Source organism: Leucoraja erinacea, chromosome 4, assembly GCF_028641065.1.
Source record: "Leucoraja erinacea ecotype New England chromosome 4, Leri_hhj_1, whole genome shotgun sequence".
Classification (NCBI taxonomy): domain Eukaryota; kingdom Metazoa; phylum Chordata; class Chondrichthyes; order Rajiformes; family Rajidae; genus Leucoraja; species Leucoraja erinaceus.
Window position 1 is genome coordinate 1276084 of NC_073380.1, and position 144179 is coordinate 1420262.

At 41.9% G+C, this 144179-nt stretch overlaps 1 protein-coding gene across 1 annotated transcript; it reads right to left on the reverse strand.

Moving 5' to 3' along the window:
- Positions 1-9854: 9854 nt before the first annotated feature.
- Positions 9855-117736, reverse strand: itprid1 (ITPR interacting domain containing 1). Its single transcript, XM_055633499.1, has 16 exons — positions 115994-117736; positions 81937-81985; positions 78543-78586; positions 76143-76196; positions 74021-74072; positions 70063-70143; positions 65704-65906; positions 65130-65575; positions 62105-62162; positions 56035-56105; positions 50451-51461; positions 32069-32196; positions 28374-28485; positions 25090-25434; positions 18462-18538; positions 9855-13443 (listed from the first exon to the last, which is right to left on the reverse strand). Exons 1-15 carry the CDS (start codon positions 116046-116048, stop codon positions 18476-18478), a joined length of 2772 nt encoding a protein of 923 aa, XP_055489474.1. The 5' UTR covers positions 116049-117736; the 3' UTR covers positions 9855-13443; positions 18462-18475.
- Positions 117737-144179: the final 26443 nt, after the last annotated feature.

Consider the following 144179-nt stretch of genomic DNA (forward strand, 5'->3'; position numbering starts at 1 on the left):
AATATGTGATCTGAAGATTAGGCAATCTGATCTCATGGTTCCTCACCATCTGGAACGCCTGATCAAGTATTGTAATACCACTAGATAAAAACACATTAATGTATCCGTTCTTTCCAGTTCTTGTTCTTCGGAATTGTTGTCAAGTAATTTACCAAGGGTCACATCTGGTGCTTCTATGGAGTATCTATTCTTTCTGTGAGCGTATATGGATATGCCGGTTTTGTGAGCTGAGGAAGAATTTCATATCTCTGACTGGTGCTTCATATCTCTGACTGTCCTCACCTAAAATGCCTGTGTACCCCTTTCACGGTTTACTAACTCAGGGCCAGGTGTCATATCACACTGTAATTTGACTGCAATCATTTCAGTACAAACTGCAGGGGACTGACCTAGAGAGTCACTAAAATTCATGATGTAATGAAATGACACATCAAAAATATAATAAACACATTCATATTACTGTACAGGATTAAACTTTTACTGACATTTCCCACTGGTAAGTAATTTTTGCCAAATACATGATACTACAACATTGATATATTTAAAAACAGGACCGTAACATTGTTTCAGAACCTTTGTGTATGATTACATCTAGAGGCTGGTATAAAGTTGCACTTCATTTTACTGACTGACTCAGATTTGAGAGGTTGCTGTTGACCAGTAGTAATGCAACATGGTCTCCTACCAACCATCACTGGGAATAGAGCAATTGCTCAACATTCTTTAACATCAAACTCCGGAGGTTGATTTGATGACCCAGTGGCTGACTTTGTGCCCCTTGGTGTCCAAAACCCTGTCATTAATTTACCCGATGCCTGCTATAAAGATCTGCCGCATTATTAATTCCTTAAACATATTGACAACATTATTAATTCCTTAAACATATTGACAACTTTGCATACAATGATTGGCTCTGAAAAAAATGCGAAATGATCTCCGCCTATTTATTTTGCTATTTACTTAAATCAATCATTCGACGATATTAACAACTTCACTGAACACATTACATGGATATCACCGTGAGAAATGGAAAAATGTGCAGTGAAAACATGATCGCAGATCACAAACTTTATCTAATTTTACAGAAGATTTCACTTCCTCTCCAGAAGTAAAATAATAATTGTGTTCGCTCATGAAGCTAAAATGAACATTTATGTGATATGAAATCATCAGCATAAAATTAAAATGACTAGGCAACAAGCAATGCACTGCACGTGCACTATATAATTCATACAACTCCTTTCCTCAAGTCGACTGAAACTGCATGATTCATTAGGCGGCAAATGACACTGGTCTAAATGGGCATGTTGATCAACATTGACAAGTTGGGCTGAAGGACCTATTTCGATGCAGTATGACGCTATTCATCTAGCGCACCGCTTTCTGTCTCACATCCCTTAAGGGCCTGTCCCACCAGCATGCGACTGCATGCTGCGAGCGTGACCTAACGTGGTCGCTTGAGCCGTACGGCCTCGCGGGGCCGGTCCCACTTTGATCGCTGGAGCCGTATGGAGTTGTGCGGGGCTGGGCCCGACACTGCACGGGGCTCCGAAAAACTGACACTGTCCAAAAATTCCGCGAGGCAACGGCCTGTCAGCCCACAGCTGCATTGAGGCCGTACACAGCGCCTTGACAGGCGTACGCAGCGTCTCGACGACATACGCAGCGTCTCGACGCCATACACAGCGCCTTGACGCCATACACAGCGTCTTGATGGCGTACGCCTAGCGCGTGGCGTTGTGCGATGATGTCACCACCCGGTGTGCCATTGCGTGATGACGTAACTGCTCAACGCCGTGCGACGTCCAAATTCAGTCAACCCGCCTCCTGTCTAGCTGATTGGTGAGTCTGATGTCGGGACCAGCCCCGCACAACTCCAGACGGCTCCGCTGTTGCAAGTGGGACTGGCCCCACGAGGCCGTACGCCTCAAGCCACCACGTTTAGTCGCGCTAGAAGCATGCAATCGCATGCTGGTGGGACAGGCCCTTTATTACCAGCCCCTTAGCACCCTCCATAACTATTTAACCAAGTCAGAGATATCAAAGATTCTGTCCTTTCCCAGAGGGTCCATCACCACTCCTTGGTGGAGCCTGGACTGCAGAAAGAAGAGGTCACTTCAGTGAGGCAGAGATTGGAAGTTTAAGTTAACAAGATCCCAACTGGATGGCTTGGAATCCAGTTTATTGATGGGTGAGAGATCAGAGGTTGATCAGCGAGAGATCAGATTAGTAGTTTGATAATCCCCAAGGCTGTTGATAATCCAGCCACTTCCTTACCAGAAACAAAGTTACGTTTCACCAGTTTAACCGTCGGTAACTCCTAACATGTGAGGGTCAGTAACCCAGTAACTCATATGAAGGAAATGCAGGATTAATCATTTAGATTGATCTGAGGTGATTAATGTACTCATAGGGCAAGAGTGAGGAACAGTTTACTTTAAGAAATATATAGCATAGAATGATCCGCACAAATTATCCATTTGGCCCTGCAAATCTATGCTGGTGTTTATGATCCACACAAGCTGCCACAAATCCAACTTCATCTCACTTGTTATTTAGTTTAGTTTAGTTTCGAGATACAGCGCAGAAACAGGCCCTCAGCCCACCGGGTCCACACCGACCAGCGATCCCTGCACATTAACACATTCACCAAGCCAATTAACGTACAAACCTTTATGTCTTTTCCCAGTTATATTTCTCTTTTGTGTAAAACGTATCTAATAGGAACGTTTTTTCTCACAGAGAGTGGTGAGTCTGTGGAATTCGCTACCTCAGAGGGCGGTGGAGGCAGGTTCTCTGGATGCTTTCAAGAGAGAGCTAGATAGGACTCTTAAAAATAGTGGAGTCAGGGGATATGGGGAGAAGGCAGGAACGGGGTACTGATTGGGGATGATTAGCCATGATCACATTGAATGGCTGGCTCGAAGGGCCGAATGGCCTACTCCTGCACCTATTGTCTATTGTCTATTTGCTGCCTTACAGTGTCAGAGACCTGGGTTTGATCTGACCACGTGTGCTCTGTATGGAGTTTGTATGTTCGCCTTTTGACCTGCATGGGTTTTGAATTGAATTGAATTGAATTGAATAACCTTTAATAATCCTTTACAGGAAATTACAGTGCCACAACAGCTTCAAGACAGACATAACACCACACATTTCCTCAGATAGCTTCAATACTTAATAAGTTAAAATACAATGAATGAATACTAAAAAAATCCAAAATTATTTTTGTGCATTATAAAACCTTATAGCAGCTGGTATACAAGACTTCCTATATCTCTCAGTTTTGCACATTGGTGCAATCAGTCTCTGACTGAAGATGCTGCACTTGATCACCTTCAGGGCGTGGAGTGGGTGAGTGGGGTTGGTCATTATTGAACCTAGTTTGTTCAGAGTTCTGGCCTCTGCCACCTGCTGGACCATTAGTTGCTCAGCCCCGACCACTGAGCCGGCCTTCCTGATCAGCTTGTCCAGTCTGTTTTTGTCCGCTATGCGGGTGCCTTCTCCCCAACAAGCCACAGCAAAAAACAGAGCACTGGCCACCACTGAATGGTAGACACTGCAGAGTAGGGGTTGGCAGATGTTGAATGACTTTAGCCTCCGGGTACTCTGGTTTCTGCCCACACTCCAAAGACATACAGGTTTGTAGTTTAATTGGCTTCATTAAAATTGTAAATTGTCCCTTGTGTGTGTAGGATATCGTTAGTGTGCAGGGATCTCTGGTCAGCCTCAGTGGGCCTAAGGCTGCATCTCTAAACTAAACTAAACTAAAGTAAATAAAGGGAAAAAGTGTAACCAGAGAGAGTGGGACCCCTCGAAAATCAAAGCGCTCATCTCTGCATGGAGCAACAGGAGATGGGCAAAGTCTTCAACGAATATTCAGCCTCTGTTTTTACCATGTAGAAAGACATGAGGACTGGAGAACTTGGGCCAGTTCATGATCACATTGAATGGCGGTGCTCGAAGGGCCGAATGGCCTACTCCTGCACCTATTGTCTATTGTCTATAATATTTATGAAACATGTCTCAAAAATGATCATCCGGGGCAACAACTATTCCCAGATATATATTATTAAAAACAGGGAAGGAAGAAAAGGTTTGTCACACATTGATTAAGCAAGACAAGTGCTAAAGAGAAATTATCTTCTTGAGGAAACATGGACAGAATCTATTTGGTTAATGAACTAAGAAGGGTATTATCATATTGCTGGGCCACTAAACAGTAAGAGGGAAATAGAGTATCAAATATCCAGGGGAATTATATGTACCTGTATTGCAAGAACCAGAAAGTGGTGATACTGTTGTACTTCGAACACCCAACAATGGATGATGATGTTGGTGTGATAGATATGGATGTGGAGGATTTTCTGCAATGTCCTTAATTAGAATGCTTTCAGTCCAACAATGAACGCGATATTGCTGGTCAAAGGAAATTAATATCAATGGGGAAATACTTGAAGAACAATGAATTTAAAGGGCCTGTCCCACTTAGGCGACTCATTAGGCGAGTGCCAGGGACTAGTTTTAATGGAATTCACCTACGATACCTGGCGACAACCTATGGCAACACCAACGTCAACCTACAACAGCAAGAATTGTCGCCACTGTCGCTGAAAAATTTTCAACATGTTGAAAAATTTGCGGTAGTCGCCCAAAAAATCACCTAAGTGGGACAGGCCCATAAGGTTACGATAATGGTGGTAGAGGGCAAGGGGCTATCTAAAGTATAACTTCTTACCTGGCAAGAGAATAAGAGGACATCTGAGGAACCAACAACTGGAAAATACACTACAACTGAAAAATTAGTGACATTTGAAAAGATGTTCCATGAAGAGTTTAGATGCTTTTCCAAAAGAGGGAAAATCAGGGTAACCAAAACCACAGTTCTTTAAATAATGTAGGACATGGATAAATTGATGAAAGAAAAGCAGCTATTGTTATTTGAACTCATGATCTGCATATATATATATATATATGTGCAGATCATGAGTGCTAATAACAATTGCTGCTTTTCTTTCATCAATATATACAAGATTTGTCATGTATTACTGAGAACATTAGTAAACATTGCACATTCGTTCGGAGCGTGTGTCCAATGTATCAGGAGAATCCTGTTTACCATGAGATAGATTGGATTTCACATATGGACCAGCACCCGCTGAGTTTCTCCAGCTTTTTTGTGTAACCTTCGATTCTCCAGCATCTGCAGTTCCCTCTTAAACACTGTGAAATATTACTAATTGGTATGAGTCTGGACGGGATTGTGGGTACTGGGGTTCTGGAGTCTGCGTTGGATGTGCAGCTGAAGCTGGGATCTGGAGAATGGACCAGATGTGTGGCTGGTGCCAGAGTCCAGACTTTGGGCTGGGTGCAAAACTGGAGCCAGTTGTTACAGGATGAAACTGACAAGCTGACACTTGCATTGACATTGTTGTATGGAGGGATTGGTTGCTGTATCCCATTGCACCCTTTGTGCCAGTGCCAGAGTCTTAGTGGTATCCCTGTTTCTTTTGTGTAGGAAGTTTGTGCTTTCAACATAGTCGACAATATGCAAGGCATGATTAGTACGTGTTTAGACGGCACTAACTAGATGGCTTTAGGTGGTTTCGTAAACAGTGAGGAAGGTTGGTGAAAAATTACAGCATATTGTGTATTGGCACAGCAGCAGATTGTTCGGTCATGAGCAAAGACCTGTACGAGACAAAGTTCCCACAGATACCATTGTTTGAGAGTAAGGTCAAGCTGAGAACCTACTCGGGCAAAGTTTTGGAAACTTGTTGACAAATGAACTGTAAAGTTCAGCATAATAGTCAGTCAGTAACACTGCCCATCATAGTGGCCAGGTACAGAAATAAACCAACCCTTCTTGGAATTAGACTGGAAGAACATTTTCAGCGTGGATTTGTCCAAATCACATCTTGAAAACATCATAAACAAACATTTTTGCTGACAGTGACACGGGAATAACAGGGTACTCTGTACACATTCGACTTAAGCAAGATGTGAGACCTGTGTATCGTCGACCAAGACCTGTACCATATGCAATAAAGCAACAAGTGGAGGTAGAACTCAACAGATTAGAGCGTAATGGAGTACTTGTGAAGACAAACCAGAGTAACTGGGCAACGCCAATTGTGGCCGTACCCAAGGCTGATAAAACTGTTCGACTATGCGGTGATTACAAAGTCACAATCAACCAAGCCGTTGATGCCGAACTATATCCGTTACCAACCTCGCAACATCTGTACGCAGAACTGAGCAGAGCAAGTGTCTTCACGAAACTGGATTTGTCTCATGCTTATGCCCAACTCAATGTCGATAAGGAAAGTCAGCAATACTTGACTATCAACACACATAAGGGCTTGTGTTCATACACAAAGCTGCCCTATGGCGTGAAATCCTCCCCGAAAAATTTTCAGTCTGTCATGGACCAAATATTACAAGGCATTCTGCACTGTGTGTTCTTCTGCAGGTGTATAGGGCTCTGGTGAGACCACATCTGGTGTATTGTGTACAGTTTTGGTCTCCTAATGGACATCCTTGTGATTGAAGCAGTGCAGCGTAGGTTCACGAGATTGATCCCTGGGATGGCGGGACTGTCATATGAGGAAAGATTGAAAAGACTAGGCTTGTATTCACTGGAGCTTAGAAGAATGAGGGGGGATCTTATAGAACCATATAAAATTATAAAAGGACTGGACAAGCTAGATTCATGAAAAATGGTCCCAATGTTGGGTGAGTCCAGAACCAGGGGCCACATTCTTAGAATAAATGGGAGGTCATTTAAATCTGAGGTGAGAAAAAACTTTTTCACCCAGAGAGCTGTGAATTTATGGAATTCCCTGCCACAGAGGGCAGTGGAGGCCAAGTCACTGGATGGATTTAAGAGAGAGTTAGATAGAGCTCTAGGGGTTAGTGGAGTCAAGGGATATGGGGATAAGGCAGGCACGGGTTATTGATTGGGGATGAACAGCCATGATCACAATGAATGGCGGTGCTGGCTCGAAGGGCCGAATGGCCTCCTCCTGCACCTATTTTTTATGTTTCTATGTTTCTATGTGTGTGCAACCAGGATGACCTATTGATATTCACAGAGGGCATGGTAGAATATCTGGAAATCCTCGAGCAAGTTCTCACACGACTGAACTGCCACAATGTCAAACTGCGACAAAGTAAATGTGCATTTGCTCAGTCAGAGGTGGTCTACCTTGGACTCAAAGTAGACGCCAATGGACTTCGCCCTGTGAAGGCGAAAGCGGAAATGATAGTGAATGCTCCAAAACCCAACAATGTGTCAGAGCTACGATCATTCCTTGGGATGGTGCAGTTCTATGCACGATTCCTTCCAGATTTAGCAACTGTGCTAAAGCCACTACGTCATCTGCTACAAAAAGACGTGAAATGGACGTGGGGAAAGGAACAGCAACGTGCATTTGACATCTGCAAGGAAAACTTAACAAGTGACAAGCTTCTTTTTCACTATGATATGACCCCGAGATGAAACTTGTGATGCTTCAAGTTATGGTGTAGGTGCAGTGATCTCCCACGTAATGAATGACAGACAGGAAAAGCCTATTGCTTTTGCATTCCACACGCTGTCATCGAGTGAACGCAACTATGCGCAGATAGAAAAGGAAGCACTCAGCATCGTGTTCAGAATCAAGAAATTCCATCAGTTTCTTCTCGGCAGACCATTCACCCTGGTGAGTGATCACAAGCCAATATTAGTGATACTGGGTCCCAAGTCAGCTGTACCTTCCATGACGGCATCAAGGATGCAGCGCTGGGCAATTTTGCTGTCCCAGTATAACATCAAGGTGGAATATAGAAGCTCCAAGTGCAACGCAATTGCTGATGTGTTGTCCCGGTTGCCCCATGAGAACTCTGACGTGGGAAGTGAGAACTCTATCTACACACTGCAAGTTGTAGATGAAGACTTTCCAGTGACTGCAACAGAAATTGCAGCAGAAACAAAGAAAGACAATGTGCTGAAGTGGATTTATGAACAGACATTAAACGGATGGACTGAAATCGACAGTGGATTGAACTCAGTTCTGAACTAAGAGCTGAAGCCTTTCCATAATCGAAGCCATGAATTATCATGTGTGCAGGGATGCAGTAAGTGGGGTTACAAAGTGGTTGTACCAAAGTCTTTGAGAAACAATGAAGAGAAGGCTAAGAATACGCTTAAGTCTAGTTCAACCCAATTTGGCTTTGAGAGTTGAACAAAAACAATTAAGTTAGAAACGCCATTTTGACTCCCACAAAAAGGAGAGGCACTTCAAGCCAGATGAGCAGGTTCGTGTTCTCAGTCCTCCCAACAAGTCCAGTCGAGCCAAATGGGATATTGGGAAAATAGTGGAAGTGTGTGGAACAAAAAGATACTTAGTTGAAGTTGGAGATAGGATCAAAAGTGTTCATGTTGATCAAATGATTCCAGCCAAAGATGAACCAAAAACTGAGCATGGAGTCCTAATCCCTGAGTCTTTATCTGAAAGTGAGTTGGAAGAGCCAACTGTGATTGAAACACAAAGTTCAGTCAGTACAAACAAAGAAACAGATTCATCTGGTCAAAGTCAGAGTATTAAAACAGAGCCAAACAAGCCTACAAGTGAGTCAACACCTAAACCTGTTACACCTGTTACTGTTAGACGATCAGGCAGGATCCGTAAACCAGTAGTCAGGTTAGGTTTTTAAATTAAGTAACTCACTGTCTAGGTAGAATGAAAATGTGTAATTATGTAAAATAAATATATTATGTTATCATTTAAGACATAAGGAATACTGGTTCAAATCAAGTATCACAACAAGAAAATTGTAACTGTGTATGTAATATTTATAAAAAGGAGTGCAGTGTAATGGATTCATGCATATTCATGTATATGCTAATGAGTTGGTGTTGTATATAAGTAGGGGATGTCGGGTAATAAATCTCTCTTGTGATCCAGGCAGCCTGCGTGTAAGTTGTTATTCATTCTGCTGTCCGGAATATAACAATAATAATTTAAAAATATATAATCCGTGCTGAAATCAATATATACGTCTACAGCTCTGCCTTCATCAACCTTTTTGGTCACATCATCAAAAACTCAGATTCGTGAGACACAACCTCCCATGTACAAAACACCGTTGACTATCCCTAATCACCCCTTGTCCATCTAAATGCATGCATATCCTATCCCTCACAGTACTCTTTTGTAACTTTCTGATTACACTGGCCTGCAGTTTCCAGCATTTTCCCTTTTTGAATAGAGGCACAACATTAGCCACCTTCCAGTCATCTGGCACTTTGTCTGTATTTAATGATGACTCATAAATCTCAGCCAGGGCACCTGCAATGTCCTCTGTGGGACTGTTACCACAGTGTCCTCTGATATATCTGATCAGGCCTGTGAGATTTGTTTACCTTGATACGTGTCAGTACCTTCAGATATAATTTAATCTGTAAAGGGCCTGTCCCACGATCATGCGACTCCATGTGACAAGCATTCGACTCCATGCGGCAAGCGCGACCTAACGTGGTCGCTTGAGCCGTACGACCTTGCGGGGCCGGTCCCACTTCGAGCCGTATGGAGTTGTGCGGAGCTGGTCCCGACATCACGCGAAAATCTGAGGGCTCCGAAAAACTGACTGTGTTGAAAAATTCCGCGCAGCAACGGCCCGCAGCCGCCCGCAGCCGCCTCGACGCCGTACGTCATGCGCGAACTTCCTGCGGACTTCACTCGAACTTCATGTCACTCACTCGACCTCCGCGCGGCCCCCGCTTCTGGTTTGGTCGCGCTTGCCGCATGCAGTCCCATACAGTCGCATGCTCGTGGGACAGGCCCTTTAGGTCATGCTTGCCGCATGGAGTCACATGCTCATGGGACAGGCCCTTAAGAGTGTGATGAAACACTTTCTAGCCAGGGTCCTGAGGAGCTTGGGATCATCACGTACAAGTCCACAAATCTTGAGGATAGTGCTTTAGTAGATAAAAGTGATAAAGATGGCACTTAAGCTGGGCAAGGATAGAACACAAGAGCAAATGCACCAGAGTTTCACCAGGATGTTACCGGGAAGGAGAATTTCAGACACGAGGAGAGGCATAAGTTGGAGCGGGACTGCTGTGAGGAAGTGTACAAAATAATGATGGACGTAGATAGGGCAGATAATAGGAAAGTTTTCTCCAGCAGAGGTATCTAAAATAGTGGACACAGGTTTAGAGTGAGAGGTTTAGAGAGTATCAATGCAAGAATTATTGCACCATAAGGTTGTTCGAGTTGGAGCCTGAGTGGGTGGTGGTAGTAGGTACTCTCACAAAAATTAAGAGGTGTCCAATAATGAAGATAGACATAAAATGCTGGAGTAAATCAGTGGGTCTGGTCGCATCTCTGGAGAAAAGGAAAAGGAATAGGTGACATTTCGGAAACGTGACCCTTCTTCAGACTGAGACTTTCAGTCTTCTCAATCAGAGTTCTCAGTCTTCTGCAGTTCCTTCCAACACGTATCTAAAAGTGCACTTGTATCACAAGAATATGAAAGATTAAAGGGCCTAAAGGGATTAATATTGAGGGCCTACTTTTGTGCTGTTGGACTTTCCATTCTCGGAGTTATACTGGGAACATAGGAGTTGTTATAATCATTTAAAAAAATATATACTCAATTACCTCTGTCGTGATTCAATTATCCTTGGTACTTTAAATATGCTTCACAAGGTCTTAAGATTTACATCTTTGTTAAGTATTACAGCACTTAGTTCTATCTCAATATCAGCCACTTTAGAAACAGTGTATAGAGCCAATAAATGGAACCAAGCTGTGGGAATTCCATGTGAGACTTACTGTAATAAATTATTGAAGTTTGCATCTGTTTTCTTATTTTATCAATTTACATGTTGTAATTAAGCATTGACGATTGGTATTTAGTAGAAGAGCTTGACTCAGTTAATAGGATAACTAAGATACGCATTCACTGAAAATCACCAAACATAAGAAAGTATGAGAGATGCAGTCCTTGCAAAAATTATACTTTTTCCTATATAATATATCCTTCAGATTCCTGTTCTATTGCTTTAATAACGCGTCACATAACTGAAACTGTTAGGATTTTTGTGCTTGAATCTGAAATGAAGGCAGGGATCAATAATTTAAAATTATTTTACAGGTAGTAAATAAAACATAATAGACGCTCAGGAATTCCCACTGTTGACATAGAAAATAAATTATTATTTCTTACAATCAAATGATACATAGATGGGTGGCTTTGTTGTTACGAGTAACTATGGCAGCATGATCAGGGAAAATAAAGAAAATTAAGTGGTGAAAGACCTTGAAGTTTGTTTAGAGATACTCTAGGAAAGTTTGGCTCATTTCCTGTAGATACTAGGTTGAATTTAAATTGCAATTAAAAAAGCTCATCCATGATTCTCTCTTTCTTTTTTTTCTTTTTTTTTCTTTTTATTTATTAGAAGCAAATGTACAACAATAGAACCAATGGCATATAAAATTTATACAGTTATTGAACAGGTTCAATTTTTAACTTTTTTGCTTTAAATTAGAAGAAAAGAAAGGAGAAAAAGCAAGAAAGAGAAAACGTGAGATGTGCAAAGATAGAACCCCTAGACTGCCAAAGTAGTGTAGCCAAAGAGTGAATAAAAGAAAGAAAGAGAGGAATAGAAAAAAAAGTACAAAAAAAGAGAGAAAAAAATTGGTGATATACCTGCCTCTCATCCTTCCCCACCCACCTCATCCAATCCGTAATTAGATTTAAATCCAAAATTGTGTTGCACCATACTATCCTTGTAATAAATCAATGAATGGAGTCCATGTCTTGGAAAAGTGATCTGTTTTTTCTGCCAAGCCAAGTCTAATATTTTCAAGATGTAGCGTCTCGGACATGTTTATAATCCACATCTTAAGAGTAGGGACTGATGTATGTTTCCAAAATTCAAGTATTAGTTTTTTCACCATTATCAGGCCGTAATTAAGGAAACGTCTTTGAAATAGTGATAGCTCAGAACAGGCTTCTGAAGTACCTAGAGTGATCAGTTCCGTGTCGGGGTCCAATTTTATTATTAGTGTTTTTGAAAACATTTCAAAAATTCCTCTCCAGAAATTATGTAACTTTATGTAAGAGGCAAAGGAATGGGTTATAGTTGCTTCCTGAAGAAGACATTTATCACAAATAGGAGATACATTTGGAAAGATCTTATTCAGTTTAGACTTTGAATAATAGAGTCTATGCAGTATTTTAAATTGATTTCACGAATGCCTAACGTTAAGCGAACAGTTGTGTATGTATAGAAGGTTTTCCTCCCATCTGTCTTTTAAAATTTTTAGGCCAAGCTCATCTTCCCAAGCTCTTCTAATTACTTCTGACGATGGGGTCTCGATATTTAAAAGGGTGTTATACAGATATGATATTAACTTGTTTGAATCCGAGTTTCTATTCATACATTCATCTAGTGTATCTGGCAACATAGATTGAGAGCCTTGGATATATGATTTCAGATAGTCTCGTATTTGAAGGTATCTAAAATATTGAGAACCTTTCAGATGATATTTCGACTAAAACATGTTCAAATTTCCCAACTTTGTCCCAGTTTCTCACAATCTCAGGAGATAGTTCTTGAAGACTTGCATCACAGCAAAACCAGCACTCTTTCATCATTTGGTGGATGTCAGCAAGACATGAGTGCATCCTACTATAGTTGGGGGGGAAAGGATGGCAGACTCCTCGGAAATCGGGATTGAGGAACCTGCACAGGCTTCTGAAGAGCAGTTAGTAACAAGCTGAGTGCAAAGAACACACATGCAGTGGAATTCTGTGGAGGCCAATTCACTCGATGTATTCAAGAGAGAGTTAGATTTAGCTCTTAGGGCTAACGGAATCAAGGGATATGGGGAAAAAGCAGGAACGGGGAACTGATTCTGTATTATCCTGAACGCAGGTGTATGGGACTAGGGGAGAATACGTGTTCGGCACGGACTAGAAGGATCGAGATGGCCTGTTTCCGTGCTGTAATTGTTATATGGTTATGATCATATTGAATGGCAGTGCTGACTCGATGGGCTGAATGGCCTACTCCTGCGCCTATTTTTTTATGTTTCTATGCATGGAGGTTTCTATGCAAGGAGGTTTCCTGAGAAATGATAGAACATTTGAGCATGCTCTATGAAGGTCCACACTTTTGAGAGCGCCTGCATTACACTCAAATCCTCTTTCAAGCTTAAAGCAAGAGCTGAATTAACCAGGAAAATCAAAGATGCTGATCTTGTTTTATTTTGACTTCTTATCAAGTGTCAGGAGGGCAACCTGCAAGAAGCCTGAACCAATGTTTCTGAGAGTGTGCATGTTCTGACTTAGTCCAGCAGTCCTTGCATTGCTCTCAAACTTTAAGAAGCAAACAAATTCCATCAATAATTTTTTTTAAATGCTGGAAACACTCAGCAGGCCAGGTAGCATCTGTGGAAAAGAGGAAAAGTTAAAATTTCAGTTTGAAGATCACCTACAAATATGCATCCAACTCACACATCAACCGAGCTTTGGAATACATTTCTGAACTTCTATGAAGGCTATATTAAGATTCTGCAATCCAAATTTAAGAGGTTAGTGTGAATACTTTTTATCACAAGCACTGTCAGAGTCAAGAAGATTGCTCCTTACCACCTTCTCAAGGCCATTAAAAATTGCGCCTTAAATGTTGACCTACTTGCAACAGATACATTTCTTGACTGGCTGAAAAATAATCTCAATCCACCCTATTACATCCTCTCTGTGCTGGTTATCATGCTCCATCAAAATTCATAAATGCAAGATCAAGCATTTTATTATTTAAAACTACATTCATAAAATGAGAACACAAAATAATATAACAGTAGAGCACAGGAACAGGCCCCTTTAGCGCACAATGTCCATCCCGAACATGATGCCAAGTTAAACTAAACTCCTCAACCTGTACCCCTCCATTTACTGCATATCCTAAAAGCCTCTGAAATGCCACTATCCGACTCTCCCACCACCCTTGGTGGAAGTGCATTCCAGGCACCCACCGCTCTCTAAAACAATTGCCCCATGGCCAAACCAAAGTCCTATTAAGCTGCAAAATGACATCCTAACTCTTGAACTGAGTTCCCCGACCAATGGAAGCATGGTTGTGGATACCAAACATCTTCATCTTCTAGAGCAGCCAACCATAGGGGACTTTATTAAATGCCTTACAACATCCACTGTCCAACCCTCATCAATCACCTTTGTCACCTCCTCAGAAAACTCAATTAAGTTTGTAAGACATGACCCGTCATGGCAAAGCCATGCTAACTGTCCCTAATTAGCCCATTCTTTTCCAAATATGAGTGAATTCTATCCTAAAGAATAGCTTCTCTACTACTAACCCAAGGCTCATCAGCTTATAATTTGTTCTACTTCCTTTCTTAAACAACTGAACAAAACTGGCTGAAGAAGGATCCCGACTCCCAAATGTCACCCATCCATGTTCTCCAGAGATGCTGCCTGACCTGTTGAGTTACTCCAGCTCATTGTGTCTATATCTGTACCTCTAGAACAAAATTGGCTACTCTCTGGTCCTTTGAGACCAGGTCTGTGACTCGAGAAGATTAGATTAGATCCTTTATTTGTCATTCAGACCTTATGGTCTGAACGAGATATACAATTTGTCATCAAGGCTCTTGCAATCTCCTCTTTTGCCTCTCTCACCAACCTGTGATAGGTTCCAGGAGGCCCCGTGGATCTATCTAACTTAATGTTCTTCAAGAGCCCCAACACCTTCTCCTTCTTGATCTTAAATTGCCCTTGCATATTAGTATTCCCCGCACGGACATCACTGTCCTCCCTGTCCTTCTCCTTGGTGAACACAGATTCAAAGTATTCATTTAGTACCTACATCCTCTGATTCCAAGTATAAATTCCCTTGTTTACTCTTGAGCAGCCCAGGTCACCATCTTGTTTCTAATGTATGTATAAAAAGCCTTGGGATTTCCTTTGATCCAATTCACCAAAGGGAATGCATGGCCCCTTTTGTCCTTTCTAATTGACCATTTGAGATTATTTCCGCTCAATCAGCAATTAGCGGCAACACCCTAATTTGTGAACCAATTATACTTGTGCATTATATTAGTGGTTGCGTGTAGATTCAATTGTTATTCCTACATAGCATTCCCTCGGTGGCTGTGGTCAAATTGTGCTTGAAGTCATGTTCTGGTCCCTATGCCCTCATTGACCCATGGTTTCTATGGTGTTTTAATAATTGCGAGCTTTGTGCAAATAAATGTGAGCTTTTTGCTAGTGCCTGTGCCAATTATGTTCAACTTTCCCCTGTGCGTGGGAAGTGTGTGTTAATTTTAGTTTTGTTTAGTTCAGATAAATAGAATGGAAACAGACAATTTTGGCCCACTAAGTCTATGCCGATGATTGATCACACTTTCATATCCACTTCCTACACACTAGGAGCAGTTTACAGAGGCCATTTAATCTACAAACCCGCACATCCTTGGGATGTGGGAGGAAACCAGAGCACGTGGCAGAGACCCACGTGGTCACAGGGAGAACGTGTAAACTCCACACAAAAAGCACTTGGTCAGGATCATGTCTGTGTCTCTGACAATGAGGCAGTGGCCCGACCAGCTGTGCCAGTGTGTCTGTACAAGTTGTGAAAGGTTTGCTGTAGTGATGTGTGGGGCATCATAATTGTCAGATGACTAATGTTGTTATATTTGAAGGGGTAACTTGTGATGCTTGTTTTTTTTTTTAATTTATTTTTTGGGACGAGAGCACGGCTGCTAAAGCCAACTTTTATCACCTGGTTTCCCTTGCTCTGAAGATAGTGGCTTACTAGGGCATTTCCAATTACATTTTAAGATCCAAACATATTGCTTGTGGGTCCAGAGTCACCAGTAGGTTCAAAGAATCATACAGCACGGAAACAGGCCCCTTGGCCCAACTCGTTCTTGTTGACTAAGATAACCCATTTAAGCTAGTCCCATTTGTCCATGTTTGGCCCATATCCCTCTAAACCGTGCCTAAATGTATACCTATCCAAACGTCTCCAAAATGCTGCTATAGTATCTGTCTCAACTACATCCTCTAGCAATTCATTCCATGTGCTGGCACCCTCTGCATGAAAAGGTTGCCCCTTAGGTTCCTATCAAATCTTTCTCCAGTCACCTCAAAACCATGCTGACTCCCCCGCCATGGAAAAACGACTGTGAACCCAATCTACCCATTCCCTTCATGATCCTATACGCCCTCATTCCTCAGCCTCTCACACTCCAAGGAACAAAGCCCAATCTCCAGCCCAATAGCACCTTCCCACAGCAGGGCAGCCAAAGCTGAACAGAATATTTCTAGTGCAGCCTTATCCATTTCTTGTACAACCAAAAAATAATATCCTAACTTCCACACTCACTTAGTCAACTTCCTGACAGCAGACCAGCATGCTAAAAGCTTTCTTCACCATCCTATCTACCTGTAACACCACTTTCATGGAAATATGTACTTGTACTCTGAGATCCCTCTGCTCTATAAAAATCCCTTGGGTTCTATCTTTCATTATGAGGGCCCTGCCCTAGTTTGACATCCCAAAAGGCTACATCTTACACGTATCTGAATAAAATTCCAATTTATCAGATGGCACAGTGGCACAGCTGGTAGAGCTGTTTCCTCGTAGTGCCAGAGACCCGAGTATGATCCTGACCTCCGGCGCTGTCTGTGTGGAGTTTGCATGTTTTCTCTGTGACCATGTCGGTTCCCTCAGGTTCTCCAGTTTGCTTCCACATCCCAAAGATGTGTGGGTTTGTGGGTTAACTGGCCACTATGAATTGCCACTGTTTACAGTGGATGTAAAAGTGGAATCACATAGAACTGGCGTGAATGGGTAATCGATGGCCCACGGGGACTTGATGGGCCAAGAGGGTCGTTTCAATGCTGTATTTCTAAAGTAAACAAAACTAAGCCATTATATAGAAACAAGGAACTGCAGATACTGGTTTACAAAAAGCCATTCCTTGCTCAGATGATCAAGATTCCATTGTAATTCTTGATAACCATCTTCATTGCCTATGATAACACCTATTTCAGTGGCATATTGATAGGTTTCCTTCCATGAAAGTCATGTGAGAACCAACTATTCAAGTAGTTTTGCCCTCATCCGCACAGCTAGTTTGCTTCTCTGAATTTTAATTTCCCAGCTGCCATGTTGCGATTTGAACTGGGGTCTCTGAATCGGTAGTACAAGTACTAGTACACCCTGTGGGGCTTGGTGATGCCGTTACTAATCTTGTTCATGAATGTATGATCAATTTCACGCACTCTATTCATGCCCCGAATAACTCAGGACATTGATGTGGAGCAAGCTCCTCCTTCTAATACTTCATTATTGACTTGACAGGCATCCCAGCCCCCTATGATGAGAAGACTTCTTTTTTCCTGCTCACATTGTTCAACAACGTGTCCAGAGCCACCCACCTCTGGACTAAACTGCCCAAGTTTCAAGAAGACTACCCACCAGTGGTTCGGAAGCATTTAATGATGACTCGTAAATCTCAGCCAGGGCTCCTGCAATTTCTTCTCTAGTTCCCCACTGTGTCCGTGGATATTTCTGATCAGGCCTGGAAGTTTTGACTATCTTCATAGGTATCAGGACCTTCAGTGCCTCTTCAACCATAACACTGACTGCTCTCAAGACACTTCCATTGACTGCCCCAAGTTCTCCAGTCCTCGTGTCTTTCTCCATGGTAAAAACAGAGGATAAATATTTGTTCAGGACCTTACACATTTCCTGTGGCACCATGTAGAGTTGATCGCTTTGATTTCTGAGGGGTCCCAGTCTCTTTGGTTACCCTTTTTGCCTTGATGTACTTTAATTTAGCTTAGTTTAGTTTAGAGATAGAGCGCGGCCCACCAAGCCCGCGCCGACCAACTACCACCCCATACACTAGCGCTGTACTACACACTAGGGACTTATTATGATCTTTATCGAAGCCAATTAACCTACAAACCTGTACAACTTTGGAGTGTGGGAGGAATCCGGAGCACCCGGAGAAAACCCACAGTCACGGTGAGAAGGTTCAAACTCCGAACGGCAGCACCTGTAGTCAGGATAAAACCTGGGTCTCTGGCGCTGTAAAGCACCAACTGTACCGCTGCGCCACCGTGCCGCACTTTTGATGCCCCATGACTTCCACAGCAGATTGTAAGCAACAAGCTACTGCCATTATTTCAATGTGACATCTGTTGATTAAATTTCACCACCATGATAATAGAGGGATTTTGAATTTTAAGTTCAGAATGGCAGAATGATGAATTATGAATCCAGAGCACATTTCTAGTGCTATTCAATTCCTTTCTAGCACATTTTAAGATATTGAATGAAAAAAATGGTCTAAATTAAAAAGTACCTTATTTTTAGATTTTCACTCCATTTACGTTAGAATTTAACAATACAGCAGGAATAAATTACAACTTACAATGCGAAGGATCTTTATTTAGTATGTTCGGTCTTCTCTGAGCCAGCTGATCTGAGGTGTTTAAATGATTGTTTAATCTGGAACAAATAAATATTAGTTCAAAATATTTTAAAATTCCCAAGAAAGTTTAAATGGAAAATTAATTTTAGCAGGCGCATTTGTGAAAAGCTTGATAAGCTGCATTGCTCATCTTGAATCTTGGCTTTAAACTGCATTATAGTTTATTGGGCGTCCTGCAAGCCAACTGTTCATTAATTGCTGTACACCGTGTTCATTGTCCCATTTTTGAATTGCTCCTGTTTCCTGTTACAATCCACAGATACAGTAAGGAGGTGGCCCTAGAAATCGTGGTTGTATTGGTGATCATTTTCCAATGTTCTAAAGACTCTGGATCAGTTCCTGTGGACTGGAGGGCAGCTAAAGTAACCCCACTTTTAAGAAAGGAGGGAGAGAGAAAACAGGGAATTATCGACCAGTTAGCCTTACATCGGTAGTGAGGAAGATGCTCGAGTCGATTATTAAAGATGTTCTAGCAGCGCATTTGGAAAGCAGTGACAAGGTCGGTCAAAGTCAGTATGGACTTTGACATCATGGGGATGTCAAGGGGACATCATGCTTGACTAATCATCTGGAATATTTTGAGGATGTAACAAGTAGAATGTATAAGGGCCTATGACCAGGTCCCACACAAGAGGTTAGTGTGCAAAATTAGAGCACATGCTATTGGGGGTAGGGTATTGACATGTTGCCGTTCATAGCAAGAGGATTTGAGTAAAGGAGCAAGGATGTGTACAGGGCCCTGGTGAGACCACACCTGGGGTATTGTGTGCAGTTTTGGTCTAATTTGAGGATGGACATTCTTGTTATTGAGGGAGTGCAGGTTTACCAGGTTAATTCATGGCATGGCAGGACTGACACAGTTTAAGCTTAAGAATAAGTGCTAGGCCATTTAGGACTGAGATCAGGAAAAACATTTTCACACAGAGCATTGTGAATCTGTGGAATTCTCTGCCACATAAGGCAGTGGAGGCCAATTCACTGGATGTTTTCAAGAGAGAGTTAGATATAGCTCTTAGGGCTAATGGGTTCAAGGGATATGGGAAAGAGCAGGATTTTGGGTACTGATTTTGGATGATCAGCCATGATCATATTGCATGGTGATGCTGGCCCGAAGGGCCAAGTGGACTATTCCTGCACCTATATTCTATGTTTCTATGAAACAGGCCCTTCAGTTCTCCATGTGCACAGCAACCATTGATCACACATACACTAGTTCTATGTTATCCCACTTTTGCATTCTATACACTAGGATGCAGTTAACCTACACACCTGCACGTTTCTGTGAACCTAAGCATAACTTCCTAAGCTCCTATACCCAAAAAGGATTTGAGTATAGGAGCAGGGAGGTTCTGCTGCAGTTGTACAGGGTATTGGTGAGACAACACCTGGAGTATTGTGTACAGTTTTGGTCTCCAAATCTGAGGAAAGACATTCTTGCCATAGAGGGAGTACAGAGAAGGTTCACCAGACTGATTCCTGGGATGTCAGGACTTTCATATGAAGAAAGACTGGGTAGACTCGGCTTGTACTCGCTAGAGTTTAGAAGATTGAGGGGGGATCTTATAGAAACTTACAAAATTCTTAAGGGGTTGGACAGGCTAGATGCAGGAAGATTATTTCCGATGTTAGGGAAGTCCAGGACAAGGGGTCACAGTTTAAGGTTAAAGGGGAAATCCTTTAGGACCGAGATGAGAAAAAAATTTTCATACAGAGAGTGGTGAATCTCTGGAACTCTCTGCCACAGAAGGTAGTTGAGGCCAGTTCATTGGCTATATTTAAGAGGGAGTTAGATGTGGCCCTTGTGGCTAAAGGGATCAGGGGGCATGGAGAGAAGGCAGGTACGGGATACTGAGTTGGATGATCAGCCATGATCATATTGAATGGCGGTGCAGGCTCGAAGGGCCGAATGGCCTACTCCTGCACCTATTTTCTATGTTTCTATGTTTTGTACTCCAGGCCAAGTGCTCCAGGAGATTTATTTGCCTCTAATTTTTCCAGATGAAATTGATAATATTTTAGGATAGGATGGGTTTAGAGAGATATGAAACGCGTGCAGTCAAATGGGACAAGCCTAGAATATCAACTTGGTATTGTCAACATGAAAACTAAGTTTGCTCCTCTTTCCACAAATGCTATCAGTTCTACAGAAGTTTACAGCATTTTGTTTTCACTTTCCTATACCCAGTTGGCTTGCAGCCAAATCCAAGGGATCTTTATTGTCAATGATATAATTTCCAGTAAGTGGTTAAGTTACTGGACTAGCAGCTGAAAGTTGGCACTAATAATTGGAAAATTTGCATATGAATCCCATCAAGGCAGCTGGTACATTTATGTTCACTTTTAATTGATTAAATCTGAAATAAAACAGAATAATAGTAATGGTAACTATAAAATGATTGGATTGTTGTAAAAGTCCATTGGCTTCACTCAATGGACTGCCTGTGGTGAAAGAAAATTGTCATGCATGGGGGGGGGGGGGGGGGGGGGAAAGAAGAGAGAGAAGAGAGAGCAGCTAATTCAAGTCCAGCACTTCATATTATTCGTGTATTGACACAAAACAAAGCCATTTGTTCCATGTGGGCATGTAGTCCTATTTTCCTCTCATACATTCCCATCTGTTCTGCTTTGATTCTCCTGCTTCCCATCTACACAAGGAATAATTTGCTGTACTCAATTAATCTACCAGCATATCCTTGGATTGCAAGGGGAAACCAGAGCACTTGGAGGAAAGCCTTCCCGATAACAATTTATTGGTTGGAACTCATCCGAACCAATCATAAAATGATCTATGTTTATAGTTATGTTTTTGTGCCAATGCCATGAACGACACATTTAATGCCGGATGGTCAGGGAAGATTAAGGTGAAAATTTGTGCGTTATGCATTGAGTCATGCATAACGTCTTTAATTTTGCATAATTCCAGCAGCCCTTTTATTGCTTGATCTATTTTACAGAGCAATGGAATAGATGATGATGTGTACCATTTCAGAGGGTTTTAGGGTGGTTGCAAACAGTCAAAATATTAAGATAGTTAATATTTAGAGAGATTTTACAAAATTACCTTACAAAAAGATTTTATAAAGTGGTGAAGAAGGCAATTGGCACACTTGCCTTCACAGAGGACAATCCTTGAATACACGATTTGGGATGACATGTTGCAATTATACAATTCAATGGAAGAGACCACACTTAGAGTATTGTATGAACATCTGGTAGTGCAGCTATAGGAAGGATGGCCTTCAGCTAGAAAGAATATGAAAAACATTCACAAGGAAGAAATGTTTACCAGGAAAGAAGGCATGAGTTCTAAGGCAAAGATGGATAGAGGGGAGGCTTTTTTCCCCTCTGAAGAGGTTGAGGTGTGCAGAAGTATGAAAAACATAGATAAGATGAATGGTCTTGATCTTTTTCCAGGGGAGGGGCACCTAAAGCTAGACCGCATAGGTTTAAGGTGAGAGACAAAAGGTTTAAAGGATCCCGAGACTACCATTTTCATACAGAGGGCAGTGTGTATATGAAACACAAGGCAGACACAATTGCAACATTTAAAAAACATTCCTACTCCGACCAACGTGTCCCATCTATACCAGTCCCACCTGCATTTGGCCCATATCCCTCTAAACCTGTCCCATCCATGTACCTATACAGATGTTTAAATGTTGCAACAGTACATGCCTCAACTAGCTACCCCGGCAGCACGTTTCATACATCCACCACCCTTTGTGTGAAAAATCTAACCCTTAGGTTTCTATCAAATCCTTCACCCCTCACATCAAGTCCATGTCCTCTGCTTCTTGATTCCCACAATCTGGTGCATCCACCCAATCTATTCCTCTCATGAACTTGTGCATCTCCAGGAGATCACTCCTCATCCTTCTGCACTCCAAGGGATAGAATCCTAACCTGCTCAACCCCATCTATAGTTTAGGCCCCCGTCCCGAGTCCTGGCAACAGCCTTGTCTTCACCCTTTCCAGCCTGACATCTCTCCCACAACAAGATGCCCAGAACTGAGCACAATACTTCAAATGTGGCCACACCAACATCCTATGTAACCGCAACATGATATCCCAACTTCTAAACTCAATACTCTGACTGATGAAGTCCAATGTGCCAAAAGCATTTCTGACCACCCTACTTACCTGTTGTGCCACTTTCAATAGACAAAAGGTGCAAGAGTAGACCTTTCGGCCCTTCAAGCCAGCACCACCGCTCAATGTGATCATGACTGATCATCCCCAATCAGTACCCCGTTCCTGCATTCTCCCCACATCTCCTGACTCTGCTATCTTTAAGAGCCCTCTGAGGCAGAGAATTCCACAGACTACCAACTCTCTGTGAGAAAAATTGTTTCCTCATCTCCGTTCTAAATTGCTCACCCCTTATTCTTAATCTGTGGCATCTGGTTCTGGACTCCCCCAACACCGGGAACGTGTTTCCTGCCTCTGACGTATCCAAACCCTTAATAATCTTATGTTTCAATAAGATTCCCTCTCATCCTTCTAAACTCCAGAGTATATAAGCCAGTCCACTCCATTGTCTCAGCATATGATAGTGCCACCATCCCGGGAATTAACCTTGTAAATCTACGCTGTACCCCCTCAACAGCAAGAATGTTCTTCCTTGAATTAAGGAAATACTCCAGGTGTGGTCTCACTAGGGACCTATACAACTGCAGAAGAACCTCTTTGCTCCTATACTCAAATCCTCTTTTTATAAAGGCCAACATGCCATTCGCTTTCTTCACTGCCTGCTGTACCTACATGCTTACTTTAATTGACTGATGAACAAGGAACCCCAGATCACGTGTACTCCCCCTTTTCCCAACTTGACACCATTTAGATAATAATCTGCCTTCCTGTTTTGCTAGCAAAGTGGATAACCTCACATTTATCCACATTAAACTGCATCTGCCATGCATCTGCCCACTCACCCAACCTGTCCAAGTCACCTTGCATCCTCATCGCATCCACCTCACAGTTCACACGGCCACCCAGCTTTGTGTCGTCTGCAAATTTGCTAATGTTACTTTGAATCCCTTCATCTAAATCTTTGATATATATTGTAAATAGCTGAGGTCTCAGCACCGAGCCTTGCTAATCCACTTGTCACCGCCTGCCATTCTTTGTTAGTTGGACCCGTTAATCCCTACTCTTTGTTTCCTGTCTGCCAACCAATTTTCTATCCATGTCAGCACTCTACCCCCAATTTGCCCTAATTTTGCCCACTAATCTCCTATGTGGGACCTTATCAAATGCTTTCTGAAAATTCAGGTACACTGCATCCACAGGCTCTCCCTTGTCCATTTTCCTAGTACATCCTCAAAAAATTCCAGAAGATTAGTCAAATATGATTTCCCCTTCGTAAATCCATGCTGACTCAGACCGATCTTGTTCCTGCTATCCAAATATGCCGCTATTTCATCTTTTACGATTGACTCCAGCATCTTCCCCACCACCAATGTCAGGCTAACTGGACTATAATTCCCTGTTTTCTCTCTCCCGCCTTTCTTAAAAAGTGGGATAACATTGGGTACCCTCCAATCCACAGGAACTGATCCTGAATCTATAGAACATTGGAAAATGAACACCAGTGCGTCCACAATTTCTAGAGCCACTTCCTTAAGTACCGTGGGATGCAGCCATCAGGCCCTGGGGATTTATCAGCCTTCAGTCCGGTCAGTTTAGCCAACACCATTTCCTTCCTAATGTGGATTTCCTTCAGTTCCTCCACCACCCCAGATACCCTGGCCTCTTCCAACATCAGGAAGATTGTTTGTGTCCTCCTTAGTGAAGACGGATCCAAAGTACCTTTTCAACTCATCTGCCATTTCCTTGTTCCCCATAATAAATTCACCTTTTTCAGTCTTCAAGGGACCAACTTTGATCTTAACTATTTTTTTCCTCTTCACATACCTAAAGAAGCTTTTACTATCCTGCTTTATATTCTTGGCTAGCTTACCTTCGTACCTCATCTTTTCTCCCCGTATTGCCTTTTTAGTTTTCTTCTGTTGCTCTTTAAACATCACCCAATCCTCTTGCTTCCCGCTCATCTTTGCCACGTTGTACTTCTTCGCTTTTATTTTTATACTGTCCCTGACGTCCCTTGTCAGCCACGGTCGCCCCTTACCCCCCCTTGGGATCTTTCTTCCTCTTTCAACGAACTATGTACCTGCACTCACAGATCCCTCCACTCTACAACACGTTCCAGAGCTCGACCATTCACTCTGTTGTTCCTGCCCATGTTAGTCTTCCCAAAATGCAACACCTCATACTTCTCCGTATTAAATTCCATCAACCAATCCTCAGCCCACCGGCCCATCCAATCAAGAACCTGCTGCAATTTTTGACAACCTTCTTCACCCTCGACAATACCACCCACTTTAGTGTTAGGCATAGAAAATATTTAAAAGGACATGGTCAAACATATGTCAATGGGACTAGCTCAGAAAGACATCTTGGTCAGCATGGACGAGATGGGTCAAAGGGTTTGTTTCCACGCTGTATAAAGCTATGACTAAAGAATGTGTTATAATCAAGTAAATTAATGTAAGTTGTTGAGATTTCTTACATGTTTTAGGATGTTTTTAAAATCCAATGTTTCTGCTTGATGGTCTTGCTTTTTTTCGGATAAATCTGTACCTTTGGCAGCTTCTGAACAGACTTCAGTATCAGTTTTACTTGAGGCTGAAGTTACTGGTGAATTGATAGGACATTGTGCTAATGTAGAATGGATTGAAATACTCCTTCCCGCAGTTGATTCCAGCTCCTGTGAGATGCTGACTGCTGCTGGCATAGATGTCATGCAGATGGATGAAGGACAATGCTGGCTATGTGATCCAAAATTCCTTGTTTGCTTCATCATTTCCACGTATGAGCACAGAGAAGACTGTTCCTCCAGCAAACTCAGCAACTGCTGAAAGAGTTACAGATGCAGGTTCAGCGTAATTTTAACACTTCAAATCATAGTATCAATGCTTACCTCAAATTCTCAAAGTCAGAAATGATAGCCAAGGAATTGAACAATTAAAAATGTCCAACATTTTCAGAAATTCAATAGGGAGACAAAGTAATATGAAAAAAATTACACCTTACAAACTCTGAATAGCTACAGATAATTGAATAATATTTAGGAATGAATTTCACCTATCTTTTACACTTATAAACTGCCATTTTAATCTCAAATAACCTTTTTCACTGCCACTATACCATGAATTTTAATATCATCCACAAACATACATATCATGCCAACTACATTCACATCCAATTCTATAATATAAATAACGAACAGTGGACCCAGCACCAATTGCTGTTGCACACCTTTCATTACCAGCCTCCACCACCCTATCTCCTATTTTCAAGTCAATTTTGTAATAATTCGGCTAGCCTACCCTGGATCCCATGTGATCTAAGCTTTTAGACCAACCTAGCATGTTGTGCCTTGCACTAAAGACACTGCTAAAGTCCATGTAATCATCTCCTGCACTGCTCATCTAATCTTCTTGGTCATCTCTTCCAAAAACTCACATTTTTGAGACACAAATTCCCATTTACAAAGCCATTATTGACTATCCCTGGTCAGTTCTTGCCTTCCAAAATGTTCATAGATCCTGTCCCTCATAATCCCTTCTAATAACATATACACTACTGATATTAGGCTCATTGGCCTGTAGCTCCCAGATTTTTCCACACAGCCTTTCTGAAATAGAGACACAACATTAGCCGCTTTACAGTCTTCTGCAACCTCACTGATGACTGGCGATGATACAAAGATGACTGCCAGGGGATTTTTCCAATTTCATCCTTAGCTTCCCACTCTGGATTAAAAGTCTGTGCGCATTCACCATATCCCTTCATAATCTTCCTGTTCCACGTTGCACCAGGAGTAATCTGGTGATCATTACCCTTGAGGTCCTGCTTTTGAATCTTTTGCCTTATTCCCAATTTACTTTTTGTAGGACCTTTTCTCTTTACCTACCTCACCCTCCACCTGGGAACATGAAGCTCTCAGACTTTATGTTGCATTCAACAATTTCAGGTAACCACCCCCTCTGAAGAAGAGTCCTGACCCCAAACGTCATCTATCCATTTTCTCCTGACCCACTGAGTTACTCCAGCACTTTGTATCTTTTGTTTTGTAACCCAAACTCTGCAGTTCTTTATATCAATTTTTTTTTCTGTAGCTTTCTATTTCAAGTTCTTTCTATTCTCAGTGTCCAACTGCTAGTTTTAAAGTAATTTTTACCTTGACATCATTGAGTTAGAAACATAGAAACAGAAAATAGATGTAGGAATAGGCCATTTGGCCCCTCGAGCCAGCACAGCCTTTCAATATGATCATGGCTGATCATCCAAAATCAGTACCCTGTTCCTGCTTTCTCCCCATATCCCTTGATTCTGTAGCCCTAAGAGTTATGTCTAACTCCTCCTTGAAAACATCCAGTGAATTTGACTCCACTGCCTTCTGTGGCAGAGAATTCCACAGATTCACATCTCTCTGGGTGAAAAAGGTTTTCCTCATCTCAGTCCTAAGTGGCCTACCCCTTATTCTTAAACTGTGACCCCTGGTTCTGGGCTCCCCCAACATCGAGAACATTTTTCCTGCATCTAGCCTGTGAATACAAGCCCAGTAGATCCATTCTTTCATCATATGTCAGTCCTGCCATCCCGGGAATAAACCTGGTGAACCTACGCTGCACTCCCTCAATAGTAAGAATGTCTTTCCTCAAATTAGGTGGGCAAAACTGCACACAATACTCCAGGTGTGGTCTCACCAGGGTCCTATAAAAGTGTAGTAGGACCTCTTTGTTCCTATTCTCAAATCCTCTTGCTATGAAGGCCAACATGCCATTTGCTTTCTTCACTGCCTGCTGTACCTGCATGCTTACTTTTAGTGACTGATGTAGAAGGCTACCCAGGTCTCATTGCACCTCCAATTTTCCTAATCTGACCATTCAGATAATAATCTGCCTTCTTGTTTTTGCCACCAAAATGGATAACCTCACATTTATCCACATTATACTGCATGTGCCATGCATCTGCCCACTCACCCACTCACCCAACCTATCTAAATCACGCTGCAACCTCATAGCCCCCTCCTCACAGCTCACACTGCCACCCAGCTTTGTGTTATCTGCAAACATGGAGATTTACATCTGTTGTATCCTGATCACACATTTTCTCTCCATTCTCTCCATCCCTCCCGTCTCTGCAATTTAACATATCTGTTTTCTCACTCACTTTAATAAAAGATCCTTAACAATAATTGTAAATTGTTCCCGTCTCCACTGAGGCTGCCTGAACCTGCCGACTGCTCCCTGCATTCTATGTTTAAATTTTATATTTCTACATCTGCTGTTCTTTGCTCCATGGCAAAGGGGAAGTTGAAGTTGGGATGACAGATTGCAGGGAAGACAAGGTTGTTTTTCACAAATTAAAGTGATGATGACAGATCTCAATTTGGAAAGAAGATAGACAAAATGCTGGAGTAACTCAGCGGGACAGGCAGCATCTGTGGTGAGAAGGTATGGTGACGTTTCGTGTTGAGACCCTTCTTCAGACTCTTCTCCCCAGAGACGCTGCCTATCCCACTGAGTTATTCCAGCATTTTGTGTCTAACTTCGGTTTAAACCAGCATCGCAGTTTCTTCCTACTCAACTTGGAGAGAGTAATTAACAGTAAAAAGCCAACATATCAGCCTGCAGACATACATTTTGGATTATTTATTTCTGGGAATCTGGACGATTTGCAAAGCTTAATTATATTTTATACATTAGGAAACTAATAGATCAAAAAAGTAGCATGAAGAAGAACATAAACATAGGGTACAATGCTTGCACCCGACATCAAACTCACCATTTTCATTGCTTCTCCAACTTGTCGAGCCTGATCCTCAAGCTGATCCTCTATTTCTGTGACCTCTTGACGAACTGCACGTCGTAGTGTTTGCAATCGTTTCACTTCGTCTCTGTAAGAATACAATTGTTAATTGAATATGTTGGTCAATGTATTGAGTACAGCAGTTTTCTCAAAATTGTTAGTTCATTTAATCCGTTTATTTCCTATCAATGACAATGAATAGATCACTAGATCACTTCAGAGTTCACATGAACTTCAGACAGTAGTGAGTTGACAATGGATCAGGTGGATCAAATGTATGGGGATAACAAATTTTACTTAAAGATTATGAATTAATTAATTCTTTAAAACACATGAGTTTGTGGCAGTAGATGGTAGGATGAAAATTACTAAGTGCAAATTATTCAATTTAGATTTGCTGTGATTAGATTTGGTAACCCAGTAAATAATATACTGCATTAGTAAGAATATCTATAAACGTCCACGTATGTATACTTAAAAAAATGCCAATCCAGAAGAAATAATAAGTGCTTGCGAGAAAGTTATAGTTATAATCATGGGGAATTATATTCTAGATTTTAACTGGAAAAAATCAGATTTGAGGCCAGACACTCCCAGCTCCCACTTTCCTTTGTTATTTCCAACCTTCACTCAAATTGCTGTTGGTCTTTTTTAACTGTGTGCAGATCTAGTGATTACATTCTAAAAGGGGATATGGTGATAATGGCAAGGCTGCAGAGATATTCAAAGATGATATCAAAAATGTGAGTTGAGAGGATGAACTGGCTGAAGAAAGTTGAATCATGTAAAAAGCTCATGAACATTATGAAATGTTTTGACAGGATAGATACAGAGAGGATGCTTCTGTTTGTGAGGAACAGCATAAGTAGGGACTACCATATAACCATATTACCATATAACAATTACAACACTGGAAACAGGCCATCTCGACCCTTCTAGTCCGTGCCGAACACGTATTCTCCCCTAGTCCCAGCTACCTGCGCTCACACCATAACCCTCCATTCCTTTCCCGTCCATGTAACTATCCAATTTATTTTTAAATGATAAAAACAAACCTGCCTCCACCACCTTCACTGGAAGCTCATTCCACACAGCCACCACTCTCTGAGTAAAGAAGTTCCCCTTCATGTTACCCCTAAACCTCTGTCCCTTGATTCTCAAGTCATGTCCCCTTGTTTGAATCTTCTCTACTCTCAGTGGGAAAAGCTTATCCACGTCAACTCTGTCTATCCCTCTCATCATTTTAAAGACCTCTATCAAGTCCCCCCTTAACCTTCTGCGCTCCAAAGAATAAAGCCCTAACTTGTTCAACCATTCTCTGTAACTTAGTTGCTGAAACCCAGGCAGCATTTTAGTAAATCTCCTCTGTACTCTCTCTATTTTGTTGACATCCTTCCTATAATTAGGCGACCAAAATTGTACACCATACTCCAGAATAGGCCTCACCAATGCCTTGTACAATTTTAACATTACATCCCAACTTCTATACCCAATACTCTGATTTATAAAGGCCAGCACACCAAAAGCTTTCTTTACCACCCTATCTACATGAGATTCCACTTTCAGGGAACTGTGCACAGTTATTCCCAGATCCCTCTGTTCACCTGCATTCTTCAATTCCCTACCATTTACCATGTACGTCCTATTTTGATTTGTCCTGCCAAGATGTAGCACCTCACACTTATCAGCATTAAACTCCATCTGCCATCTTTCAGCCCACTCTTCCACTGGCATAAATCTCTCTGTAGACTTTGAAAATCTACTTCATTATCCACAACCCCACCTATCTTAGTATCATCTGCATACTTACTAATCCAATTTACCACACCATCATCAGATCAGATCATTGATGTACATGACAAACAACAGTGGATCCAACACAGATCCCTGTGGCACCCCACTAGTCACTGGCCTCCAACCTGACAAACAACCATCCACCATTACTCTCTGGCATCTCCCATTCAGCCACTGTAGAATCCATCTTGCTACTCCACCATTAATACCCAACAATTGAACCTTTTTAACCAACCTTCCATGAGGAACCCTGTCAAAGGCCTTACTGAAGTCGATATATACAACATCCACTGCTTTACCCTCATCAATTTCCCGTGTAACCTCTTCAAAAAATTCAAGAAGATTAGTCAAACATGACCTTCCAGGCACAAATCCATGTTGACTGCTCCTAATCAGACCCTGTTTATCCAGATGCTTATATATATTATCTCTAAGTATCCTTTCCATTAATTTGCCCACCCCTGACCTCAAACTAACAGGTCTATAATTGCTAGGTTTACTCTTAGACCACTTTTTAAACAATGGAACAACATGTGCAGTACGCCATTCCTCCGGCACCATTCCCATTTCTAATGGCATTTGAAATATTTCTGTCATAGCCCCTGCTATTTCTACACTAACTTGTCCTAGGGAATATCCTGTCCGGACCTGGAGACTTATCCACTTTTATATTTCTCAAAAGTGTCAGTACTTCCGCTTCTTTGAATACCAATATCAATCAGCGGGCCATCGGATGAGGAACTGAGAATAGCGAGGAGAATTAAGTATTCGTAACCACACGGGGAAAGATTGAAGTGAATGGTGCAGAATTATTTAGGGAGGGCCTAAAGAAAAGAAAAGAGCATTACATTGATAGATTTAGAAGGGGAATTTGAAAGGAAGCTATGCCCCACTCTCCCATACTCAGTCCCACTCCGCACCAACACCCTGTTCCTGAACCCCTTTCAGCTGGTACACCCACATTCCCGCCCTCTCAGCCATACAGTTTCCCAAACTCCTTGCGACATGCCTATTGACCTCTCCATCATGCACCTGCCCATGTTCCCCATGACATACCTGGTCCACACCACATGATACACCAGATCACACTACCCACCACACACCTTAGCACACACCTGCTCTCACGCCTTGTGACGCACCAGGTTCATGCTCACTGTCACACAATTGCTCACAACCCCATCAAACACTTGCCCACACTCCCTGTCACACACCTGCTCATGATCCCTATTACACACCTGGCTGCACAGACCGTCCCACACTTCTGGCGACACAACTGCCCACTTGCAGTCACACACCTCCCCACACTCGCCATGATACACCTGCTCACCGCCCCACCATACACCTCCTTACAATCAAAGGGATTACCAAGGAAGTTAGAAATCACAATAAGGAAATAGGAAGATCTTGTAGGTGAAAGGTTTTCTACATTTCCTTATAAGCACATACACAATGGCATTACTGATATTTACATCTTATTGTCAAATACTATTTTTCTTCATCCATAATAAAATGTTTTGCCAGGGCAGCATTGTGGCACAGCAGTAGAGTTGCTTCCTTACAGTGTTTACAGCGCCAGAGACCCACTTCGATCCCGACTACAGGTGTTGTCTGTACGGAGTTTGTACGTTCTCCGTGTGACCGCTTGGGTTTTCTCCGAGATCTTCAGTTTCCTCCCACACTCCAAAGATGTACAGGTTTGTAGGTTAATTGGTATAAATGTAAATTGTCCCTAATGTGTGCAGAGTAGTGTTAATGTGCAGGGATCACTGGTCGGCGCAAACCCGGTGTGCCGAAGGGCCTGTTTCCATGCTGTATCTCTAAATTAAAGTTGGTAATCTTCATCTTAATAATTCCTCACTGTATTAACCTTCACATACCTCTCTTGTTCAGTTAAAACACTGTAGACTGAAGCCTGCTGTTCAATGATGTCCTGCTCGATATCCACCAATCTATTCCGAAAACCCCGCAGACATTTCTTCACGGTCTCTATTTCTCGTAGAACCTGCTGGAAATTTAAAGGACATTGATTATTTTTGAAGAACCATGATTGAATAGAAAACGAACTGCAGATGCAGGGAACTGCAATATAGGCAGAATGTGCTGGAAATACTTTGCAGGCTGGAACTGTGCAGAGAGAAACAGAGTTAACATCTCACGATGAACCAAGCTCTGGATCTACCCTTGGTTTATAATAATGGAAAGGTGAATAAACCATTTGGAAATTAAACAACCTGTAGGACAGTAAAGATGACCAAACCTCAGTGGCATCACGTCTCTGGCACTCAAATTGAGTTCAGTTTAGTTTAGAGATACAGCGCGAAGATAGGCCCTTCGGGCCACTGAGTCCGCACCGACCAGCGATCCCTGTACATTAACACTATCGTACATACACAAGGGCCAATTTACACTTATACCAAGCCAATTAAGCTACAAACCGGCACGTCTTTGGAATTTGGAGGAAACCGAAGATCTCGGAGAAAACCCATACGGTCACGGGGAGAACGTACAAATGGCGTACAGACAGCACCCGTAGTCAGGATTTAACACGGGTCTACTGGCACTGTAAGACAGCAACTCTTCTGTTGCGCCACCGTGCCGCACATAATCTATTTCTTTATATTTCCTTTTCCCCTGTAAATGCAATCCAGATGCTACCAAACATGAGATGCAGTGGCATTAGATTCAATTTTTTAAAGGACAATTGTATGCTAATTTAGTGCAAGTTTGTCATTTTTATGTCATTTACAATGATAAATTCAACACATCAACTATTATGTAGAAGAAGTGATGATACTAGATTTGTGATCGGTTATTTTCTACCCAGGCAGTTTGAGAATCAGACCCACTTTCATAATGAGCTCTGTCTGAAGAAGGGTTTCGGCTCGAAACGTTACCTATTTCTTTCACTCCATAGATGTTGCTGCACCCGCTGAGTTTCTCCAGCATTTTTGTGTACCTTCATAATGAGCTCTCCTGGCACAGTGCTCTATGTCTAGAATGTTGTCATATTTATTCTGTTTTATGACATAGACATTGCCAGCAAGATCAGCACATATGACCAATCCTCAATTTCCATTAAGAAAGTGAGCTGCCTTCTTGAAACTGCCATCCTTCTGGTTGGAAATATATAAAAGGTCAATCTCTCCATTAGTGCAGCCTGACCTTTTGGACATAAACCATTGACCTGACATTCACAACATTTAACACAGACACAGAAGGATTATCAGTTTCTAAATGCCCTATTTTACTTGTGCTATCATATATATTACCCTTATTCAATCTGTGCCAGAAACAACCCTCTCTGCAGTTTAACAATACCTTTTCTATCTTTCCTTGTATAATTGAACAATGATGGAAAAAAACCTGTCCTTATTTGGATTTGGAGCGCCGCGGAGCCTGGGATTGAGTTCGCCGGGGTCTGAGCTCCAACCGGCGAGGGCTGAGGACTACGAGTGCCCCGGTCTCCGGGGAGGAGGCATCCGCTCCAGACTTTCCAAGCCGCTGAGGAATGTTTCACCCGACGCCGGAGTTCCATCTTCACGGCAAGAGGGCCCTGAAAATTATCGGACTGGCTGCACGGCCACAAATGGGCCCCGACCACGGGTGTTTCACAGAGGAAGGGGACTTAACTTTCTGGTGCCTTTCCCCACAGTGGAAATGTTTGATTCTGCTGTGGGGGGACGTTTGTGTTGAACTCTATAATGTGTTGTGTCCATTTTCTTTATTTTTTTTAACCTTTTTCTATGGTTTGTATGGAAACTTATTATTTAATTGATGTAAAGCACTTTGGTGTCAATGCAAGTTGACTTAAAACGTGCTATATAAATAAAACTTACTAACTTACCAGATACAACAAGGTGAGCTTGATACTGGATAATATTACTCACAGAAGCAAAGCCTCTATACCTCGAATACTTCCAAATATATTTCTACATGCCATCTCTATCCCTATCCCCTCTTACGATGCGATCCTTAACTTTCATTCTCTCGTATCTCCTCCTACCCCATCAGTACCACATAGTCTGCCATGAATAATTAACTCACCATAAAAACTAAGCTCTTCGATGCTGAATAACAATATTGTTTTGCCACATCTCCTCCATTTTAGGCTAAATGTGAAGGTAGGGAAGGAAGAACATCCAGACAGAAGTCGGACAGTTTCTTCCCAGCTGTTATCAGGCAATCAAATCATCCTACCATAACCAGAGAGCAGTGCTGATCTACTATCTACCTCATTGGTGACCCTTGTACTATCCTTGATCAGACTCTGCTGGCTTTACCCTGCACTAAGCGTTACTGCCTTATCGTGGATCTATACACTGTAAATGGCTCTATTGTAATCATGTTTTGTCTTTCTGCTGACTGGTTAGCACGCAACGAAAGCTTTTCACTGTACCTCAGTACACGTGACAATAAATTAAACTAAACTAAACATCGAAACAGAGGGGTAGCTTCTCTGAATGTGACAGGCTGGAGGAGAGAGTCCTGTTCACGGGCAGAGAGGACGTTGAAGCCCAAACACTATCAAAGGTCGGAAATGTGACGAGTCTACTCCTTAACAACCCTAACATGAGTGCTGCTCAGTTCTTATATAAATGGCTATGTAGCAAGTGTATAACATCATTTTTGAATAGTCCACATGGATTTCAAAATGCAAAGTCTTCAATATGGAAGTAACAGAGAGCGGACAATAACACTAATTTATCTTGAGTTTTAAAAGGATTTCGATAGTTGGTTTCAGGACAGAAGGCAAATGGTGGGAGTAAAGCCTATCTGTTATCAGTGAAGGAAATGGTTGGTGATGTTCTGCAAGGATCAGTGATAACATCTTAGCTGCTCACATTTTAATGATTTAGAGTTGAGAATTAAATGCACAACGTCTAAATTGTGAATATTATTGAAATAGGAAGATTGTACTGAGATGGACTGTAAGAAATTCCAAAGATCGCATTAATAAATTTGCACATTTACAGAATAAGCAAGTAATTGACAAATACATTTCAACACAGTTAAATGCAAGGTTGTGCAAGGATGGGGGACAGATTAGTAACTTGTTACTGTGAAAGTTGGAATCTGGATGGGATAAACAAAGGGGGCATTAATCAATTAAACCTTCTCCAGAGGTTAGTAAGGATGGATAAGAATGGGAAAAATAGGCTGATTACACCAAAATAGTTAAGAACCTATTTTGCATTTAGAGTACTCAATGCATTTCTGGTGGCCAAATTATTTTTTTTTTAAATAATAGAGGCACTGGCAATAGGTGCAGAGAAGGTTTCCTATTTTGCAGGGTGGAAATGTCAAAGTAACTGTAAACTGAGATGAGCAAAGTTTAAAGAAATTGTGCTGAGAAAGTATTTTTTTCCCCCAACACAGAGAGTAGTGTTTGCCCGGAATGTGCTGCCAGGGGTAGGTGTGTTAGCCTGGAGGCTGATGTGATATTGGGATTTAAAAGGCTTAAGATGGGCACATGGATATGCAGGGGATGGCCCTCGTACAGGCAGAGGAGATTAGTTTAACTTGGCATCTTGTCTGGCACAAACAAAGGGCCTGTTCCTGTGCTATACTATTCTGTATTCTATAAATACAAAGGTATACATGGAAACATAGAAAATAGGTGCAGGAGTAGGCCCTTGGGCCCTTCGAGCCTGCACCTCCATTCAATATGATCATGGCTGATCATCCAACTCAGTATCCCGTACCTGCCTTCTCCCCATACCCCCTGATCCCCTTAGCCACAAGGGCCACATCTAACCCCTTCTTAAATATAGCCAATGAACTGGCATCAACTACCTTCTGTGGCAGAGAATTCCAGAGATTCACCACTTTCTGTGTGAAAAATGTTTTTCTCATCTCGGTCCTAACAGACTTTCCCCTTTATCCTTAAACTGTGACCCCTTGTTCTGGACTTCCCCAACATCGGGAACAATCTTCCTGCATCTAGCCTGTCCAACCCCTTAAGAATTTTATAAGTTTCTATAAGATCCCCCCTCAATCTTCTAAATTCTAGCGAGTACAAGCCAAGTCTATCCAGTCTTTCTTCATATGAAAGTCCAGACATCCCTGGAATCAGTCTGGTGAACCTTCTCTGTACTCCCTCTATGGCAAGGATGTCCTTCCTCAGATTAGGAGGCCAAAGCTGTAGGCAATACTCCAGGTGTGATCTCACCAAGACCCTGTACAACTGCAGTAGAACTACTTTGCTCCTATACTCAAATCCTTTTGCTATGAATGCTAAAATACCATTCACTACATGGTCTACATGGAGACTGATGCACCTTTTCTTAGCAAAAATCACTGGAAACGGATACACTTTTTCTGGATATCCAGACAAGTAACTATTCCTAACAGAAGCAATTCAAGCACTGGCCAATAGTGTAATCTTAATCCATGGGAATCCTGTGTAAATGGTCACTTTTTTTTCTTTTGCTGCCACGGATTGTACAGGATAGAGATAAAACCCCTGTTTGAGTGGTACCACAACAACAACCTCTCACTCAAACTTGACAAGATCAAGGAACTAATCGTTGACTTCAGATAGGGGAGGTTGGGAGATCACACACCAGTTTTCATTAGTGGGTCGGCAACAGAGGGAGTTAGCAGCTTTAAATTCCGGGGCATAAATAATCCCAGTTAAGTTTACAGCTCAGTTTAGTTTATTGTCACGTGTAAAGTATAGTGAAAAGATAACTGGTCCTGGGCCCAACACATGGAAGGGGCACCACAGTTGCAGAGACCTAGATTTGATCCTGACAACAGGTACTGTCAGTATGGAGTTTGGATGTTTTCCTTGTGAGCTTTTTCTGGGTGCTTCCATTTCCTTCTACACTCAAAAGACGAGCAGGTTTGTAGGTTAATTGGCATCTGTAAATTGCAAATTGTCCCCAGCGTGTAGGATTGTACTAGTATGGGGTGATCACAGGTCGGCATGGACTCAGTGGGCCGAAGGGCTTTCTTACACGCTGTATCTCTAAAGTAAAATCTAAAGTCAAAGAAGGCATACCAACGCCTATTAGTTATAACTTGCTTTAAGTGTTTAAGTCTACATGTTTGTGATGCTGTCGCAAACAAGATTTTTCATTGTTCCTGTGCCTCACCGTATTTGTGCACACGATAATAATCTCAATTTGACCCGACTTGTGTAAATGGAACTTCTAAATGCTAACAACCTTTACTTAGCTGATTTAACCATATAACCATATAACAATTACAGCACGGAAACAGGCCATCTCGGCCCTACAAGTCCGTGCCGAACAACTTTTTCCCCTTAGTCCCACCTGCCTGCACTCTTACCATAACCCTCCATTCCCTTCTCATCCATATGCCTATCCAATTTATTTTTAAATGATACCAACAAACCTGCCTCCACCACTTCCACTGGAAGCTCATTCCACACCGCTACCACTCTCTGAGTAAAGAAGATCCCCCTCATGTTACCCCTAAACGTCTGTCCCTTAATTCTGAAGTCATGTCCTCTTGTTTGAACACCAGTTACATTCCAGATAAAGTTACTTGAACATATGACTATATAAATTTACAGGACAGAAAAATCATAATCTGCACATCTATTTCGTGTTGGTTTTTTTCTTTTTTTCACCTTTTTTTTGTTTATTTTATTAGAAGTTAATACAGTACAAAACAATACAGTGGTACCTAATTTTAGGTGCCAACTATGTCATAACGTAATACATTCTATGTACAACCTCTAGTTTTATTTTTTTGAAAAGGAAGTAAGAAAAACAAAAAAAAAGAAAAAAAAAAGAGAGAAGAAAGAGGAAAAATAGATAGTAGAAAATAGAAAAACGTGAAGTGTGTATATAAGAAAAGAAAAAGTAGAAAGTAGAAATAGAAGAAAAAAACCCTTAAAAGAGAATTTTTCAAATCTGTGTTCGGAGATGTAGATCTATCCGCGTCATGAACTGAAATCAGCAATCTTTACAGTACCGCTGCATCACATGATTCCAAAAAGTCGATGAAAGGGGACCAACTCCTTAAGAATTGGTCATATTTATCTATTAGTCGGAGTCTCATTTCTTCAAGGTGTGCTATGTCCATCATATTCCTAATCCACATTTTAATAGTTGGTATAGCTGTATTTTTCCAAAATTAAAGTATCAATTTCTTTCCAATTATTAACCCATAATTAAAAAAAAACTTTTTGGTCTTTATTTAAATTGATATCTTCTACTACTATTCCAAATATAATCCATTCCGTATTAGGTTCTATTCTTGACTTGAAGAGCTTTGTAAATATATCAAATATATCTCTCCAAAATTTATTCAACTTTGTACATCCTACAAATGAATGTGTTATATTAGCATTTTGAATCAAACATTTATCGCATCTGGGAGAGACGTTTGGGTAGAATTTATTCAACCTCGTTTTTGAATAATATAGTCTATGTAATAATTTGAATTGAATTAAATTATGTCTTGCATTAATGGAACAATTATGTGTATTCATCAAATACTTTTCCCCATCTATCTTTCGGGATCTTTATCATTAGTTCATGCTCCCAATCTTCTCTTAGTGCCTCTGTTGAGGGTAATTCTCTATTTAATATACTATTATAAAAATATGATATTAGTTTTTGTGAATCAGCCTTAATATCCATTTGTTCTTCTAAAGGGTCTAAAATATAGTTTGAAATCTATGTACATTTTTCTTTATAAAGTCACATATCTGTATATATTTAAAATATTAATTATCATTCAGTTTAAATTTTGACTTTAATTGTTGAAATGATAACAATTTGCCCAATTCATACATATCTCCTACTATCCTAATCCCCAGTCTATCCCATTGTTTATATGTTTTGTCGATAAGAGATGGTTTGAATGCAGGATTGTTCAATATTGGGGTTAATACTGATAGATTATTTAATTTCAAGGATAATTTTATTTGTTTCCAAAATCTTATTGTATTGTGAATAATTGGGTTCTTCTTATATATTATACTATTCAATTTTATCGGTGAGACCAAGATTGTTCCTATATCGTACGGGAAACATCCTCTTTCTCCATTCTTATCCACTCCAACTAGCGAGTGGAACTATCCAACCAGTACATTATGTTCTTAATATGCACTGCCCAGTAGTAATACGTAAAGTTAGGTAATGATAAACCCCCAACTTCTTTAGGTTTACACAAATGCTTTTGTTGAATTCTATGTGCTCTATAATCCCATATAAAATTAGTGATATTAGAATCTATTTTTTTGAAAAAATATTTTGGAATATATATTGGGATTGCTTGAAACAAATATATTAATTGTGGTAAGAAAGTCATTTTTATAGCGTTAATTCTACCTATCAATGCGAGCGGGAGCGTTTTCCAAAATATAATCATATCATTCAGTTTATTTAATAGTGGCATAAAATTGGCACTAAACAATGATTTGTGTCTTCTCATAATTTGAATACCCAAATACTTGAATTTTTCTGTTGCAATTTTGAAAGGGAATTTTAATAAGTGTCTTGCATCCTGTGGTTTTAAAGACATCATTTCGCTTTTATTCCAATTTATTCTATATCCTGAAAGAGAACCAAATTCCTCAATTAGTGTTAATAAGGTGGGTATACTCGTTTGTGTATTAGTAATATATAAAAGAATATCATCAGCATATAATGAAATTTTATTCTTTGAGTCCTTAGTATTATATCCGTGAATATTCGGATGATTTCTAATCTTTTCAGCCAGCGGTTCCATCATAAGGGCAAATAGCAATGGTGATAAGGCACAACCCTGCCTATTACCCCTTGATAAATAACATTTTGGAGATAACATATTATTAGTTAATATTTTTTCCGTACGTTTATCATAAAGTAGTTTAACCCATCTAATAAAATTCTCTCCCGTATTAAATTTTTGGAGTAGCTTATATAAATACTGCCATTCTACCTGATCAAATGCCTTCTCTGCATCCAGCGTAACAACTGAAATATCTTCAATGTCCTCCTTGTGAGAGTACATTATATTGAAAAGCCTTCTCAAACTATTAAATGATTGTCTTTTGGGTATAAATCCCGTTTGATCCGGGTTTACCAATTTGTTAATATAATTATTCAGTCTTCTAGCTAGAATCTTTGCTAAGATTTTCTGATCTGTATTTAGAAGTGATATAGCTCTGTAAGAACCCGGTTCATCTAAATCTTTATCTTTTTTTGGTATGCGTTATTGTTGATTCTGCTAAAGTTTCTGGTAGTTTATTTTCGGTATAAGCCTGCGTGTATAAGTTGAGTAATCTTGGTACAATTGAGTCCTGAAATCGTTTATAAAATTAATTACTAAAACGATCTGGTCCTGGGGTCTTCCCATTTTTCAATTAGTTTATTATTTGTTTTATTTCTTCACTAGTAACCCGTGCTCCTAATTCCTCTTGTTCTAAACTATCCAATTTAGGGAGGTTGCAATTATCTAAAAAATTTGTAATTTTACTATCATCTGTATTTATTTTAGTTGTGTATAAATTATGATAAAATTGGGCAAACCTTTTATTAATATCCTTTGGTAGTGTTAGAAGCTCACCCTTATCAGATTTAATTTTAGTGATTGTATTTTCCTTTACTTGTTGCTTCAGTTGCCTTGCTAGTAATTTATATGCCTTATCCCCAAATTCAAAGTGTGCCTGTTTTGTAATTTGGAATAGTCTTATTACTCTTGCCGATAATATTCTATTGAGTTTATATTTCAATAAGGTTGTCTTATTATGTTTATCTATGGTTGGGTCAGTTGCATTGTCCAGTTCTATTTCCTGTTCTATCCGCTGAAGTTATCTTTTATTTTCTTTATTTTGAAAACTTTGATAAGAGATTATAGCACCGCGAATGTATGCCTTAAAGGTTTCCCCATAATAGCGATACAGAAATACTTGGCGTCTCATTTATCTCGAAAAAATTTTTTGTTTGTTCTTTTATATATTCATAACCCTGTGGGTTATTTAATATTTGTGCGTTGAATCTCCAAAAAGGTTTTATACCCGGCATTCCCTCAATTTTAAGTATAAAAGTCAGTGGTGAATGATCGGAAATAATACTATTATGGTATGATGGTTTAGTCGTATACGGGATTGATTTTGTATCCAATAAGAAATAGTCAATTCGTGAATAAGTTTTATGAACCGATGAATAAAACGAATATTCCCTTCCAATTGGGTTTGCTATTCTCCAAACATCAGTTATGTTATGTTATTATTTTTTATATAAGTATTTAAAAATTCACAGGTCTTAGTTTTAACAAGACACTTCCCTACCTTTATTGATTTATCTAAATATGGGTCTATAACACAATTAAAATCTCCCCCCATTATTATATTTTGATAATTATGCTCTGCAATTATATCTACTATTTTCTTTAAAAATTGGGGGTTATCAAAATTAGGCGCATAAATATTTATCATAGTTAATGGTGTATTATAAATTTCTCCCGTGACTATAACGTATCTTCCCTCTTTATCAGATATGGACTACTTTAATTTAAAAGGTATTATAATGGCCATGCCTCTTGCTTTAGAAGTTAATGCGGAGTAGTAGGTTTGACCCATCCAATTTTCCCTTAATCTGATCTGAGTTTGTCGTTTCAAATGCGCTTCTTGTAGGAAAGCAATATCCGTGTTTAATGATTTTAATTGTGCCAGAATTTTACCCCTCTTAATTGGCTCATTCGCACCTCTAATGTTCCAACTACAGAAAGTGAGACCTCCGGTGTTTATTCGACTATTATCTTGCATTGGCTATTATTATCAGAATGTATGATTCATGTGATGCAGCCAAGTACCTCGAAATCCCGAGTCCAGGGTTGTCCTTCATAATTTCTGCACTAGTTTTACATCTCCTGGCACTATTAAACATAATTAAGGGAAAGAGAAAAAACATAAAATGAAGTGTTCATAAAGATTGTTAAATCATACAACTCATAATAGTGAATAAACAAAAAAACTGAGTGTAAGTTATCAAAAAAGCGATATCTTACAAAAAAGCCACCTATGGTGGCTAAGATTAATGTTAAATTGACCTCCGTCGATCGAATTATGCACTGGGCTTTGTCCCCCTAGTAAAGTATCATCCAACATTAGTCGGTTTCATCCACTTATAACCAAAATTATCATGTCAGGTCAATTAATAGCTAAAAAATTTTAAATAAAATAGAAGAAAAGCTAGAAGATTTAAAATAAAATAAGTTATTATCGGTTAAAGTACCTCGTCATTAATCACACTTTTCATTAACCTGTATGTTAGTTAATTCATAAATAATATTTAGAATATCTGTCTAACCTCCCCATCCTACTATATAGTTAGTCATGTTAGTATAGTACATTAAACATTTATCGTTAATTAAGTTTATTGCTTATATATAGTTAATTAGTTAGTTAGTTATATGCTGTATATCTTTTTCTCATCTCAGTCCTAAAAGATTTCCCCTTTATCCTTAAACTGTGACCCTTGTTCTGGACTTCCCCAACATCGGGAACAATCTTCCTGCATCTAGCCTGTCCACCCCCTTAAGAATTTTGTAAGTTTCTATAAGATCCCCCCTCAATCTTCTAAATTCAAGTGAGTACAAGCCGAGTCTATCCAGTCTTTCTTCATATGAAAGTCCTGACATCCCAGGAATCAGTCTGGTGAACCTTCTCTGTACTCCCTCTATGGCAAGAATGTCTTTCCTCAGATTAGGAGATCAAAACTGTACGCAATACTCCAGGTGTGGTCTCACCAAGACCCTGTACAAATGCAGTAGAACCTCCCAGCTCCTATACTAAAATCCTTTTGCTTAGAATGCTATCATACCATTCGCTTTCTTCGCTGCCTGCTGCACCTGCATGCCTACTTTCAATGACTGGTGTACCATGACAGCCAGGTCCCGTTGCATCTCCCCTTTTCCTAATCGACCACCATTCAGATAATAGTCTACTTTCCTGGTTTTGCCACCAAAGTGGATAACCTCACATTTATCCACATGATACTACATCTGCCATGCATTTGCCCACTCACCCAACCTATCCAAGTCATCTTGCAGCCTCCTAGCATCCTCCTCATAGCTATCACAGCACCCCAGCTTCGTGTCATCCGCAAACTTGGAGATTCAAGTTTGCATTCAATTCCCTCATCCAAATCATTAATATAAATTGTAAATAGCTGGGGTCCCAGCACTGAGCCTTGCGGTACCCCACTAGTCACTGCCTGCTATTCTGAAAAGTACCCGTTGGGCTACTTCCTTAAGTACTCTGGGATGCAACTTGTCTGGCCCTGGGGATTTATCGGCCATTCAATTTACCTAACACCACTTCCCGGCTAACCTGGATTTCACTCAGTTCCTCCATCTCATTTAGCCCCCGGACCCTTGCTATTTCCGGCAGATTATTTATGTCTTCCTTAGTGAAGACAGAACCAAAGTAGTTATTCAATTGGTCTGCCATGTCCTTGTTCTCCATGATCAATTTGCCTGTTTCTGACTGCAAGGGTTTAGTTAAAACATTTGTTTTAACTAATCTTTTCCTCTTCACATATCTATAAAACTTTTGCAGTCAGTTTTTATGTTCCCTGCCAGTTTTCTTTCATAATCTATTTTCACTTTCCTAATTAAGCCTTTTGTCCTCCTCTGCTGGACTCTGAATTTCTCCCAGTCCTCTGGTAGGCTGCTTTTTCTGGCTAATTTGTACGCTTCATCTTTTGTTTTGATACTATCCCTGATTTCCCTTGTTATCCACAGATGCACTACCTTCCCCGATTTATTCTTTTGCCAAACTGGGATGAACAATTGTTGTAGGTCATCCATGCAGTTTTTAAATGCCTTCCATTGCATATCCACCGTTAACCCTTTAAGAATAATTTGCCAGTCTATCTTGGCCAATTCACGTCTCATACCCTCAAAGTTACCTTTCTTTAAGTTCAGGACCCTTTTTTTTAAATTAACAATGTCACTCTCCATCCTAATGACGAACCCAACCATATTATGGTCACTCTTGCCCAAGGGGCCACGCACAACAAGTCTGCTAACCAACCCTTCCTCATTACTCAATACCCAGTCTAGAATAGCCTACTCTCTCGTTGGTTCCTCTACATGTTGGTTTAGAAAACTATCCCGCATACATTCCAAGAAATCCTCTTCCACAGCACCCCTGCCAATTTGATTCATCCAATCTATATGTAGATTGAAGTCACCCATTATAATTATTTTACCTTTGTTGCACGCATTTCTAATTTCCTGTTTGATGCCATCCCCAACTCCACTACTACTGTGAGGTGGCCTGCACACAACTGCCACTAGCTTTTTCTGCCCCTTAATGTTTCGCAGCTCTACCCATATCGATTGCACATCCTCCAAGCTAATGTCCTTCCTTTCCATTGCGTTAATCTCCTCTCTAACCAGCAACGCTACCCCGCCTCCTTTTCCTTTCTGTCTATCCCTCCTGAATATTGAATATCCCTGGTTGTTCAGTTCCCAGCCTTGGTCACACTGGAGCCATGTCTCCGTGATCCCAACTATATCATATAGCTGATCTGGCTGGAGGAGCTTAAATAGATGATAAGTGTGGACAGATGAAAAAAGATGGTAGAATTGTGAGGGCAGAATCTGCCCATTGCTGACAACCCAAAACAAAAGAGAATGCTGGAAATAGCAAAAAGTCCCCAATGTCATAACTTCAGTCAAAATTTGCCAGGTATAACATAAATAGGAAAAGCTGGTTATCTGAACATGTTGAATTCAATACTAAGCTGAAAGGGTTGCAAGTGCTTTGACAATGTCTGCTGGGCTTCACTGAAAGTGGCCCAAGACAGAGGTCAGAATGGGAGTTGGATGAGGAATTAAAATGACAAGTAATTGGAAGCTCAGACTTAACACGGGTGTTCTGCAAAATGATCGCCTAATCTTTGTTTCATTTCTCCAACTCCCTGTATTTTTATTGCTTGGGATGCCACAAAACAATTTATTAACATTTCAGTACTTTATAAGTGTACTCACGATTGTTTTACCTTATACATATAATACGGTAATATACAAAATGCAAGGGAAAGCCAGATTGGAACAAAATGCAATAGGAAATGCCTACCAATATTTTAGTTTAGTTTATACATGGAAACAGAACTTTCAACCCACCAGTTCCATGCCAACCATCACTGTTCACACATCCCATTCTCTTGTCCACTACCTACACATTAGGAGCAATTTTCAGAGACAAATTAACCTAAAACCCCACATGTCATAAGTGATAGGAGCAGAATTACACCATTCCGCCCATCAAGTATAGTTTGCCATTCAATCATGGCTGAGCTAGCTCACCCTCCTAGAAACATAGAAAATAGGTGCAGGAGTAGGCCATCCGGCCCTTCGAGCCTGCACCGCCATTCAATATGATCATGGCTGATCATCCAACTCAGTATCCTGTACCTACCTTCTCTCCATACTTCCTGATCCCTTTAGCCACAAGGGCCACATCTAACTCCATCTTAAATATAGCCAATGAACTGGCCTCAACTACCTTCTGTGGCAGAGAAGTTCCAGAGATTCACAACTGTGTGAAAAATGTTTTTCTCATCTGGTCCTAAAGGATTTCCCCTTTATCCTTAAACTGTGACCCCTTGTCCTGGACTTCCCCAACATCGGGAACAATCTTCCTGCATCTAGCCTGTCCAACCCCTCAAGAATTTTGTAAGTTTCTATGAGATCCACCCTCAATCTTCTAAATTCTAGCGAGTACAAGCCCAGTCTATCCAGTCTTTCTTCATATGAGAGTCCTGACATCCCAGGTGTTTGGGATGTGGGAACAACATAACAACATTTAAAAGATGGGCACATGAGTTAGAGGGTAAGCAGATGGGACTAGCGCAGATGGGCATCATGATGGCATGGGCAAGTTGGGGCGAATGGCTTGTTTGTGTGCTGTATGACTCTATGTCTCTAAACCAGAGCACCCAGAGAAAACCCACGCGGTCAGAGGGAGAACATGTAAATTCCAAGTATGTGAAGAGGAATAAATTAGTGAAGAGCAAAGTTGGACCCTTGAAGACCAAAAAAAGTGAATTTATTATGGGGAACAAGGAAATGGCAAATGAGTTGGACATGTACTTTGGATCCGTCTTCACTAAGGAGGACACAAACAATCTTCCTGATATACATGGAAACATAGAAAATAGATGCAGGAGGAGGCCATTTGGCCCTTCGAGCCAGCACCACCATTCATTGTGATCATTCCCCATCAATAACCGTGCCTGCCTTCTACCCATATCCCTGGACTCCATTAACCCCTAGAGTTTTATCTAACTCTCTCTTAAATCCATCCAGTGACTTGGCCTCCATTGCTCTCTGTGGCAGGGAATTCCATAAATTCACAACTCTGGGTGAAAACGTTTTTTCTCACCTCAGTCTTAAATGACCTCCCCTTTATTCTAAGACTGTGGTCCCTGGTTCTGGACTCGCCCAACATTGGCAACATTTTTCCTGCATCTAGCTTGTCCTGTCTTTTTATAATTTTATATGTTTCTATAAGATCCACCTCATCCTTCTAAACTCCAGTGAACACAAGCCTAATCTTTTCAATCGTTCCTCGTATGACAGTCCCGCCATCCCAGGGAACAATCTCATGAACCTACGCTGCACTGCCTCAATCACAAGGATGTCCTTCCTCAAATTAGGAGACCAAAACTGTGCACAATACTCCAGATGTAGTCTCACCAAAGACCTATACAACTGCAGAAGAAGATTATATAGTAGTGGCCAGAGGATCCGGGATGACGGAGGAACTGAAGGAAATCCACATTAGGCAGGAAATGGTGTTGGATAGACTGATGGGACTGAAGGCTGATAAATACCCAGGGCCTGATGATCTGCATCCCAGGGTACTTAAGGAAGTGGCTCTGGAAATCGTGGATGCATTAGTGATAATTTTTCAATGTTATTTTGACTCGGGATCAGTTCCTGTGGATTGGAGGGTAGCTAATGTTATTCCACATTTTAAGAAAGGCGGGAGAGAGAAAACAGGGAATTATAGAGCAGTTAGCCTGACATCGGTGGTGGGGAAGATGCTGGAGTCAATTATAAAAGATAAAATAGCCACACATTTGGATACCAGTATCAGTCCGAGTCAGCATGGATGTACGAAGGGGAAATCATGCTTGACTAATCTTCTGGAATTTTTTGAGGATGTAATTAGGAAAATGGACAAGGGAGAGTCAGTGGATGCCGTGTACCTGGACTTTCAGAAATCATTTGATAAGGTCCCATTTAGGAGATTAGTGGGCAAAATTAGGGCACATGGTATTGAGAGTAGAGTGCTGACATGGATATAAAATTGGTTGGCAGATAGGAAACAAAGAGTAGGGATTAACGGGTCCCTTTCAGAATGGCAGGCAGTGACTAGTGGGGAACCGCAAGGTTCGGTATTGGGACCGCAACTATTTACAATATACATCAATGATTTGGATGAAGGGATTCAAAGTAACATTAGCAAATTTGCAGATGACAAAAAGCTGGGTGGCAGTGTGAACTGTGAGGAGGATGCTATGAGAATGCAGGGTGACTTGGACAGGTTGGGGAGTGGCAGATGCATGGCAGATGAAGTTTAATGTGGATAATTGTGAGGTTATCCACTTCTGGTAGCAAAAACAGGAAGCAGATTACTATCTAAATGGCGTCAAGTTGGGAAAAGGGGAAGTACAACGGGATCTGGGGTTCCATGTTCATCAGCCTATGAAAGTAAGCATGCAGGTGCAGCAGGTAGTGAAGAAAGCGAATGGCATGTTGGCCTTTATAACAAGAGTCGTCGAGTATAGGAGCAAAGAGGTCCTTCTGCAGTTGTACAGAGCCCTAATGAGACTACACCTGGAGTATTGTGTGCCATTTTGGTCCCCTAATTTGAGGAAGGACATTCTTGTTATTGAGGGAGTGCAGTGTAGGTTTACACGGTTAATTCCCGGGATGGCGGGACTGTCATATGCTGAGAGAATGGAGTGGCTGAGCCGAGTTGGGAGCTCCAATGATGCAGAGACTCAACCGGCACCGGCCTGGGATCTGATCGCCCGGAGCAGGGAGCTGAGATTCCCCCCCCGATGCAGGAGCTGATTTCCCTGATGCGGAGGGCCCAAACGCCGCCGGTTACAGGAGTCAAGATCGTCCCATCAACAAGGCCCCCCAAAGAAGGGACGAGATTGAACATTATTTTGCCTTCCATCACAGGGAGGAATGTGGAGCAGTCACTGTGGTGGATGTTTATGTTAAAATTGATTTTTGTGTGTTCCTTTGTTTTTTATTACTACGATTGCCTTGGCAAATGAAATTCCTCGTATGTTGTAAAACATACTTGGCTAATAAAGTATTATTGTGATTGAAGTCAATTAACATAAACCTGTATGTCTTTGGAATGAGGGTGGAAACAGGAGCACCACGCAGAGAAAACTCAGTCACAAGGAGAACGTACAAACTCGTACAATCATGATTGAACCTGGATGTCTGGCACTAAGGCAGCAATGCTACCACTGCACCACCTAATTCTAAACAAATCATATGAAATTAGTAATGAGTAACATAGATGCAGCATTCCTACATGATCTCAGTTATTAGCACAGAAATAATGATTCAGATATTTGGATTGTATCACTAATTCAAGGTTAAGAACAAGACAAAGGAGACAATTCCTTGCAAAGGTAAGGAGTGCTTTACCAGAGCTGCTTAATCAAGTATATTTAGAGAGTAGGCTACGGAGGAGGAGTAAATGTGGATGGAAAGGAAGAGTACCTGAGCAGGTTATGCTTAAAATTAAAGTCCCCCCTTTCCTTGAAAAAAAATAGGTTATCCAGTGTAGTTTATTATTAGTTTAGAAATACAGGCCCTTCGGCTCACTGTGTCCATGCCGATAATCGATCACCCATACACTAGTTCTATGTTATCCCACTTTCACATCACACACAAGGGGGAATTTACATAAGCAAATTAACTTACAAACCTGCACCTCTTAGCAACCTGGGAGGAAACGGATCACCTAGAGGAAACCCATTTGCTCACAGGGAGAACGTGCAAACTCTGCAGTGGCAGCACCCATGGTCAGGATCGAACTAGGGTCTCTGGCGCTGTGAGGCAGCAAATCTACGACTGTACCACCCTATTTATTTGTTTTTAAATAAATGCAAAAGTAAATGAGAAATAATAGTTCAGATAAGGGGAAAACATGGCAGCGCAACTAGAAATACAAAGGTGGAAATGAATTATCGATTCAGTGGGGATCATTGATCTTTTGTTGACTATTTGAAAATAACGCAGCAAATGCTGGAAATAATCAGATCAGGCAACACCTGTAAAATGAGAAACAGTCAGTATTTCAGGTCCAGGATCCTTTTTTTTCCCTATCTTTTTTCAGTTCTAACAAGTTACTTTTCAGTAGATTAGAAGGCGAGATGCGATGGGTGGAACACAGGGGATATTTCTGACGGGATGAGATAAAGCCCCAGGCACTGGTGTTATCCCCACCCCTCACTCTCCCACTGGGCATGCAGCCTCACCCACTGAGTTCCTCCAACAGATTGTTTTTATCCTGATATAGAGTCTCGAAGGCTGCAACCAGTCCCAGATAGAAGATGAGACAATGTTCCTCAAACTCAGTACATTGAGTCAACATGCAGTCAACATGGTTGGAAATCATTTGGAAATTCTGTGATGTATCACTATATTTATGCGCACTACATCGGAAAAAAATGATTTGTGGCTTATCTTGCAGTTCAAGAATTTTATCGGTTTCCATGCATTTGACACTTTACTGCCTGAAATGTGTGCATAATGGTATCCAAAAGGGCAGGAGTTTTCCCTATACCTTCTATATTAATAATTTCAAACAGATTGTAGTTGGTATGATTGGTAAGTTTGCAGGTGATACCACAATTTGTGGTATAATGGACAATACAGAAGGTTATCTCAGATTACAGGAGGATCTAATTTAAATGGGGAAAGTAGGCCAAGGACTGGCTGATGGAATTTAACTCAGCCAAATGTGAGGAGCTGCATTTCGGGAAGTTAAACCAGGGCAGGACATACACAGTGAATGGTAGGGACCTGGGGAATGTTATAAAAGAGAGAAACCTATGGGTACTGGAACATAGTTCCCTGAACGTGGTGACACGTGTGGACAGGGTGGTGAAGAAGGCATTTGACACACTCGTCTTCATCAGTCAGTGTATATAACTCCAGGATTCCACAACATTTCTCCCACAAGGTAAATAATTTAAAAAAAAATCTTCTCATGAAAATTATAGTCGTTACACACAGTTGACTCACCGGAGATCCAGAGATAACTCTTGCAGTTTGTTGCAATTGCTGTAAAGTCTTGATGAGCTGTGCCTCTGAGTGTGACATAGCCATCTTTGATGGGGATTTCATATTGCTAGTTTTGAAGCATATTGATGAACAATGTTGAACACAGGAACAATGGTGACAGCAAAGGCAGTGAACTGGAGTGATAGCAGTTTGGTTCTGAGTATTCTGCTCGACAATATATAGTCCGGTATCCAGTGAAACTGATTTCGTAAATTTTCTGACAGATTGAAACATCTTAATTTGGTCAGGTTGGCTAGTTTTAACAGTGAGCTCCCCAGTGTTATACTTAGTCTGCACTGAAGCATCCCTCAACTTGCCACTTTCTTGAAATGCAGATGGTTTGACAGGGTCTTCACTTAACTGAAATAACAGTGGTTGTGGGTCTGACAAATGAACGTCTGTGACAATTTCTGGCAATTTTTCCTGAGGAATTTGGATGGTCACTAACTTGCTTAAAGCAGTGGAATGTGGTAAATGGAGGCTTGGCTCCTGCTGGATTGCAGGTATATTGTTCACAGTTATTGCATTCATGCTTACAGAGTTATTATTTTGGGTGTCGATATCATCATTTTCCTTCTGGGTCTGGTTATTTTTCCAGACATCTGCATCAGCAATGGAATCATGCTTTGTTGCCTTAAAAGGTGTTGTGGGCAAATTACTATTGTTGTCATTTAGTTCACTTTCCTCCCCTGTGACTTTATCAATGCATGTTATCCTCTGATGATCATCAAAGGCATGAGGATTGTGATCAAGATTTCCCACCGTAATTTTTTCCTGTTCTTGAGAAATATGCAATGTTGTGGATGCTTCTGAACACTTTGCTTGATCACTGTCAGTAGATGCAGAATGTGAGGTTGGATCAGTCATGTTGTCCGTTGCTTGTCCTGGATTGCTGACATGGACAGGCCATTGCTTGCTTTCTTGTGAGGAGGCTCGGCTGTCCCAGCCAAAGTTTTTCAATGTATGCAGAATCTGAAAATATTCAAATTGGTAGTTGAAAAATCATGCTTTTATTTTTACAGTAACAGAGATTGAAAAGTTTACAACAGGAGTAAGGAGTACTCAGCTGGTTGGGCAGCATCCGAGTGGAGTCCGCCAATTTTTTTCTTTTTCACCCAGAGAGTTGTGAATCTGCGGAATTCTCTGCCTCGGAAGGCAGTGGAAGCCAATTCACTTAATGTTTTCAAGAGTGAGATAGATTTAGCTCTTAGGGCTAACAAATTCAAGCGATATGGGGGAAAAAGCCAGAACAGAGCTGATCAGCCATGATCATATTGAATGGCAATGCTGGCTCAAAGGGCCGAATGGCCTACTCCTGCACCTATTTTTTTATTTTTCTATGTTTCTAAATTCTGTTTTGCTGCTCTTTTATGTTTATACATTTAAAGTGCTAGAATGGCCATTTAATACATTCAGATCTCTACTTTCTACATGTCCAAACGTGGAAATTACAGAAAGAATGAATACATTAGACTCTAACAGGCAATTTACACAAAAGACACACATAACTGAAGTCATTAACCAGATAATCTACCTTAAGTATGAACTTAAGTTTCTATCTGCACAGATGCTGCCTGGGCTGCTGACTGCAGCCATCATTTTCTATTTTTATTCAAGGTCAGGTTTAACCTTCAGGTGAAGTGGGTTTAATTATTGGGGATAATGAAGGCAGAGCTGGTTATAATGTTGTGCATTCTGGAGATATATCTGCAGAACATTTGATTTTATATTAGTTAACAATAAGTAGCAAAACAGTCAGCACCCTTGGAACAGAGATTGGAGATGAAGATTATTATTGTAAAACATTAGCAATAATGTGATTGCACAATGTAATGACAATAGGGCTTTTTTGGTGTGAAAAACACAAGCTTTCTGTCTTTCTCCCTAAATTGCTAATTTTATATAGCGCTTAATTTCTTAAACAACAATTCTAAAATTCCTAGCAAATGCTCTGTTTTTGAGCTTTGGATGTGTTTTTATGGCACATGGTTTCATAACAAGCCAACATTTTGACATAGAAATTGTCTAATGCTGGAATAAAACACATCTAATGTGCAGTGTGTAATGGGCCAGCATGTTTTGCAAGAGATCCTGGCACTGCAAATTTCTAATGTTAACAGGATCCCCACTCTACTTAAAGTCAGAGGAAAGAGGTTAGTCTAACGTTGGCCCATAAATCCGGTGAGCAGGAACAAAGAGATGGAAGACGATGGAAATGTCATATTTAGTGGCTAGGTAGAGAGATCATGCACCAGGTGTTAAACAGGTAGCGATTGGCTGCCAAGATTGGATGAGTGGGCAGCCTGGGATCCAAAAGAAGAGTCATACTAAAGGTTTAAACTTAAGGACATCTTCCTGCCAACGATTCCAAATAGTAGGATCTTTAAGCCGATATCTATTTTCCTAGGTATCCTCCAAATAGCAGTGAAGAAGAAATGTGATATTCATTGCAAAGTTCCACACTTGCTTAAGTGGTCAGTCCACTCTATTGGATTTTCATGCGTCATGGAGTTTTGCAGAAGCAATGTTCAGATGTGCCTTGCAACCTTTTCTTTGCTGTTGGGCATGTATATTAACTGTATGTGCTCTGTGTATTAACACGTCATATGCACAAAGGATTTTTAAGATCAATGAGGCTTGTCACAACCACTGTAAAGATCGCATTTATATAAAGGCAGATTTCAATAGCAAGAGACAGGACCAGGCAGGCAGAAGAAGACTGGGTGCAGCACCTAGAGGGGAAACAATATCTAATCAGTGAAATATGTTTAAAAGTGAGATGTCAAAGTCACCATGAGTATAAAGAAAAGATGGTAAGATCCTAGGATATTGTAGCTATGATCAGAAAAAAAAAAAAAAAGAACAACACATGTAAGGTATGGGAAATTGGTATCAAATTAATCCTTTGACATTTATGAGGGATACAAGAAATTAGGAGGGTAAAAAGATGACCTTAAATAACCTTAGCAAGTAATTTCTGTTTCCAGTTTGATGCAAATTTAAGTGGCATGGTTGGTAGGTTTATGGATGACATTAAAATTGGTGGTACAGTATAATTTGAAGAAAATAATCTACAATACAATGAGATCTTAATCAACTGGGTCAATGGACTGAGGAAAAGCAAATGGAGTTTAATTCAGTCAAATGTACGGTGTTGGATTATGGCAGGACAAACCAGGACAGTAAGCGGCAGGAGCTAGGGAGCAAGAGATACCCACGGGTCCATGTAGATAGTTCCATGAAGGTGGACAAGGTGGTGAACGTGGTGTTTGGCATGCTTTCCTTCGGCAGACAGGGTATTGAATACAGGGGTTAGGAAGTTGTATTGCAGCTATACAGGATGTTGGTAACACCATATTTGGAATAGGCTGGGTCACTATTCTTAGGAGCATTGGAGGCTGAGTGTGGCCTTAGATGATTATAAATGATTGGAGACAGGATAGAACTAGATACTTTTCCCGAGGGGGAAAGGAGTCTACAATCGGAGGGCACAAGTTTAAAGTGAGAGGCAAGACATTTAAAAGATCTGAGGGTGGGATTTTTTTCCCCACACAAGAGGGTGGTGATTATCTAGAACAAGCTGCAAAAGGCATTTGGACAAAGACTCAAATAGGAAAGTCGTAGAATGATATGGCTCTGATACAGGCATATGGGATTAGTGTCGGTAAGCATCACGGTCACTGGGACAAAAAGCATTTCTGTGCCATACAATTCTATCAAACATTGTACTAGATTAATTAATTTGTAAGACTTAAACTGTACACAATAGAGTGGGTACACAAAAATGCTGGAGAAACTCAGCAGGTGCAGCAGCATCTATGGAACGAAGGAGATAGGTAACGTTTCGGGCTGATAGGGGGTGGCAGGGAGAAGGAAGGAAAAAGGGAGGAGGAGGAGCCCGAGGGCTGGGAGGAGACAGCTCGAGGGCTGAGGAAGGGGAGGAGACAGCAGGGGCTAACAAAATTGGGAGAATTCAATGTTCATGTCCTCCCTTGTCAATTCTTCCCTTCCCTCCCCTCCCGTACCACCCCCTCCCCGGGCAGGCTCCTCAAGCGGAATATGAGGTGCTGTTCCTCCAATTTCTGGTGTTGCTTACTCTGACAATGGAGGAGACCCAGGACAGAGAGGTCGGATTGGGAATGGGAGGGGGAGTTGAAGTGCTGAGCCACCGGGTGTTCAGGTAGGTTCTTGCGGACCGAGCGGAGGTGTTCGGCGAAACGATCGCCCAACCTCCACTTAGTCTCACCGATGTAGATCAGCTGACATCTAGAGCAGCGGATGCAGTAGATGAGGTTGGAGGAGATCCAGGTGAACCTCTGTCGCACCTGGAACGACTGCTTGGGTCCTTGAATGGAGTCGAGGGGGGAGGTAAAGGGACAGGTGCTGCATTTCTTGCAGTTGCAACAGAAAGTACCCGGGGAGGGGTTGGTACGGGAGGGGAAGGAAGGGAAGAATTGACAAGGGAGTTATGGAGGGAGCGGTCTTTGCGGAAGGCAGACATTGGGGGAGATGGGAAGATGTGGCGAGTGGTGGGGGTCACGTTGGAGGTGGCAAAAATTGCGTAGGATTATTTGTTGTATGTGACAGCTGGTGGGGTGAAAGGTGAGGACTAAGGGGTCTCTGCCCTTGTTGCGAGTGGGGGGGGGATGGGGAGAGAGAGCAGTCATTTTGGCTCAGCACTTCAACCCCCCCTCCTATTCCCAATCCGACCTCTCTGTCCTGGGTCTCCTCCATTACCAGAGTGAGCAACACCGGAAATTGGAGGAACAGCACCTCATATTCTGCTTGGGTAGCCTGCATCCAGTGGGCATGAACATTGAATTCTCCCAATTTTGTTAGCCCCTGCTGTCTCCTCCCCTTCCTTAGCACTCGAGCTGTCTCCTTCCATTCCCCAGCCCTCGGGCTCCTCCTCCTCCCTTTTTCCTTCCTTCTCCCCGCCATCCCCTATCAGTCTGAAGAAGGGTTTCTGCCTGAAACGTTACCTATCTCCTTCGCTCCATAGATGCTGCTGCACCCGCTGAGTTTCTCCAGCATTTTTGTGTACTTTCAATTTTCCAGCATCTGCAGTTCCTTCTTGAACACAATAGAGTGGAATGGAATATCAGTAGGTAAGCATTATATCTGCCCCAATTCTGATTGTCCCAGACTTCAGATTAAAACACTGCTGTGTAGTAATAAACTGTGCATTAATGAGTCGGCAACACTTCATAATGATTGCATTGAAGTTTTTGTAGCTCCTCAGACTCTGGAGTCTGGGACAATCAGAATTGGGGCAGATATAATGCTTACCTACTGATATTCCATTCCACTCAACATGCATATCATTGGACATCATAAAAAAGGCCCCAGAAATTAAATGCTGTAGTTTCCACAAGCATTGCAGTTTATTAGCATTGGAGAAAAATCAAGTTTTTGTTAGGGATATTTATTTTCTTGTGATAACAATTGAATTTGTGGAACCAAAGTAGCAAAAAGGCTTCTCTCTACCATCAAGGCAGTTTATTCCCAATGTAGATCTTAAACTTTGTGACATGGAGTTATCTACCTGTGATGGAATGAATGGCTCTTCCACAAATCCACTACTATCCGACTGACAACTGTTTTCTCTTTTCAGATCTATGAGGAAAAGATACATGTTCAGCATAGCATGATAATCATCCAACATCACTGTAACTTTTCTTGTGAGTAATCATATAGCACTATTCATTGTGTGCAGTTTTGGTCTCCTCGTTTGATGGACATTCTTGCTATTGAGAGAGTGCAGTGTAGGTTCACCAGGTTAATTCCCGTGATGGCGGGACTGTCATACGACGAAAGAATGGATTGACTGAGCTTATATATTCACTGGAATTTGGAAGGACAACATAGAAACATACATAGAAATATAGAAAATAGGTGCAGGAGGAGGCCATTTGGGCCTTCGAGCCAGCACCGCCATTCATTGTGATCACGGCTGATCGTCCCCAATCAATAACCCGTGCCTGCCTTCTCCCCATATCCCTTGATTCCACCAGCCCCTAGAGCTCTATCTAACTCTCTCTTAAATCCATCTAGTGATTTAGCCTCCACTGCCCTCTGTGACAGGGAATTCCACAATTCCACAACCTTCTGGAAGAAAACTTTTTTTCTCACCTCAGTCCTAAATGGCCTCCCCTTTATTCTAAGACTGTGGCCCCTGGTTCAGGACTCGTCCAATATTGTGAACAGTTTTCCTGCATCTAGCTTGTCCAGTCCTTTTATAAGTTTCTATAAGATGCCCCCTCATGCTTCTAAACTCCAGTGAATACAAGCCTAGTCTTTTCAATCTTTCCTCATATGACAGTCCCGCCATCCCGGGGATCAATCTCGTGAACCTACGCTGCGCTTGCTCAATCACATGGATGTCCTTCCTCAAATTAGGAGACCAAAACTGTACACAATACTCCAGATGTGGTCTTACCAGAGCCCTATACATTTGCAGAAGAACCTCTCTACTCCTATACTGAAATCCTCTTGTTATGAAGGCCAACATTCCATGACAGAGGATCTTATAGAAACATATAAAATTCTTACGGGATTGGACAGGCTCGATGCAGGAAAATTATTCTCAGTCGGGGGAGTCCAGAACCAGGGGTCACAGTTTAAGAATAAGGGATAGGCCATTTTGGACTGAGTTGAAGAAAATCGTTTTCACCCAGAGAGTTGTGAATCTGTGGAAATCGTTGCCACAGAAGGCAGTGGAGGCCAATTCATTGGATGTTTTCAAGAGAGAGTTAGATATAGCTCTTAGGGCTAACAGAGGAACGGAGTACTGATTTAGGATAATCAGCCATGATCATATTGAATGGTGGTGCTAGCTCGAAGGGCCGAATGGCCTACTGCACCTACTTTTCTGTTTCCATTTCCTCCAAATGCTGACGATAAAGTACCTTGAAACACTACTTTTGCTGTGCAGTCTTTGTCAATTTGAAAAACATTGAAGTTAATTTTCGCCCAGATTTGAAACCATACTATCCTACAATGAATTTGTGAGCTAAATGCTATCCAGGACGTCATGAATCTCCACCGATGTAAAGATCGCCCATGGGATATTCAGCAAAATAAGTAGGAAAGTCAGTTATATAAATAACACAAGGAGGGTACACAGAGTCATGCAGTCCTAGAAAGAAACAGCATAGAAACAAAATCTTCAGACACCTGAATCTGCACTATCAACCACCCGCAAACATTGACCATAGAACAGTACAGCACAGGAACAGGGCCAACAGCCCACAATGTCTGTGCTGAACATAATGCCAAGATAAACTAATTTCATCTGCACACACTCATGATCCGTACCAGTCCATTCCCAGCATATCCATATGCCTATCTAAACACCACTTAAACATTACCATTGAATCTGCCTCTACCACCATCCCTGGTAGCACATTCCAGGCCACATACCCTCCCTGCAAAAAAACTCACCCACACACATCTCCTTAAAACTTTGCCTTTCTCACCTTAAGGCCCAGTCCTTTAGTCTTTGATATTTCCACTCTGAGAAAAAGGTTCCGACTGTCTATGCTACCTATGCCTTGCATAATTTTATATATTTCTATCAAGTCTCCACTGAACCTCCGGTGGCCTAGAGTGCACAATCCAAGCTTGCCCAACCTCTCGTTGCAACTGATACGTCCTAATCCAGGCAGCATTCTAGTAAAATTCATCTGCACCATCTCCACGTCTGTGGAGATCTCCACCATCGTCACCACCTCCACATCTTTTAAAACCTCAATGGATAGCTGATTAATTTCCAGTGTAAAAACAAATCAATAAACTTGTAGATAAGTTTCGTGCTTCACCATTAATGTTTATATTTCATATTCTCCGGCATTTCATCCATAGTTATTACATTGTCACTTCATGGCAGGCATGATTACGGAACTTTTCCGTAAATGTAACTTTGCAATGGAAATGTGTTGCTGAGAAATTATATATATATGAAGATATACAAGAAGATGTCTGAGAGTAGAATAGAAGCATTACTGCATGGCAAGATAATTACGTTTTCTACATGCAATAATGAATAGTCTAGTTTAGAGATACAGTGCAGAAACAGGCTCTTCGTCCCACAGGGTCCATGCCAACCAGTGATGCCCTCACATGAATACTATCCTACACACACACACACACACGGACCAATTTTAATGTACAATAATATTATATTCTTATATTGCAACTTTTTTTAACCATATAACCATATAACAATTACAGCACGGAAACAGGCCATCTCGACCCTTCTAGTCTGTGCCGAACTCGTATTCTCCACTAGTCCCATATACCTGCGCTCAGACCATAACCCTCCATTCCTTTCCCGTCCATATAACTATCCAATTTATTTTTAAATGATAAAAACGAACCTGCCTCCACCACCTTCACTGGAAGCTCATTCCACACAGCCACCACTCTCTGAGTAAAGAAGTTCCCCCTCATGTTACCCCTAAATTTCTGTCCCGTAATTCTCAAGTCATGTCCCCTTGTTTGAATCTTCCCTACTCTCAGTGGGAAAAGCTTATCCACGTCAACTCTGTCTATCCCTCTCATCATTTTAAAGACCTCTATCAAGTCCCCCCTTAACCTTCTGCGCTCCAAAGAATAAAGCCCTAACTTGTTCAACCTTTCTCTGTAACTTAGTTGCTGAAACCCAGGCAACATTCTAATAAATCTCCTCTGTATTCTCTCTATTTTGTTGACATCCTTCCTATAATTAGGCGACCAAAATTGTACACCATACTCCAGAATTGGCCTCACCAATGTCTTGTACAATTTTAACATTACATCCCAACTTCTATACTCAATGCTCTGATTTATAAAGGCCAGCACACCAAAAGCTTTCTTTACCACCCTATCTACATGAGATTCCACTTTCAGGGAACTGTGCACAGTTATTCCCAGATCCCTCTGTTCACCTGCATTCTTCAATTCCCTACCATTTACCATGTACGTCCTATTTTGATTTGTCGTGCCAAGATGTAGCACCTCACACCTATCAGCATTAAACTCCATCTGCCATCTTTCAGCCCACTCATCCAACTGGCATAAATCTCTCTGTAGACTTTGAAAATCTACTTCATTATCCACAACCCCACCTATCTTAGTATCATCTGCATACTTACTAACCCAATTTACCACACCATCATCCAGATCAGTGATGTACATGACAAACAACAGTGGACCCAACACAGATCCCTGTGGCACCCCACTAGTCACTAGCCTCCAACCTGACAAACAACCATCCACCATTACTCTCTGGCGTCTCCTATTCAGCCACTGTTGAATCCATCTTGCTACTCCTCCATTAATACCCAACAATTGAACCTTCTTAACCAATCTTTTTAACATCCCTTTTGGGTGTTTTCCTATCTTTATTTCTTTTTTGTATAGTTATCAATCCATAGGCCTAATTCATCTTTTAAAAAAAAATAAAAGCAACAGATACATTTTAGGAATATCCATATGAAGGGCAATACACGGTATCTTTCTTGGATAACAGTTGGAACTATTTAGGCAGAAGGAGGTCATTCTGATTTTTACTCAGATTTTGCCCCCTCCCATTGGTATGAAACATTTGCATTTTTCAGCTTTTAATTGTGCAATATGGTGCATACTGTAGCGAGTCTTATAACTTACACTTGAATGCAATATGTATGCTTTAAATTGGATTTGAGCGTTTTTGAAAGGGGGGAGGCTGTGCGATCACTGATCACTGGCCTTGGGGGTACCCCGTGAGGGAGTGGAGCAACCGAGGGTGTGGAAGAAGGGTAGGATCTTTTTGAGTGCACTGTAGAAGTATGATTTCAATGTTTTTTGTATGTAGTATTTTTAAGAGGTAACTTTTTAAGGGGTAACTTTATCCACACAAAGGGTGATGGGTGTATGGAACAAGCTGCCAGAGGAGGTAGTTGAGGCAGGGACCATCCCAACATTTAAGAAAAAGTTAGACTGACACATGGGATGACAGATGGCACAATTGGCTAAGTGTTCGGCTGGCGACCGGAAGGTAGCCGGTTCGAATCCCGCTATGGACTGCATACTGTCGTTGTGTCCTTGGGGCAAGACACTTCACCCACCTTTGCCTGTGTGTAAATGTAATGTAATTATGTGAAGCACTTTGGGGTCAATGCAAGTTGACTAAAAATGTGCTATATAAATAAGATTATTATTATTATTATTATTATGGATAGGACAGGTTTGGAGGTATGGACCTAAAGCTGGTGGCGTAGCTAGGACATGTTGGCGGGTGTGGGCAAGTTGCGCCGAAGGGCCTGTTTTCACACTGTATCACTCTATGACTACATTATACCTCCACCATGCATGAACGCTTCAAAATCAAGTGATCGAGTTTTATTGCCATATACTCAAGCATAGAAACTTAGAAAATAGGTGCAGGGATAGGCCATTCGAGCCAGCACGGCCATTCAATATGATCATGGCTATTCATCTAAAATCAGTACCTCTTTCCTGTTTTTTCCCCATATCCCTTAATGTCATTAGCCCAAAGAACTAAATGTAACTCTTGAAAACATCCAGTGAATTGGCCTGCACTGTCTTCTGTGGCAGAGAATTCCACAGATTCACAACTCTCTATGTGAAAAAAGTTTGTCCTCATCTCAGCCCTAACTGGCTCCCTCCCTTTATTCTTAAACTGTGACTCATGGTTCTGAACGCCCCCAACATCGGGAACATTTTTCCTGCTGTTACAGTAAGTGAAAATCTAGCAGGCAAGCAGGATGCTTTCACCAACCACCCCCATTTGAAGTCCACTACCTTCCACCGTTTCTACCCAGTGCTTGGTACTTACTTCCAGCAGCCACTGGTTGTCCTCCAGGATGCACCGAGCTGCAGCCTGATCCATGCCGGTCACCTGGGCAAATTTGACACAGAGACTCTCTCTCTCCCCCCCCCTCTCTTCCCCTCTCTCTCTCTCCTCTCAACCCCCCTCTCTCTCTCTCCACCTCTCCCGCCTCACTCTCCCCCCTCTCTCCCCTACCTCCCTCTTCTCTCTCCATTCACTCCCCCCGTCTCACCCCTCGCTCTCCTCTCACCCCCCTCTCTCTCCCCAGTCTCCCTGTCTCCTTCCCCTCTCTCTCTACCTCCCTTTGAGCGTTTGTCCCTTCGGGACAGAGACTCTCGCGGCAGCGGCGCAACGCTTCCGACGGCTCCGCGGCCCGGGGACTCTTGCACTGTCCGGAGCGCTCCATGGCCAGAGCTGCGGCGAGCGGCACGCCGGCCCCGGCAAACACTGGGTCGTCCCGGCTCCCCGCATCTGTTCCGGCCGCTGGTTCTGCTCCCATCCCTCCCGCAGCCCCGGCTCTCCAACACCCGCCCGCGGACCATGCAGCTTATCCGAGTTTTGAAATTTTAGTTGATCACAAAATTTCTCACCACTGAGCGTGAGAAATTTCTGATGAGCGTGAGGGTGTGAGAGTTTGCTTGAGGGCGTGAGTCTCACGCTCAAAGCGTAAGAGTTGGTAGCCCTGGTGTATTCATTGATATGTAAATATGTTGTTCAGTAAAACCAACAATTTAATTCACCCTTGTAACAATGACACTTTCTTCCCATGTTTCAATATTGTGTAATTCAAACGTATATTTACCTAGACATATTTTGTTGGCAGGCATTCTTAGAGAACCATCTTCATCAAAGCTCTGCATCTGAGACACAAAACAATGCATTTCATTTCAATTGTCTATTGTCCACTGTTTACACTGTTGAGAAAACAATTGATAAATAATTGAACAGCGTAAGAAATAGCAGTAAAATCATGTGGAATGTTTCCCCAGTGTTGTAACGAAGAACTGCCCTCGAAGAGTTGCATCTTTCTCATCAGATGATAAACTGAAATAAAAACAGAAAATTCTAAAAATATTCAGGAGGTCAGGTAGTATCTTAGAAAAGGGAAAACAATTTAATATTTCAGAACCCCATACTAAAACATTACTTCTGCTTCTCTCTCTGCGTATGCTGCCTGATCTAATGAGTATTTCCTGCATTTTCTGTTTTTATTTCAGATTTTAGTTCGCATTTTGAGGGGGGGTTTAGGCTAGGAGGGAATTAAATACAGTACGTGGCAGCATTTACAGATTAGGAAGTCTCTGGTATTTAACAAGTTAACCCTTCAAGTGACATATGAATTTGAATGTAGTTCCAGAGAAAGAGATTCTTTTAAATGAAAGCCTTGAATTTATATAAACTCATTTGCATAAATTTAAGGAATGCATTCAGATGAAATAGATTGAGATATTAGATTATAAAGTCTGGCAATAGATAACAACAAGCAAATAAAATGTTCCGAATTTTCAATGAATACGCATTCCATTGAGAAATGAAACAATCCATGAGAAACGTGGTCCATCTGTGGCTAACTGGGCAAGCTTAGGATAAAATTTGACTAAAGGAAGAGGCCTATTATGTTGTCAAGAAAATTAGAGAATCTGCAGTTGGGTAAGTTTTAGAAGCAGCAGAAAATGACCAATGAATTGTCAAGGAGAGGGAATATATACAGAAGCTATTTAACAAATAGTAAATAAATTACCAATGCTTCCATAACCACAAGATAGAAGTTAGTGTTATTGCTTGACAGCTTCAGAAACCTGCTGGACGGTTGTCGAACATATTTCCATGCACAGCAAACTATGGCTCACAGGATGAAAGAACACAAAAACAAAAACAATGTATGTTGAGGATAAAGTAAGGATCAATCATAAAGAGATGCCCGAGGCATTTGCTATGTTGCTGCTATTTTAGTTTTCACTGGAGGAAGCACAATAATTGCAGCATAAATGGATGAGTTCAATGACAAAGGTACTTGAGGTAATGAACAGCACTAAAGTGTGAGGCAGGTTAAGGGAACTCAATTTCTGGTGCTGATAGTCTGCATCCTTGGAATCCAAAGAAGATGGATGCACAAATGAAGGTCTTTCACTGCAGAATTAGCACACACAACTTACCAAACAGGGGAGGCTAATCAACCCAATGTGTCTGTGCTCGTCAAAAAAATATGAACTTCCAGTTCTCCAAGTCTACATTCAAGTAATTTTTTAAATGTTATAAGGGCTTCTGCATCGACTAGCCTTTCAGGTAGTGATCTAAATATTCCCACCAATTTTTATCCTATTTTAATCCTTCCACAAATTATTTTAGATGTAAACCATCTGGCCTTAGACCTATCTACTGTACTAAGAAAATTAGATTGTTTCTTTTTCCTCTGTTGAAACCCCTTAATTTCACTCAAAATTATATCTCCCCTCAACATTTGCTGACCCTAAGAAGATTACCTCCTCCCTCGACTCTATCCAGAGACCCCAACTGTCCTTTCAGGTTAGGCAGAGGTTCATTTGCACCTCCTCCAACCTCATCTACTGTATCCGTTGTTCCAGGTGTGGACTCTTTTACATCGGAGAGTCCAAACGTAGACTGGGCAATCGTTTAGCTGAACACCTTTGTTCAATCCACCTACACCTACACGATCTCCCGGTTGCTAAACACTTTATCACCCCCTCCCATTCCCATACTGACCTTATTCTCCTGGGCCTCTTCCACTGTCAATGTGACCCCGATGCAAATTAGAGAAACAGCACCTCATATTTTGCTTGGTGAATAATGAGTTTTCAAACTTCAAGTGACCCTTGCATCCCCTCTCTCTCTGTCCCTCCGCCACCTTATTCATTGTACTAGTTTCACTGGCATCCTGGTGAGTTGCATTGTCTATAACTCGTTTTCAGCTAGTCCCCAGCCAACAATGGACTGTTTCCTCGATCTTCGTAACTTCTTTGCATATCTTTCATTTCTTTGATCAATATCTCTCTATCGTTGTCTATATCTCTCATTTCCCTTTCCCCTAACTCTCAGTCTGAAGAAGGGTCTTGACCCAAAATGTCACCCATTCCTTCTCTCCAGAGATGCTGCCTGTCCCGCTGAGTTACTCCAGCATTTTCTGTTTATCTTCGTTGCAAACCAGCATCTGCAGTTCCTTTCCACATATCAATGTATAGATCCTGTATCTCTAAAACTAAACCAAGAAACCACTCCTTCCGCCTAATGGTCATCCTGTGAAGCGACAAATTTGGATACAACAGATTTGATCCACTCTAACTGAAATCCATTAGAAACGGGTACGTTATTGCAAATGTTCACTGTAATTTGAGCGGACAACCACCCTTTATTTCCATTGTAATGCAATTGAAATGTGGTTCTTTTTGGAGTTGAATATGATAATTATTTCTAAGTCAATATACATCACCAGAAATGTGATATGACACTTCAGGAAGCAAGTTCTTGCATGCTTCCAGGACTTTTGCAGAGGTCCACTGCATATCATAGATTCTTTTGAATGGAGCATTTAGGGGACCCTGTATCACGTTGTGCTAGAAGAAACCATTGCAGGGCACTTCTTGGATAAATAGATCTTTCCAACACAATTCAGGATTGGGACCAACATCCAGTAAAATCCTGTTATTTTAATCATTCACACACTCCCTCAATCTTTCAATAACTACCAGCTATCTGTATATTCCATTCTTTAAACCGCCACCTCCCAGCTGCCCAATATTGGAACCCATCCACATCTGTGTCACATTGAATTACAATTGCATGAATTTCCTTTTCCTGACTATATTTACCTCTTCCATTTCAAAGGAATCTGGTAACTGATCATTCATGATGCACTTCAGCTTCTTTGCTTGGGGAATTAGAAACTGCATATCGCCGTCTTTATCTTTGGCAGATGTTTCCAGCAGGGGATTATCTTGAGACATCTTTAAATCAAGAAGCAAATCGGGTGCCTTTTTCTGCTCTCCACTCTGTCCTACTGTTAATGGTGATAAGATGCTGTCATCTTCGGTAGTAAATCGACGCGCGTAGAGGAAATAATTTTTTCTGTCCCTTTTCAAAGATTTCATTGTATTCTCTTTACTTTCTCTGCTTTCTTCAAGTGTTTGAGAATCCTTAATGTTTTTCAGTTTACTTTGTGACATTTTTCTCAGCAGTGCTCTGCGTTCCTTTGTGACATCCAAGATGCGCATCTCCACAACACTGAGCTCAGGTGATGAATTCTGGGTGGCTTTTTCTGTGAACAAGAAACATACATCAGTCACTTCTATTACTTCAAGTTAGTGGAAATAACATAAAGGGCATGGGGAAAAAAGAAACCATTTAGGGTGTGGGTTTTATCAAGCCTGTGTATGTGGACCTTACTGTATAAATCAAGGTTTTCCATTTCCATTCGTAGCTTCAGAGCATCCAGAAAGACTCTTATATTTATTCCAGTTGCAACAGAGGAGCCGTTGATGTATCGGCCTGGTATTTTGGTTAAGATTTCAGGTTCCTCTTTGCCAAAACCAAGGTCAAGAAGAATTTCCTCGGGATCACTGTGCCAGACATCCAGAAATTCAAAAACACTGCAAATTAGGCAAATTAGGATGTTACAGGTATCCTTTTAATGGTCTGAATTCAAGAAAGGTTCATTTCGATATTTTAAGATGTTGGACAGTAACAGGTACCATACTGGATTAATAATTAAGCGGACTACTTATCCAGAAAACACAAGTTCCTATCTTAAGTTGTTAATTGAAAAAAGTAAATTGTAACTTGTATTAACACAAAGGTGTAGGACTATTAAAAAAAACAAACCCAGAACCTAGGCTGGGACGCAAGCATGACATTGTGCTGAGGAATCTGCTTTGTGATCCAATACCAGTCGGAGCCGAAGGAATGGCATTCCCATATATTGAAGAGGCATGCACAGCCTGGAGGTTAAGGGAAAATTATTTTCTTTCAACCCATTTTAATTTATTATGTTTTATTATTTCTTATTGATTTATTATTTCTTATTGAACTACAACAATTGAACTACAACAATTGTTCATCCCAGTTTGGCAAAAGAATAAATCAGGGAAGGTAGTGCATCCGTGGATAACAAGGGGAATCAGGGATAGTATACAAAGCATACAAATTAGCCAGAAAAAGCAGCCTACCAGAGGACTGGAATTCAGTCCAGCCGAGGAGGACAAAGGGCTTAATTAGGAAAGAGAAAATAGATTATGAAAGAAAACTGGCAGGGAACATAAAAATCGACTGCAAATGTTTTTATAGATATGTGAAGAAATAAAGATTAGTTAAAACAAATGTAGGTCCCTTGCAGTCAGAAACAGGTGAATTGATCAAGGGGAACAAGGACATAGCAGACCAATTGAATAACTACTTTGGTTCTGACTTCACTAAGGAAGACCTAAATAATCTGCCGAAAATAGCAGGGGACCGGAGGTCAAATGAGATGGAGGAACTGAGTGAAATCCAGGTTAGCCGGGAAGTGATGTTAGGTAAATTGAATGGATTAAAGGTCGATAAATCCCCAGGGCCAGATAGACTGCATCCCAGAGTACTTAAGGAAGTAGCCCCAGAAATAGTGGATGCATTAGTGATAATTTTTCAAAACTATTTAGATTCTGGAGTAGTTCCTGAGGATTGGAGGGTAGCTAATGTAACATCATTTTTTAAAAAGGGAGGGAGAGAGAAAATGGGGAATTACAGACCAGTTAGTCTAACATCAGTAGTGGGGAAACTGCGAGTCAGTTATTAAAGATGGTTTAGCAACACATTTGGAAAGTGGCAAAATCATTGGACAAAGTAAGCATGGATTTTTGAAAGGTAAATCATGTCTGACGAATCTTATAGAATTTTTCGAGGATGTAACTAGTAGAGTGGATAAGGGAGAACCAGTGGATATGCTATATCTGGACTTTCAGAAGGCTTTCGACAAGGTCTCACATAAGAGATTAGTATACAAACTTAAAGCACACGTCATTGGGGGTTCAGTATTGATGGGGATAGAGAACTGGCTGGCATACAGGAAGCAAAGAGTAGGAGTAAACGGGTCCTTTTCTCAATAGCAGGCAGCGACTAGTGGGGTACTGCAAGGCTCAGTGCTGGGACCCCAGCTATTTACAATATATATTAATGATCTGGATGAGGGAATTGAATGCAACATCTCCAATTTGCGGATGACACGAAGCTGGGGGGCAGTGTTAGCTGTGAGGAGGATGCTAGGAGGCTGCAAGGTGACTTGGATAGGCTGAGTGAGTGGGAAAATGCATGGCAGATGCAGTGTAAGGTGGATAAATGTGAGGTTATCCACTTTTGGTGGCAAAAACAGGAAAGTAGACTGTTATCTGAATGGTGGCCGATTAGGAAAAGCGGAGGTGCATCAAGACCTGGGTGTCATGGTACACCAGTCATTAAAAGTAGGCATGCAGGTGCAGCAGGCAGTGAAGAAAGTGAATGGTATGTTAGTATTCATAGCAAAAGGATTTGAGTATAGGAACAGGGAGGTTCTGCTGCAGTTGTACAGGGTCTTGGTGAGACCACACCTGGAGTATTGCGTACAGTTTTGGTCTCCTAATCTGAGGAAAGACTTCTTGCTATAGAGGGGGTACAGAGAAGGTTCACCAGACTGATTCCTGGGATGTCAGGACTTTCATATAAAGAAAGACTGGATAGACTCGGCTTGTACTCGTTAGAATTTAGAAGATTGAGGGGGGATCTTATAAAAACTTACAAAATTCTTAAGGGGTTGGACAGGCTAGATGCAGGAAGATTGTTCCCGATGTTGGGGAAGTCCAGAACAAGGGGTCACAGTTTAAGGATAAGGGGGAAATATTTTAGGACTGAGATGTGGATCAGCTTTTCCCTTTGAGAATAGGGAAGATTCAAACAAGAAGACATGACTTCACAAATTAACGGACAGAAGTTTAGGGGTAACATGAGGGGGAACTTCTTTACTCAGAGAGTGGTAGCGGTGTGGAATGAACTTCCAGTGGAAGTGGTGGAGGCAGGTTCGTTGGTATCATTTAAAAATAAATTGGATAGACATATGGATGAGAAGGAAATGGAGGGTTATGGTATGAGTGCAGGCCGATGGCCTGTTTCCGTGCTGTAATTGTTATATGGTTATTATATCGTTATATTTAAGAGGGAGTTAGATGTGGCCCTTGTGGCTAAAGGGATCAAGGGGTATGGAGAGAAGGCAGGTACAGGCTCGAGCCATTCAAGATGATCATGGCTGATCATCTAACAGGATACCGAGTTAGATGATCAGCCATGATCATATTGATTGGCGGTACAGGCTCGAAGGGCCGAATGGCCTACTCCTTCACCTATTTTCTATGTTTCTATTTTTCTATTTGATATATTTTCAAAAATTAATAACTTTCTTTCATTAGATATTGTGATAATTATGCTTTAATATAGCTGAATGTAAACTATTAAAAATGTTTCAAGAGAAGGGTGAACTCTGCAAAGCCCTTCTCCCCCATACCAAAGGTAGGCAAGATGTAGGCTGCTAAGGTTCTCTGTATGCCCTCCGACTGCCAGGATGTAGTTCGCTGACCATTACTTTAGCCAAGAAAAGACAAAGTGCAGGGGTAACTCACAGTCATCATCTCTGAAGAACATAGCTAGATGAGATGTAGCTCGCTGACCATTACTTTAGCCAAGAAAAGACAAAGTGCTCAAAAGGAGTAACTCACAGTCATCATCTCCGAAGAACATAGCTAGGTGAGAGGGGTAGGGGGAATAACAAGAAAGGTTTGCATGGGTGGGAGTAGAGGGTGAGAGTGAAGTGGATGAGAAGGCCGCGGTGACGTTTCAGGGTCGAGACCCTTCTTCAGACTGAAGAAGGGTTTTGACCCGAAACGTCACCTATTCCTTCACTCCATAGGTGCTGCCTCACCCGCTGAGTTTCTTCAGCATTTTTGTCTACCTAAGAATAAGGGGTAGGCCATTTAGGACGGAGATGAGGAAAAACCTTTTCACCCAGTTGTGAATCTGTGGAATTCTCTGCCACAGAAGGCAGTGGAGGCCAATTCACTGGATGTTTTCAAGAGAGTTAGATTTAGCTCCAAGGGCTACAGAATCAAGGGATATGGGGGAAAAAAGCAGGAACAGGGTACTGATTTTGGATGATCAGCCATGACCATATTGAATACTGGCTCGATGGGCCGAATGGCCTTCTCCTGCACCTATTTTCTCTGTTTCTATGTTTCTAAAGTTATTGCCACTCAATAAACAATAAATCAGGTTGGTTTCAGACCTGAGAGCACACCCCTCACCACCCATTTGTAAACTTACAAAACTTATCAAAATCAAAGATTTATTTTTTGGTGCCCAACCTAGTCCCCATCATATTAAAGTGAAATATTACATTTTGAGATTAGGATAGGACTCCCTGTCATTTAAAATACACACATGCCAATCATTCAAGAGAGAGCTAGATAGAGCTCTTAAAAATAGTGGATTGGGGATGATCAGCCATGATCACATTGAATGGCAGTGCTAGCTCGAAGGGCCAAATGGCCTACTCTTGCACCTATTGTCTATTGTCTATCATGAGTCAAGAGTGATTAATTGTCATATGCTCTTGGGCAGGAACAATGAATTTAACTTGCTTTCGTTTTACAGGCACATTAAATACAGCAACATAACAATTTATTGTCAGTATGACTTAAAATTCACCAAATTAGTATTATGCATGCACCGAGCCGGGTCGGAATAACTCACCTCTGGGGCCCAATGCTCACGGAAGTTGCTGAAGCTGTACTGTTCATTCTTCCCAGCGCATGTTTTTCAGAGTGGAAGGTTCTATTGTTTTATACAAAATAGTTTATTTTTATTTTTATTTTTTTAAAAAGCTTAAGAGAATCAGAGAGTACAAAAAAAGAACATTCCATCCATCAAGCTTGCGTCCCTTTGAAAGAGCAGACAACGTTGTCCATACCAATGATTTATTTTCCCTTTTTAAGGATGTATCAAATTCTATTTTGATAATTAATATTTGACTGCAATATCCATTGAATTTATTCATCTCATATTTATATAATCTGTCTTTTTTGATCCAATTTGGAAAATATAGACCCTTCTGCCGAAGGAAACTTTCTCCCCACCTTTATATCAAATTCCTCTTTGAACAGGTATATGCCACTTGGTCCCTAGAATTTGTTCTGTTATTCAGTAAGATGATGGCCGATTTGATGTTCAGCTTCACCTTTCTGCCCAATTCCCATAAGCCCATATTCTCTTGTAGCTATCAAGCTATCACACTCTTGAATACACTTAATTGTGGAGCAAACAGCTCTGAGGATAAGATTTCCCAACATTCTTCACATTCTGAGAATTATTTTCTCCTCATCTGAGAGTATTAACCCTCCGTTCTCGATTTCCCAGCGTGATTAACGTCTGCTCTATATCTATCCAATCCAGCTGGGAATGCCTCCCATTATTCTGAACTTCAATGAATGTCGGGTAAATCTGTCAATCTTTCCTCACAAAACAAAATTTCCTTGGATGTCATGATCACAGTCATACAGCCTGGAAACAGGCCCTTCAGCCTAACTTGCCCATGCCGATCACGATGACCCATCTATATTGCCTGCTTTGGCCCATTTCCTTTGAAACCTTGTCTTCTCCAAGACAAGTACAGTAATCTATAAACTGGATAGCATACCATGCATATTTTGGCAAGCTCAAATACACATGGATCTTTTCTTACAATGCCCTGATGTTTATGAGGGGGACATTATTGCTCAGGATTGGGAGCAATGTGAAAATAATTACAATTAAAGTTGCTGAGATAGAAACATAGAACAACGAAATTAGGTGCACGAGTAGGCCATTCGGCCCTGCACCACCATTCAATATGATCATGGCTGATCATCCAACTCAGTATTCTGTACCTGCCTTCTCTCCATACTCCCTGATCCCTTTAGCCAGATGATGTAAAGCCGCAGGAAATGAGAACTGTTTGATGCCCCAAAAGGTGTCCCTAGAGTTGGGGCATAATGGGAATTGGATGCAATCAACAAGAAGGTTTTGCTGTCTTTTGGACTGTATTATTTGCTTTCATTCTTATGAATTTGCTGTATATTTGGAACACTAGTGAGGGTTTTTGGCATGACATGATCCTGTTTCAATTTTACCCAATATAAATTTCAAGAGTAAGCTTCTCTGGTTGAAAACACAAGCCTCCAAACATCGAACAATCACTGATCAAATGAGTACGATTAATTCAACATTTTCTGCCAAAGCCAATGTAAATTCAAGCTTAAAACACAAAACCAGGACCATTGTGAAATAGTGGACCAAGGGATGCATTGGACCAAGGGATGCATTGGGCCAGTGTTGCTTTCCATGCTGTTGAAAGGAAAACTATGCTGACATTAAATGGCCAGTTTCATGTCTGTCTGGCCAGCTTCAGAACTGACGACAGTCAGGTCAGAGATTTATCAAAGATCATTAAGGATATAGGAAATATTTTGCCCAGAATTTAGCTGCTGAGATACTCCTTAAATGTGTATCTCCATAACAACAGCATCAGCAGCATTCCAAGAAGGAGCCATCATTATGGAGATGATGTGGCAATCAAGGTGAGTAAAGAACTTAATCATAGATTCATTAAGTTATACAAGTTATGCAGCATGGAAATTGGCTCTTCAGCCCAATGTGTCCATGTCAAGATATCTGTCTGAGCTTGTTCTATCTGTCTGCCCATGCCCCATATCCTTCTAAAACATTTCCACTCGTGAATCTGTCCTAATGTCTTTTAAACACTACAATGTATTTTAAATGCTGTATCCACCTTGACAGTTTCCTCTGACTGCTTGTTTCATATACACACACTACCCTCTGCAAGAAGGAAATAGCTCCTCAGATCCTCTTAATGTCTTTCTCCCTCACCGTAAACCCATGCCATATTGTTCTGTACTCATTTATCCTGGCAGGAAGGTTATGATCATTCATCACATCTATGCCTCTTTTTGCACGAGTTTGTATGCCTCTCATGATTTTGTAACTCTCTATATGATTATTCTTCAGCCTTCTATGCTCCAGGGAGGTAAGCCCCAGCTATCGAATCTCTCCTTATAACTCAAGCCCTAGAGTTCTAGTAACATCCCAGTGAATATTTCCTTCACCCTTTCCAGTTTGATGAGATCCTACCTGTAGCGGGGTAACGATAACTGCACTCAATACTCCAAATATGCACATCAAGGTCTTGTATATTTGCAACATAAGGTTCCAACTCCTGTACTCCATACCCTTACTGATGAATGAAACCTGGCAAAGGCAGGCCCATCCAGCTGGATGTCAAGCCAATACTGATTTTGTACATGTAAAATGTTTTTCATAATCATTTTCATTAAAAAAATCAAACCATGTTAGGAGATAAAACATAACTCATTGAAGGATACGGTTTGTAAAAGCTACATGCCAAATAATTTTCTGAATGGTTACATGGAGTGATGTTCCATTTATGCATCAATTATCCAGAACCCTCAGTAATCTAATGAAATGATGTCCATGTTCATTGCTGGCAGCCTCACATTGCTTGAACCAATATTGTGCTGTGTATAATCCATGATATCACCACATTTTATATTGTACACTGATTTTAGTCCGAACAAATGTAGAAAATGTATTGCAATCTTGGCCTCAGCACGTTTGTCAATGTTTTGATACTCTGTACACATGGACTTTCTCCTGATTGCAAATCTACTTATTGTCAGTATTGCTTTCAATTTGGAGCAGAAAATAAGTTGCAGAAGTAACTCAACAGCTCAGGCAGCAAACGTCAAAGGAAATGGACAATCGGCTTTTCGGTTTGAGACCCTTCATCTTCATTATTCTGCTCCAGATTCCGTCAATTGAAACTTCTTGCATGTTATTTTCTTTTTGTCCAAATGAAAGGCCTCAATCTGAAAGGTCATCTGACCATTTCCCTCCACAGATGCTGCCTGGCCTGCTGAGTTTGTCCAGCACTTTGTTTTTTTGCTGCACATAGACAGCTGCAGTCTCTTGTGCCTCTTTGTTTTCCAATTTGCCTCCATTACTCTCAAATACCACACAACCCCTTCCAAAGCCACCATACAATTGGGCAATAGAGAATTTCAAATTGACACTCTCTCCAATCATTTCTACAATCCATTAGAAATTGGCTTTTAAACACATGTTCTGAAATGACCAGTGGTATGAATATTGATTTCTCTAACTTCAAGTAACCTTTGCACCCCCCCTCTCTCTCAAATCCCTCCCCCAACCAAGTCATATCAGCTTCAAAGTCGTCTTGTTGAGTCTCATTGTCTGCAATTCATTCTCACCTAACACACAGCTAACAATGACCCGTTTCATTTATTATCTGTACTTTTTTGCATATTTTTCACTCATTTGTCTCTATTCTCTCGACATCGTTGTCTATTACTCTCATTTCCCTTTCCCCTGATTGCAGTCTGAAGAAGGGTCTCGACCCGAAATGTCACCTGTTCCTTTCTCCAGAGACGCTGTGTTACTTCAGCTTTTTGTGTCTATCCTCTGTTAGTAGATTTCAGAATTAAAAATTATAATTGGGCTGAAATTGTGATTAACCGCTCCATAACCAAGATCCCTCATTATATCTCCAATACAGTGTGCCAGAGTGTGTTCACATTTTGTTCTTATTATAAATTTAGTCACAAAGCATGGAACTAACCTCACATATTCTTTGAAGGTCATGTTTTGTAGTGCACTTGTGTATATTGTGGCTGAAGGATAGAAAGAAACATTGATCAATATATTAAACTGAAAATTAGATTTCATCAAATTGTCTGACATGAATGTACTGAAATACATTGCGAGTACTGTGTACCCTCCCCCCTGCTCCCCGACAGTCTCTCCCCCTCAATCCCCTTGGTCCACTTCCTCTGCCCATTCTTTGCCGAGCCTGACCATTAAGGCTAAGCAGGTGAGGATGGAGCTGAGCAGACTCCGCCCAGGCAAAGGTACGGGTCCCGATGGTGTCACCCCTAGTGTACTCAAGGCATGTGCCAGCCGGTTGTGTGGAATGCTACGGCATATCTTGGAGCCTGGAGAGGGTGCCTGTGATGTGGAAAACATCCAGCCTGGTTCCTGCACCAAAGAGGACGCGCCCCAGCTCCTCCCAAGACTACAGACCGGTGGCGCTGACTTCCCTGGAGAGGCTGGTGCTCACTCACCTGCGATCCCTGGTTAAACCCTACCTGCACACCCTGCAGCTCGCTTGCTAAGCAAAGATGGGGGTTGAGGACGCCATCATCCACCTGCTCCATCATTCCTACGCTCACCAGCATTGTGAGAGTCATGTTTTTTTACTTCTCCAGCGGTTTTAACACAATCCGGCCTGCGCTGCAGGGGAGCAAACTGTCGAAGAAGCGGGAGGATGCTCCATTGGTGTCCTGGATCACCTACTACCTGACTGGATGACAATATGTCAGGCTACAGAACTGTGTCTCGGACATGGTGGTGAGCAACACAGGGGCCCCACAGGGGACGGTCCTCTCTCCCTTCCTGTTTACCATCTACACCTCAGACTTCAGATATAACTCAGCCTCCTGCCACCTGCAGAAGTGTTCTGCGATTGTGGGCTGCATCAGTGAGGGGAGGGAAGTTGAATGCAGAGGTGTAGGCAACAACTTTGTTGAGTGGTGTGGGCTGAATCACCTGCGGCTCAACACTGACAAGACTAAGGAGTTGGTGGTGGACCTTAGGAGGAGAGGAACACCCCTGTCTCTATCAATGGTGCAGATGCACAGGTTACCAGGGAGTACAAATACCTGGGAGTGTACCTGGACAGTAAACTAGACTGGTCCAGGAATGCTGAGGCCCTGTACAAGAAGGGACAGAGCCGGCTGTATTTTTTGAGAAGGCTCTGCTCCTTCAACGTCTGCAGTAAGATGCTGCAGATGTTCTACCAGTCGGTGGTAGCCAGTGCCATCTCCTTTGCTGTTGTGTGCTGGGGCAGCAGGGCGAAGGCTGCAGATGCCAATAGGATCAACAAACTCATCGGGAAGGCTGGCTCCGTCCTGGGGGCGGAGTTGGATTATTGGGAGGTGGTATTGGAGGAGAGGATGCTCCTCAAACTGCAGAGCATCCTGGACAATACAGCTTACCCCCTCCATGACACACTGGTCAACCTGAGGAGTACCTTCAGCAACAGACTGGTTCCACCAAGATGCAAGACAGAACACCATAGGAGATCCTTCTTCCCTGTGGCTATCAAACTTTACAACTCTTCCTCCTTCTGTTGTGGGGTAGTCCGAGACTAATCCCCCCCCCCCCCCCCTCAATCTTTGCACATCTCCAAAGCCTTACCTTGTCACTATATTTTCATTTTTCAAGTATATTGTGTTTGTTATGACTGTCGGCAAATTAATTTCCCTCCTGGGATAAATAATTTTCTATCGTATCGTATCATAACATTTACGATTCTGCTTGAGAAGCTCTGCATGAGTAACCTTGTTTGGTCAGAGTTTCCCACTTTGTAAAGTACATGGAACAGTTCAGTACATGAACTGTTTGCTGGGAAGAAACTGTCTCAGAATCTGGAAGTATGCATTTTCAAACTTCTGCACTTACAACCTGATGGGAGAGGGGAGAAGAGGGAGTGGTATCTAACTATGCCACACAAATCAGTTGGGCACTTTGTAACTTGGGGATGGTCTGCATAGCAAATCAATTCCTCATGTTATTTCCCACCTTTATTGTATTCAAATCACTCAAGAGGTAGATGGGGCAGAGTTAGAGTGAAGGTGGAAGGGGAAAGACAGGGGATGGGAGGATAAACCTGCAACACTTACCTTCGACACCCAACATTAAGTCATCTTCTGTACTGCTCATCCTCTGACTGATTCCTGATGGGCCAAACATGAGAGTTTATCATTGTCAGAAGCAGCAGTGGTTTAGATTAAATAATGCAAACGGAGAATAATACATGCTCTTGTGATCAACTAATAAACTAATGCTTCTGGCAGGAAGTTGCATCTCAGCATCTGCTCGATCTCTGATGACTGAGTCCCCCTGTGCAGCTTGAAATATTTCCCATTAAAAAATATATATCTTGGATGCAGATCACTCCAAGTTAAATTAATTATTCAACAATAATTTCATCAAGGAGGATGGCGAATGAAAACCCAGGCTAAAGATTGATTTTTAGTCTTGTGTTTACATTTTACACTTTTTCTCTCAGATTACAATTATTGCTTATCTGAGCTAACCTCACTCAGGAGATACACTGCCCTGATCAAAACAACTGGACATTGAAACTTTTCTCTACCCCTTACAGAGGCAACTGCTCTTCAAATTGCAACTCTGGCATCAGAAGCAGAACAGAACATTAGGAAACAAAGAAAATCACTTTGCAAGATAGATAGGTTGCTGGGACAATGTCATATATTTGGAAACTGCTACTTATATTAAAAATTGAAAACAAAGGTTAACATTGAAGGGAGCTCTCAATTGTAATATTAACTGTACATGCACATGGCTAAAGTTTTCATGAGCTAAACATATCATATGTACATTAATTACCAATGTCAATGCTGCGATTACCAAGTATCCAGTTTTCAACTTTGAGTTGTTAAATAGAATATGTGGAAATTTCAAAATGCATTATAAATCAAACTGTAACTCCTTACCTCACTGCACCTGCCCAGAAGTTATTTTTATCATCAATTTCCCCAACTGCTTCTTATACTCTATTACTTTCATCCACCCATTTCTCACCTATAGATTCCCTTTTTCAACTGTTCTTCAGCTTGAGGACATGAAAACTATGCTGGCCATCCCTTAATTGCTTGTCACCCATTGCTCCTTTTGTTGATTAATATTGGCTCCTGATTAAGCCACATGTCCTACAATTAGAGGGGATTAAAGGCATCAAACAATAGAAAATGGCAAAACAAAGTGCTGGAGGAACTGAATGGGTCAGGCAGCATCTGTGGTTGGAATGGATGTGTCAGGTCAGGTCAGGTCAGGTGTTTTCACTCTGTGCCAGATAACACTCTAGTGTTGTGGAGGAAATAATTGCTCATCGTCTATTAACACAAATGCACACGCAGCATACCTTGAAAAGTTGCTCAAATAATGGCTAAGTTGCTGAACTAAAAGCCAGAGTTCTGAATGATTACTCTCAGACACAAATTAGAATCCCATTTTGGCAGCTGGGAAATTTAAAATTAAGTAAGTAAATAAATCACTCAAATAAATAACCGTAACATGACTAGGTTTTCATGAAAACCATTACTCATAACCTTCAGGGAAATAAATCTGCCATCCATCTCCTGCCTGAGCTATATATTACCCAAGACTCACCAGTGTGGTTTACCTTAAACTAACTTGTGAATGAACAGGTACTTTCATGGACTTGCATATCAGGTAATTATGCACATACATATTGGGGAAGTCTCAGATGGGAAGCAGAAATACTTACATAGTGTGTTCCAAAGTCCTTCACATGAATAGTTCCATGGCCTTGCCAAAACCTTACCTGTGGAATTTCGTATAGCTCCACAACACACAAACCCACTTTCTTCCAATTCCAACCTACTGCAAAACTTTGATTGCAACTGTCTCACTTGATGCCTCTGAGGTCTTTTCTTTGGAATTCTCTCTCCAGACCTCTTCCTTTCTCATCTTTTAAGGTACTTCTTGCTTTATATTTTGACCAAACTTTCATTTACTTGGCTCAATATCTTTTTATGAAACTTGTCAAAATGTGATTTTTCTCCCATGAGCAACCTAAAATATTTGACTATGAACAAAGTGTAATTATAAATGCCACAACACCAACATACGTCAAATCTCGAGCGCAGACATTTTTAGTTTTGGTCAGTGGATATGCTCGAGGTTGAAAATTTAAAAAAAAGGTCCCATATGAAAAGTAGAGCCACCACATGGTTTTCAGAACTCAATTAGCAATGAAAGAATGATAAAATATCATCAGAAGATATTGTGATTTTTGGAACCACTTCAAATTGTTCATATTCACATTATGTTATAATGGGATCTTTATAATTTTACATGTTATGAGAGAATACCTGTTTTATGCTGGTCCTGGCATGAAAAACAAATTTGACTTGTAATAAAGTATGTGTGCCTTTACAACTGCGGCTCACAGGCTTAAAATTAAACAACAACTCACTGACAATGAGCCAAACGTAAGGCTCCATCAATGTTAATTTCAAGTTTACTGTCATTACCTGGTTTCTGTGGACTCGGAGGCCTATCTTCACTCACAAGCGATCTGTAGAGAAGCATGAGATCTTTGATAATTGAAAAATGCTCCCACACCTAACCAGCAAACATGAAATCACAGCTGAACACAGTATACAGCTGCGCTATTTATTGCTATGCTATATACAATATACACCTACATTACGGCTGTTCGGCTTACAGAAATTCACAAATAGCAACCCAGAAATTTGAAATATGGAGTAAAATTTGCTCTTAAGGAACTTGTGTTGGAAAAAAAAGTAAATAAATCAACACAAAACTCTCCCCCCCCCATTTGCGTTTCTTGACATATGTGCGCATAACGTGGCTTCAGATTACAGATAGTCACGTGGGTCTAGGAAAGAGTGATCACGTCATGGCCCTGTTTCCACCAATCTTTCCACCACCACACACAAGAAGCACAAGAAGCGACAAGACAGACACCATTGTATGCAGATGCCGAGAGGTGTGTTCAGCTCTGGCTGAACAACTTCAAATCTTGTGTGTGGACTCAATAAGAAGACAGATAGTCACAAAGTAGATCATTGTCTAGATGTGCAACCCCCATTAACGTGGATGCCGCATGCATAGGTATCTGGTTACTGAAATGGAAACTCAAACTCATGTCTTGCAACACCAGGTTAAGAGGAACAAAACATGGAAAAGAAAATAAGCTTTAAATGTTTTAAATCTCAAGGAAAATTGTACTTCTTGTTGGAATTAATTACAACTATTTCCCCTATTGGGCTGAAGGCCGCGTTTCATGTCATGATGAAAGTATCAATGCCTTATGGCATGGCATATCAAAAAATTGGACAAATTGCTTCTGATATTCATAGTATAATTTTCAATTAATAATTGGGAGTTAATTTATGCGAAGTAAATCACAAAGAAATGTATAATGATTTAAAACACATTATATATCTATTTCTCATTGCAAAAGGAATAATTAAAACAACATTATTTGTTAAGCTAGTTTCAGAGTTGACTTTAGATAAAATTGCAGCAGCAGAATGAATTTAGCTCCGAAGAACATCATGGAAAAGTACAGACAACATGCCTCAATGGCAACTTTCTCCACTCTGGATTGTGATCTGGATTGTAATCGGGAATAGATTATGAAATATTGTGACCCATTATTCAATCCTTTAATTCAGAGCTATCATAGCTCTGCCATTACAAGTATCTGACGTAACAGGTAAATTATTACTGTCACTCAAGATTCAAGATTCAAGAGAGTTTATTTTCATGTGTCCCAGCTAGGACAATAAAATTTGCTTCAGCACAACTGAATATAGTAGGCATAAATAAGTACAGAACAGTGTGACCAGATACTGATGAATATACTGTATATATATACACACACATAAATAAACAGATAAAGTGCAATGGGCTATTAATGATCAGAGTTTTGTTTGAGTTGAGTTTAATAGCCTGATGGCTGTGGGGAAGTGGCTATTCCTGAACCTGGATGTTGCAGATTTCAGGCTCCTGTACCTTCTACCTGAGGCAGCGGGGAGATGAGTGAGTGGCCAGGATGGTATGGGTCCTTGATGATGCTTGCAGCCTTTTTGAGGCAGCGACTGCGATAGATCCCCTCGATGGTAGGGAGGTCAGAGCCGATGATGGACTGGGCAGTGCTTACAACCTTTTGCAGTCTTTTCCACTCCTGGGTGCTCAACTTGCCGAACTAAGCCACGATGCAAGCGGTCCGCATGCTCTCTACTGTGCACCTGTAGAAGTTTGAGAAAGTCCTCCTTGACATACCGACTCTCCGTAATCTTCTCAGGAAGTAGAGGCGCTGATGTGCTTTCTTTATAATTGCATCCATGTTCTCGGACCAGGAGAGATCTTCAGAGATATGCACGCCCAGGAATTTGAACCTCATGACCCTCTCCACCATCGACCCGTTGATATAAACGAGACTATGGGTCCCCATCCTACCCCTTCCAAAGTCTACAATCTATTCCTTGGTTTTGCTGGTGTTGAGAGCTATAGTGGCGATACTAGAATTTGCTGGCTTTGTCCCACAGGTATCTGAATAACCCCTGCCTGCCTCAAGTATAAGAATTATTCTTGCATTAATGCTGGACTTTCAACATTATTCATATTGGACAATGAGAAAAATCTCAAATATTAGTCAATCAATCAAGGGTGGCACAGTGTCACAGCTGGTAGAGTTGCTACTTTACAGTGCCAGAGATCTGGGTTTGATCCTGACCTCGGCTGCTATTTGTTTGCATGATCTCCCTCCGACCGTGTGGGTTTCCTTCGAGTGCTCTGGTTTCCTCCCACATCCCAGAGCCATGCAAGTTGTAGGTAAAAGTGGCCTCTGTAAATTGCTCTGAATGTTTAAGGAATGGATGAGAAAGTGGGATAACTAACTAACGTGAACGGATGATCAATGATGGATGTGGATTTGGTGAGCTAGAAAGCTTGTTTCCATGCTGCATTTCTAAACTAAACTAAACTAAATTAAGCTAAACTAAATAATATGAATCCATCTAAAGTGTTTCTCAGCAAGATAGTTGATAAGGGCAGACAATAGACAATAGGTGAATGATAAATATTTCAAAGGAAGTGGGCACCTATTAAGTGGGCACAAACCATTAACCTGTAACCTGTAAGTCAGTTCTGTAACCTAATATTATATAGGTCAAGAATAATATCGAACAGATTGTGCTCGACCCGATCCATACATAATATTTGCCCCATTGCAGCTTTGTGGGCCGCCCAACCTCGAGGGATTGCTGTCACGGCCACCAAACAAGGCAAAGTGATCTGAGAGTGGTGATGGCCTCAGTTGCTGGAGCTTGAGTGCTTGTTCAGCCCTAATGGTCTTCCTAATGCTCTTTACTCTTCCTAATGCTAAGGTACCAGACCTTGCCACAATCATGATGCTCTTTTAGCAGCTTATGCTTTCTTAATGTATCCAAAAAATAGTCCTTGAACAAGAACTGAAGTAAAATTCAAAACGAAAAACTGAAAATAAAACAATGCATTTATTGAATAGCATATTAATTACAATTTGGCATTACATACAATAGAGAAAATAAACCACTGATCCTCACATACCTTTTCAATCAGTGCTGAACCCAGATGCAGTGCATATAAAATATGGGCTTGTATTTGATATTCAGTATGTTCCATACTTCCACACTCCCACATTAAACAGCAGAGGGCAGTGAGTCCCTTGGAACAGCTACCCACAAGGAAGCATGATCTGCCTTAATGATTACATATGCTGTGGACTCCTGACGTTGCCACCATGGCCACTTGCACTATATCATCATGACAATGTTTTGAAAAGAACAATCAGAAGACGGTTCTCCCTGCGTATTAAGTCTTATAGGTTTTATGACACAAGAAAGTATTACTCACGTGCAGTTAGTGTTCAGCCAATTTTGAATACTCTGTTGCTTGTAGTCCCCTTTAGGAGCACAGGAGAAGTAAAGATCAAAAATGCAATCCAATACCTTAGCTTATCCAATCTTCTACAAACCATCAATAGCATCAAAAAATTTTGAGAGCATTCTCCAATGCTACCGTAATCCAGCTCCTTCTCTGGCCTTTGTCCAACCATCTGCCTATCAATCCCCCCCCCCCCCCCCTCCCGCTTGCCTGTGTTCAACTATAAGCTACCATGCATTAATAATAAACTATATTACGGACACGAGGTCCAGACAAAGGGCAACATTACATTAAAAAAAAATGCATTGCATATTTTAAAAAATATCGTGAAGTACACATAAAATCTTAGTGATCACAATACCATTAGTTTCAATATAATTATGGAGAGGGTCAGAACTGGACCTAGGGTTGAGATTTTTGATTGGAGAAAGGATAACTTTGAGGAGATGCGAAAAGTTTTAAAAGGAGTAAATTGGGACATTTTGATTTATGGGAACGATGTGGAAGAGAAATGGAGGACATTTAAAGGTGAAATTTTAAGAGTACAGAATCTTTATGTCCCTGTTCGGTTGAAAGGAAATAGTAAACATTGGAAAGAGCCATGGTTTTCAAGGGAAATTGGACACTTGGTTTGGAAAAAGAGATAGATCTACAATAATTATAGGCAGCATGGAGTAAATGAGGTGCTTGAGGAGTATAAAGAATGTAAAAATAATCTTAAGAAAGAAATTAGAAAAGCTAAAAGAAGATATGTGGTTGCTTTGGCAAGTAAGGTGAAAGTAAATCCAAAGGGTTTCTACAGCTATATTAATAGCAAAAGGATAACGACGGATAAAATTGGTCCATTAGAGAGTCAGTGGACAGCTATTTGCAGAGCCAAAAGAGATGGGGGAGATATTGAACGATTTATTTTCTTCGGTATTCACCAAGGAGAAGGATATTGAATTATGTGAGGTAAGGGAAACAAGTAGAGTAGCTATGGAAACTATGAGATTCAAAGAAGAGGAAGTACTGACACTTTTGATAAATATAAAAGTGGATAAGTCTCCAGGTCCGGCCAGGATATTCCCTAGAACATTGAGGGAAGTTAATGTAGAAATAGCAGGGGCTATGACAGAAATATTTCAAATGTCATTAGAAACGGGAATAGTGCCGGAGGATTGGCGTACTGCGCATGTTGTTCCATTGTTTTAAAAGGGTTCTAAGAGTAAACCTAGCAATTATAGACTTGTTAGTTTGACATCAGTGTTGGGCAAATTAATGGACATGATACTTAGAGATAATATATATATATAAGCATCTGGATAAACAGGGTCTGATTAGGAACAGTCAACATGGATTTGTGCCTGGAAGGTCATGTTTGACTAAACTTCTTAAAATTTTTGATGAGGGTAAAGCAGTGGATGTTGTATATATGGACTTCAGTAAGGCCTTTGACAAGGTTCCTCATGGAAGGTTGGTTAAGAAGGTTAAATTGTTGGGTATTAATGGTGGAGTAGCAAGATGGATTCAACAGTGGCTGAATGGGAGAAGCCAAAAAGTAATGGTGGATGGTTGTTTGTCAGGTTGGAGGCCAGTGACTAGTGGGGTGCCACAGGGATCTGTGTTGGGTCCACTGTTGTTTGTCATGTACATCAATGATCTGGATGATGGTGTGGTAAATTGGATTAGTAAGTATGCAGATGATACTAAGATAGGTAGGTTTGTGGATAATGAAGTAGATTTTCAAACTCTACAGAGAGATTTATGCCAGTTGGAAGAGTGGGCTGAAAGATGGCAGATGGAGTTTAATGCTGATAAGTGTGAGGTGCTACATCTTGGCAGGACAAATCAAAATAGGACATACATGGTAAATGGTAGGGAATTGAAGAATGCAGGTGAACAGAGGGATCTGGGAATAACTGTGCACAGTTCTCTGAAAGTGGAATCTCATGTAGGTAGGGGTGGTAAAGAAAGCTTTTGGTGTGCTGGCCTTTATAAATCAGAGCATTGAGTATACCTGTTGGGATGTAATGTTAAAATTGTACAAGGCATTGGTGAGGCCAATTCTGGAGTATGGTGTACAATTTTGGGCGCCTAGTTATAGGAAGGATGTCAACAAAATAGAGAGAGTACAGATGAGATTTTCTAGAATGTTGCCTGGGTTTCAGCAACTAAGTTACAGAGAAAGGTTGAACAAGTTAGGGCTTTATTCTTTGGAGCGCAGAAGGTTAAGGGGGGACTTGATAGAGGTCTATAAAATGAAGAGAGGGATAGACAGAGTTGACATGGATAAGCTTTTCCCACTGAGAGTAGGGAAGATTCAAACAAGAGGACATGACTTGAGAATTAAGGGACAGAAGTTTAGGGGTAACATGAGGGGGAACTTCTTTACTCAGAGGGTGGTAGCTGTGTGGAATGAGCTTCCAGTGAAGGTGGTGGAGGCAGGTTCGATTTTATCATTTGAAAATAAATTGGATAGTTATATGGACGGGAAAGGAATGGAGGGTTATGGTCTGAGTGCAGGTAGATGGGACTAGGGGAGAATACGTGTTCGGCACAGACTAGAAGGGCCGAGATGGCCTGTTTCCGTGCTGTAATTGTTATATGGTTATATGGTTATAAAAGCATCATAAATTATATATTTTTTAAAACACAATACATGAGTTAAAAATCAAGATTAAAAGAATGATCAATGTCCTACAATTAGACAACGATACCAGTGTCTCCACAGCTGGGATTCGTGGTGTGTAGTGCTAATCCTTATGTTTGACAAGGCCACAATAATTACATTTTTAGAGTTATTTATCCTGCAAATGAATTTATACATGTGATTTCTTAGGATAGCTTGTACTGACTCCTGCAGCCACAATCATATTACTGGCACTACACCATCTAGGTTTCCTTAGCAGGTTCTCATGGCATCGTTATATGCCATCTTGAGTCTCTGCAAACTTGTCTTTCGACCACAGGTGCGCAGTGTAGAGTGGTGTGCAGTATGCTCTAAATAGCAACATCTTCACCACATCTGCACACGCACCAAATTTACGCAAGAGAATATTCGCCTGTACATACAGCATGTGTCATCGCCTATAAATATCCTCACCATCTGTCATTTGTTCTGTAATACTATGCCCTAGATTAACCCCAATATTGAACAATCCTGCATTCAAACCATCTCTTATCGACAAAACATATAAAGAATGGGATAGACTGGGGATTACGATAGTAGGAGATATGTATGAATTGGGCAAATTGTTATCATTTCAACAATTAAAGTCAAAATTTAAACTGAATGATAATTAATATTTTAAATATATACAGATATGTGGCTTTATAAAGAAAAATATACATAGATTTCAAACTATATGTTTAGATCCTTTAGAAGAAGCAATGAATATTAAGGCTGATTGACAAAAATTAATATCATACTTTTATAATAATATATTAAATAGAGTATAACCCTCAACAGAAGCATTAAGGGAAGATTGGGAACATGAGCTAATGATAAAGATCTCGAAGGATAGATGGGAAAAGTATTTGATGAATACACATAACTGTTCTATTAATGCAAGACATAATTTAATTCAATTCAAATTATTACATAGACTATATTATTCAAAAACGAGGTTGAATAAATTTTATCCAAACGTCTCTCCCAGATGCGATAAATGTTTGTTTCAAAACGCTAATATAACACATTCATGTGTAGGATGTTCAAAGTTGAATAAATTTTGGAGTGATATATTTGAGATATTTACAAAGCTTTTCAAGTCAAGAATAGAACCCAAAACGGAATGGATTATATTTGGAATAATAGGAGAAGATACCAATTTAAATAAAGATCAAAATGTTTTTTTTAATTATGGGTTAATAATTGGAAAGAAATTGATACTTAAATTTTGGAAAAATACAACCACACCAACTGTTAAAATGTGGATTAGGAATATGATGGACATAGCACGCCTTGAAGAAATGAGACTCCGACTAATAGATAAATATGACCAATTCTAAGGAGTTGGTCTCCTTTCATCGACTTTTTGGAATCATGTGATGCAGCGGTACCGTAAAGATTGCTGATTTCAGTTCATGACGCGGATAGATCTACATCTCCGAATACAGATTTGAAAAATTCTCTTTTAAGGGGCCTTCTCTTCTATTTCTACTTTCCACTTTCTCTCTTCCTTTTTTATTTTTTATATACACACCTCACGTTTTTCTACTCTCTACCATCTATTTTCCCACTTTTTCCTCTTTCTATTGCTTTCTTTTTCTTGTCCTGCTTACTTCCTTCTTATAACATAAAACTAGAGGTTGTACATAGAATGGATTACGGTATTACATAGTTGGCACCTAAAATTAGGTTCCACTGTACTGTTTTGTGCTGTATTAACTTCTAATAAAATAAACAACAAAAAAAACAAAAACAAAAAAAAATAATATGCCCTAGATATTTTACCTTATTACAGACACTAAGACTATTGTCAGACAATTTAAAAAGCAGGAAATATTAGACATTTATCCTCTTTGGTTCTAGAGATCATAACAGCACTCTTACTAGCATTATATTTAATATCATGTTCCACACCATACACATAACATATAGTAAGGAGCTGCTGGAGACCAGCGCTAGATGGACTAAAGACCACAAGATCATCTGCATACATAATATGGTTCACTAAAATATTACCAATCACGCACCCAATATTACAGGCTTTCAATTGTTTAGACAGATCATCAATATATAGATTAAAAAGGACTGGGGACAAAATTCCCCCCTGTCTAACACCATTGCTAACCCCAAATGGGGCTGAGACCCTATTGCCCCATTTTATTTGCATAGTCTGGTGGGCATACCAGTAGGCCAGAATTCTTACAATGAATTTAGGCACCCCTCTTTGACTCATTTTACCAAACAGCTTTCTGTGATTAACACGGTCAAAGGCTTTGGAAGCATCAATAAAGCACATAAGGATTGAAGAGTTTTTGCCTCTATATTTGTTTACAATCTTCTTTAGGGCATACATGCATAAGTCAGTGCCATGTTTAGCTTTAAAGCCAAACTGGTTACATGTGGAGTTAACAAACTCATTTATTCTATCCAGCAGAACTCTTTCTAAAACGTTTGACAATATGCTGGCTAAAGCTATGGGCCTGTAATTATTTAGGCTGCCTACTTTACTAGCTTTGTCCTTAATGACTGGCACTAACAGAACAGACAACATTGAGTCTGGTAACAAGCCATGAATCATAAAGCCAGTAAAACAAATAGCAAGGAGAGGAGCTATTGTAGTGCGTGGGTCTCAAATGAGGCAAGTAGTCCGCAGTTTGAGAAGCACTATACTTTATTCCCTCCCGGTTCAGGGGAAGACGCAACCAGGCAAAGATGGCACCCAAACCCTGCCTTTTATACCCTCCGGCTAAGGACCGCCTCCGGACTGCACCACTCCTGTGCCGAGGGGTTCGGCAGTATAATGGGACGACCCTTAGGAGCCACCACACTATCCTCATACTCGCATACTTAAGATGTTCAGCAGAAATATGATCCAAGCCACTTGCTTTGTTGTTGGACAGCTTGTTCATGGCACGATACACCTCATGTGACATAATCGCCATCGAGTCATTACTCTCAATATTGTCCGCTCATCTATCAGCTCATCTATCAAAATGCATTGTCTTGCACCTCCTCATTTCCAGCTTTCTCCGCCCCGCCTCCCCCCCAACCTACCCTGCCATAAGGGTCTGAAGGGTCCCGTCCCTAAATGTCACCTATGCATGATCTTCAGGGATGCTGCCTGACCTGCTGAGTTACTGCAGCACTGTGTCTTTTTTTTTGTAAATCAGCATCTGCATTTCCTCATTTCTACATCCCAATATTTATATTCAATATCCTGACTGATAACAGCCAATGTGACATGGGCCTTCTTCACCACCCTATATGCATGTACTGCCAGATCCCTTTACTTTATAACACTCCCCAAAGCTCTGCCATTCACTGTGAAAGTTCTGACTGGTTGTATCATGGCTTGGTTCGGCAATTTGAGCACCCTGGAAAGGAAAAGCTACAAAAAGTAGTAAACACTGCCCAGTCCATCATCGGCTCTGACCTTCCTTCCATCGAGGGGATTTATCGCAGTCGTTGCCTCAAAAAGGCTGGGAAAGGTGGGGGGGGAGAGAGGGTGGAGAGGAGGGGGAGACAGATGGGGGTGTCTTCATTCACTGGCGGCGGGTGCCTGTCACTGAAACAGGCAGGTGAGATTTCACATCCATCTTGTGTGTGTGTGTGTGTCTCTCTCCCTCCCTCCCTCTCACACAGGCTGAGACTCTGCCTCTGTGAGTGTACGTCTCTTTTCTCCCCCTCACCTACACACATTAAGACCTGTTTAACCTGACCCCCCCCCCCCCCCGTTGATTGTCGCTCCCTTCAGTTTCCCAGGGGGGGGGCCTGGACGGGAAATGGGGGGGGGGGGGGGGGGGTGGGGGGGGGGGGGGGAGGGAGGAGGAGGAGGGAGGGGGGGGGGGGGGTTGGGGTGACTTAGTACGGGAGACAAGTGTACTGACTGTGTGAGCAGACACTTTGGTAGTGACTGCCCATGGGGTTTACTGTCGAGGACTTCATAATGCAGAGAGCATTATAAACAGTGGAGTGATTAACCCTGGAAAAGGGGGAGACTTCTCTCTGAGTTGGACACTTCTAATTCAAACTATAACGCGCACAATTCGTGATTCAATTCAGCTCTCGACCGATAGCATAATTATAAAAGTAGCGATTTTCGTCTGACTAAATATACTTTGATCATTATATATTTTCCAATGAAAATGTTTAATCCACTATATATTATTCCAAAGAAATATCTTCCAAATGCTAGGGCACTGTCCAATTCACCTCTACCCCACTACGGATATTGGACTTTGTCTTTGGTACTGATGCGCTAAAATGCAGAGAACTATTTTTTGCTCTCTGAATCTTTCCCTTCTCTCTGCTTATTTTACTTAAGTTTGGCTTGATGGTATTTATGTACAGTGTTACCTAATTTGAATGGATAACACACATAAAGTAAAACTTTTCGTTGTATATCGGTAGACGTGACAAAAATAAACCTGAACCTAACCTTAATCAACGTTGTCTAACAGCAGGCATTCTGAATGGTCAGTGTTTGCTATTCTATGAACGGAAATCCGAATCCCACTTTAATAGCTGAAGCTTAAACAATATTCCTAGTAGAACAAAACTTACTTTTCAATGTCAGGGTTTATTCGTGAACCTGGGCCCTCACTGGCACGAACAATACTTAAATCCAATGAACAAACCTGGAGCTCAGTAACTCCAGCACTTTGTGTTCTGCAATACATAAATCTAGCCTCGATTAAGAACACCCGATTTAAAATTGCGGTAAGATGATAATCAAAAGATAGGGTTTAAAACAGTTTAAAGCTCTCGGAGAATGTTTTACCATACGGCATTAGAAGCCTGTAATCCGCATCAAAGTAGGTTACAGCAGTTTTCATTCCCGATTGCATTTCAAGTAAAAGCTCATATAGTGAGAGCGTGGGTATTGTGTTCGTTTTGGAATGCGTTAATTTTTTCCAAGATTTGATGATCCAAGATGGTAGTTGTTCTAAGTATACATTCAGTAAATGCCAACTTGGATTAGGATAAAACTTCAACTGCTGATAGAGAAAGCTGGTGTTTCCACTGTTGCTTATTAAAACAGACCTTCATTCAGGGTTGGCTCAAGAGTAACTCGGGAGACAAACCTGGAACATCGCAGAAATGACAAGTAAACTTCAAACTTGTCATGCCCGTGGGAACTTGGTTAAACTCATGATCATACACTTGGAATCTCGTACACAACCACGAGCCTTTCACTCGGGGTACCTCGTGGGTCAGCTCGCACCATGAGACAGGACTATTGTCAAAAACGCCATATTGACTCCCACAAAAAGGAGAAGTACTTCAAGCCAGATGAGCAGGATCGTATTCTCAGTCCTCCCAACAAGTCCAGTCGAGACAAATGGAATGTTGGGAAAATAGTGGAAGTGTGTGGAACAAAATGATACTTAGTTGAAGTTGGAGATAGGATCAAAAGTGTCCATGTTGATCAAATGATTCCAGCCAAAGATGAACCGAAAACTGGCATAATTGGACAAAAACCTGGACTTACTGCAGTTCGCTTGCCGACACAACAGATCAATGGTACTCTGGACCACTTGGACACCAAAAACTCATATGTCAGGCTGTTATTCATTGATTACAGCTCGGCATTTAATACAATCATCCCCTCCAAGCTGGTTACCAAACTCGCAGAACTGGGTCTCTGCGCATCCCTCTGCAATTGGATCCTCAACTTCCTCATTCTCAGACCATAGTCTGTTCGTATTGGTGGAAATGTGTCAGACTCAATAACAATCAGCACGGGAGTACCTCAAGGCTGCATGCTCAGCCCCCTGCTGTACTCACTCTATACTCATGACTGCGTAGCCGGTCATAGTGCAAACTCCATCATCAAGTTCACTGACGACACCACGGTTGTGGGACGTATCACTGATGGGGATGAGTCAGACTATAGAAGAGAGATCGAGCAACTGTCCATATGGTGCCAGCACAATAACCTGGCCCTCAACACCAGCAAAACCAAGGAACTGATTGTGGACTTTGGAAGGAGTAGGATGGGGACCCATGGTCCCGTTTATATCAAAACCATTTATAAGATGGTTGAAAGGGTCAAGAGCTTCAAATTCCTGGGCGTGCACATCTCTGAAGATCTTTCCTGGTCCGAGAACACTGATGCAATTATTAAGAAAGCACATCAGCGCCTCTACTTCCTGAGAAGATTACGGAGATTCGGTTTGTCAAGGAGGACTATCTCTAACTTCTACAGGTGCACAGTAGAGAGCATGCTGACCGGTTGCATCGTGGCTTGGTTCGGCAACTTGAGCGTCCTGGAGAGGAAAAGACTACAAAAAGTAGTAAACATTGCCCAGTCCATCATCGGCTCTGATCTCCCTACCATCGAGGGGATCTATCGCAGTTGCTGCCTCAAAAAGGCTGCCAGCATCATCAAGGACCCACACCATCCTGGCCACACACTCATTTCCCTGCTACCTTCAGGTAGAAGATACAGGAGCCTGAAGACTGCAACAACCAGGTTCAGGAATAGCTACTTCCCCACAGCCATCAGTCTATTAAACTTGGCTTGGATAAAACTCTGAACATTAATAGCTCATTATTTGTTATTTGCACTTTATCAGTTTATTTATTCATGTGTGTATATATTTATATAATGGTACTAGACTAAGTGGGACCCGTTGGGTCCCAGCATCACACAGGAGGGCTGGTCATTCAACGCAATATTCCACCTATCCACTAATTCTAATATTGGTGGAGAGGTGGATGATATTGATGATATTGCAAGCTTTAGAACCAATAGAGACTTTTTTTGCAAGATTTAGAACCAATAGACACATTCTGCAAACATTTTAGAACCACTAAGGGCACTTACATTTGAGTAGACATGTGTTCAGTGTTATTCACAGCTCAGAGAAACGTGACCCTCTGCCTTCCTCCAGCTTGCAGACACTGATTGAGGCACACCACTTCCTGGTTTTATAGTCCCCCCTGCCGCCAGCGGGGGCAGCAGAGAGAATGGGGAATTTTGTAAAAACATTAATATCTCTGTCATTTTTAATCGACGGGAAAAATCATCGGCACACATGCGGCAGAGGGGGGCTCTGACCAAGGTGGCCAAAAATGACGGCTGTAGGTGGCGGCGTTCTCTCGGAAATCGCAGCACAGATGGCCAAAACCGGTCAAGAACAGACTTTTAGTAATATAGATATGGACACACTGATCTGTGTTGTAGTCAATGCCTACTATGTTCTGTTGTGCTGAAGCAAAGCAAGAATTTCATTGTCCTATCAGGGACACATGACAATAAACTCACTTGAATTTGAACTTGAAACTGAGCATGAAGTCTAAATCCCTGAGTTTTTATCTGAGAGTGAGTTGGAAGAGACCACTGTGATTGAAACACAAAGTTCAGTTAGCACAGACAAAGGAACAGGTACCTCTGGTCAAAGTCAGGGTACTAAAACAGAGGCAAACAAGCCTAAAGTTGATTCAACACCTAAACCTGTTACACCTGTCACTGTTAGACGATCAGGCAGGGTCTGTAAACCAGTAGCCAGGTTAGGTTTGTAAGTTAAATAACTCACTGCACGTGAAACAACAATGTGTAGATATGTAAAATAAATATATTATGTGATCATTTAGAATTTCATAAATACTGGTTTAAATCAAGTACCACAACAACAAAATTGTAACCGTGTACTTAAATGTAATACTTAAAAAAAGGAGAGCCGTGTAACGTATTCATACATATTCATGCATATGTTCAATATTAGCAGGGAATGCTGGGTAATAAATCTCTCTCTCATGATCCAGGCAACCAGTGTGTAAGTTGTTATTCATTCTGCTGTCCGAAATATGACAGTAATCATGACCAATTATCTTCTTGAGCAAGGAGACCACTGAGAATACACTAATCCTCATGGTCACATGTTAAAAGACTGAGCAGACATATAGATAGACACATACAACAACTGAATGCACAATCATAGAGTAAAACAATGACAAAGGGCAGAATCTGGCCAGTTCCATTTGCTTGAATGTCTATGCTCTGTCTGACTATCGTGACCTTCCAGTTGAATGCAATTTCATCTCCCCTTTCCATTCCCACTCTGACCTGTCAGTCTTTGGCATTCACTCTCACAAGGTCTTGTAAAGGTTCAATTTACCAACTTCAGATAACCCAAACTCTCCATGATGCTTAGTCTTTCCTTCTGCTTCCCACCCTCAGTTGGTCTCATCTGTTTATCACCCACACACTCAACATTGTGATTCTCTTATTCCCTCTCTAACTGCTTGATCTGCCCATCTTCCTGACCTTATCTAGTTGTACTTACAACTCTCCTTATTTATCAAATTTTGCATCTCTAGCTTTTTGTTTCTACTTATCACTTTCCAACTTCTGTCTCTACCTTCACCATCCCCTCCATCCACCTAACTCTTGCTGCCCTTTTGCTCTTTCCATATTTCATCTATCATCTACCAGTTCCTGTTTTCTGACACCAGCCATGCCCCTCCCCCTACACCACCTGGCTCCAACTGTTCATGACATGCTGCCAGCCAGCTCTTGTCTCATCACTACCTCTCAACTCTTTACATCTTCTTTCTCCCCTCTTCTCTCTCAGTCATGATGCAGAGTCTCAGACCAAAATGTCAACCATTTCATTGCCTTCGTAGATTCTGCTCGATACACATGTCCCTCCAGCAGTTTGTCTTTTGCTTCAGATGCAGAGTTGGTCTCCAGAATCCCCTCCAGTAACTTTCAGCACTCCATTTGGACGCTATAAATTTCTTCAGATGCCTTTTGGTATAAGTTCTGCCAGTTAAGTATTTCAACAAGCCATGGAGCAATTGTTTGCAGGTTACCCATGCTCCATCGTGGTGGCCGATATCCTACTTGCTGGAAAAACGGTCAAAGAGCACGATGCCAATCTGACAAAAGTATTGAAGTGTGCCAAACGCATTCATCTCAAGCTAAATCCTCCAAAATGCAAATTCAGAGTGAATGAGGTAAAATACTTAGGCCATATATTTACCAAAGACTGCCTAAAAAATGATCCAGCGAAAACCAGTGCTATCAATGAGCTTCCAGCACCCACAGACGTGCTCAGTTTGCAGAGATTCCTTGGCATGGCCAACTATTTGAGCAAATTCATTACGGACTTCAGCGAAATATCAGCCCAATTGCACCAGCTTACACACAAAGGCTCTGATTGGACTTGGCACGAGCAACAACAGACAGCACTCGACACTCTTAAATGGCAGACGTCTGGTGCTCCTACTCTGGCTTACTTTGACCATAAGCTACCGATTACACTTACTTGTGACGACGGGATGGGCGCTGCATGCCTTCAGAATTATGGCAACGGCAGTAAGCCTGTTGCCTATGCCTCGCACACCATGACTGACACAGAACAACAATATGCCCAAATTGAAAAAGAGCTGTTAGCGGTTGTTTTTGCCTGTAAGAAATTCAACGATTTCATCTTTGGCCACACTGTCACAATTGAAACTGACCACCCACCTCTGATCAGCATTTTCAACAAACTTATCCACACATCTCCAGCGTGCCTACAGCGGATGTTATTGCAACTTCAAAAATATGACATAGTTCTGTTCCACAAACGCGGTAAGGATATGCACCTGGCCGACACTCTTTCGCGTGCACCCCGGAAGACCTTCGAGGATCCGCTCTCGCTGGATGATGACTTTATTGTGATGACTGTGCCTTTTATCCCTTCTTCCTGTATGGAGGACCTGGTTGCCCCACACTGCTGCTGACAGTACCTTACGGTCGCTAACCTGCGTCATTAAGTGCGGCTGGCCAGACAAACACTGCAACGTTCCGCTGCCAGTCCGGCCCTTCTTTGCTTCCCGTGATGAGCTAGTGCTGCAGGATGGCATTATTTTAAAAGGACACAAGGCCGTGGTTCCTGCTTCGTTGCATCACCAGTACTTTTCATTTATCTATTTATTTATTTGTTTATTTGTTTATTTTATTAGAAGTTAATACAGTACAAAACAGTACAGTGGAACCTAATTTTAGATGCCAACTATGTAATACCGTAATCCATTCTATGTACAACCTCTAGTTTTATGTTATAAAAAGGAAGTAAGCAGGACAAGAAAAAGAAAACAATAGAAAGAGGAAAAAGTGGAAAAATAGATGGTAGAGAGTAGAAAAACGTGAAGTGTGTATATAAAAAAAAAAAAAAAAAATAAAAAGTGGAAAGTAGAAATAGAAGAGAAGGCCCCTTAAAAGTGAATTTTTCAAATCTGTATTCGGAGATGTAGATCTATCCGCGTCATGAACTGAAATCAGCAATCTTTACGGTACCGCTGCATCACATGATTCCAAAAAGTCGATGAAAGGAGACCAACTCCTTAAGAATTGGTCATATTTATCAATTAGTCGGAGTCTCATTTCTTCAAGGCGTGCTATGTCCATCATATTCCTAATCCACATTTTAACAGTTGGTATGGTTGTATTTTTCCAAAAGTTAAGTATCAATTTCTTTCCAATTATTAACCCATAATTAAAAAAAACATTTTGGTCTTTATTTAAATTGGTATCTTTAGTACTTTAACACTGTCCATGCAGGGCACCCAGGTGCTGAAGCCACTGTTTTATGGGCAAGCAGCATGTTTTACTGGCCTTGCATGGCCGAATACATCACCGAAAATGTGGCATCCTGCGCAGTGTGCAACAGTTTGGCACCTCACCAACAAAAGAAACCACATCCTGTACCTGCTCTGCCGTGGTCTACAGTCGCAGCTGACACATTTGATCGGCATGGCAAACAATACCTGGTGCTCGTGGATTCTTATTCAGGATGGTTCGACATTGATTTTCTCAGCAGCCCCACTTCCAGCGGAGTGATTTCAAAGTTATCTCGCCACTTTTCAGTCCACAGAGCTCCGGGCAGACTGCTAACTGACAACGGCAGTCAATTCACCAGCCAACAATTCAGGGAGTTCGCTAGACAGTGGAATTTCCACCACGTCACCAGCAGCCCTGAATACCCCCAGTCTAACGGGTTGGCTGAACGGTCTGTCAAAAGTGCTAAACAGCTCATGGAACGTTCTTACAGAGCAAAATCGGGCATATTCCTGGATCTGCTCAACTTACGCAACATCTTGGGTTCAACCGCTCCACGGTTGTTGTCAAGGCAAACCCGTGCCACAGTGCCTGGAGCAGATCAGGCATTGGTCCCACACGTTTTTCCACCTGAGGAGTTCAATCGAATATGCAACAGAAGCGTGACATTTAAAAACAATGGTTTGACAAGACAAGTAGGTCACTGCCACCGCTGACCAAAGGGCAGGTGGACCGCTTACAGACTGACAAAGGCCACGACCGTATTGGAGTAATTTCTGGAATTGCTTCGGAGCCACGCTCATATATCGTTAGTGCCGATGGCGGCACCTACAGACGTAACAGGCGACATATCCTGCCTGTGAACGAGCCAGTTCCTCCTCCGTATTATCCAGATCATACAAGTTCACTTCCGTCTGCGTCTATTGGCACTCACATGCTTTTCCCAGCACAACATAGAAACATAGAAAAATAGAAAATAGTTGCAGGAGTAGGCCATTCGGCCCTTGGAGCCTGCACCACCATTCAATATGATCATGGCTGATCATCCAACTCAGTATCCTGTACCTGCTTTCTCTCCATACCCCCTGATCCCTTTAGCCACACGGGCCACATCTAACTCCCTCTTAAATATAGCCAATGAACTGGCCTCAACTACCTTCTGTGGCAGACAGTTCCAGAGATTCACCACTCTCTCCACAATTCATCACACCAACACATGCCTGCAACAGCTCCTCTGCCTGTTCCATCTTCGCCTGCACCATAGTTTCCTGCTTCGTCTCCAGGGACGTTGGTCCAGCCTCCCTCGCCTGTGAAACCTCCTGCTCTCTCCCCAGAAAAACAAAATGGAGATGGTCTCTATCGTACACATGCTGGTCATGTTTGCAGAATCCATACTATGTTTGACTTTCCTCCAGTTTATCATCGATTGTTATTCATGCCATGCTTTGTTTATGCATCTGTATTGGTGTTGATTCTTTAAGAGGGGGGATGTAGATTAGTGTCACTCATATTATGAGTCATGCTTCTGCAGTTATGCCCGCTACCTTTTCAGTTATCACTGCTTGCTGGATTCCCTTAGTGTAAGTAGAACGTGCAACTGTGAAGTCGTGCTTGCTATGTAGTTAATAAGTCTTTGGATCTTTATCATGGTGTAAGGCTTCTGTTATTGTATGGTCATCACTCAACACTTCCCACAACATCCTTGGATACAGTTGGTCAGGCTCCAGGATTTATTCACCCTTATATGCCTCAGCAGCACCAGCACCTCTGCTTTTGTAACATAATATGTTTCAGGATATCACTGTTCTCTTCTCAGAACTCACAGGCTTCATGTCTTTCACCATGATAAAAAGAGGTAAGTATTTATTTAAGACCGCACACTCCCCTATGTCACTGCATATTGACAACTTCAGTGATCCCTCTATCCCTGCTTTCCTTTTTGATCTTAATATACTAATATCATCTTTTAAGATTCCCTTTACCTTATCTACCAACAATATCTCGTGTTCCTGTTTTCCCATCTTAGTCCATTGTTAAATGAATTCCTATATCTCATACTTCTGAAGGGATTTGCTTCATCCTAACGGCCTATGCCAGACATCATGGGCGAAAAAATCCTGGGGGGAGAGAGGGGGACCTGTCCCCCCCATGTTTTGAGAGGCGGGGGACAATCTCCCCCCCATGTTTTGAGACCTGGGCATTACAGCCAGTCCCACGTCAGCTCGCCTGCCCCGGGAATGGCTGTAGTGGCCAGGTCGGCTCGCCTGCCCCGGGAATGGCTGTAGTGGCCAGGTCAGCTCACCTGCCCCGGGAATGGCTGTAGTGGCCAGGTCAGCTCGCCTGCCCCGGGAATGGCTGTAGTGGCCAGGTCAGCTCGCTTGCCTCGGGACTGGCTCTAGCTCCCAAGTTGGCTCACTTGCCCCAGGTCTGACTGTAGCGCCCAGGTCGCCTGCGTGCCCCGGGACTGTCCCCTCCCCCAAGTTTTGAGAGGTGGGGGACATTTCCCCCAATGTTTTGTGACCTGTGCATTATAGCCAGTCCCAGGTCGGCTCGCCTGCCCCGGGACTGGCTGTAGCGTCCAGGTCAGGTCGACAGCCCCGGGACTGGCTGTAGCGTCCAGGTCAGGTCGCCTGCCCCACACTCCAAAGACGTGCAGGTTCTTCTTCTCCCAAAGGATTTCTTACAAAGCCAATGGCAGCACTGGATATCTTGCAGTATCTTGTAACATGATTTTTTGCACTTTCTTTTGAAATATTGTTATATTGTGTGCAGTGCTTTGTGTTATAATAGTAGTATTTACTTAGTTTTAATGAATATTAAAAGGAGTTCTGGATTGTTTTGCTCTGTGAGTCACAATTAGCTTCACTCCACCCAGACAGGTTTAGGCAGCTCAAAAAATAGGTTGAAGGGAGAACTGTCAACAGACTTGAAGCAGTTTGGGGGGAGGGGTTTAGTGTTCAGAGTTGACTATGTGTCGGATTGCCACATGGATCATCTAATATTGATTGCTCCCTGAGCCACGTGCAAATTGGCAGAGGATTGAGAAGATTAAAGAGTTGAACACGTGGCTCAAGGGCCGAATGGCCTCCTCCTGCGCCTATTTTCTATGTTTCTATGTTTCTAAAGACTGGTGTGGAAGAAGTGGATTTGAATTAGTGGGACATTGGCAACAGTTTTGGGGAAGGAGGGAGTTATTCTGGTGGGACGGACTCCACTTGAATCCCATTGGGACCAGGGTCCTGGCAAACATAGAAACATAGAAATTAGGTGCAGGAGTAGGCCATTCGGCCCTTCGAGCCTGCACCGCCATTCAATATGATCATGGCTGATCATCCAACTCAGTATCCCGTACCTGCCTTTTCTCCATACCCTCTGATCCCTTTAGCCACAAGGGCCACATCTAACTCCCTCTTAAATATAGCCAATGAACTGGCCTCAACTACCTTCTGTGGCAGAGAGTTCCAGAGATTCACCACTCTCTGTGTGAAAAAAGTTTTTCTCATCTCGGTTTTAAAAGATTTCCCCCTCTATCCTTAAGCTGTGACCCCTTGTCCTGGACTTCCCCAACATCAGGAACAATCTTCCTGCATCTAGCCTGTCCAACCCCTTAAGAATTTTGTAAGTTTCTATAAGATCCCCTCTCAATCTCCTAAATTCTAGAGAGTAAAAACCAAGTCTATCCAGTCTTTCTTCATAAGACAGTCCTGACATCCCAGGAATCAGTCTGGTGAACCTTCTCTGTACTCCCTCTATGGCAATAATGTCCTTCCTCAGATTTGGAGACCAAAACTGTACGCAAACAGCATAACCAGTGCCGTAGGTAGGTAGGGCTTTAAACTAAATAGTAGGGGGTGGGGTCAACAAATTGGACATGTTTGGATGAAGTTAAAGGGAAGGAGAGTAGGAGAAACATAGAAAATAGGTGCAAGAGTAGGGCATTCGGCCCTTCAATCCTGCACCACCATTCAATATGATCATGGCTGATCATCCAACTCAGCATCCTGTACCTGCCTTCTCTCCATACCCTCTGATCTCTTTAGCCACAAGGGCTACATCTAACTCCCTCTTAAATATAGCCAATGAACTGGCCTCAACTACTTTCTGTGGCAGAGAATTCCACAGATTCATCATTCTCTGTATGAAATTCTATTTTTTCATCTCGGTCCTAAAAGACTTCCCCTTTATCCTTAAACTGTGAACCCTTGTTCTGGACCTCCCCAACATCGGGAACAATCTTCCTGCATCTAGCCAGTCCAACCCCTTAAGAATTTTGTAAGTTTCTATAAGATCCCCCCTCAAGCTTCTAAATTCTAGAGAGTACAAGTCAAGTCTATCCAGTCTTTCGTCATATGAAAGTCCTGCCATCCCAGGAATCAGCCTGGTGAACCTTCTCTGTATTCCCTCTATGGCAAGGATGTCGTTCCTCAGATTAGGAGACCAAAACTGTACACAATACTCCAGGTGTGGTCTCACCAAGGCCCTGTACAACTGCAGTAGAACCTCCATGCTCCTATACTCAAATCCTTTTGCTATGGCTGAAGGACTGGTGCAGTGGGCAGGGATTCAAGTTTCTGGATCATTGGAACTTCTTTTGGGGAAGGTGTGACCTGTACAGAAAGGATGGGTTGCACTTGAACTCGAGGGGGACCAATATCCTGGCGGGGAGATTTGTAAAGGCTACTGGGGAGACTTTAAACTAGAACGGTTGGGGGGAGGGACTCAAATAGAGAAAGCTAGTAGACTGAGTGTGAGGCAGGAGGCAGAGAAGGGAAGCACTCAAACCCAAAATCTAGGGGAGAAAGAAGAAAAAGAAAATAAGCAGAGAATAAGAGGCGGTGGGTTTCTTAAATGTGTATATTTTAATGCTAGGAGCATTGTAAGAAAGGTGGATGAGCTTAGAGCCTGGATTGACACCTGGAAGTATGATGTTGTGGCAATCAGTGAAACATGGTTGCAGGAGGGCTGTGATTGGAAACTAAATATTCCAGAATTTTGTTGCTTCAGGTGTGATAGAATTGGAGGGGCAAGAGGTGGAGGTGTTGCATTGCTTGTCAGGGAAGATATTACAGCGATGCTTTGGCAGGATAGATTAGAGGGCTCGTCTAGGGAGGCTATTTGGGTGGAACTGAGAAGTGGGAAAAGTGTAGCAACACTTATAGGGGTGTATTATAGACCGCCAAATGGGGAGAGAGAATTGGAAAAGCAAATATGTAAGGAGATTGCAGATATTAGTAGTAAGCACAAGGTAGTGATTGTGGGAGATTTTAATTTTCCACACATAGACTGGGAAACACATTCAGTAAATGGGCTGGATGGTTTGTAGTTTGTAAAATGTGTGCAGGATAGTCTATCTTCGGTGTCATCTGCAGTTTGTTTTTCTCCCTGCAATTTGTTTTACTGGAGTTGGAGACATAGAGTGACCAGGTCAATATGACTCAGCAGTGGGACCTCAGTGAAGTTGTCTGTAGTTTGAACAGGTTAAATCATCACAGTAGTAGACATATTGACATAATGATGATAATTAATATTATGGATGTTCATCTTCTTCTTGCGTATGGCAAGCGCAGCCTAAAGTTGCAGGATAACTTATTATTGATGTTAATAAAGAGTCAGGCAACTGTGCTTGAAGATTAGGGCACGTTCCTAACAATATCAGGGACTAATACACCAATGAGGGTCCAATGCACAGACTAAAGCTGGGCGGCAGTGTGAGCTGCGAGGAGGATGCTATGAGGTTGCAGGGTGACTTGGATAGTTTGGGTGAGTAGGCAGATGCATGGCAGCTGCAGTATAACATGGATAAATGTGAGGTTATCCACTTTGGTGGCAATAAAAAGGCAGATTATTATCCAGCATCTGGAGTTCCTTCTTAAACACTTTGTCTACTCCACTGCGAAATCTCCTCAAGGTATGCCTACTTTGAAGAAGTTCTCCTCCTCCCTCTGGAGACAGTTTCACAACCTCCTCTCTAACTGCACCCCCTCTGTGATTCCCCCTTCCCTCCAACTCTACGTCATTCTTCAGGGAACGAGGGTTCCTCTATCCTTCTATAGATGAGGCTCGCACCAGGGTCTCCTCCATACCCCGTAACACTGCTCTCTCTCCCCATCCCCCCACTCGCAACAAGGGCAGAGTCCCCCTAGTCCCCACCTTTCACCCCGCTAGCCGGCACATAGAACAAATAGTCCTCCGTCAGTTTCGCCACCTCCAACATGACCCCACCACTCGCCACATCTTCCCATCTCCCCCCCTGTCTGCCTTCTGCAAAGACCGCTCCCTCCGCAACTCCCTTGTCAATTCTTCCCTTCCCTCCCGCTCCACCCCTTCCCCGGGCACTTTCCATTGCAACCACAAGAGATGCTACACTTGTCGCTTTACCTCCCCCCTCGACCCCATTCAAGGACCCAAGCAGTCGTTCCAGGTGCAACAGAGGTTCACCTGCACCTCCTCCAACCTCATCTATTGCATCCGCTGCTCTAGATGTCAGCTGATCTATATCGGTGAGACCAAGCGTAGGCTTGGCGATCGTTTCACCAAACACCTTCGCCCGGTCCCCATTAACCCCCAATTCTCACAATTCTGTTAGCCCTTGCTGTCTTCTCCCCTTCCTACCTCTCCCTCAGCCCTCGGGTTCCTCCTCCTCCTTTTTCCTTTATTCTTCCCACCCCCCACCCCCCATCAGTCTGAAGAAGGGTTTCGGCCCGAAACGTTGCCTATTTCCTTCGCTCCATAGATGCTGCTGCACTCGCTGAGTTTCGCCAGCATTTTTGTGTTACTTCGATTTTCTAGCATCTGCAGTTCCTTCTTAAACAGATTATTATCTGAACTGGGTCAGATTTGGAAAAGGGGGAGGTGCAACGAGACCTGGGTGTCCTTGTACATCAATCAATTAAAGTAAGCAGGTTCAGTAGGCAATAAAGAAAGCAAATGGCATGTTGGCATTCATAGCAAGAGGATTTGAGTACGAGAACAAGGAGGTCCTACTGCAGTTGTACTGGACCCTGGTGAGACCGCACCTGGAGTATTGTGTGAAGGTTTGGTCTCCTAATTTGATGAAGGATATTCTTGCTATTGAGTGAGTGCAGCGTAGGTTCACAAAGTTAATTCCTGGGATGGCAGGACTGACATATGATGAAAGAATGGATCGATTGGGCTTATATTCACTGGAATTTAGAAGGATGAGAGGGAATCTTATAGAAACATATAAAATTCTTCAGGGATTGGACAGGCTAGATGCAGGAAAAAAATTCCCGATGCTGGGGGAGTCCAGAACCATGGGAATGGCCTTTAAGAATAAGGCATAGGCAATTCAATACTGAGCTGAGAAACATCTTCTTCACCCAGAGTAGTGAATCTGTGGAAATCTCTGCCACAGAAGGCAGTAGAGGCCAATTCAATGGATGTTTTCAAGAGAGAGTTAGATATAGCTCATAGGGCTAACGAAGGGATCAAGGGATATGGAGAGAAAGCAGGAACAGGGTACTGATTTTGGGTGATCAGCCATGATCATATTGGATGGCGGTGCTGGCTTAAAGGGCCAAATGGCCTACTCCTGCACCTATTCTCTGTGCTCTATGTTCTAAATCTGCATTGGTGCAAAAAAAAATAACAGCTGATTGAACAGTGGGTAAAGTAGGCTTGCGGAAACATGGAAATGGGCATTATTTTCAGGACAGAAAAAGCTATTGGCACATAGCCAGTATAAAGAGGTGGTGAGACAGGGCAGGTAGATAATTGGTTGAACCAAGTAAGGTGGGGGATAATGAACTAGGGGACAGCACGGTGGCATAGCGGTAGAGTTGCTGCCTTACAGCGCCAGAGACCAGGTTTGATCCTAACTACCGGTGTTGCTTGTACATTCTCCCCATTACTGCATGGATTTTCTCTAGGTGCTCCAGTTTCCTCCCGCAATCCAAAGACATACAGGTTTTGTACGTTAATAGGGTTTGGTAAAGATTGTAAATTGTCCCTGGGATTGTACATTGTGTGTAGGATAGTGTTAGCATACGGGAATCGCTGGTTAGAGCATACTCGGTGGGCTGATGGGCCTGTTTCCGAGCTATATCTCTAAACTAAACTAATTTGAATTTTCCATCCACTATAGTGAGAAGAGAAAAACAAGTAAAGTCCTTTCCAAAGGTTTGAAATAGACATAGACTATTTCCATATGGAAATGAGGCCTAACTACAGTTTCTGAATCTCACTTTGACTCCAAGGAAGCCTGGGCTAGAATCAATTATGAAAACAGTAAATATAGCTCATAAAAACAAAGCAAGTTTATCTCCTGAAAACACTAAGCTGTTTGCTGCTATTCCCATTCACTCAGTTATTCATCTCATCCATGATATCCCCATTCCTCAAATTCAGGACCCTAACCTCTGACATCCCATCTTCTTCTTTCCCACTCAAAGTTTTCTTTCACCCCCTCTAACTCAGTATTCAGAACTACTGTGGAGGGATTTATGGTAGCTCATACTTGTCTTATTGATTTGTAATATCTATTTTAAATACAAAGTAACTTCCAGAAATATTGGATGGATTTAAGAGAGTTAGATAGAGCTCTAGGGGCTAGTGGAGTCAAGGGAAATGGGGAGAAAGTAGGTACGGGTTATTGATAGGGGACGATCAGCCATGATCACAATGAATGGTGGTGCTGGCTCGAAGGGCCGAATGGCCTCCTCCTGCACCTTGTTTTTATTCCAGAAATCCAGGATCAAGCATGCGTAAACTGTAACAATTGGACTAAAGAAATAGCTGCACTCGCCCTCCTCTTAAGAAAGGAGGTCGGGCAATTGACTATGTATCAGTGGGGAAGTACTTTGGGACCAATTACCATAATTCTTTACATTTCAATAAAGGCGTGGAAAAAATGACATTGACATGAAATGGGAAGGGTTAATTTTGATGGCATCAGCCAAAAGATGATTGGAAGAGGCTGTCTGCGGTAAGGAGACACACAACAAGTGAAAGCTTTTAAATGTGAGATAAGAATAGCTCATGACCTGTGTTTTCCTGCTAGAATAGTTAAACAGGAAGATCATGGTTTGACCTGTGGCTAAAGAGGCTCATTTGTCGCTTCTGTCTTGTTTTGATGACATTAAGTCCTGGTTGGCCCTAAACTTTCTTGGATTTAATGAAAAGAAGACAGAGGTGATTTTATTTGATCCCAATGGCTGCCGTGAACCTCCATTTGTTGATTTAGGTCCATTGTCAAGGTACGTGAAGCCAACAGTTGTGAACCTGGGTTTTAGGATGGACAGTGACTTTAAATTAGATCGCCAAATATGCGCGGTGGTTAAGTCCAGCTTCTTTCACCTAAGGAAGCTGGCGAAGGTGAAGCCCATTCTCGAGCGGCAGCATTTTGAGACAGTAATCCATGCCTTTATTACATCTAGGCTGGATTACTGTAACGCGCTCTATTTTGGTGTTGCTCGTTCTTCACTGGCTCGTCTCCAGTTGGTTCAGAATGCTGCTGCTCGCCTTTTAACAGGGACTCGAAAGAGGGAGCACATATCGCCAATTCTGGCCTCCCTACACTGGCTCCCGGTGCACTTTCGGGTTCATTTTAAGTTACTGTTATTTGTTTTTAAATCTCTGAATGGGCTCGCCCCGCCTTACCTCTCTGAGCTGCTCCACCCATACACTCCTGCCCGGTCCCTCAGGTCAGCTGGTCAGCTGCTCCTGGAGGTACCGAGGTCTAGTCGGAGGCTCAGAGGGGATAGAGCCTTCTCTGTTGCTGCTCCGGCACTCTGGAACACCCTGCCGCTGCACATCAGACAGGCCCCCTCACTGTCCATCTTCAAATCCAGTGTTAAAACGCATTTGTACTCCCTGGCTTTTGACCATGCCTGAGGCTTTGCTTCTGTTTGTGGTGTTTTTGATGTTTCTTTATTTTACATGTCTTTTCCTACTATTTCTTTTGATTGTTATTTTTGGTGTGTATTAACTTTTTTGTCAATGATTAGTGATGTACAGCACTTTGTTGCAGCTATGTTTGTTTTTAAAGTGCTCTATAAATAAAATTATTATTATTATTATTATTATTATTGTTCCCTAGCTTGTTCTTGCTGCCCTTCTTAAATAACAGAATAATATCAGCCACCCTCCAGTCATCCAATACGTTACCTGTGGCTTCCTCTTAGGAAAAAAGAATGAGCTGTTCTGGGATATGGCGTGCTGGGTATAGTAACTTTGCAGATGACACTAAGTAGGAGGTATCTTAGAGTCATACAGTGTGGAAACAGGTCCTTCGGCCCTATTTGTCCACACCAGCCAACATGTCCCAGCTACACTAGTCCCGCCAAACCTGTCCAATCCATGTACCTGTCTAACTGTTTCTTAAATGTTCGGATAGTCCCAGCCTCAACAACCTCCTCTGGCAGCTTGTTCCATACACCCACCACCCTTTGTGTGAAAAAGTTCCCCAGATTACTATTAAATCTTTTCCCCTTCCCCTTGTCCTCTGGTCCTCGATTCCCCAACTTTGGGCAAGAGACTCTGTGCATCTACCCGATCTATTCCTCTCATGATTTTATACACCTCTATAAGATCACCCCTCATCCTCCTGTGCTCCAAGGAATAGAGATCCAACCTACTCAACCTCTCCCAATAGCGATCCGCCATTTCCGTTATTTCCTGGAGGGGCACGGGTTCACCGCATTCATGGACCACAAGCCACTCACGTTCGCTTTGACTAAGGTGTCCGATCCCTGGTCCGCCAGGCAACAGAGACACCTCGCCTACATATCCAAATTCACATCTAACATTCGGCATGTGGCGGGAAGCTGAACGCTGTGGCTGATGCGCTGTCCCGTCCGGCAGCCCCCGAGGTTTCCGCTTTAAGCCTAGGTGTGGATTACGCAGAGCTGGCCGCTGCCCAGGAGGCTGATGCCGGCATGGGGGATTACCGCAATGCTGAATCGGGCCGTAAATTGGCTGAGGTGCCCTGCGGCGCTGCTGGCGTGCGGGTTCTTTGCGATGTCTCCACGGGCCAAGCCCACCCCATTGTCCAGATTGCCTGGAGGCGTTGGACTTTCGACACCATCCACAGCCTAGCTCACCCGTCCATTTGCGCCACCTCTGCCCTGGTCGCAGCCAAGTTCGTCTGGCATGGGTTGCGAAAGCAGGTCGCAGCGTGGGCCCGCACTTGTATCCCCTGTCAGACTTCAGAGTTTTGCGGGTACCTGGGGATTTTCTGCCCGTCACCTGAGATCAGGAGGTTCCGGCTTCGGCGGTGCTAGCTGACCCTTGCGAGCAGGTGCGCGCTTTGGTCCCGGTTCCCACTTACCGACACGGGTCGTCCACGGTGCATGTGCCTACTGTGTTACAGGGATTGTGCTTATTGTCCTTCGTAGGGATGCTCACCACTCGCCATTACAGCGGGTGTACGAAGGTCCATACAGTGTGCCGAGGACTGGTACCTCGACGTTCACATTGGACATGGGTGGCAAGGAGGAGTTCGTCTACATCAGCCGCCTTAAGCCAGCCTACGTTGACGAGGATTGCCCGGTGGCTGTGGCCACTCCGCGGCATAGAGGGTGTCCACTGGCCGTTTTGCCGCCCTCTGCACCTGTTACCCCCGGTTATGTTTCACCGGCCCCCTCTGTTGTGCCCGTCCCTCGTTCACGTTTATCGCGTCCCTCCAGTTATGTTTTGCCGGCCCCTACTGTTACGCTCGCCCCGCAACCTCGGACTGCACGTTCCGTTCGAACCGTCCGGTTTCCCGTGCGTTTCCGTACCGCGGATTCTGAGGGGGGGCATGTAGAGGCGCCTGCTGGCGCACGCAAATATCGAACCCGGCGTTCGGAAGCCACGGTCACGTGACTCGGAAGGGGCTGCTGTTTTTCACGCGGTTTCGCTTTTGCGCGGCAGTTGAGTGCTGACCACCATTGTGGCCAGACGTGTTGTAAGAACCTGTGAGCTAAGAAGTTATTTTCGGAATAAAATAAAACTTAGTTGTCGTTCTTGCGATCGTCAAAATGTCATAGAACTAGACTGGTGATCGATGGTTGACATGGACTCAGTGAGCTGAAGAGCCTGTTTTGTGATGTATCTCTGAACTAAACTAAACCTTTCAACCCTGAATAAGGTTCACTTCCCGAAAGTTCCCTAGCTTGTCCTTGCTGTCTCTCTTAAGTAACAATATCAGTTGTCGTGGTCCAAATACTCTTAAACATTCAGAAACGCAAATACAGTCAGTAGAAGCAGTAAAACCTTTATTTCGCCAGGCAGGTGTGGTAAAAGCTCTTTACCGTATGCTGATGACAGACTATACAGAGAATTCCCACACAAAGGGTCAATGATCTCAGTGCATTTATATATACACCACTAATCAACGGTTCAGCAATATGTTATCTACAAAGCATAGTACAGCCTCTTGTTTCTTAAGATTGACAGATCCTTAAGATTGACAGCTTCTTAAGATTGACACCTTCTTCTGACAGAGGAAGGGTTAGCCATATATGGTTATATGAGAAGGTTATATTTCTGCAGAACAAGCATTTTGTTTTTTTTCTACTTATGATGCACATCATAATCTTATAGAACAAGGGTTAGTCTGAATTCTCTCCTATGTTTATATTATAGAGGAGACATTCATGAAGCTGTGCTTGTTATCTCGCTTATGTTATTGGAAAGGGGAACATCAACAGTATGCTGACCTTAGAGTTAGATAGAGCTCTAGGAGCTAGTGGAGTCAAGGGATATGGGGAGAAGGCAGGCACAGGTTATTGATGGGGGACGATCAGCTATGATCACAATGAATGGCGGTGCTGGTTCGAAGGGCTGAATGGCCTCCTCCTGCACCTATTTTCTATGTTTCTATGACCTTGATAATGTACTGAAAGCAAGGGTTAGTACTTTTTTTGCTAGCTTTGCAATTTAATAGAAGAAGGTGAAAGCCTGTCTTAGTTTCATTTTGTGAGTTTAAATCATTATTAACTTCCACACAGTCACCATCCAGTCTTCCAGTACTTTACCCATGGCTAAAGATTATGTAAATATGTCTGCAAGGGCCTCTGCAACTTTCTCCCTAGCATCCCAAATGTCGGAGAATGCACTTGGTCAGGCCTCAGGGATTTATTCACATTAATTAGGTTTAAACCTGCCAGTACCTGCTCTTTGGTAATTTGAATATGATCTAAGATATCACAACTCCAATGCCTTAATTCCTTAACTTCCATGATTTTCTCAGTAAAAACAGATGAGAAATATGAATTTAATATGTCCCCTATCCTGATCCTTAAAGGGACGTGTTCTTTCCCAAGTAACTTTTTGACTCCTAATATACCCATAATATATACATAATATAGAGAGACATGTGGGTCAAGAGAGACATGTGGGTCGCGTTAAGGAAAGGCAAGGGGCAGAGGCAGGAACGAGTGAGTACTCCAATGTCGGTACACCTCGCAAATAAGTACTCCTGTTTGAGTATGGATGGGGGTGACAGCCTACCCGGGGGTAGTGACAGCGGACGGGCCTCCAGCACAGAGACCGGCCCTGTTGCTCCAAAAGCTAGGTAAAAAAAGAGGGCAATAGTAATTGGGGACTCTATTGTTAGGGGGTCGGATAGGCGATTCTGTGGACGCAGTCGGGAAACCAGGATGGTGGTCTGCCTCCCTGGTGCCAAGGTCTCGGACGCGTCTGAACGCATCCAAGATACCCTTAAATCAGAGGGAGAGTAGCCTGAGGTCGTGGTACATATAGGTACCAATGACATAGGAAAAAAAAGGGAAGAGGTCCTGAAGGGAGGATTTAGGGAGTTGGGAGGAGAGTTAAGAAAAAGGACCAAAAAGGTAACAATCTCAGGATTACTGCCTGTGCCACGCGACAGTGAGAGTAGGAATGGAGCGAGGTGGAGGATAAATGCGTGGCTGAAAGACTGGTGCAGAGGGCAGGGATTCAAGTTCCTGGATCATTGGGACTTCTTTTGGGGAAGGTGGGACCTGTACAGAAAGGATGGGTTGCACTTGAACCCGAGGGGGACCAATATCCTAGCGGGGAAATTTGCAAAGGCAGCTGGGGAGACTTTAAACTAGAATGGTTGGGGCGAGGGACTCAAATAGCGAAAGGTAGTAGACAGAATGGGAGGCAGGAAGCAGAAATGGGAAGCACTCGGACGCAAGAGGAGAAAGGAAAAAAAAGGAAATAAACAGAGAATAAGGGACGGGGGTTTTCTTAAATGTGCATATTTTAATGCTAGGAGCATTGTAAGAAAGGTGGATGAGCTTAGAGTCTGGATAGACACCTGGAAGTATGATGTTGTGGCGATCAGTGAAACGTGGTTGCAGGAGGGCTGTGATTGGAAACTAAATATTCCAGGATTTCGTTGCTTCAGGTGTGATAGAATTGGAGGGGCAAGAGGTGGAGGTGTTGCATTGCTAGTCAGGGAAGATATTACAGCAGTGCTTTGGCAGGATAGATTGGAGGGCTCATCTAGGGAGGCTATTTGGGTGGAATTGAGAAGTGGGAAAGGTGTAGCAACACTTATAGGGGTGTATTATAGACCGCCAAACGGGGAACGAGAACTGGAAGAGCAAATATGTAAGGAGATAGCAGAGATTAGTAGTAAGCACAAGGTAGTGATTGTGGGAGATTTCAACTTTCCACACATAGACTGGAAAACACATTCTGTAAATGGGCTGGATGGGTTGGAGTTTGTAAAATGTGTGCAGGATAGTTTTTTGCAGCAATACATAGAGGTACCTACTAGAGGAGGGGCAGTGCTGGACCTCCTGTTAGGAAATGAGACTGGACAGGTGGCGGAGGTATGCGTTGGGGAGCACTTCGGGTCCAGTGATCACAATACCATTAGTTTCAATATAACTATGGAGAGGGTCAGAACTGGACCTAGGGTTGAGATTTTTGATTGGAGAAAGGCTAACTTTGATGCGATGCGAGATGATTTAAAAGGAGTGAACTGGGACATTTTGTTTTATGGGAAAGATGTAGAAGAGAAATGGAGGACATTTAAAGGGGAAATTTTAAGAGTACAGAATCTTTATGTTCCTGTTCGGTTGAAAGGAAACAGTAAAAATTGGAAAGAGCCCTGGTTTTCAAGGGAAATTGGACATCTTGTTCGGAAAAAGAGGGATATCTACAATAATTATAGGCAGCATGAAGTAAATGAGGTGCTTGAGGAGTATAAGGAATGTAAAAAGAATCTTAAGAAAGAAATTAGAAAAGCTAAAAGAAGATATGAGGTTGCTTTGGCAAGTAAGGTGAAAGTCAATCCAAAGGGTTTCTACAGCTATATTAATAGCAAAAGGATAAGGAGGGATAAAATTGGTCCATTGGAGAGACAGAGTGGACAGCTATCTGCAGAGCCAAAAGAGATGGGGGAGATATTGAACAATTTTTTTTCTTCGGTATTCACCAAGGAGAAGGATATTGAATTATGTGAGGTAAGGGAAACTAGTAGAGTAGCTATGGATACTATGAGGTTCAAAGTAAAAGAAGTACTGACACTTTTGAAAAATATAAAAATATTTCAAATGTCATTAGAAACGGGAATAGTCCCCGAGGATTGGCGTACTGCGCATGTTGTTCCATTGTTTAAAAAGGGTTCTAAGAGTAAACCTAGCAATTATAGACCTGTTAGTTTGACTTCAGTGGTGGGCAAATTAATGGAAAAGATACTTAGAGACAATATATATAAGCATCTAGATAAACAGGGTCTGATTAGGAACAGTCAACATGGATTTGTGCCTGGAAGGTCATGTTTGACTAATCTTCTTGAATTTTTTGAAGAGGTTACTAGGGAAATTGACGAGGGTAAAGCAGTGGATGTTGTGTATATGGACTTTAGTAAGGCCTTTGACAAGGTTCCTCATGGAAGGTTGGTTAAGAAGGTTCAACTGTTGGGTATAAATGCAGGAATAGCAAGATGGATTCAACAGTGGCTGAATGGGAGAAGCCAGAGGGTAATGGTGGATGGCTGTTTATCGGGTTGGAGGCAGGTGACTAGTGGGGTGCCTCAGGGATCTGTGTTGGGTCCTTTGTTGTTTGTCATGTACATCAATGATCTGGATGAAGGTGTGGTAAATTGGATTAGTAAGTATGCAGATGATACCAAGATAGGGGGTGTTGTGGATAATGAAGAGGATTTCCAAAGTCTACAGAGTGATTTAGGCCATTTGGAAAAATGGGCTGAAAGATGGCAGATGGAGTTTATTGCTGATAAATGTGAGGTGCTACACCTTGGCAGGACAAATCAAAATAGGACGTACATGGTAAATGGTAGGGAATTGAAGAATACAGTTGAACAGAGGGATCTGGGTATAACCGTGCATAGTTCCTTGAAGGTGGAATCTCATATAGATAGGGTGGTAAAGAAAGCTTTTGGTATGCTAGCCTTTATAAATCAGAGCATTGAGTATAGAAGCTGGGATGTAATGTTAAAATTGTACAAGGCATTGGTGAGGCCAAATCTGGAGTATGGTGTACAATTTTGGTCGCCAAATTATAGGAAGGATGTCAACAAAATAGAGAGAGTACAGCGGAGATTTACTAGAATGTTGCCTGGGTTTCAGCAACTAAGTTACAGAGATAGGTTGAATAAGTTAGGTCTTTATTCTCTGGAGCGCAGAAGGTTAAGGGGGGACCTGATAGAGGTCTTTAAAATGATGAGAGGGATAGACAGAGTTGATGTGGACAAGCTTTTCCCTTTGAGAATAGGGAAGATTCAAACAAGAGGACATGACTTCAGAATTAAGGGACAGAAGTTTAGGGGTAATATGAGGGGGAACTTCTTTACGCAGAGAGTGGTGGCGGTGTGGAATGAGCTCCCAGTGGAAGTGGTGGAGGCAGGTTCATTGGTATCATTTAAAAATAAATTGGATAGGCATATGGATGAGAAGGGAATGGAGGGTTATGGTACGAGTGCAGGCAGGTGGGACTAAGGGGAAAAAAATTTGTTCGGCATGGACTTGTAGGGCCGAGATGGCCTGTTTCCGTGCTGTAATTGTTATATGGTTATATGGTTATATGGTTACCCATAAAATCTCTCAGGAATTTCACCTAACCTGTCAGATCGGTTTAATGCCCTCTTTTTGCCATCTTGAAAGCCTTATTATACATAAAGAGCCTGGCAGCCTAAATCTAATGTATGTATCCCTCTTTTACTGACCAGAGCCTCAATATCTTTCATCAACCAATGTTCCCTAAAACTGCCAGCCTTGTCCTTCGCCCTCACAGGAACTTTTGAAAGCCTTCCACACGCCAGTCGTCCACTTAACTGTAAATAGACTCACCCAATCATCCTTTGCAAGTCTCACCTCGTGCCTCCAAAATTGCCCTTACCACAAACTAGGACCATCACTTGTAGGCCAGTCCTATCATACTCCATATCTACTTTAAAACTAATAGAATTATGGTCACTGGTCCCAAGCTCCTCCCCCATTGACCTTTTGAATCATTTGCCTTAACTTGTTCCCAAAGAGGAGGTCCAGTGCTACATATTTTTTGGTAGGGCCCTCGACATACTGATTAAGGAAGATTTCTTGGACACCTTTAACAAATTCCATCCCGTCCAAGCCCTTTACATTATAGAGGACCCAGTCACTATTGGGGAAGTTGAAATCTCCTGCAAACACTGCCCTATTATTTCTATAAGCAATCTCCATATGCATCTGCTGCTCTAATTCCCACTGACAATTGCGAGGCCTATAACATATAGTGTTACCATCAACGGCGCTCCAGCCACTGCCGGTGCATGCGATTTGGGATGGGGGGGGGGGGGGGGAGGGATTAAAATGCAGGTTTGTATTGGTTGTCAGAGAGGGATTTCCTTGGGCTGCTAGCTGATGAAGAAAAATCGTTTGGGCTTCCCTTCCCGGTTAAAAAAAAAAATTTGCTGGACCATTGCATCGCTGGATTGAACTTAAACATGACTAAAAACGCCTTCAACATCACGGACCACAATATCAGGACTAAACAAAAGGTATGTCGCTTATTTAACATATTATTCTGGTTTTTAGTTTTGCTTCATCTTAATCTTATGATGCAATAAATCTTATAATGCAAAAAAAATTATTTAGACATTTTATGAATCGGCTGTGTCTTGCCTTCCGATATGGGCTTAAGTTTATGGCAACGGCAACATTCTAATCGATCACATTCCAGAAACATCCACTCTCAAGATAATTAAATTCATTATTTTTTTGCAAAATCATGTCATAAGAACATCTAAATCATCTATATTTTTTGATATTGTCCATCTGTGAGCAATATTTTCATACTAAATATCCAAAGTACAGTTTTAGTCAGATGTGCAAGAAATAATGATTTTGATTATCTTGATTGGATGTTTCTGGATTAATTTATGGGAATTAAACATTAAATTCCTTCGGTTTGATATATAAATTCATGACAAAGTGAGATTTAAAAATCATGTTATATTGTGAATTCTTGTGTGAATGGGATCAGTTTGTTATTTGTTATTTGGATACTTAGGCTATTTAAAATATTTAGCCGTTTCTTAAGAAATGGATAGATGTTTAGATCTAGTGTTTGAATTTAGATGATTTTAATTGATTAGATTGATTTTGATTGATTTGATGAAACTGATGAATATGATTTTTTTATTGGTTATTTACTATTTGTTTTAGCGTTTAACTTAATCATCTCTACCTTTTTTTACTAAAACTGCAAATAATAATTTGTTTCTGTTAATGTTGTTCAGTGTTTCTTTTTCTTCATGTTTTAAACAGATGTCTCCAAAGAATAAATGCAAAATTGTCAATCCAAATGCCCAGCAAAAGAGATTGATTTAGACAGCATTCGCAGAGATTATCCAAATTTGGACTACTCCAAATGTGATGATCTACAGGACATTGTTAATGGGTAAGTAGTGGGCAGAAAGGCATGTCATGCATGGTTTGAAGAGCAAAAACTTGTAGTTTACAATGCCAAAATTGAAAAGTTGAGAAAAACAAGGTGTACAGAGTTGATTATTGATTACAATCTGAGGAGTATGATGATGCTACTGATTACAATATGCCAATGTACCAGCTAGCAACTGATCTTCTCCATAAGGACTTGGTCTTTTGCTAGAAATTGTAATTTTTTTACTGATCTGTTAAGGACACAGCATATAATACAATAATATTGAAGTTCTGATTTTGAGAATATCACCTTTTTGAATTTTCAAGGCAGTCTGGGTGTTTGGGATGTAATGTTAAAATTGTACAAGGCATTGGTGAGGCCAATTCTGGAGTATGGTGTACAATTTTGGTCGCCTAATTATAGGAAGGATGTCAACAAAATAGAGAGAGTACAGAGGAGATTTACTAGAATGTTGCCTGGGTTTCAGCAACTAAGTTACAGTGAAAGGTTGAACAAGTTAGGGCTTTATTCTTTGGAGCGCAGAAGGTTAAGGGGAGACTTGATAGAGGTCTTTAAAATTATGAGAGGGATAGACAGAGTTGATGTGGATATGCTTTTCCCACTGAGAGTAGGGAAGATTCAAACAAGGGGACATGACTTGAAAATTAAGGGACAGAAGTTTAGGGGTAACATGAGGGGGAACTTCTTTACTCAGAGAGTGATGGCTGTGTGGAATGAGCTTCCAGTGAAGGTGGTGGAGGCAGGTTCGTTTTTATCATTTAAAAATAAATTGGATAATTATATTGACGGGAAAGGAATGGAGGGTTATGGTCTGAGCGCAGGTATATGGGACTAGGGGAGAATACGTGTTCAGCACTGACTAGAAGGGTTGAGATGGCCTGTTTCCGTGCTGTAATTGTTATATTGTTATATGGTTATATGGTTATATGGTTTATTACTATTGCCTTCACAATGGTCAATTTTGTAATTAGCTACAATTAGGTTAACTGATTATATGCTTTAATTTCAGGTCATCCAAGTAAAATGTTTCATATTTGTTTCAGAATGCTTCAATCTATAATAACTGAAATTTCCATTCAGTTCTCTTAATTTTTAAGAAAGTAATGAGCATTTGACTGTCCTCGATCACAGCTTTTGTGGAAAAGCAATACGGAACAAGATGCTCATTTCCGAGTATGAAAATGACCATAACGTTTTTAATACTGAAGATATGAAAGAGAATTCAGTATCAAATTAAAGTTCTTGTTATGCTTTATCTGATGGGATAAATTACAGGCTTGATTTTTAAAATCTCAAAATTGTGACCATTCCTATAACATAGCTTTCAAACTAGCTTTCAGAAGTTAGGTGGATGGAAAAGCAACCATGAAAGATCTTTAACTTGATACCCTGCACACTTTACAAACTGAACAAATGATTTGATACACACAAAAAGCTGGAGTAACTAAACAGAACAGGCAGCATCTCTGGTGAGAAGGAATGGGCGATGTTTCGGGTCGAGATCCTTCTTTTGATAAGTTGGTGAAATGTCAATTATTTTCTGCAGATACACAACTACTTATCTAAATATCACTGTCATTTAATAATTCATTTATATCGCTAAGAAATAATTTCTATGTTAATTCCAGGAACATTACACCAAGTCTTGCTGTAATGATACCCCCTAATAGCTGTAGCCCGGCTGTTTTCTACATCATTTGTGGTGTAGGTCATACTATGCCCTTATCTGTGTTTGTGCTTTTTTTTTAATTCAATTTCAATTTTATTTTTAATATGTTTTATTATTTATTTATTATTTATTTATTTTTTTGTGATTTTTTTTTATGATACTGCCTGTAAGGGAAATTCATTTTGTTGTCTCAAATTGAGACAATGACAATAAATTTGAATACAATACAATACAATTTATGGCTTATTAACAATACCTATTCACTTCATTATTTGCCTTCATTGTTAAGCCGTAACACTAGAACTCTTACCATTTTTTGCACTATGTTCCTCTTCTTCTCTTGATGCATTTCTATCCATTGCCATCCTTGCCTTTCTCAGTGATTTTCATTCAATCCTTTCGGGTCGACTCAGCAATCTTCCAGCAATATGTGAATCTTGGATTCCACCAGCTGAAAAGCATTATATAAATGGTTTATTTTCTCTTAAGCCAGTTGTAGCAAAAATGAACCAAATCTACTTTCAAGGCAACTTTCTGATCACTTCAACTATGCCAATGAATGATACCTTGATATTTACCAGCTTTTGTATTTTATGGAAGAAGTAGTATCTTTATAGAATCAGTACCTATATAGAGATTTAAGCAATCCAGAGGCTTGAGGGCAATGTGGAACATGGAAAGTCCACAGTACACAATTGCCCACAGCCAATTGTTGCATTACTTGCTCTGCAAAATTGAATACATTTTGAATATTTTTTTATATTAGCCAAGTATGTATACATACAAGGAATTTGCCTTGCTGCTTTGCTCGCAAATAACAACACGATATGAGTAGAAAAATACAAAAATAACACATTATAATTTAAATGAATCAGAAAAAGGTGAGCTGCTCACACTTCCCAAAGATATTAATGAAAGATTCCTAAAATTCCATCAAAATCTATATGCATCAAAAACATCAGCCGACTCTGCAAAGATCAAAAACTTTCTTGACAATTACAACCTCCCATCACTTAATGAGGAGGAACGATAACAATTAGATGGTGAGATTATAATAAAATATATTGAAGAGACTATCAAATCACTGAATAGTGGGGAAACATCAGGTCCAGATTGGTTCAGTAATGAATTCTATAAAAAATTCAATGATTTAATTTCTCCATGCCTACGAGCCCTTTATATACATGCTTTTAAAGAACAGACCTTACCACAAACACTTACATTGATACCTAACAAAGACAAAAATCTTGAAGAGCCTGAATCATATAGAACAATAGCTCTTCTAAATACAGATCAGAAAATATTAGCCAAGACTTTGGCAAGACGACTAAGTTTGTACATTAGTAGATTAATACATCCAGACCAAACTGGGTTTATACCTAAGCGACATTTGTTTCATAATTTGAGACGCCTGTTTAATATAATGCATTCACACAGAACGATAAATGAAGATTTAACAATTATTTCTTTAGAGGCAGAAAAAGCATTTGACCAAGTAGAATGGGCCTATCTCTTTACAGTGTTGGAAAAATTCCAACTAGGAGAACATTTTATTTCATTGGTAAAGCTGTTATATAACAATCCGACTGCCAGAATATTGACTAATCAAATTCTGTCATCTAAATTTCAATTATCCAGGGGTAATAGACAAGGATGTACCCTTTCACCAATGTCATAGAACCCTTAGCAGAAAGCATACGAGTACATTCGGGCATTCAATACTAAACATACCAATAACAAGATTTTGTTATATGCAGACGATGTACTCTTATACATCACCAATTCTCAAGTCAGTATCCCAAATATATTAAACCTTATAGAACAATTTGGTTCCTTTTCAGGGTATAGAATAAACTGGAATAAAAGCGAAATTATGCCAATAAAAGCTCAAGACCCTTCACAACTCCAAAAAATCCCTTTCAGAATTGTTACTGAAAAATGTAGATACCTTGGAGTCTATGTGACTAGAACATACACCTCTCTATTTCAAACAAATTTCCCACCATTAATTACTAAATTAAATGCCCTCATTCAATTTTGGAAAACACTCCCTATTTTCGTAGGTAGAGTAAATGCCATAAAGATGATTTTCCTTCCACAACTCCTATTTCAATCAATACCGATATATCTCCCCAAAAGTTAAAAAAAAAACTTGACTCTGTTATTATAAATTTCATTTGGGACTATAAAACCCATAGAATACATAAAAAGCATTTATGTAAATCTAAAGAAAATGGAGGATTAGCACTCCCTAATTTCCTTTTCTACTACTGGGCGATTAATATTAAAAACTTAATCTACTGGATGGATGATACATGTCAACAGGTAAACTGGTAAAAAATGGAGAGGGAAGATTGTTTGCCTTTTAATAAAGGTGCGATTCTTCTTTCTCCAACACATCAGAATAAATCAACATATGAGCAAGACCCGATAATACACAGTACCCTACGCATTTGGAAACAGTTGAAATCAAGCCTCAAACTGAGGAATTTCTATCTCCTTTTACCAATCGCTAACAATCCCTCGTTTAAACCGTCTACTTTAGACAAGGTGTTTGCACAATGGAATAACTCAGGAATTAAAACGGTGGGAAATCTTCACGAGAAAGGGATTTTCCTCTCGTTTCAAGAACTACAGGAGAGATATCATTTGAAAGCAAGCAATTTCTTTAGATATCTTCAAATCCGAGACTATGTGAAAACATATACACAAGACTGTCATTTTATGGGTTCCGATATACTAGATGAATGTATGAATAGGCAGAATGATACAAGCAAGTCAATATCCTACATTTACAACACTCTTTTAATTGCACACATCCCATCTTCTGAGATGCATAGGCGAGCATGGGAAGACAAATTAGGTTTATTAATTTCAATAGATAGCTGGGAGGAAAGCCTTCTATACATAAACTACTGTCTCAATGTCAAGCAATCCCTGATACAATTTTAATGCTGTATAGAGTCTCTTATTCAAAGACCAAATTGAACAAGATCTTCCCAAATGTATCTCCCATTTGTGATAAATGTCACTTCCAAGAAGCGACTATAACCCACTCCTTCGCTTCCTGTATAAAGTTACAAAATGTCTGGAGGGGAATATTTGATATCTTCTCCAAAATACTTAAAATTAAATTGGAACCAGATATAAATGATCGCATTAGATATGTCAGAGGCCTATTCTAAGCTAACGATATTTCAAAGACGTTTCCTTAATTACGGCGATAAAACTAATACTCAAATTTTGAAAACAGACAATAGTCGTCACAGTGAAGAGGTGGATTACTGATTTGCCCGAGACACTACATTTAGAAAACATTAGGCTTGTCTTGGCGGAAAAAGCAGATCAATTTCGCAAGACATGGTTACCTTTCACTGAATTTCTGCAATAACAGAATGGTTAAACACAAATTTAAACCCGATGCCAGGTGAAGGGGGGGGGTAGAGGTCCAACTCCATCTTCTCTTTTCTTATTTTTTTTAGATTTAGGTTTTTATTTTAAAATGAAGCTGTACAATAATTGTATAACTGTTATGTTGATTGCCTTATCCCTGTACATCCCTTTCCCTTTTCCCTTATCCCAAGTAGAGTAGCTATGGAAACTATGAGATTCAAAGAAGAGGAAGTACTGACACTTTTGAAAAATATAAAAGCGGATAAGTCTCCAGGTCCGGACAGGATATTCCCTAGGACATTGAGGGAAGATAGTGTAGAAATAGCAGGGGCTATGACAGAAATATTTCAAATGTCATTAGAAACGGGAATAGTGCCGGAGGATTGGCGTACTGCGCATGTTGTTCCATTGTTTAGAAAGGGTTCTAAGAGTAAACCTAGCAATTATAGACCTGTTAGTTTGACGTCAGTGGTGGGAAAATTAATGGAAAGGATACTTAGAGATAATATATATAAGCATCTGGATAAACAGGGTCTGATTAGGAACAGTCAACATGGATTTGTGCCTGGAAGGTCATGTTTTGATGAGGGTAAAGCAGTGGATGTTGTATATATATGGACTTCAGTAAGGCCTTTGACAAGGTTCTTCATGGAAGGTTGGTTAGGAAGGTTCAATTGTTGGGTATTAATGGTGGAGTAGCAATATGGATTCAATAGTGGGTGAATGGGAGATGCCAGAGAGTAATGGTGGATGGCTGTTTGCCAGGTTGGAGGCCAGTGACTAGTGGGGTGCCACAGGGATCTGTGTTGGGTTCACTGTTGTTTGTCATGTACATCAATGATCTGGATGATGGTGTGGTAAATTTGATTGGTAAGTATGCAGGTGATACAAAGATAGGTGGTGTTGTGGATAATTAAGTAGATTTTCAAAGTCTAGAGAGAGATTTATGCCAGTTGGAAGAGTGGGCTGAAAGATGGCAGATGGAGTTTAATGCTGATAGGTGTGAGGTGCTACATCTTGGCAGGACAAATCAAAATAATACATGGTAAATGGTAGTGAATTGAAGAATGCAGTTGAACAGGGGGATCTAGGAATAACTGTGCACAGTTCCCTGAAGGTGGAATCTCATGTAGATAGGGTGGTAAAGAAAGCTTTTGGTGTGCTGGCCTTTATAAGTCAGAGCATTGAGTATAGAAGTTGGGACGTAATGTTAAAATTGTACAAGGCATTAGTGAGGCCAATTCTGGAGTATGGTGTATGATTTTGGTCACCTAATTATAGGAAGGATGTCAACAAAATAGAGAGAGTACAGAGGAGATTTACTAGAATGTTGCCTGGGTTTCAGCAACTAAGTTACAGAGAAAGGTTGAACAAGTTAGGTCTTTATTCTTTGGAGCGCAGAAGGTTAAGGGGGGACTTGATAGAGGTTTTTAAAATGATGAGAGGGATAGACAGAGTTGACGTGGATAAGCTTTTCCCACTGAGAGTAGGGAAGATTCAAACAAGAGGACATGACTTGAGAATTAAGGGACAGAAGTTTAGGGGTAACATGTGGGGGAATTTCTTTACTCAGAGAGTGGTAGCTGTGTGGAATGAGCTTCCAGTGAAGGTGGTGGAGGCAGGTTCGATTTTATCATTTAAAAATAAATTGGATAGTTATATGGACAGGAAAGGAAAGGAGGATTATGGTCTGAGTGCAGGTAGATGGGACTAGGGGAGAATATGTGTTCGGCACGGACTAGAAGGGCCGAGATGGCCTGTTTCTGTGCTGTAATTGTTATATGGTTATATGGTTATATGTACAATTGCTTCTAATATAATAAATAAAATAAAAAAATAAAAAATAATAATTTAAATGAATAATAAAATACCAGAGCAAAAAGAGGCTACAGACTTTTGGCTGTTGAGCAAAGCGACTGCTCGTTGAAAAAAGCTGTCTTTATATCTGGCTGTGGTGACTTTGACAGTCTTGCATTGCCTTCCAGAGGGAAGTGCTTCGTGTGACCCATTATCCGTTATCAGATTGTATTTCAATAGATAGACCATATTGTTCCACCAATAGGTGCAAATGTTGGGCAGTACTTTGTTGATTTGCTTTCACAGTGGGAAATGCTATTAAATACCCATAGTGTGAGCCGTCATCACTATGCATTTCTGCCATCTTCGTATACGTAAGGGTCCCAGATAATCTACTTGCCATGTCTAAAAACCAAGTCCTCTTTTTTTATCTTGAATAGTGGCCATCTCTGAAGAAGAAATTAACAAATATTCTGAAATATAGCACACTTCTGCACAATTTCCATGGGATCAGAAACTATTGTAGGAATTTCCTTTCCTCTCACTCAAACATAGAATATAGGTGCAGGAGTAGGCCATTCGATCAATATGTTCATGGCTTATCATCCAAAATCTGATGAGTTTGTGATAAACAAGTTCTTTCCTCACCTAAGTGTCCACATTTTTCATAAGTAAACAAACCTAATGATATAAATTCTGCTTCCTGCACTATTACTCAGATTCACAAAATTTAATCATACACTGGTTATGCTGATGAGTTAAATCATCTCTTCTGGTATAAGCATCATACTGTGATTTGTAATTTTTGTGTTACTTTTTATATCCCATCAGTTTTGCAATCTTTGTTCCTGGACATTCAGTTGCCGAACCAGGCCATGATGCAACCAGAATTGGCAACAACACTTCCTTCTTAATAACCACCACCACAGAGGCATTTCAAGGCTGTGTGCTCAGTACCCTGCTCTAATCACTCTATACCCATGTCTATGTAGCCGGACAGTTACAACTCCATCTTTAAATTCACCGCCAACACCATTGTTGTTGGACAAAATACAGATAATGATGAGTCAGAGTATGGGAGGAAATTGATCATTGGAGTAAAGATGCCAAAACAACATCAAGGCTGAGGATCCACAAACCCGTCTTTATCGTGGGGTCGTTGGTAGAGAGACCAACAACTTCATAGCAAAAGGATTTGAGTATAGGAGCAGGGAGGTTCTACTGCAGTTGTACAGGGTCTTGGTGAGACCACACCTGGAATATTGCGTACAGTTTTGGTCTCCAAATCTGAGGAAGGACATTATTGCCATAGAGGGAGTGCAGAGACGGTTCACCAGACTGATTCCTGGGATGTCAGGACTGTCTTATGAAGAAAGACTGGATAGACTTGGTTTATACTCTCTAGAATTTAGGAGAATGAGAGGGGATCTTATAGAAACTTACAAAATTCTTAAGGGGTTGGACAGGCTAGATGCAGGAAGGTTGTTCCCGATGTTGGGGAAGTCCAGGACAAGGGGTCACAACTTAAGGATAAGGGGGAAATCCTTTAAAACCAAGATGAGGAGAACTTTTTTCACACAGAGAGTGGTGAATCTCTGGAACTCTCTGCCACAGAGGGTAGTTGAGGCCAGTTCATTGGCTATATTTAAGAGGGAGTTAGATGTGGCCCTTGTGGCCAAGGGGATCAGAGGGTATGGAGAGAAGGCAGGTACGGGATACTGAGTTGGATGATCAGCCATGATCATATTGAATGGCAGTGCAGGCTCGAAGGGCCGAATGGCCTACTCCTGCACCTAATTTCTATGTTTCTATGTTTCTATGTTTCATGTTCCTTCAACTTCCTGGTTGTGCATATCTCTGAATAGCTGTCCTGGTACCTATGCCAGCATATGGATGCAATCCTGAAGATAGCCTGTCGACACCTCTACTTCCTTAGAAGATTGAGGTGATTCAGAATGTCAATGAATACTCTCTCGAAGTTCTACAATTGTACCATGTAGAGCTTATTCACTGGTTGCATCACAGCCTGGTTTGACAACTAAACACCCAGGAATGAAGGTTACAAAAAGTGGTGAACACTGCTCAGTTCATCACGGGTATTGACTTCCCCATCCATCGAAGGGGTCTATTGGAGGAATGGCCTCAAAAAGGCAGCTAGCATCATCAAGGACCCACAGAACTCGGGCTATGCTCACATTCCACCCTGCCATTGGGGGAAGGTATAGGAATCTGAAAATTGCGATGTCCAGGTTCAGGAGCAGCTTCTACTCAACAATCATCAAGTTATTGAACACTACGAACTCCAACTACAACTTAAAAAAAAAGAGGTACAGCACGGAAGCAAGAATTTGGCCCATTGAGTCCATGAGGACCAGCGATCACTCCGTATACTATCACTCTCCCTAACACTCGGGGCAATTTACAATGTTTTAACCAAATCCAATTAATCTACAAATGTGTTCATCTTTGGAGTGTGGGAGGAAACTGGAGCACCCGGAGAAAACCCAAACAGTCACAGGGAGAATATACAAGCTTCATGCAGACAGCACCCGTACCAAGGATTGAACCCGGGTCTCTGGTGCAGCAAGGCAGCAACTCTACTGCTGCGCCACTGAGCTGCCCCATTGTGACACCTTCATAAACTCTGAATTACAAACTGTCTTGGTTGCACTAGGGACCAAGTGCAAGTGAACCTCTGCCTCACCTGATGACAAAGGGTAATTCTTTTGCAATATTTTCTATATCCTTATTCCAATTTTCAGGCCGCCAAACTTTTATGAATAGCAGATTAACAATATTAACCTCATTGAATGGTATTTAATCTTCTATTGCACACCCTCTCTCTCTGCGTCTCTTTTAAGTCTTTACCTTTTTTGTCCATATATTGTTTGCATCCTCCTGACTACACTAAAAAGTTGCTAAATGCTTGTTTATGACCTTACAGTTCTGATCCAATCAAAGATAGCCAACAAAAGCTGGAGTAATTCAGCAAGTAAGGCAGCATCCCTGGAGAAAAGGAATAGATGACATTTTGGGTATGTTAAAAAAAATTGCTTTATTACACGCCTGAGGTCGTGGTACATATAGGTGTATATGTAGATGACATAGGTAAAAAAAGGGAAGAGGTCCTGAAGGGAGGATTTAGGGAGTTGGGAGGAGAGTTAAGGAAAAGGACCAAAAAGGTAACAATCTCAGGATTACTGCCTGTGCCACGCGACAGTGAGAGTAGGAATGGAGCGAGGTGGAGGATAAATGCATGGCTGAAAGACTGGTGCAGAGGGCAGGGATTCAAGTTTCAGGATCATTGGGACTTCTTTTGGGGAAGGTGTGACCTGTACAGAAAGGATGGGTTGCACTTGAACCCGAGGGGGACCAATATCCTGGCGGGGAAATTTGCAAAGGCTACTGGGGAGACTTTAAACTAGAATGGTTGGGGCGAGGGACTCAAATAGAGAAAGCTAGTAGACAGAATGGGAGGCAGGAAGCAGAAAAGGGAAGCACTCGGGCACAAGAGGAGAAAGAAAAAAAAGGAAATAAACAGAGAATAAGAGGCGGGGGGTTTCTTAAATGTGCATATTTTAATGCTAGGAGCATTGTAAGAAAGGTGGATGAGCTTAGAGTCTGGATAGACACCTGGAAGTATGATGTTGTGGCGATTAGTGAAACATGGTTGCAGGAGGGCTGTGATTGGAAACTAAATATTCCAGGATTTCGTTGCTTCAGGTGTGATAGAATTGGAGGGGCAAGAGGTGGAGGTGTTGCATTACTAGTCAGGGAAGATATTACAGCAGTGCTTTGGCAGGATAGATTGGAAGGCTCATCTAGGGAGGCTATTTGGGTGGAACTGAGAAGTGGGAAAGGTGTAGCAACACTTATAGGGGTGTATTATAGACCGCCAAATGGGGATCGAGAATTGGAAGAGCAAATATGTAAGGAGATAGCAGATATTAGTAGTAAGCACAAAGTAGTGATTGTGGGAGATTTCAACTTTCCACACATAGACTGGGAAACACATTCGGTAAATGGGCTGGATGGTTTGGAGTTTGTAAAATGTGTGCAGGATAGTTTTTTGCTAGCAATACATAGAGGTACCTACTAGAGGGGGGGCAGTGTTGGACCTTCTGTTAGGAAATGAGACGGGACAGGTGGCGGAGGTATGCGTTGGGGAGCACCTCAGGTCCAGTGATCCATTAGTTTCAATATAATTATGGAGAGGGTCAGAACTGGACCTAGGGTTGAGATTTTTGATTGGAGAAAGGCTAACTTTGATGAGATGCGAAATGATTTAAAAGTAGTGAACTGGGACATTTTGTTTTATGGGAAGGATGTAGAAGAGAAATGGAGGACATTTAAAGGGGAAATTTTAAGAGTACAGAATCTTTATGTTCCTGTTCGGTTGAAAGGAAACAGTAAAAAGTGGAAAGAGCCCTGGTTTTCAAGGGAAATTGGACATTTGTTCGGAAAAAGAGGGAGATCTACAATAATTATAGGCAGCATGAAGTAAATTAGGTGCTTGAGGAGTATAAGGAATGTAAAAAGAATCTTAAGAAAGAAATTAGAAAAGCTAAAAGAAGACATGAGGTTGCTTTGGCAAGTAAGGTGAAAGTAAATCCAAAGGGTTTCTACAGCTATATTAATAGCAAAAGGATAACAAGGGATAAAATTGGTCCATTGGAGAGACAGAGTGGACAGCTATCTGCAGAGCCAAAAGAGATGGGGGAAATATTGAACAATTTATTTTCTTCGGTATTCACCAAGGAGAAGGATATTGAATTATGAGAGGTAAGGGAAACTAGTAGAGTAGCTATGGATACTATGAGTTTCAAAGTAAAAGATTTGACACTTTTGAAAAATATAAAAGTGGATTAATCTCCAGGTCCTGACAGGATATTCCCTAGGACATTGAGTGAAGTTAGTGTAGAAATAGCCGGGGCTATGACAGAAATATTTCAAATTAGAAATGGAAATAGTCCCCGAGGATTGGCGTACTGCGCATGTTGTTCCATTGTTTAAAAAGTGCTGTAAGAGTAAACCTAGCAACTATAGGCCTGTTAGATTGACTTCAGTGGTGGGCAAATTAATGGAAAAGATACTTAGAGATAATATATATAAGCATCTGGATAAACAGGGTCTGATTAGGAACAGTCAGCATGGATTTGTGCCTGGAAGGTCATGTTTGACTAATCTTCTTGAATTTTTTGAAGTGGTTACTAGGGAAATTGACGAGGGTAAAGCAGTGGATGTTGTCTATATGGACTTTAGTAAGGCCTTTGACAAGGTTCCTCATGGAAGGTTGGTTAAGAAGGTTCAACTGTTGGGTATAAATGCAGGAGTAGCAAGGTGGATTCAACAGTGGCTGAATGGGAGAAGCCAGAGGGTAATGGTGGATGGTTGTTTGTCGGGTTGGAGGCAGGTGACTAGTGGGGTGCCTCAGGGATCGGTGTTGGGTCCTTTGTTGTTTGTCATGTACATCAATGATCTGGATGAAGGTGTAGTAAATTGGATTAGTAAGTATGCAGATGATAATGAAGAGGATTTCCAAAGTCTACAGAGTGATTTAGGCCATTTGGAAGAATGGGCTGAAAGATGGCAGATGGAGTTTAATGCTGATAAATGTGAGGTGCTACACCTTGGCAGGACAAATCAAAATAGGACGTACATGGTAAATGGTAGGGAATTGAAGAATACAGTTGAACAGAGGGATCTGGGAATAACCGTGCATAGTTCCTTGAAGGTGGAATCTCATGTAGATAGGGTGGTAAAGAAAGCTTTTGGTATGCTAGCCTTTATAAATCAGAGCATTGAGTATAGAAGCTGGGATGTAATGTTAAAATTGTACAAGGCATTGGTGAGACCAAATCTGGAATATGGTGTACAATTTTGGTCGCCCAATTATAGGAAGGATGTCAACAAAATAGAGAGAGTACAGAGGAGATTTACTAGAATGTTGCCTGGGTTTCAACAACTAAGTTACAGAGAAAGGTTGAATAAGTTAGATCTTTATTCTCTGGAGCGCAGAAGGTTAAGGGGGGACTTGATAGAGGTCTTTAAAATGATGAGAGGGATAGACAGAGTTGATGTGGATCAGCTTTTCCCTTTGAAAATAAGGAAGATTCAAACAAGAGGACATGACTTCAGAATTAAGGGACAGAAGTTTAGGGGTAACATGAGGGGGAACTTCTTTACTCAGAGAGTGGTAGCGGTGTGGAATGAGCTTTCAGTAGAAGTGGTGGAGGCAGGTTCGTTGGTATCATTTAAAAATAAATTGGATAGGCATATGGATGAGAAGGGAATGGAGGGTTATGGTATGAGTGCAGGCAGGTGGGACTAAGGGAAAAAAGTTGTTTGTCACGGACTTGTAGGGCCGAGATGGCCTGTTTCCGTGCTGTAATTGTTATATGGTTATATGGTTATATGGTGATAATCAGAAGAACAGTTGCACCATTCAAATAAACAAAGATTTTACATCCTCCCTGCTGTTGCAAAGACCTGACTATTGCAAATCTAAGTGTATACTCTGGCTTATGGTCCCTGGTACCCCTCAAAGTTGAGTTCAAATAATTTGTTCCATCAGTGGCAAAATCTCCTTCTTTTATAAACATGAACAATTTCCCATTGTTTGATAAATACATGACAGATCGCAAAAGCAAACAGATATCAAGCTGTTTACCTTATTAGACATATAATTATGATGTTATATTATCTACCTCAACCACTTCTTCTGGCAGCTCATTCCCTATACATGTGAAAATGTTGTCCCCTCAGGTGTAAATTGCTCGTTCTAAGCTTCCCCACGTCCAGTTTCAGTCAAAAACCACTGAATCAAGCACTTGCGCAGCTAATCTTTATTTTGACAAAACACATTTACAGTTCCAAACTACTGTACCTAACCACCGTGGGTTCAATCCTCGTATCTGCCTGACCAAGCCCTCTAGGCCTCCAGAAGGTCACGCAGTCCTAAACGCTCTCCCAGAAGATCGACGCAGGACCTCGTGGCAGCGGACTTTTATAGGACCCTGGATCTTGAGGGGCCGAACCACAAGGGGGTAGTCTGTTTACATTCCAATTACAGATATCGATTAACCCCATACATAACAGACATTTCCATAACCCAATAGTACAGTGGCTCATACATTGTATTCAAACACTGTTTCTCGGAGGAAGCGAACCTCGCAACATTAATGTCCCTCCAACATACAATTTCGAGACCGAATCCAAAATTTCATAAATTTATTTCTAATAATGTTAGTTTAGATGCAAATTAGGTATTTTACCCCAAACCACAGAGGAATGTTTTTTTTAATTCAGTTCTTAAAGAGAAGCTTGTCTCAATAGTCGTTATAGGTTGCCTTTGTTGTCTCTTTAGGGAAGATTAGATATAGTCCTTTATTTTCCTTCCTTTTCTTTCTTCATAAGTTAGATGATGTTAAAGTTGGGCACTAGGGTAGGTTTTCCTCTTCTTCTTCTCTGATGTTGGTTTCAAGGGAGAAAGGATACTGAGGAGCTCTGTCTGTTGGCCTTCCCAAATTTGTCTTAAAGGGGCAGGACAGTATCATTTCCTCCTGCTCGTTGAGTCCTGCTTCTGGGGAGCTACATTACCTTTGCTGTCTTCTGCCCATTCTCAAGGGGACTGTGTAGCCTTTACCTAACTCCCTAGATAGTATGTTGTCAATTGTACTGTCCTGCAGGCATAAACTAAGTTACATGTTAATATAATAACTTCTTTCCCCACTTCCATACCTCCTGCATGATAAGTTTGTTTCTTCTCTCCCATGTGCCATTTCCATTCCTTAGTTACCATTCCTTCTTATGCCAGCTACTATGTTTCTTACTTCATCCTTTCAGTGAGGGTTTCTCGAGAATTAGATTCTTTATCTCCTCCTAGAATTTGGAAGGGGGTGATGTTTTTTCTGGTTTGTAATGCTCGGGCCATGTGAGGACGCCTTCAAATTTAATAGGTGGTATTAACTGGCAGTCAGGTTGGGGCTAACGAAATGGGTTTGATTGCCAAAATGTCCCTGCCCCCTGATCTCCTTGCCAGTGTCCTCATCCTCTACCCTTGGGGTTCCAAGAGTCCCCATAACCTCTCAAAACCACTGGTTTCTGAAACCCTGTGGCCCTCTTCTTTGCCCGCTTCCTTCTCGATAATACACCCTCACAAGACACAACCGACTCCAATGTCCCAATCCCCCACAGTTGTAGCACTGATCGGGTCGGACCGCTCTGTAACCTCTCCAGCCAAACCGAGGAAAGGTTGGCTCTCGGAATGGGAGGTCTATCCAGGCTTTGAGATCTTCCTCCTCCTTGTCTTCCTCTGTTCTTATTTCCCTCTTTTGAATCTTTAATACAAGTCTCTGTACTGCCATTGGATTAGGCTGTAATAAAGTGTGATCGTCTGTGGTCTGGGGGACATTTACACCTATAGCGGGACTCAACCCCAAAGGTGGAGTGGGCATCTCCCTACAAACAAACTGTCTACGGGGGATCCGTTCTAAACCCCATCATCGGGGAATTGCTCTGACATAATAATACTGACATAATAATGTCCAGATCAATCCCTCCGTATCCTCCTCCCATCTCACCCTCAGAAAAGCTGTTTGTTGTGTCTCTATACTTCAGGAAGGATTCTTTCACCTTCCCACTACTGGAGTTTTTAATACATTTTGGTTTCCATTTCGGTGGAACCTTCCTTCTAGCTCCTTGAACTCCCATTCTGTCCTCCACTGGTGGAGCAATCATAAGAGCTAGAAGATCCTTCCCAAAATCTTTCTACTTCAGATTTGCATTTAGTGGGAGGAGCCGAAGATAACGCTGACGCCTCCCGTGTGCCCTGCTCGCAAGCTGCACATGGTTTCTCCGAACTGGGAACATGAGATTGCTGTGAGGAATGCTGTGGCTCTACACTGAAAAATTCTGCCCATCCTGGCATATAGTGAGCCTCTCTCCCTTTGAGGTCTACAGATACTGCTGCACTCTTACCAAATGTAATAAGTTTAATTTTAATCGGCACCTCCCCTTTAAGAGCCATATAACCAGACTGATTCCTGGGATGTCAGGACTGTCTTATGAAGAAAGACTGGATAGTCTTGGTTTATACTCTCTAGAATTTAGAAGATTGAGAGGGGATCTTATAGAAACTTACAAAATTCTTAAGGGGTTGGACAGGCTAGATGCAGGAAGATTGTTCCCGATGTTGGGGAAGTCCAGGACAAGGGGTCACAGTTTAAGGATAAAGGGGAAATCCTTTAAAACCGAGATGAGAAGAACTTTTTTCACGCAGAGAGTGGTGAATCTCTGGAACTCTCTGCCACAGAGGGTAGTTGAGGCCAGTTCATTGGCTATATTTAAGAGGGAGTTAGATGTGGCCCTTGTGGCTAAGGGGATCAGGGGGTATGGAGAGAAGGCAGGTACGGGATACTGAGTTGGATGATCAGCCATGATCATATTGAATGGCGGTGCAGGCTCAAAGGGCCGAATGGCCTACTCCTGCACCTAATTTCTATGTTTCTATGTTTCTATATAACCATATAACAATTACAGCACGGAAACAGGCCATCTCAACCCTTCTAGTCAGTGCCGAACACGTATTCTCCCCTAGTCCCATATACCTGCGCTCAGACCATAACCCTCCATTCCTTTCCCGTCCATATAACTATCCAATTTATTTTTAAATGACAAAAACGAACCTGCCTCCACCACCTTCACTGGAAGCTCATTCCACAAGTCACCACTCTGAGTAAAGAAGTTCCCCCTCATGTTACCCCTAAACTTCTGTCCCTTAATTCTTAAGTCATTTCCCCTTGTTTGAATCTTCCCTACTCTCAGTGGGAAAAGCTTATCCACGTCAACTCTGTCTATCACTCTCATCATTTTAAATACCTCTATCAAGTCCCCCCTTAACCTTCTGCGCTCCAAAGAATAAAGCCCTAACTTGTTCAACCTTTCTCTGTAACTTAGTTGCTGAAACCCAGCCATCTCAGTAGTTTCCGTTTTAGAAGAGAGGGAAGGGGGGTGGGGGAGAGAGGGATGGGTGGAAGAGGGAGAGGGGTGAGCAGAGGGAAACATAGAAACATAGAAAATAGATGCAGGAGTAGGCCATTCGGCCCTTCGAGCCAGCACCACCATTCAATATGATCATGGCTGATCATCCAACTCGGCATCCTGTACCTGCCTTCTCTCCATACCCCCTGATCCCTTTAGCCACAAGGGCCATACCTAACTCCCTCTTAAATATAGCCAATGAACTGGCCTCGACTACCTTCTGTGGCAGTGAATTCCAGAAATTCACCACTCTCTGTGTGAAAAATGTTTTTCTCATCTCGGTCCTAAAATATTTCCCCCTTATCCTTAAGCTGTGACCCCTTGTTCAGGACTTCCCCAACATCGGGAACAATCTTCCTGCATCTAGCCTGTCCAACCCATTAAAAATGTTGTATGTTTATATAAGATCCCCCCTAAATCTTCTAAATTCTAGCGAGTACAAGCCGAGTCTATCCAGTCTTTCTTCATATGAAAGTCCTGACATCCCAGGAATCAGTCTGGTTAACCTTCTCTGTACTCCCTCTGTGGCAAGAATGTATTTGCCAAGGGAGATGGAGAGGGGGGAGAAGAGAGGGGTGGGGGAGGGGAAGAGAGGAGGGGAGGGTGAGAGAGGTGTGGGGGAGGGGTGGGGGAGGGGAGGGGGGGGGGGGGGGAGGAGGGAGATGGGGTCGGGGAGATAGTGGGAAGAGTGTGGAGGGAGGGGAAAGAGTGGGGAGGGAGAAATGGGGTGGGGGGAGAGAGAGGGATGGGGGTAGGAGGAGGAGGGGAGGAGAGGGATAGGGCTGAGGAGAGTGAGATGGAGAGGGGGAGGGGGGGGGTAGAGAGAGAGCGATGGGGAAGGGGGAGAGAGGTGTGGGGGATGGGGAGGGATGGGGGAGGGAGGGGAGGAGGGAGATGGGGTAGGGGAGGGAGGGGGAAGATTGTGGAGGGAGGGGGGTGGGGGGAGAGAGGGGAGAGAGGGGAAAGAGTGGGGGGGGGTGGGGGGGAGGAGGGGGGTGAGAGAAGTGGAAGAGTGGGGAGGAAGAGGGAGAGGTCTTATATAAACTTACAAAATTCTTAAGGGGTTGGACAGGCTAGATGCAGGAAGATGTTCCCGATGTTGGGGAAGTCCAGGACAAGCGGTCACAGTTTAAGGATAAGGGGGAAATCGTTTAGGACTGAGATGAGAAAAAAAAAATTCACACAGAGAGTGGTGAATCTCTGAAATTCTCTGCCACAGAGGGTAGTTGAGGCCAGTTCATTGGCTATATTTAAGAGGGAGTTAGATGTGGCCCTTGTGGCTAAAGGGATCAGGGGTATGGAGAGAAGGCAGGTACGGGATACTGAGTTGGATGATCAGCCATGATCATATTGAATGGCGGTGCAGGCTTGAAGGGCCGAATGGCCTACTCCTGCACCTATTTTCTATGTTTCTATGTTTCTATCAGTGTGTCCATATACCATTGCATAAATATATACACACATGAATAATTAAACTGATAAAGTGCAAATAAACAGATTATGGGCTATTAATGTTCAGTTTTGTCTGAGCTGAGTGTAATGGCCCGATGGCTGTGGGGAAGTAGCTATTCCTGAACCTGGTCGATGCAGTTTTCCGGCTCCTGTACCTTCTACCTTAAGGTAGTGGGGAGATGAGTGTGTGGCCAGGATAGTGTGGGTCCTTGATGATGCTGCCAGCCTTTTTGAGGCAGCGACTGCAATAGATCTCCTCGATGGAAGGGAGGTCAGAGCCCATGATGGACTGGGCAGTGTTTACCACTTTTTGTAGTTTTTTCCGCTCCAGGGCGCTCAAGTTTCCGAACCAAGCCACGATGCAACCAGTCAGCATGCTCTCTACTGTGCACCTGTAGAAGTTAGAGAGAGTCCTCCTTGACATACCGACTCTCCGTAATCTTCTCAGGAAGTAGAGGTGCTGAAACCACTGAATCAAGCACTTGCGCAGCAAATCTTTATTTTGACAAAACACAATTACAGTTCCAAACTACTGTACCTAACCACCGCGGGCTCGATCCTCGTATCTGCCTGATCAAGCCCTCTAGGCCTCGCTCAAACAGAGACACTCCAGAAGGTCACGCAGTCCTAAGCGCTCTCCCAGAAGATCGACGCAGGACCTCGTGGCAGCGGACGTTTATAGGTCCCTGGATCTCGAGAGGCCGAACCACATGGAGGTGGTCTCTTTACAATCCAATTACAGATATTGATTAACCCCATACATAACTGACATTTCCCTAACCCAATAGGTGGTTAAAACATTGTATTCAAACAATGTTTCTCGGAGGAAGCGAACCTCACAACATTCACCCTGATATGCAAGAAAGCCGGACAAGGCTCAATACCTCATCCAATCAACATTCAGTAACATAAAGTTTTGCAACATTATTTACAATTATTTACAAGATGTATGTCTGGTTTGCAGTCATCCAATCCATTCTATGCATTTTGCACCTAATTACCAGGGTCTGCAGATGATCCCATTCTCTTCCTGCAGCTCGGATCTAGGCTCTAGACAAACTGGCACCACTCTGCAGCTTGTCACAGTTCTACAGAGAGCACTTTCAAATTGACCAAATGGCCCAGCGGTCCTGAAGCCTTAACTCAATTTTAGAGTCCTAGCCACTCCAATCTGGCCAGGATTAACACAGGTACAAGTTAAATAATTCTCATTTCTCCTTAAATCTATGCCATCGAGTTATTGATTGCCCAACACTGTAAGGGCGGCACGAGGGTCGCGCAGCAGGACAGTGCTTGCAATGCCGGAGACCTCTTTTCAATCCTGACTACGCATGCTGTCTGTACGTTCTCCCCGTGACCGCATAGGTTTTATCCTTAGATCTTTGGTTCTCTCCCACACTCCAAAAACGTACAGGTTTGTAGGTTAATTGGCCTGGTATAAGTGTAAATTGTCCCTAGTATGTGTAGGATGGCGTTAATGTGTGGGGATCGCTGGTCGGTGCGGACTTGGAGGGCCGAAGGGCCTGTTTTCCAAACTAAAACTAAATACTGGGTAAAAATGTTGTGCACCTTCAATGCATTTATGTCCTACATGATTTTATACATCTTTATAAGATCACCTAGTCCTAGTTTCCTGCACTCCAAGAAATAAAGTCCTAGCCTACCCAATAACTGTTTTTTTCCATGAACTGTTTTTTTAAAATCCAATAGTCGTCAAGTCAAGTTTATTCATCACATACGCATACGAGATGGGCAGTGAAATGAAAAGTGGCAATGCTTGCGGATTGTGCAAAAGAACTACAAAACAGAATGGAACAGATCACATATTCACATGTTACATATTTGTGGGAGGAAAAAAAAGAAAATACAGCAATTTAAAAAAGACAGCACACAACAGTCCATTGGTACAGTAAGTTAGTCCCTGATGAGATAGGATTTTACAGTCCTAATGACCTCTGGGAAGAAACTCCTTCTCATCCTCTCCGTTGTCACAGCATGGCAACGGAGGCGTTTAGCTGACCGTAGCAGCTGGAACAGCCTGTTGCTGAGGTGGAAGGGGTCCCCTATGATATTGTTGGCTCTGGAGTTGCATCTTCTGATGTATAGTTACTGCAGGGGGGCGAGTGTAGTTCCCATAGTGCGTTCGACCGAACGCACTACTCTCTGCAGAGCCTTCTTGTCCTGGGCAGAGCAATTCCCAAACCAGATGGTGATATTTCCTGACAAGATGCTTTCCACCGCCGCTGAGTAGAAGCACTGGAGGATCCTCAGAGACACTCTGAATTTCCTCAATTGCCTGAGGTGGTAAAGGCGCTGCCTTGACTTACTCACCAATGCTGCAGCGTGTGAGGTCCATGTCAGATCCTCTGTGATGTGGACTCCCAGGTATTTAAATCAGCTCACCCTATCCACAGTATTCCCATCTATCTTCAATGGAGTGCACGTCCTCGGATGATGTGCTCTCCTAAAGTCCACGATTAGCCACAAGGATTATTAATTATTTTGATATTCAAGAGGAGGCTGTTATCCTGACACCAGAATGCTAGATCATCCACCTCCTCCCGGTAGGCCTTCTCATTGTTATCAGAGATCAGGCCCACCACCACAGTGTCATCAGCAAACTTAATTATTGAATTGGAGCTGAACCTAGCCACACAGTCATGTGTGTACAGGGAGTACAGTAGGGGGCTGAGGACGCAACCCTGGGGCGATCCTGTGCTCAGGGTGAGGGACTTCAATGTATTTACTCCCATCCTGACTACCTGGGGCCTCGCGGTGAGAAAGTCCAGGGCCCAGGCACACAGGGGGGTGTTGAGCCCCAATTCCAGCAGCTTCTCAGCGTGTTGAAGGCTGAACTGAAGTCCATGAACAGCATCCTCAAATAGCCCCCCTTCCGGCTGGCAAGATGAGAGAGAGCGGTGTGCAGACCCTGGGAGACCGCATCGTCCGTGGATCTGTTTGGACAGCATGCGAATTGTAGCGGGTCCATGTTGCGAGGGAGGAAGGCGCAGATGTGTTTCTTGACTAGGCTCTCAAAGCATTTCAGGTGAGGGCCACTGGACGGTAGTCATTCAGACAAGCTGGGGAGGCATTTTTTGGTACAGGTACAATGATGGATCTTTTGAAGCAGGCAGGGACCACGGGGACTTGGCCAGGAAGGTTGAATATTGTAGTGAGCACCGGAGCTAGCTGCGTAGCACAGGACTTAAGTGCTCACCCCAAGATGCCATCTGGGCCTACAGCTTTCCTCATGTTCACCCGTGTCAGAGCCCTCCTCACGTCGTGCTCGGACAACGGGAATGTGTGCACATTCCCAGCAATGCACCTCCCTTCAGCTTCGATAACCAGCATGCTGGCGGTGTTGGCGTTAGACAGCAAACTTGGGGTGATGTTGCCCGTCTCGAAACGAGCGTAGAAGGAGTTCAGGTCATCAGCTAGGGAGGTGGCTGCACTTCCAGTTGGGGGGGGGGGGGGGGGGGGGGGGGGGGGGGGGGGGGGTGGGGGGGGGGGGGGGGGGGGGGGGGGGGGGGGGGGGGGGGGGGGGGCTGCTCCAGTAGTTGGTTACAGTCCATAGCCCCTGCCACAGGCGTCAGGTGTCCTGCTCCTTCATCTTGTCCCTGTACCTCCTTTTTGCGTCCTTCACTGCCCTTCGCAGTCGGTAGGACTCTACCTTGTAGATGTCCATATTTCCGAATGCCAGGCCCGAGTTGTAGGCAGCGGTGCGAGCATTCAAGGCAACATGAACGGACCTGTCCACCCAGGGTTTTTGATTCGGAAAGGTGCTTACCCTTACCGTGGGGACGATGTTGTCGGTTACTGTTGCGATGAAGTAATGACTGCTTCCGCAAACTCACTGACGTCACTGGAACTTGCTTGGAACATATTCCAATCGACATCTGTCTGTGCATCTTGTAGCATGGCCTCTGACTGGTCGGACCACCGCTTTACGTCCCTCGTCACTGCTGCTTCCCGAACTATCCTCTGTTTATACTCCGGCAGCAGGAAAATGGCAGCATGGTCAGATTTTCCTAAGGGAGGGAGTGAAACGGCCTTGTAGCCCTTCCGAAACGGCGTATAGCAGTGGTCCAATATTCTCTCCCCCCTGGTGGCACCTTCTCCAAGATGGCGCAGCCCTGTCCAATCGCGCCGCGGAAACTGTGCGTATTTTTAACTTGCATGTTCTTTTTAAATTTATTTCTAAGTTCCAACTCCCTAGCACTAACAAAGTATGGCAGGGAAACTCTCTTACATCTAAACTCTAGCGTAAAGGAGACTTTTTAAACGCTGTACTCACTGATTCAGCGTGGCCAGCAGAGATCAACAGAGAGCGCTATGGCAACTTCAATGGGAGCGCAGCTACAAGGAAAACCTGGAGAAAACATTGGGGTAAGTGATGAGAGGGAGATTTGGAATAGGCTGAGAGCCCAAGCCTTTCGTCCTCCTCTGCCCAGCATTCTTCTGGCGAACGCCCAGTCCCTGGAAAACAAGCTGGATGACCTCAGGGCGAGGATCAGATTCCAGCGGGACATAAGGGACTGCAACATCCTCTGCCTGACCGAAACATGGTGACCTCACTGATTCTGGATCAGGTAATCTGCCCAACTGTGTCCTTCACTGTCCATCGTGCTGACAGAACAGAAGCATCTGGGAAATCCAAGGGTGGAGGAGTCTGCTTCATGACCAATAACAACTGGTGCAACCCTTGAAATATCAAGATGCTTTCCCGTTCCTGCTTGCCGGACCTGGAGCACCTGACGATCTCATGCCGCCCATTCTATCTCCATATACAGTTGCATGTCAATTTTAATTGGTTCTCTGCTATTTGAAAAGCATTACAACCAATTATATTTTAACTGATTCACCTTAAAAACCACAAATACAGTTCCCTGTGTCATCTTTTGTGGTATATACAACTTGCATTCTGGAGACACATGTTATAGCAGAACTACCTGTACTTCAGCTTCTAGATCTGTCAAACCTGTTCAAATCGAGTTCGCCACTGCAAAGGGAAAACTAAAATGAGTAAAGAGGCTCATTTAAATACTGTATGCGTGCCAGTTGGAACGAAGCTAAGCCATGTAATCCGAGCTTCCATTGCCCTGGAAGTCATGATTTTAACATGTGATTGTTGTTATAGTGGTTGTTATGTAGTGTCACATAACATCCATCATGACTCAGAATAGTACTGCGAAATATGTACTTGTGGCTGTATATATCATTTAGTATGTTCAGTGTTCACATTACGCAATTGTGTATACAGAGGCTCAATGGAAAATGTTTTAAACTTTTTCTGATGAGGAGACTGAACGTGAAGTCTTAAGGGCCTGTCCCACGAGCATGCGACTCCATGCGGCAAGCGCGACCTAAAGGTCCTGTCCCACGAGCATGCGACTCCATGCGGCAAGCGCGACCTAAAGGTCCTGTCCCACGAGCATGCGACTCCATGCGGCAAGCGCGACCTAAAGGGCCTGTCCCACGAGCATGTGACTCCATGCGGCAAGCACGACCTAAAGGGCCTGTCCCACGAGCATGTGACTCCATGCGGCAAGCGCGACCTAAAGGGCCTGTCCCACCAGCATGCGACTCCATGCGGCAAGCTCGACCTAACGTGGTCGCTTGAGCCGTACGGCCTCATGGGGCCGGTCCCACTTCAATCGCCGGTCATATGGAGTTGTGGGGAGCTGGTCCCGACATCGCGCGGGGCTCCGAAAAACTGACCGCGTTCAAAAATTCCGCGCGGCAATGTCCTGCCGGCCCACAGCCGCCTCAACGCCGTACGCACCGCCTCGACACCGTACATCACGCGCGAACTTTCCGCGGACTTCGCTCGAACTTCATGTCATTCACTCGACCTCTGCGCGGCCCCCGCTTCTGGTTTGGTCGCGCTTGCCGCATGCAGTCGCATGCTCGTGGGACAGGCCCTTTAGGTCGCGCTTGCTGCTTGCAAGTCGCACGCTCGTGGGACTGGCCCTTTACTTTGAGCTTCCCAGGTAAAGTCATTCATTTTCTTGAGGCATTGACCATCAACAATATTCCTTGTTTTCTTCCCCCATCCCCTCTACCAACAACTATGGTCATCGCAACCCCAGTGGAATAGAGCAAGTGCAAACAAATCCTGAAAGTTTCCTGAAAGGCTGCCAGTTAATCCATTTTTAATACCTATCTGTGGTAGATAAGTTACAGGAGAGGATTCTGAGGCATAAGATATACGCATTTGGATAGATATAAATTAATTAGGGATAGTTAACATGGTTTTGTACGAGGGAGATTGTGTCCCATGAATCTGAGTTTTTTGAAGTAACCAAGAAGGTTGATGAGGACAGGCTGTACACATTGTCTATATGGACTTCAGCAAGATTTTGATAAGGTGCACATAGTAGGATGCTCCGGAAGGCAAGGTCGCATAGCATGCAGAGGGAGCTAGCTAAATTGGGAAGTCAAATCAGGGCAGAACCTTCACAGTGAAGGGTAGGGCCCTGCAGGGTTGTAGAGCAGAGGGATCTAGGACTACAGGTAGTTCCCTGAAATGGCATAACAGATAGAGAGGGTGGTAAAGAAGCCTTTTGGTATATTGGCCTTCATCACTCAGGGTGTTGAGTATTGAAGTTTGGACGTTATGATACAATTGCACTAGATATTAGTGAGGCCACATTGGGAGTATTGTGTTAAGTTTTGGTCAGCCTGATATAGGGAGGATATCATTAGGCTGGAAAGAGTGCAGGCAAGATTTACCAGGATGTTGCCAGGACTCGAGAGCCTGAACAAGCTTGAGCAAGTTAGGACTTTATTTCTTGGAGTGCAGGAGGCTGAGGGGTAATCTTATAGAAGTGTATAAAACCATGAGGGGAATTTATAGGGTGAATACACAGAGCCCGACCACCCCCCAGATTGTCAAAGCTCTAAAAATGTTTCGCCTCCACGAGAAGAGGACTGCACATTAAAAAAAAGAGGTGAGTCTGAAATATTCACAGCTTCATCAACCAGAAGTCCTGAATAGAGACATACATACAAACATGCCTTTCAGCCCATGGAGTACATATTGTCTATCACTTATACATTTACACTGATCCTGCATTAATTCTTATTTTTTTAATTCTCCCCACATTCCCATCACCTGTCCCAGATTCTAAACTCACCCATTGTGACAATCCACAGTAGCCAATTAACCCATCAACCTGCAGGTCTTTGGGGGATAGGAGGAGACTAAAGCACCAAAAGAAAACCCACACGGTTACAGGGGAGAACATGCAATCTCCACACAGTCAGGTACAGTGAAGCAGCAGCTCTAATGGTTGTACCACTGTGCCACCCATTGATGATCATAACAGTGGCTTCATGATCTCCGACATGGTATATTATAGTGTACAGATTTGTGCATGTGAGACCTGAGGAACTCAACGTTTGTGTAGTTTATTCAAGGACTCTTCACAGGATTGCCACAGCACAGAGAGAAGCAATGCACACAGAATATTCCCTTAAGGAATGACAACCTTAACGTAACATATTTTATTCACAACTAATATTACATGCATATTACAAGGACCAATGAGAAATAGAACCATGTATTTGACCAAATGCTTGGTCAAAATGATAGATATTAAACAACTGCTTAATGGTGCAGAGGGGACCCGCCTAAGAAGATAGTAAATATAATTAAAGGCTGATGAAATGCTCTTAACAATTTTTAATAGTTTAGAGGGCAATGTAATCCTCAACAGTTTTCTAGTACCTTACATTTCCTTAATAGAGTATAGAAGCAGGGATGTAATGTTAAAAATGTACAAGGCATTGGTGAGACCAAATCTGGAGTATGGTGTACAATTTTGCTCGCCCAATTATAGGAAGGATGTCAACAAAATAGAGAGAGTACAGAGGAGATTTACTAGAATGTCGCCTGGGTTTCAACAACTAAGTTACAGAGAAAGGTTGAATAAGTTAGGGCTTTATTTCTCTGGAGCGCAGAAGGTTAAGGGGGGACTTGATAGAGGTCTTTAAAATGATGAGAGGGATAGACAGAGTTGATGTGGACAAGCTTTTCCCTTTGAGAATAGGGAAGATTCAAACAAGAGGACATGACTTCAGAATTAAGGGACAGAAGTTTAGGGGTGGCATGAGGGGGAACTTCTTTACTCAGAGAGTGGTAGCGGTGTGGAATGAGCTTCCAGTGGAAGTGGTGGAGGCAGGTTCGTTGGTTTCATTAAACTATAAATTGGTTAGGCATATGGATGAGAAGGGAATGGAGGGTTATGGTATGAGTGCAGGCAGGTGGGACTAAGGGGAAAAAAGTTGTTCGGCACAGACTTGTAGGGCCGAGATGGCCTGTTTCCGTGCTGTAATTGTTATATGGTTATATGGTTAATATTACCATGGTTTCAGGGAAATGTGATACCAATCTGCACTGTTTAAATATTTACATAAGCTAACAACAGGTGGTATGTGTGCTGCTTGCGAGATTCTGGTACATATTGCTTGTTTCATTCTTTCGCAAAAAAATACACGTCCAATTTATGGCTTTGATCGTAAATGAGGATCACTTACTATATACGACAAATAAATAATTCCATGACAGATATGGACTGTCTACTGTGAGCCTTAACATCCTTATTCCCTGATATTTCCTGCTCAGTGTTTTGCTTTGTGGTTAACATTTAAAAAAGCATATTTGCATCTGACCTGGCGCTGAGCTATTTTTAATACGTGTGAATACACTATGAATCACAAAGTATGGAAAAGCTTTCAAAAAAAGAACAGAGCTTTATTCATTCAAATGATGTTTTGTTCAACACAATGTGATCATTGCTCTTTTTAAGAACACTTCCTTCTTGGGTAGCATCATGAAAGTTGTTACGATTCCTCAAATCCTGTACATATGCTTTCAGGTACAACATTTAAGATTAAAGCAAACCTTGCCCGATCAAACGCGTCAGTTTCAAACACTTCCTTTGAATCATCTCAGTTTCTCCAGTAGACTATATAATCAAATCCCCTTTCACCCATGGTTTAAATCTTCTCTGCTGCTTGTTTTCCTAAAGCGTAAGATCAAAAGTAACACAATTAACCATATAACCATATAACAATTACAGCACGGAAACAGGCCATCTCGACCCTTCTAGTCCGTGCCGAACACATATTCTCCCCTAGTCCCATATACCTGCGCTCAGACCATAACGTTCCATTCCCTTCCCGTCCATATAACTATCCAATTTATTTTTATAATGATCACATTATTCCACACAGCCACCACTCTCTGAGTAAAGAAGTTCCCCCTCATGTTACCCCTAAACTTCAGTCCCTTAATTCTCAAGTCATGTCCCCTTGTTTGAATCTTCCCTACTCTCAGTGGGAAAAGCTGTTCCACGTCAATTCTTGAATGTTATCTAACTAATTATTTATAATGGCTTCACAGAACAAGTTAAACTCTTCTTTATTATGAAATTCACGGAACCTACACCGTTTCAAATCAACTTTTTGTGCCAGCATCAAACATTTTTGTAGGTGAGTTATGTCATTCAGCTCCTGTTAAAAAGTCATGCTGCCATTCTTTCATTTTCCCTTCCAAAATCTAAATTCCACATCACAAAGATTAAAGGGGTAAAACAGAAAAGGTTATCATCCAAAATAGTAGTCCCTCATGTTAAATAGTACTCCGACATGATACTCAGATGACTCCATGTCTGTGGTACACATATGCATTGAAGAGCCTCAACATGCAGGACACTTGGTGCTTGAAGCAGAGATTAGGTTGGGTAGTTCCTTTTCAACCATTATGGGAAATCACTTTGTTGTGATTCTTTTGATGCTGAAGGGGGGCCCATCGGGGGGCTGCCAAGAACGAAGAGGAACTTGTGGGGTTGGGGGCAGGGGGGGGGGGGGGGGGGGGGGGGGCACCTGAGGCCACATGCGGGGGCTGGCCCGGTGGGTGTGTGGGTGAGAAGTAGTAGTGAAGCACAGGTGCAAATTACAAGTTGGAAAGCCACAGAATTGTCAATTTGTCAATTCAGTGCACAAATTATCCTCCAACAAAATCCCCTCTGGAATGACATGTGTGCTGTATTATAGGAAACATTCCAGAGGGGGAAGGGGAAGTTTTTGCTGTTCAGGGTTGACATCACAAACTGTGGCAGATAAGTACAAGGTGATTTGGAGATTAAAGCCCCTGTCATCCCTTTTAGAATTGCTACAGAAAAATTTAAATATCCGGGTATCCAAGTGACCAGAAAATATAATTCTTTATTCAATGCAAACTTTCCGCCTCTAGTTACTAAATTAAACGCTCTTATTCAATTCAGGAAAACACTTCCGATGTCTCTAATAGGCAGAATAAATGCCATAAAAATGATTTTCCTCCCACAAATTCTCTATTTATTTCAATCAATACTGATATATTTACCTACATTTTTTTTTTTTTAAATCTTGATTCCCAGATTACAAACTTTATTTGGTATTATAAATCACATAGAATTCATATATGACATCTATGTAAACCCAAAGAAATGGGCGGATTGGCACTCCCCAATTTCTTATACTACTATTTTGCAGCGAATATTAAAAATGTAATTTACTGGTTGGATAACACATGCGAAATGGTAGATTGGTTAGTAATGGAGAGCGAGGATTGCTCCCCTTTTAATATAGGCGCGATCCTTCTCTCCCCAATAAAGTTGAAGAACACAATATATGAGAAAAATCCGATTATTCACAGCACTTTACGAATTTGGAGACAAGTAAAATCTACTTTTAAACTAAGAAATCTATCTCTTCTTTCACCAATAGCTAATAACCCGTCATTCAAGCCATGTATTATAGATAACAAGTTTATTTATTGGGAAAGACTAGGAATTAAAAAGGTTGGAGATTTGTACGAGATGGGAAACCTCCTATCATTCCAGAAATTACAGTCGAAATACAATCTGAAAGGTAATCAATATTTTAGATATCTTCAAATTCGAGATTATTTGAAAACATATCCCCACGATTATCAAACTCTGCTGCCAGATATATCAGAGGAAGATATGAATAGAAACTCTGACACAAACAATCTAATATCATACTTATACAATATCCTTCTAAATATAGAAATCCCGCGTAATTAGAAGAGAATGGGAAGAGGAATTAGGCCTAAAAATCTCCAAAGATGGATGGGAAAAATATATCTTATATATACATAATTGTTCGATTAATGTTAGACGCATTTTAATCTAATTCAAAATACTCCACAGACCGTACTACTCAAAAACTAAACTGAATAAAAACATTTCAAATGTATCTCCTATCTGCGACAAATGTCTCTCACAAGAAGCACCTATAACACACTCCTTTGCCTCTTGCATAAAACTCCATAACTTTTGGAAAGAAATCTTTGAAATTTTCTCAAAATTATTAAAAACAAAACTGGACCCCTATATGGAACTGATTATTTTCAGAACAGCAGGAGCCTGCTCTGAGCTATCAATATTTCAAAGACGTTTGCTTAACAATGGCCTGACAATGTCGAAAAAACGTATACTTAAATTTTGGAAAAATACATCTCCCCCAACTCTTAAAATGTGGATTACAAACATGTCTGAGACGCTACATCTTGAAGATATGAGACTTGTCTTAGCAGGAATATCAGAGCAATTTTCAAAGATATGGTCTCCTTTCATTGATTCATTACAAGGATGGTATGGTGCAACACAACTTCGGAATTAAACCGAATTACGGTCTGGGTGATGGGTGTGTTGAGAAATGAAGCAGGTATATCAACACTATTCGTTTTTTTTTTCCTTTTTTTTCATTTTTGTCTTTTTGTTTTTTTTAAAGTTTTTACTTAC

Bases quoted from the DNA above. Each gene is read 5' to 3' on its own strand.
- itprid1 (XM_055633499.1), bottom strand. From the start codon at position 116,048: ATGGCAATGGATAGAAATGCATCAAGAGAAGAAGAGGAACATAGTGCA. The intron at 78,587-81,936 runs GTGAGTAATACT...GCTTCTCTACAG, and splicing joins TGGCTGAACACTAACTGCAC to ATCGCTTGTGAGTGAAGATA. The intron at 74,073-76,142 runs GTAAGTGTTGCA...TCTATCCTTCAG, and splicing joins CTTAATGTTGGGTGTCGAAG to CCACAATATACACAAGTGCA.